This window comes from Coregonus lavaretus (genome assembly GCF_964263955.1).
Source record: "Coregonus lavaretus genome assembly, chromosome: 14".
Taxonomy (NCBI): domain Eukaryota; kingdom Metazoa; phylum Chordata; class Actinopteri; order Salmoniformes; family Salmonidae; genus Coregonus; species Coregonus lavaretus.
Genome location: NC_140001.1, coordinates 45,182,264 through 45,326,442, shown reverse-complemented (window position 1 = coordinate 45,326,442; position 144,179 = coordinate 45,182,264). Strand labels below are relative to the sequence as shown.

Sequence of the window (144,179 nt, the reverse complement as noted above, 5' to 3'; positions counted from 1 at the left end):
TAGTGATGTATTAGAAGTTAGAAGACTTTTGGGGTAAGGTAAGAACAGAACTTGATCGGTCTTGTTAGAAGCTTTTGCATTATAATTGCTATATAATTTTTTTTTTTTTTTTTATCAATCAGTTGTGAAACTGTGGAACTGTGGAACCAAAAGAGAAGTATTACTTGTTTTCATTAACTAGTTAAATTACTTGTTGAATAAAGTGCCAAAGAAGAAGAGTAGCATTGTAACATCTACAGTCTCAGGGGTTCACCTTAGGTGTCCCGCGGCCAGAACACATTGTGGGCTCGAGCAGGAAACCACAGGGGAGCTCGAGGTTAACTGTAAAAGACAAAAGGAGCACTGAGTATCTATAGTTTGTCCTTACTCAGATGAAGTGTCGAACCCCTGCTTTCAGCTAATAATTCATTTCAAGAAACGGTGTCACAAACTACCTGTGAAGTGTTAACAGTAGGAAGGAGTGAGCTAACCTCTGTGGCAAGCAGAGATAGAACAAGAGGGGTGACCCGGGTTGATAAAGTGGAGCCCAGGGCTTCACTGCTAGCTCAGCCTAGGGTAGGAAGACAGGGAGGCCCCCTCACCTGGGAAAGAGGCTCATACTGCAGGATAATCCAGACCTACGGCGCACGGTGGGAGTTGACCGACACTGTAGGGTCAAGAGAAGATCCACAGGCAAAGACTACTGTCACAAGTGTAGAGAGGAGTAGGCAGTCGCAGGTTTAGATCTATTGAATTTATTAAAGCACCATAGCTTAAAGCGGGACGAAACCCACAGTGCAAAATATAAAGTACTCAGGAAAAAGCAGGCGAGATTCCTCTCAGGGAAACAAGCAACATATACAATGACCGACAAAGACAAATGACAGAGAGAGTATATATACAGTGATAGAGTGGGGATTGGAACCAGGTGTGTGTAATGATGAGGAGACAAGTCCGGGGTTGATGAGTGAAGGGCGTTTGCCAGCAGCAGGTTCGGCCAGGAGGGGGAGCCAAAGCGAAGTCCTCCTGGCCGAACCTGCGGCTGGCAAACGAGGTGTTACAACTAACCGCGTGTTAGTGAACCTAGTAGGACCTTCTTGAAGGCGGCCCGTACTAGTCACCTCGACACACTGTAAATGCTTAATACAAAGTGAGTGTAAATGTATGTTTAAGGTCATTTAAACCATATTGTTAATAATAATGAGGATAATGGATCAATAACTATTGCTCCTACAGCCATTCTATTTGACTGTTTAGGCTTACATATTTGTTATATCTAGCCTAATTTTTTCCTTTTCTTTCATTAACCACCCTAACTCATCAAGTCAACTAACTTAAATTGGGAAGGTATTTAGGGGTAAATGGTTAATTATTTTGTGCTTTACCTTAATATATATATATATATATATATATATATATATATATATATATATATGTTGCTTAAGTTATTCCATCTGTAAGGCTGCCACTCCCCATTATGCTGCAACCCTGTAATGATAGTGCAGGGCGGGGGGAACCAGGGAGGGGGGGCTGGGGACCGGGGGGTAATATTTTACAGGGGGGGGGGGGGGGTTCTGGATGGGGAATGACCAATGGGTGGGTTTCCCTGTGGGTCCTGCTTTTTGTTTTACATCTATGGGCTTATCAACACTAAAGATAACAATTCCATCATTAATAATATATGTTTTAACAGTGTCAACACTAGCTATTCTCTCTTGGAATTTGAAAGCTCTTAATAGTCCTATTAAATGTTCCAGCTGTCTTGATATCCTAGCAAGAAACCATATTGATATAGCAATGTTCCAAGAAACCCACCTGCTCCAAAAGGCTGCACATAGAATAGAGAACCATTTGTACAAACTGGCTGCTTTTTCATCAGTCCCAAACAAAACTAAAGGTGGAATCATAATGATACATAAGAAACTCAAACACCCCATCTTGGGTAAAGGCAAATCACTTTCCTTAAATGTATCCATAATGGAAAGAAAATTGCCTTTATTAATGTGTATTTATATGATCGTACGTTTCTCTGAACAGGAAATTGTTAGAACTAACTGAATTCCATGTGGTTATTGGGACAGACATGACTGCCATTTTGGACATGAAAGACAAAACTAATAAGACCGACTACAATCCACACGCAACTAAGGCTCTCCAGCATATACTCTCTGATTACAACCTCATTCATGCCTGGTGAGCACATAATCCTAAAGCAAAAGAGTAAACTTTGTACTCAAACAGGCATATAACATTCTCACAAATCTTTCTTTAATCAAGAAAAAAGAAATTCAACTGTATGCGCTTTTCTGACCACCACGTTTTCTGCTGCCAACTTAAAATCTTCGAATCTACTAAAAGAGCCACAAGATAGTGTTTCAACGTTTTATTCCTACATTCTGTGATAAATTTGAAATATAACTAAATTAATTAATAATGATCAATAAAAATTCAGTCGATGCCCCCTGGATTCTATAGGATGCCACCAAAGGTTTTATTAAAAATAATGCAAATCCATTTGCATCTGGGTTGAATAAATCACAATTAAAGAAGATATCAGATTTGGAAATGTTGTTAACTGCTTTAAAGCGTTCTCAACAAACACTCTTTTCAGACTAGGTAGCTTTTACTCTTTCCAAAGTCAAGATAGAACGGAATTTATTACATTTACATTTTACATTTTAGTCATTTAGCAGACGCTCTTATCCAGAGCGACTTACAGGAGCAATTAGGGTTAAGTGCCTTGCTTAAGGGCACATCGACAGATTTTTCACCTAGTCGGCTCGGGGATTAGAACCAGCGACCTTTCGGTTACTGGCACAACGCTCTTACCCACTAAGCTACCTGCCGCCCCCTTATTGATAAGACAGAGAGCAGAATTTGCCATCCATCGAGTTAGACTCAACCACTAATTCCATGTTAATCGTCCTAGTCGTTTACTGGCCAACAAGCTATGCAGTAATGTTCAATTAGCTGATATAGCAACTGTTGACTCTGAAACAGGTGAATTACTATCAGAAACCAAATTAATCAATCAAAGATTCTCCCGCTTCTATAAAGAACTGTACACCTCTGATTGTAAATCCACACCAAGCCAGACCAAGTCCTTTCTGAAATAATTAAGAACTCCTCTTCTCTCAACAGAGGAAGCCACCTCTCTGGGAGCCCAAATCTCTCTCAATGAATTCAAAATGGCATTGGATAGCATGAATAAAGGCAAATCACCTGGATGGGACGGTAATACTCCTGAGGTCTATTAAACATTTTGGAATCACGTCGGTCCACTATTGCTCGAAATGATTAACACAGCCGTTCACAAAGGTTCATTTGGGAGAGATGTGAATACAGCACAAATTTCGCTTTTATTCAAAAAAGGTAAGGATGCCACCCAGTGTTCTCACTATCTCACCCTATCTTTGATAAACACAGATATTAAACTGTTTTCCAAAATGTTGTCGTCCCGTCTCGAGACTTACTTACCCAAATTGGTCCACACGGACCAAAGCGGGTTTGTTAAACAAACTTTTATCCTCGGATAACGTCAGTCGACTATTACATGTCTTTAATGATTAAGTTGCATGGTTTAACATGATTTTTGAATGACTACCTCATCTCTGTACCTCACACATACAATTATTTGTAAGGTCCCTCAGTCGAGCAGTGCATTTCAAACACAGATTCACACACAGGTTTTCCAATGTCTCGCAAAGAAGGGCACCTATTGGTAAATATAAAAAAGCAGACATTGAATATCCCTTTGAGCATGGTGAAGTTATTCACTACACTTTGCATGGTGTATCAATACACCCAGTCACTACAAAGAGAGGAAGGAAACCGATCAGGGATTTCACCATGAGGCCAATGGTGACTTTAACACAGTTACAGTTTAATGGCTGTGATAGGAGAAAACTGAGGATGGATCAACAACTTTGTGGTTACTCCACAATACTAACGTAATTGACAAAGTGGAAAGCAGGAAAACTGTACAGAATACAAATATTTCAAAACATGCATCCTGTTTGCGACAAGGCACTAATGTAATACTGCAAAGAATGTGGCAAAGCAAATAACTTTCTGTCCTGAATACAAAGTGATATGTTTTGGGTAAATTCAATGCAACACATTACTGAGTACCACTCTCCATATTTTCAAGCATAGTGGTGGCTGCATCATGTTATGGGTATGCTTGTAATCATTAAGGACTGGGGAGTTTTTCAGGATAAAACATTTACGGAATGGAGCTAAGCACAGGCTAAATCCTAGAAGAAAATCTGGTTCAGTCTGCATTCCATCAGACACTGGGAGATGAAATCACCTTTCAGCAGGGAAATGCCTACAAGGCCCTCCCCCGCCCTCCCTTCGGCAAATCAGATCACGACTCCATTTTGCTCCTCGCTTCCTATAGGCAGTTCTAAGGTCTATTCAACGCTGGTCTGACCAATTGGAATCCATGCTTCAAGATTGTTTTGATCACGGGGACTGGGATATGTTCCGGGGAGCCTCTGATAATAACATTGACGTATACACGGACACAGTGACTGAGTTCATCATGAAGTGTATAGGGGATGTTGTTCCCACTGTGACTATTAAAACCTACCCAAACCAGAAACCGTGGATAGATGGCAGCATTTGCGCAAAACTGAAAACGCGAACCACCACATTTAACCATGGCAATGGTTGAATACAAACAGTGTAGTTATTCCCTATGTAAGGCAATCAAACAGGCAAAATGTCAGTACAGAGACAAAGTGGAGTCGCAATTCAACGGCTCAGACATGAGACATATGTGGCAGGGTCTACAGACAATCAAGGATTACAAAGGGAAAACCAGCCACTTCGCCGACACCGACGTCTTGCTCCCAGACAAGCTAAACACCTTCTTAGCCCAAGGATAACACAGTGCCACCGGCGCGGCCCGCTCCCAAGGACTGTGAGCTCTCGTTCTCCGTGGCCGACATGAGTAAGATATGTAAGCGTGTTAACCCTCGCAAGGCTGCCGGCCCAAACAGCATCCCTAGCCGCGTCCTCAGAGCATGCGCAGACCAGCTGGCTGGAGTGTTTACGGATATATTAAATCTCTCTCTATCCCACTCTGCTGTCCCCACTTGCTTCAAGATGTTCACCATTGTTACTGTACCCAAGAAAGCAAAGGTAACTGAACTAAATGACTATTGCCCCGTAGCACTCACTTCTGTCATCATCAAGAGCTTTGAGAGGCTAGTTAAGGATCATATCACCTCTGCCTTACCTGACACCCTAGACCCACTTCAATTTGCTTACCGCCCCAATAGAGCCACAGACGATGCAATCGCCATCGCACTGCACACTGCCCTATCCCATCTGGACAAGAGGAATACCTACGTAAGAATGCTGTTCATTGACTATAGCTCAGCCTTCAACACCATAGTACCCTCCAAGTTCATCATTAAGCTCGAGGCCCTGGGTCTGAACCCCGCCATGTGCAACTGGGTCCTGGACTTCCTGACGGGCCGCCCCCCTTGTTTGTTTCGGCACCTATTTTCCCGGCTCCGGTACCTCACACAGCATTATTTATACCATTTGTTTACTGTGTTCATTGTAAACATTTTTTTTAAAGCAATCAGAGTTAAATCAAGTTGCCTCCTGGTTATTTCTCCTGCCTCCCAGAGAAAACATAATGTAAAAGTGCAGTGATCCTTCTGTGCAATCATCCTAATCCTTCCACACTGATTTCAGACCTGCTTTCTAATTTGTACAAATAGGTTATGTGGCGGGCCGGCGAGGTAAGTATCTGATCTTGAAACAGGTCTTGGCAGTGGTGGTCAGCTAGTGAAGAGGTCCCTACGTAATCACGTCACGTAGCCTAGGCTAGTCGTCTCCCTACTGAATTTGAAACTGAGGGAAAGCCAAATCAAAAATAAGAAAAGGCAATCAACTTTTATGAAGTTTTTCAAGTCCCAAAATCCTAAAAAATATGGTGAATCGAACCCGAAACGAGCCAGAGAACTGTCAGTGCCGGATGAGTGGAGTGATAAGCAAACTGCTCCTGATGGCAATGCCTTAGCTAGCAGCGCTGCTTATCCCGCCAGTTCAGCATCACCACCGGCTGTACAAAGCTGGGCTGTACAACATGCAAAAAGGTAGGGAGTTTGGGCCTGGAAAAAACTGGAGGGATGAAACTAGCAAAAGAGTGGGTGGAATGTACAGTAACATCCTCTGCCTCCGACGTAAAAAAGCAACAAAGAGCCCTCAGAAAAAAGGTTTTTGAACATGCCCAAACCAAGGCCCATTTAGCGGCAGCAAGCATTGTAGACAAGGCTAAAGAGGACACCTTAACACAGGTTGTCGTTAACGCTCAAAATAAAAACAGACACTACAGCCAGAGATTTCCGAACAGCAAGGAGGCTAAATGTCACAGACCTGCTCACGGTTTTGAGCAAGAAATAGACTGTCGGGAGTTAAATGGACTTGACATGGGGAGAATTCTCCATTCCATTGTTGCTTGCTCCAACATTTACATTGACATTTTAGTCATTTAGCAGACGCTCTTATCCAGAGCGACTTACAGTTAGTGAGTGCATACATTTTTCATACTGTTTTCATACAACATACAGCAACATATTTCATCCGAAATGAAGCGAAAACTATTTGAAAGAATAGTACAGTGCTCTCCCAAAATCAGCCTAATGCTCGAAGAGGCTACTAAGTTAGTTTGAATAAAAAGAGTGCCTTGATTGTATACATCCGACTTCAGCTGGCAGATATGGACGTACCAGCAAAATCTTTTGTTGATCTTGTGGAACTGGAAGATTTATCTGCTGGGGGAATTGTCCATAATCTGTTATCTGCATTAGAGGGTGTAAAGTTTACTGAGGACTTTCTCTCCAAAACCCTTATTGGAGATTGGAATTACGTGTGATGGTGCGTCTGTCATGCTGGGACGCAAGAGCAGAGTAGCAACAAGGCTCCAGGCTCTCTTCCCTAATATAACTGTTTGGCACTGCTCGGCACACAGGTTTGAGCTCGCAGTAGGCGATGTGGTAGAGATGGGAGCTATCAATCATTTAAAAATATTTATGGACAAGCTATATGCACTTTATAGCGTATCCAATAAAAACCGAATGGAGCTGAGGGAGCGCACAGAGTGTTTAGACATTCAGCTGTGCAAAATCAGCAGGATCTTCGACACTAGATGGGGGGCATTCAGTTTTAGAACTGTAGTGTCTGTGTGGAAACATTACCCGGCTCTTCACAAGCATTTCACCACAGTTGCTGAGGATGCCTCCCGCGACGGTGTGACCCGTCAGAGCTATAGTGGCCTTGCCATGTGCATATCACAACTGGCCGTGATTGGGAGTCCCATAGGGCGGCGCAAAATTGGCCCAGCGTCGTCCGGGTTTGGCCGGTGTAGGCCGTCATTGTAAATAAGAATTTGTTCTTAACTGACTTGCCTAGTTAAATAATGGTAAAATAAAAATTATAAAATTATTTAAATTAAAAAAAGTTATATCCTTGCACGCGTTTGTTAACAATCTAGAACTATCTGAGTTGTCACTCGAGCTCCAAAAGAGAGACTGCACAATTATTACTGCACACAGAGCAGTCACCAGGGAAGCAAGGGTGTTCAGTGCAATGGCAGAGCAGCCAGGCCGACACACACAACTCAGCCAGAGAGGGATTCAGGAGAACTCTTTCCAAGGCGTCAAACAATGGTGGAAGACCCAGCGTTTTTCGAGACCTTGGCGAGGAACATGGAGGCTAGAATGTTCTCTCAAGGAGGACGGGCGGTGGACAATACAGGATACAGCTAGTTCATGGAGGAGCTGAAGGTGCTTTAAGCATAGTATATGTTTGAGACGTGATGGTGGCTGTGTGAGAAGCATGCCAGTATGTCTCACATAACTAGAATGAGATTCACTTTCTATGATCTCTCTCCCTCTCTGCTCCGATAGACATGACCCTGAACTCTCATCTCTCAAGCGTTGCACTTAATCATTTATTTAGACTCTATGCTGTAGGCCACCAAAATATTTGATCAACTTCGAAATACTGTTTTACAAAACAGAGAGAGAGACAGGCTTTTGGCACGAGTGCATCGGCCATCACCAGTGATGGGTGAGTCAGTGAAACTGGAATGACAAGAGTGTGCAAAGCTGTCATGAAGGCAAAGGGTGGCTATTTGAAGAATCTCAAATCTCAAATATATTTTGATTTGTTTAACACTTTTTTGGTTACTACATGATTCCATATGTGTTATTTCATAGTTTTGATGTCTTCACTATTATTCTACAATGTAGAAAATAGTAAAAATAAAGAAAAACCCTTGAATGAGTAGGTGTGTCCAAACTTTCCAATGTGTTTACACAGAAGGAAATGCAGAAGTATTTTATTTTTCGCTATGATCATCTCGTCAAAAATGTACGGTTACAAACTTAAACAACTGATTATCATGACAATTTGGCCTACGGGGGGAAACTTCTGGACAGCAGTTGTGAGTAGCCTGATTTTCCATTCCATATTGGCCATTTTACTTTGACCTTTCCTGATTTTAGGATATGATGTTTGTTAACATGCCATATTCACATCAAAGTTTTTTTAGGTTAGGGTATTTGATCGGAGAAACGTGTATGATGTAAAAAGTGTAAGTCTCATGACATTGTCATACATTTTATCTCCAGCCTTTAGGCTACAGAAAAGGCCATATACTCTTTCTACCATAGGCTATAGGCTACATGATTTATGTTTCATTGAACAAAAATATAAATGCAACATGTTTCATGAGCTGAAATAAAAAATCACAGAAATGTTGCATACGCACAACAACCTTCTTTCTCTAAAATGTTTTTTTAAATCCCTGTTAGTGAGCATTTCTCCTTTGCCAAGATAATACATCCACCTGACAGGTGTGGCACATCAAGAAGCTGACTAAACAGCAGGTGCACCTTGTGCTAGGGATAATAAAACGCCACTCTAAAATGTGTAGTTTTGTCACACAACACAATGCTTCAGATCTCATGTTTTGAGGGAGCGCGCAATTGGCATGCTGACTGCAGGAATGTCCACCAACATCGTTTTAGAGAATTTGGCAGTACGTCCAACTGGCCTCACAACCGCAGACTATATGTAACTACGCCAGCCCAGGACCTCCACATCCGGCTTCTTCACCAGCTGATGAAACTGTGGGTTTGTACGACCAAAGATTTTCTGCACAAACTGTCTGAAACCGTCTCAGGGAAGCTCATCTGCGTCCTCGTCGTCCTCACCAGTGTCTTGACCTGACTGCAGTTCGACGTCGTAACCGACTTCAGTGGGCAAATGCTCACCTTCGATGGCCACTGGCACGCTGGAGAAGTGTGCTCTTCACGGATCCCGGTTTCAGCTGTACCGGGCAGATGGCAGACAGTGCATATTGCGACGTGTGGGCGAGCGGTTTGCTGATGTCAACATTGTGAACAGAGTGCCCCATGGTGGAGGTGGGGTTATGGTATGGGCAGGCATAAGCTACGGACAACAAACACAATTGCATTTTATCGATGGCAATTTGAATGCACAGAGATACCGTGACGAGATCCTGAGGCCCATTGTCGTGCCATTCATCCGCCTCCATCACCTCTTTCAGCGTGAAAGTGCAAGGCCCCATGTTGCAAGGATCTGTACATAATTCCTGGTAGCTGAACATGTCCCAGTTCTTCCATGGCTTGCATACTCACCAGACATGTCACCATAGAGCATGTTTGGGATTATCTGGATGGACGTGCAAAACAGCGTGTTCCAGTTAACGCCAATATCCAGCAACTTCGCACAGCCATTAAAGAGGAGTGGGACAATATTCCACAGGCAACAATCACAGCCTGATCAACTCTATGCAAAGGAGATGTGTCACACTGCATGGGGCAAATTGTGGTCACACCAGATACTGACTGGTTTTCTGATCCACACCCCTACCATTTTTTTATCCCCCTTTGACCAACAGATGCATATCGGTATTCCCAGTCATGTGAAATCCATAGATTAGGGCCTAATGAATTTATTTCAATTGACTGATTTCCTTATATGAACTGTAACTCAGTAAAATCGTTTAAATTATTGCATATTGCGTTCATCTTTATTCAGTGTATGCCAGGTACAGACAGGGATGACGGGGGCCTTCAGGAAGTAAGACACAGGGGTAAGAAATCATTTAAACATCACAGATATAAATTCCCACTGTGCCCATGATAAAGTTAACTACATTACTTTAGTTGGCTGCTTTGAGCAAAAATGTTATGTAATATAACCTATTCTGGGAGCGTACTGTGTGTGTGTAACTAAGTGGAATATTTTTGGACCATTGGCTTCCCTGAAAACAGGTACTGACAGGAGGCGTGAAAAGAAAGCTTATCCAGTGCAACCCCAAAAAAATGATTGGAATAAAACCTCAACGTAAGAACAAACACGGATTTGTGTGCAAAAACGATTTACAAGATATTGACAAAATGTTCACTGTTGCAGTGCCAAGCATGTGGTCCTTGAAAAACTCCTCTAGTATAGCAATATGAGTCTGCCAGAGATCGCCACGCTGGCTAGGGATGGTGATGGAGGCTTTGGTGGTCCACATGCTAGGGCTTAGCTGGGGCCTGGGCTGGGGCCTGGCATGGCTGGGCCGGAGGCTGGTAGGGCCGAGCTGAGGCCTGGGTTGGAGCCTGATATGGCTGGGCCAGAGGCTGAGCTAGTTGCTGAGCTGGGGCCTGGGATGGCTGGGCCGGAAACTGGTAGGACTGAGCCAGAGACTGGTAGGCTGAGCCAGAGACGGGTATGGCTGGGGTGGTAGTGCCCAATGGAGGACAGGGGCCGACTGGGTTCTAGATTACCATTGAAGTCGTGGGTCTGTCCAGTATATGTTGACTTTGTGTCCTGTACTGCAGCCCCTGGGTGTGACGCGTACTGAGTATACGAAGAGGCAGGACGCAGACGCAGGAATTAACAAGGTCAAGGTTTACTTAACAATGAGCAAGAGAACTAACAAAGATAGAGTAAACAACACGAAGCTAAACAATCACACACAACATCATCCAGAACAGTCCAGGGCTAAATAGGGGTGGTGATGAGATGATGAGGTGCAGGTGCGCTGGAGATGATTAGGGTGCATTGGGTTTCCATTCGTTGCCGAGGTGGTGCGCTCAGACCGGTGGCTCAGTAGACCGGCGAATCAGAGCGCCCGAGGGGAGCAACGGGAGGATGGCCGCTGTGGTGAACCTCTTCTTCAGCCTCTTGAAGGCAGCGTCAGCCTCAGGGTTCCAGGCCAGCTTCTGAGGCCCACCCTTAAGGAGGGAGGTGAGCGGGGCGGCTATGGAGCTGAAGGACCTGATGAAACGCCGGTAGAAATTAGCGAAGCCCAGGAAGCTCTGTAGGCCCTTGATGGTGGTGGGAACTGGCCATGACCTGACGGCATCCGTCTTCACTCCTACCATGAACACCCCCTGAGGACTGATCCGGTATCCCAGGAAGGAGATGGCCTGTTGGTGGAATTTGCATTTCTCCCCCTTCACCAACAGGCTGTGTTCCCGGAGGCGGAGTAGGACCGCTCTGACGTCCCTGATGTGCTCCTCGAACGTAGCTGAGTAGATCAGGATATCGTCGATGCACACCACCACCTGTCTACTCAGCATGTCCTGGAACACGTCATTGACGAAGGACTGGAACACAGAAGGTGCGTTGGCGAGGCCGTAGGGCATGACGCAGTATTCTTAGTGGCCTGAGGCAGTGCTGAATGCCGTCTTCCACTCGTCTCCTTCCCGGATTCGGATCAGGTTGTAGGCACTCCTCGGGTCCAACTTGGTAAAGTACCGGGCCCCTCGTAGCTGCTCGATGGCCGACCGAACCAGAGGGAGCGGGTACCGGTACATGGTGGTGACTGCGTTCAGCCCCCTGTAGTCAATGCATGGTCTCAGTCTTCCGTCTTTTTTGGCCATAAAGAAGAAGCTGGCGGATGCAGGAGAGGTAGAGCGTCTGATGAACCCCTGTTTCAGGGTCTCTGCCACATACTTCTCCATGGCCTCAGTCTCCGTCATGGAAAGGGGGTAAATGCGACTCTTCAGGGGATGTTGTCCCTCCAGCAGGTCAATGGCGCGTAGGGAGACACGTAGTCTTTAATGAAGAGAAGACATCGGAGAGATCTGCGTACTCACGTGGAATGTTGGGCTGAAGGGTGGACTCCGGACTCTCCACTGACGTGGAACAACAAACCACCGGCAGGTGGACCAGGCTGTGATCCTCTTGGTGCTCCAATTGATGGTGGGGTTGTGTAGTCTGAGCCAGGGCAATCCCAAGACGATCCGGTGAAGGGGTGATGTGAAGATGAGGAATGATAGCTCCTCATGGTGTTCTGGTAGTGTGGGAATGGTAATGGTGATGGGGAGAGTGACGTGCGTAATGGTGCCTGATCCAAGGGGTTTATTGTCCAGTGAGGTGACGTGTAGCGGAGATGGCAGTGGCACGGTGGGCAACCCCCATTCAGAGACCAGCTCCCTATCTATAAGGTTCCCCACTGATCCGGAATCTATCATTGCGGTAGAATAACCAGTCACCGTTATGGGAACTAAAAACAATGGTTTTGTGATAGGAGCTGACGTAATACTCAAGGAGTGGCGACAGGTAGTCATACCGCCTAGATAGGGAGCCGCCAGGAGATCTGTGGTCCGTGATGGTGTAGGGGGTGCTGCCCACCTCCATGGGTGAGGACTCGGAAGCAGGGTGGCTTCCATTGCTCAGCTGGGGTGAGCGTTGAGGCCCCAGGAGGTGTTGGGAACGCCGTCTCTCTCTCAACATGTCATCAAGACGGTTGGACGTGGTGATGAGGGTATCAAGGTCCATCTCGTCGTCCCGAAATGCGAGTTCCATCTTGATGTCCTCCCGTAAGCCTCTCCTGAAGGCCGTGTGCAGAGCACGCTCATTCCAGCCGGAAGACGCCGCCACCGTGCGAAAGCTCAGAGCGTACTCGGACGTAGTGTCCCCATGAGTGACAGAACACTGAGCCAATCATGGCACAACTAGAGAACATTACCAACCCCTACGCTCTGTCTTTTCCGCTGGCTGCCCCACCACCACAGAAAGCACTGAACTAGGCTGAAACACCTGCATTTTGGAGCTGCCTTACTCAAGAAAGCAAAAAAGAGACCATGTTTGTATGCAGCTTTATTATCTCTTTTTTTACATTGTTTGCAAACTGATATGTGACACGTATTAATCCCAAAATAACATGCAATATTTCATTTTGTAAATTTTATCAAACTGCCCCACCTGCCCTGAATGACGGGTCGCCACTGTTGCCGAGCACTGGAAATGACACAAGTTTGATCTACCAAGCTTGGCAGGTTGTTGGCAAATGCTTTCCAGAAAAATGGCCGGAGAATCCAATCCGGTCGAGTTATCGCGTGTGATGCAACACGAGGAATCATGGCGGAAGTGAATGACAAGAGAAGCGTGTCGAGTGGAGTTGGAGAAGAGGAATGGAAAACAGTAGTGTCGAAGATAGGAATGAGAAGCAAAAAAGTGTCGATAAATGAAGGGGATTTATTTTTGGAATGCGATTTTTTGATGAGGATGTTCATCTGGGAGATCCGTTTGGGGTCTCGAAGAGGGTGAATCATATGTTGGGAAAAGTTGAATCAATCAGAGTGACCAGGAGTGGGCTAGTCCTGATTAATTGTGTGTCAGAGGAAGAGGGCAGTGGGCCTTACAAGTAGGGCACCTGTTAAGGGAGTCATCTCCGTGGTGTTGATTGAAGTTAAGGAGGAAAACCTAGAGACGAGAATCCCAGGTGTGGTTGCTTGACCCGGATGGTGGATGGAAGAAAGGAACAAAGTTTGTCAGTTCTATCGTTTTTTTTAAATGGCGAGAACCTCCCTACGCATCTAAAGCTGGGTTATATGAGGTATGCAGTAAGAGCTTTTGTCCCCAAACCATTACAGTGTAAACATTTTAAAGGATTTGGCCATTTTTCAAGTGTGTGCAGATGGGTAGAGCAACCAGAAGATCGGAGTGAAGAATGGCTGTGTTGCAATTGTGGTGGGGATCATGTTCATAATATAATATAATAATAATATGCCATTTAGCAGACGCTTTTATCCAAAGCGACTTATAGTCATGTGTGCATACATTTTTACGTATGGTGGTCCCGGGGATTGAACCCACTACCCTGGCGTTACAAGCGCCATGCTCTACCAATTGAGCTACAGAGGACCACATGGAGTTCATGTTGTGCCCTGTTAGGGTGGAGGTGGCAAAAGTTAGGGCGGTCCTATTCACAAAATAAGAATTACAAGGGTTATTGGCGATGGAAGATGTGCCACCCTCCCAGGCTCCTGAACCTGTGTAGGGATCAGACATGGATGATTGATTTTAACAGATGAAGCAAGGAGCATGTTGAGTGATTTTCAGGTAGACAGTATGAATATTTTTATCCAAATCCTTTTTGCCATTTGGGATCTTTTTATTTTCATCCTGGTCAATTGGTGGCGACAATATACCTTTTTGCGTGTAGTTCGCTATAAAACCCAAAGAAGAAGAAGAGCCTAAATTGCCCTAAATTGAAATCAACAATGGAACAGTAAATTGCATTTTTTAACGCCAAAAGAATCTCTGCTGCGTGCGCCTACACAACCTAGAGATGAACTGCCAATGGGGAATTCACATTGTCTTTGGGTCACCGAAGTTAACTGTGTCCAACACAATGATGCAATGTGGTAAATCCTGCAGAGTCCTTGTATTGCCAGCAGAGCATGTGAGCTGTGTTGAGCAGTTGGAAATCCAGCTCAACGCTCACATATTTGAATAAACATGAAAAGGTGAATGTAAGAAGCTAACATAATTTCAAATAGACTACATGTCATATTAAACAGCATATAAACACAACAAAATATGAATTTAGGCTATATTATTTCAATTTCTTCAAGGCTATAGCCTACAAAGAAATACATTGTGAAGTATTTGTGAAGAGTGAGACACAATCGACTGGTAGGGACATAAAGGGCTTGTCATGAGGTGCTGAAGGTGGGTGTGGTGCAGGAATCAAGCGCAGGACGCAGAAGCTAAGTCCAAAAGACTTTAGTGAGTTATTCACGTAGTACACGAGAACAATAAGCCCTGAGGCGAAATAACGGCGCACACAGGCGTCAAACAAACGGCGCACTAACATGTGCGAAAACCTCTCCAAACACGGAGGGAAGAATACGTAGCTCCGAACACCAAACAGAGGAGCAATCACACACAACACCCAACACACACAACGAGAACTAAATAGGACACTAACGAGGACTAACTAGACACAGGTGTACACCATCAAGACAAAACCAAACGAACATGAAACATAGATCGGTGGCAGCTAGTACTCCGGGGACGACGACCGCCGAAACCTGCCCAAACAAGGAGGAGGAGCAGCCTCGGCCGAAACCGTGACAGGGCTCAGCATTTAAACAACTTTTTGTTAAATCATTATAGTCTATAAATTGTGCATAAAGGATGTGGCTTACTTAGAATGAAATACAAATTAAACTAAAAATGACTTATTAGTGCGTTTTTAGAATTCATTTTTAGAAAGACCAGTTTGGCCAGTCTGTGGCTTCAGTGACTCTGCGATGGTGCCTGGAGAGCCGCCCAGCAGCGGAGAATATCCTCTCCACACTTGCAGAGCCACTGGGGATGCTAAACACCCTTTTGGTGTTAGGCTGGGCAGAGATGCAGAGTTGTTTTTTTTATTTTTCTATAGGTAGGCCTAAATGTTTTTAGGGAAAATAACCCAATCAAAATGGAAAGCTCCTTGAACGTGGGAATATGCCAGGTTTATTGGGCCAAAATTAATTATGGCCCACTGTATAGATAACAGAACGAAAACGAATGAAACTTTTAAGAGATCTGATTTTTTGTTTATAAATACTTTGCTACAATGACACACTTAGTTACCTACCAACCTCGTTCCTTTCTTTTAGCATGTTCACATAGTAAGTAGGCTACACCATCATGCTTTTCGGAAATGTGTCTTTTTAGATTCCACAATCATTCTTTAGTTGTCGACACTACATCACCGTACTCCCGCTCTTGCTCTTGGTCCTCATCTTTGTAAGTTACCTTGATTTAGCACCTGTGTGTTTTATCAGTTTATTTATGAAAATATTTAGTGAACTCCATGACAGTAGCTAAAGCAAGGGGCTATAGCAGCACACAGGTAGACTACAAATGCATGCTGGGCCGGGCATGCCCTGAGCTTGTGAAGTGAACGCTACTGGAGCAAAATTGGAGCGGGCGAGAAGGCCGACGGTCCAGCCTTTGGGAATCTCGCTCTGTGTTCCAGTCAAATTGGGTACACTGCTCCTCGCTCCGCTCCAGCTCCTCTCTGCTAACATACTCTGATCGCCAGCGACTGGTTGGAATGGCCATGGATGGATTGCACACCGTGGTCTGGCAGTAAGTCAGTTTGATAAGAAAACTAGCTATAAGTTAACATTTTGGATGGGGATGTCTTCATAAGCTACCTGGATAGATTAACTGTAGACTACAATTTGAATATGACAATGCCCACATTGGGAATAGCCAATCATGTCTGTCTTAATTTCTGTTATGGCTGTAAAGTCAGTCAATAGGTGAAATTAATTACTTATCAATCATAAGTTATGCTGTATTTATTTCATGACCACTTTGGTTTTCTCTTTGTTACAGGTGCAATAAACACCAAAATGATGCTCCGCTCCGGAAGTGGTGTGAGATAGCGGTTGAGCTGAGATGTATACTGCCCTAGCCACTCCTCGCCATTACCTCCACAGCATCACAGACCACCAGGAGGTGCGTGACAAAGTACTTCATGATGCAGGACTGCCTGGAGGGGGTAGAAATCCTGAAGAGAGACAACATCCGCCTGGCTGTGAAGAGTGTCCCTAGACCCAGAGAAGACCTTCTCCTGGCTGTGTGAGGAGCTGGCTTCGAAGGGACCCACCGCTGACAAGACGGTCATATACTGGTACAAAGACTGGTCAGTGAAGAGCAGAAGAGAGCGCTACAAATGTGTAGCTCAGTTGGTAGAGCATGGTGCTTGCAACGCCAGGGTTGTGGGTTTGTTTCCCACGGGGGGCCAGTATGAAAAATGTATGCACTCGCTAACTGTAGGTCGCTCTGGATAAGAGTGTCTGCTAAATGACTAAAATGTAAATGTAAATGAAACTGGAGGACATGTTCATAGACATGGCTTTTACAATGCGCTGGAGTACGGAGCATCAAACCAAGCAGAGAACAAAATCACCTTCTTCAATGAAGTGCTGAAAGCCAGCCCCATCCTCTTCACGTTTGAGGACCTTCTCTGCAACATTCAGGTGACCGTGATGAGGCAGGCACACAAAGTTTACAAAGTACTTCAAGAGGCCTTTGACCTTGAGGACTCAGACTTTTAATATGGGTGTGGAGATGAAGAGGAGGATCACATTGAGAACTATGGAATCGATGCTCTGGGAGTGTTCTGAAGCATGGAGCCAGCAGGAAACTAAAAACTGTTGTTAATACAGTACTTTAACATGTTCATTTGTATCGTAAGTACAGGTTCATTCAGACATTTGATTTGCACAATATTATGTGCATACCACAAGTCTAGGTAACAAAGACCACAAGTTAGGCAAAATGTTGTATTTTTCTTGTTCTCACCAGAAGAGTTATGGAAAAGTCAGAAAAGTTGGACCAAATTACTAGGAGACTGAGAACTCCGTTCTGTTGGTAAAACAGTAATAAGAAATTCATTTGTACAATATGTTATGTAAAAGTTGATGTACTTAATTTTTGGATCAAGTTATATTGTATAACCTAGATGTAGGCCTATAGAAAGAATACAGCATATAGCAGTAAATGTATTTACTTTCTTACTGGAAAAGTGATGGCAAATTAAGATTATTTGGACCAAATTACTTTATAATTTTTCTTCAATATAGGCTACAACTCGTTCTTCCTTTTATTTTGTTGATAACCAATAGGCAATCATTCAGGTATAAACATTCAAATCATATTGCTTCAGTGTTGATGTTGACTTCTTTACTATGTTTTATACATTGTTTATCCTAGTCACTTCTCTGGCTTTTTTTTACCATCTTCGATGGGTTGATCACACTGATTTTGATACTCCACATTTGTTTTTCCTTGACAAGTCGTTCATAAGCTTGATAATAAAGGAGTTAAAATTATTATAATTACTATTTGTTTAAATTTATTTCAAATTTCAGTCATCATTCATGTATTTTTCAGACCACATACTTAGGAAAGCTTTTTGGATAAATGTTCTTTACTTTCTTGATCTCACCAGGAGAATGATGTAAAATTCAGAAAATGCAGCTGATTCATTTGTTCAATATTTTACAAAAACGTTATCTTCTGTTTAACCTTTCATTGTACAACCAGTATATATAGAAGACTGCATATTTAGGCAGTTGTGCATCTTTATTTGTCACCTTTAGGCTATTTGAAGCATATCTTTGAGTAAAAAAATAATAATTTACATCTTATCATCCGGTGAATGATAATGGCAAGGAGAAGTAATCAACATTTTTAAATGAATAGATTTGGTAGATCGGTTTTCATTATGTAGCACTATATTGGATCACTCCAATATGGTATCCTTCCGCGCGGCAGGATACATTCCGAGTAAGAATTTCAGATTAGTCCCGTGTACCGGGTAGTGCTGCGGCTGACCCCCTTAAATAGCTGCACTACTTCCACCTCTTCCTTTTCTTGGCTCATTCCAGAGACGATTCGCTTGGTAAGAAAAGGGGGAAAAAGGGGGATACCCACTGAATGCATTCGTTACAGCCTCATTGCTCCGCCCTCAACATCCGGACTTGTCTCCATGCTGTTGTGCTGTTTGTTGCTACTTGGCTATCTACCAACCTTTCCGGTTTTTACTTTTAATACATTTACCAACGTCTTAGTTTTTTCCTAACTCAAATTTTTTCATTCAACTTTTTCACCCGGAAGCTTTATCTGGACTTGATTCTACAGGACCTCCACCAGCTAAGTAGTAACATTAACACTATGCCATCTTATTGCAGTGGCTGTACTGCAATATACAGGAGAAATATCACCTTATGGTGAGGATAGCTGTGTTGCAAGCACAGCTTCAGATGCAATCGTTAGACAAGGGCAATTTAAGTGTAGGAAAGGATGAAACAGCGTCTGTGCCACCAGTAAGTACAGATAGTAGTATAAATCCCCCTGCACAATCCCCACAGCCGCACAATTTTCTCAAGGCTTCTGGAAAGAAATGTTGTCGGCATGCTCAACCGGTGTCGCTCATTCAGCTGACAGAAACTTTCAACCGGTTCTCCCCATGAAGCAACGACTCGGAGTCAGAGGCCAAGCCTTTTCAGGTCTCTCCTCCACCCGTTATGGGGTCTGAGCCGCCGAAGCCTCACACCATTAGCTCTGACAAATTGACAACCCTAGTCATTGGCGACTCCATTAACCGCAATATTAGACTTAAAAATAATAATCCAGTGATCATACACTGTTTACCAGGGGGCAGGGCTACTGACGTAAAGGCTAATCTGAAGATGGTGCTGGCTGAGACTAAAACTGGCGAGTGTAGAGAGTATAGGGATATTGTTATCCACGTCGGCACCAACGATGTTAGGATGAAACAGTCAGAGGTCACCAAGGGCAAAATAGCTTCAGCGTGTAAATCAGTTAGAAAGATGTGTCGGCATCGAGTAATTGTCTCTGGCCCCCTCCCAGTTAGGGAGAGTGATGAGCTCTACAGCAGTCTCACAACTCAATCGCTGGTTGGAAACTGTTTTCTGCCCCTCCCAAAATATAGAATTTGTAGATAATTGGCCCTCTTTCTGGGACTCACCCACAAACAGGACCAAGCCTGGCTTGCTGAGGAGTGACGGACTCCATCCTAGCTGGAGGGGTGCTCTCATCTTATCTATGAACATAGACAGGGTTCTAACTCCTCTAGCTCCACAATGATATGGTGCAGGCCAGGCAGCAGGCTGTTAGCCAGCCTGCCTGCTTAGTGGAGTCTGCCACTAGCACAGTCATTGTAGTCAGCTCAGCTATCCCCATTGAGACCATGTCTGTGCCTCAATCTAGGTTGAGCAAAACTAAACATGGCAGTGCTCGCCTTAGCAATCTCACTGGAATAAAGACTTCCTCCATTCCTGTCGTTATTGAAAGAGATTGTGATATCTCACATCTCAAAATAGGGTTACTTAATGTTAGATCCCTCACTTCCAAGGCAGTCATAGTCAATGAACTATCACTGATCATAATCTTGTTGTGATTGGCCTGACTGAAACATGGCTCAAGCCTGATGAATGTATTGTGTTAAATGAGGCCTCTCCTCCTGGTTACACTAGTGACCATATCCTCTGCGCACCCTGCAAAGGTGGAAGTGTTGCTAACATTTATGACAGCAAATTTCAATGTACAAAAAAAAAAAGACTGCGTTTTCATCTTTTGAGCTTCTAGTCATGAAATCTATGCAGCCTACTCAATCACTTTTTATAGCTACTGTTTACAGGCCTCCTGGGCTGTATACAGCGTTACTCACTGAGTTCCCTGAATTCCTATCGGACCTTGTAGGCAGATAATATTCTCATTTTTGGTGACTTAAATATTCACATGGAAAAGTCCACAGCCACTCCAAAAGGCTTTCGGAGCCATCATCGACTCAGTGGGTTTTGTCCAACATGTCTCCGGACCTACTTATTGCCACAGTCATACCCTGGATCTGGTTTTGTCCCGTGGAATAAATATTGTGGATCTAAATGTTTTTCCTCATAATCCTGGACTATCGGACCACCGTCTTATTACGTTTGCAATCGCAACAAATAATCTGCTCAGACCCCAACCAAAAGCCGTGCTATAAATTCTCGGACAACCCAAAGATTCCTAGATGCCCTTCCAGACTCCCTCCACCCACCCAAGGACGTCGGAGTACAAAAATCGGTTAACCACCTAACTGAGGATCTACATTTTACCTTGTGTATTACCCTAGATGCAGTCGCACCCTAAAAACAAAAAACATTTGTTACAAGAAATTTGCTCCCTGGTATACAGAAAATACCAGAGCCCTGAAGCAAGCTTCCAGAAAATTGGAACGGAAATGGCGCTCCACCGAACTGGAAGTCTTCCGACTAGCTTGGAAAGACAGTACCGTGCAGTATCGAAGAGCCCTCACTGCTGCTCGATCATCCTATTTTTCCAACCTAATTGAGGAGAATAAGAACAATCCAAAATGTATTTTTGATACTGTTGCAAAGCTAACTAAAAAGCAGCATTCAACAAGAGAGGATAGCTTTCACTTCAGCAGTGATAAATTCATGAACTTCTTCGATTAAAAGTTAAATTACGGACTCCTCTTTGAATCTGCGTATTTCTCCAAAGCTCAGCTGTCCTGAGTCTGCACAAAACAAGTTTTTTATCCTGTATCTCTTGACACATTCATGAAAATAGTCATGGCTTCTAAACCGTCAAGCTGCATACTGGACCCTATTCCAACTAAACTACTGAAAGAGCTACTTCCTGTGCTTGGCCCTCCTATGTTGAACATAATAAATGGCTCCCTATCCACCGGATGTGTACCAAACTCACTAAAAGTGGCAGTAATAAAGCCTCTCCTGAAAAAGCCAAACCTTGACCCGGAAAATGTAAAAAACCATCAGCATATATCGAATCTCCCATTCCTCTCAAAAAAGTTGGAAAAAGCTGTAGCGCAGCAACTCACTGCCTTCCTGAAGACAAATAATGTATACGAAACGCTTCAGTCTGGTTTTAGACCCCATCATAGTACTGAGACTGCACTTGTGAAGATGGTCAATTACCTTTTAATGGCTTTAGACCAAGGTTCTGCATCTGTCCTCGTGCTCCTAGACCTTAGTGCTGCTTTTGATACCATCGATCACCACATTCTTTTGGAGAGATTAGAAACCCTAATTGGTCTACACAGACAAGTTCTTGCCTGGTTTAGATCTTATCTGTCGGAAAGATATCAGTTCGTCTCTGTGGATGGTCTCTGTGTAAGTTTCTGCGTTCCTCAAGGTTCAGTTTTAGGACCACTATTGTTTTCACTATACATTCTACCTCTTGGTTTCATTCGGAAACACAATGTCAACTTTCACTGCTATGCGGACGACACACAGCTGGACATTTCGATGAAACATAGTGAAGCCCCAAAATTGCCTACCCTGGAAGCCTGACTTTCAGACATAAGGAAGTGGATGGCGGCAAATGTTTTACTTTTAAAAACATCTGCTAAATGGCATATTTAAACTCGGACAAAACAGAGATGCTAGTTCTAGGTCACAAAAAACAAAGAGATCTGCTGTTGGATCTGATAATTAATCTTGATGGTTGTACAGTCGTCTCAAATAAAACTGTGAAGGACCTTGGTGTTACTCTAGACCCTGACCTCTCTTTTGACGAACATATCAAGAATATTTCAAGGACAGCTTTTTTCCATCTTGGTAACATTGCAAAAATCAGAAACTTTTTGTCCAAAAATGATGCAGAAAAGCTGATCCATGCTTTTGTCACTTCTAGATTAGACTAATAATAATAATAAATAATATGCCATTTAGCAGACGCTTTTATCCAAAGCGACTTACAGTCATGCGTGCATACATTTTTTGTGTATGGGTGGTCCCGGGGATCGAACCCACTACCTTGGCGTTACAAGCGCCTTGCTCTACCAGCTGAGCTACAGAGGACCACATTGCAGACTACTGCAATGCTCTACTCTTCGGCTACCCGGATAAAGCACTAAATAAACTTAAGTTAGTGCTAAATAAGGCTGCAAGAATCCTTACTAGAACCCAAAACTGTGATCATATTACTCCAGTGCTAGCCTCTCTACATTGGCTTCCTCTTAAGGATAGGGCTGATTTCAAGGTTTTACTGCTAACCTACAAATCATTACATGGGCTTGCTCCTACCTATCTCTCCGATTTGGTCCTGCCGTACATACCTACAGTGAGGGGAAAAACGTATTTGATCCCCTGCTGATTTTGTACGTTTTCCCACTGACAAAGAAATGATCAGTCTATAATTTGAATGGTAGGTTTATTTGAACAGTGAGAGACAGAATAACAACAAAAAAATCCAGAAAAACGCATGTCAAAAATGTTATAAATTGATTTGCATTTTAATGAGGGAAATAAGTATTTGACCCCCTCTCAATCAGAAAGACCTACACAAGGCTGGAATGGGCTACAAGACCATCGCAAAGCAGCTTGGTGAGAAGGTGACAACCTTGGTGCGATTATTCGCAAATGGAAGAAACACAAAAGACCTCCCTCGGCCTGGGGCTCCATGCAAGATCTCACCTTGTGGAGTTGCAATGATCATGAGAACGGTGAGGAATCAGCCCAGAACTACACGGGAGGATCTTGTCAATAATCTCAAGGCAGCTGGGACCATTGTCACCAAGAAAACAATTGGTAACACACTACGCCGTGAAGGACTGAAATCCTGCAGCGCCCGCAAGGTTCCTCTGCTCAAGAAAGCACATATACAGGCCCGTCTGAAGTTTGCGAATGAACATCTGAATGATTCAGAGGAGAATTGGGTGAAAGTGTTGTGGTCAGATGAGACCAAAATCGAGCTCTTTGGCATCAACTCAACTCGCCGTGTTTGGAGGTGGAGGAATGCTGCCTATGACCCCAAGAACACCATCCCCACCGTCAAACATGGAGGTGGAAACATTATGCTTTGGGGGTGTTTTTCTGCTAAAGGGACAGGACAACTTCACCGCATCAAAGGGACGATGGACGGGGCCATGTACCCTCAAATCTTGGGTGAGAACCTCCTTCCCTCAGCCAGGGCATTGAAAATGGGTCGTGGATGGGTATTCCAGCATGACAATGACCCAAAACACACGGCCAAGGCAACAAAGGAGTGGCTCAAGAAGAAGCACATTAAGGTCCTGGAGTGGCCTAGCCAGTCTCCAGACCTTAATCCCATAGAAAATCTGTGGAGGGAGCTGAAGTTTCGAGTTGCCAAACGTCAGCCTCAAAACCTTAATGACTTGGAGAAGATCTGCAAAGAGGAGTGGAACAAAATCCCTCCTGAGATGTGTGCAAACCTGGTGGCCAACTACAAGAAACGTCCGACCTCTGTGATTGCCAACAAGGGTTTTGCCACCAAGTACTAAGTCATGTTTTGCAGAGGGGTCAAATACTTATTTCCCTCATTAAAATGCAAATCAATTAATAACATTTTTGACATGCGTTTTTCTGGATTTTTTTGTTGTTATTCTGTCTCTCACTGTTCAAATAAACCTACCATTAAAATTATAGACTGATCATTTCTTTGTCAGTGGGCAAACGTACAAAATCAGCAGGGGATCAAATACTTTTTTCCCTCACTGTATACGTACGCTACGGTCACAAGACGCAGGGCTCCTTATTGTCCCTAGAATTCCTAAGCAAACAGCTGGAGGCAGGTCTTTCTCCTATAGAGCTCCATTTTTATGGAATGGTCTGCCTATCCATGTGAGAGACGCAGACTCTGTCTCAACCCTTAAGTCATTACTGAAGACTCATCTCTTCAGTAGGTCCTATGATTGAGTGTAGTCTGGCCCAGGGGTGCGAAGGTGAACGGCAAGGCACTGGAGCGACGAACTGCCCTTGCTGTCTCAGCCTGGCCGGCTCCCCTCTCTCCACTGGGATTCTCTGCCTCTGACCCTATTACGGGGGATGAGTCACTGGCTTACTAGTGCTCTTCCATGCCATCCCTAGGATGGGTGCGTCACTTGAGAGGGTTTAGTCACAGACGTGACCTTCCTGTCCGGTTTTGCGCCCTCTCTGGCTCGTGCGGTGGAGGAGATCTTCATGGGCTATACTCAGCCTTGTCTCAGGGTAGTAAGTTGGTGGTCTGTTGATATCCCTCTAGTGGTGTGAGGGCTGTGCTTTGGCAAAGTGGGTGGGGTTATATCCCGTTCTACTAGACGAGTAGCTACATCGTGGGCACTGCTCCAAGGAGTTCCCCTCAATGGTTGGAAACTGTTTTCTTTTTCTCGGTACTATCAATTGTCAATTATTGTTGCCCCCGCCAATAAGGTCGGAACGGCTGTGCTGGGTGTTGACTCCGCTTCCCTGAGTGAGGACGGAGGGACATAGCAACTATGACTGCCCTGAGCTCAGTCCTACGGGACTTTGCACTCTGTCTGGCCCTTACCTAGTTCACCGATTAATCTGGTATTGTGATACCATATTGGAGTGATCCAATATAGTGCTACATAACGAAGGTTACGTATGTAACCACAGTTATGTGAGCTATTGAATCACTCCAATCCTTTTTGTCTGTGATCACGGCGCCTTGAAAAGGACACAAGGTGGATGTAGTGCGGCGGCAGCTATTTAAGGGGGTCAGCCGCAGCACTACCCGGTACACGGGACTTATCTGAAATTCTTATTCGGAATGTATCCTGCCGCGCGGTATTTGATACCATATTGGAGTGATCCAATAGCTCACATAACCGTGGTTACATACGTAACATTCATTATTTTGACCTCCCCACATTATAATTGGAAGAGGAAGTGTAAACTCTAACATAGAGCATGCCTATAGAGCTTGCCAGCTTGTAGTCCTAAAACCCGGACTGTCATTTTTCCACAGATAGAAGAAGGAGAGATAGGAGTGGGAAAAAGGTGCTCTTGCATTGATAAGCACACCAAAGCGGCATTAACAATAAGTAGGCCTAATAAAGACGGCACTTCTAAAAGCCTATTTCACACCATAGCCTGCTGAATTTGCAAGATAACTTTTCTTTCATTTAGCTTTTCAAATGAAAATGTGGCACTGACTCGCCCATGGATGGATGTTTCAGCATTGTCTCAATGAAGAGTTGGGCGTTCGACTAGCCATGTGTGACATTCATGCACAGTTACAAGCCTGCTAGAGTTAGCGGCAAGCGGACAAGCAGTGTCCACCGTCGTAGTACGGATGAAGCCTGACCTGGAATGTGAAGCGAACTGAAGCTGGCTAGCTTTATAAAAGCTTGAGTAGATCTAGCTTGCTTCGTAGTATACCACTCATTTAGGACATATTTTGCAGAGTTGTTGTGTATGCTAGTTTGCACCATTGCAGAAAATGAAAGAAAACCTGGAGTAAAAACAGAATTCTGTTTTGCCAGAAGTGTGCTCTATACATAAAATCGAGTCGATGAAGGCATTACAACTTCTCTGCTTGAACACTCTACTAAAAAAAGAGACGTTTTGAGTGGGCACCTTTGGAGCTCCGCCCAAGCAAGGCATTTAATTTGTTTGACGTGTTGCGAGGCGTCACTGATTTACACCGGGTTTCCACCCATTTTTAGCTACTTTCTACCACCGACATCACCACTGCCAAGAGCAGCTGTTTAGCTGGTTAAACAAAGGTTAGCAAAAATGAATGTCCAAGTCAAGAAAGCTTACCAGCAGCCAGTGACACTTGCCACACTTGTCGCTTATTCGTTTTTAAGGAAGGCAGAATTTTTGACAAGACTATGGTTACTAACGTAGGGCCTGATTCCGACCTGAGTTAAGCACGCATAAATGGAAAGTAATTCCCTTTTCATGCACTTTTCTCTCTATGTGTATTCTGACCTAGCATGCTATTCATTCACCCACTATTCGTTTGGGGTGGAGCTCAAATAAATGAAGGTGTGGCGGAGGTGTGTCTACAGATATGCCGTATTCTGACCTTTGACTTAATTCCCTAATAATTCCACCACATTTACGTACGAGGAAACCATGAATAAGGTCTAGCGAACCTACCGGTTCCAAGTGGGAAAAGCATCTATTAAAATGTTTTCGATAGAAATAACACCATTCTCCATTCACTGCAAGACCTATTGATAAGCGCTAGGTAAATGAGTAATCCGTTTGGATAAATGACACTTGTTTTAGATATATTTTACCTTACAATCGCTGGAGACAAATGTGAAACCAGTCATATGGAAGCACACTGAAGCATATCAACGTTCCCACAGTACAGTTTATGAAATGCTGTGCCATTATGCAGAGTTTAAATTGTAAGGTCTTAACTTGCAGGGATGGGCACTCTCGAATGTCTTAATTATAGGCTACCCCGACTTTCTCTGTTTCCTATTTCTATCATGTAAAAATGTTTAGCCATTATCAGTACTGACCTTTAGTAGGCCTAATAACCACACAGTCAACTGCCAATTTGCAGTTCCCTTCAGCTGCTATAACCTACATTATCATTCAATTGAATTACATTGTTTCGTTTACCTTCATTTGTTTCCTGTGAAGCCGTCACCACCATGTGGTTGTTGATGAGGATCATTAGTGAAAGATAATATTTAAAAAAGCCTGAACCCCGCAGCGCCGCTTGTATGGGACATCAGTGAAGACCTGTAGTCTATGGTAGAGAGAGAGCTGGAACAATGCAGATATGCAGAGATGGAGTGTACAAAGATGGTGAGGGTTAGGCTTAAAACAGGCGATGAAAGGTTTCATAGGAAAGCTGAGGTGCTGAGAGAGAAAGCTGGGCAGATAGCGGATCTCTGTGTTACTTGAGCTGGTCTAAGGAAAGTGCTGATGTCTGTTAGATCTGGGGAAAAGGAGGAGGAGGCGCGGTGCAAGGTACTGGAGACATTAAAACATTAGCGCCTAAGTCACTCAATTATATGAGTAGTGGTAACTTAGACACGCGCAGTAGTCATACTAACTTGATTACAATAAGTTATACTTAGTAAATTCCTCATAATATACAGTATGTCAACATTTTTGGTGCTTCTTACTTCATTGAGAAAATGATTTAGTTTTACTTAATCTAATTGTGTTTAATCATCTTGAAATGTAATGAGTTAAGCCAGTTGTAAAGTTTTTTAGAAAATGAAGTTAGTAGAACATATAATTTGTTTTCTGTAGAAAGGCGAGCATATATATTTGATTATGTATTGTTGTGATTCTGCTGTGTATTATGTGAGATATTGCTGTGCTGTATTCATGGGGATGTCTTATGTTTCCTGCCCATGGACTGCAGATAAAAATTTGCTATATAGCTAAATCTGGTTCAAAATAAAATACTAATTAACTAAAAAATCTTGTTTTAAAGGTATCTGTCCCTAATCAAATAAATGCTTAGAAAACTAACTGTCTTACAATAGATACAACTACTAGAGAAAGACACAGACATACCTTTGCTTTTGTAGACTAAGGTACTATCAGGGCTCTAAAGTGCGATCACTTTGTACCGTACTGTACGTCCAAGTACCTGTTTAGTTAGTATACTGTATATTCAGTCCCCAGGCTTAATTGTTACCACATCTGCATATAGGTTAGACAGAGAAAGAGAGCCGGCTATTGTACGAGATTCATTCAAGTTGATTCAATCATGTATATTATTTTCCCAATAGATTGATACAGCTCAGGCTTATTTCTGTTATATTAGATATGCACTGACTCTACATGAATTCTACCAAAATAAATGACATGTTTCCAATTTTAACTAAAGAAATGAAAGACAAATGTTCACAAAAAGATAACTATTGAAATGTTTTGGAGTGGAGGTACTGTTCCCCCTACTCATTACTAAAATACATAAAGGTAACATAAATGATCTATTGAACAGTGAGCACAAACCAACATCAATTAAGGCTATAATAGCTAGCTACATTCCATAATTTTCACTGTGCAAAATACTTCATCAAGATGCTGGCAGAACACGACTTCAATCAATATACAGTACAATTTACAGATTACATATAATAGAGCGTTTGGAGTGTTTCAACTGCCCATAAGGGCCAGTTCGTTTAGTGCTGCACATTCTTTAAACACACTGACGTATTTAAGGCAAGCATTTACCAGGGCATGTATGTCTCTTGTTGTTACATATAGATATACAGGAATAGGTTTGCAAAATTCCGGTAATTTTCCCAAAATTCCTAGGTTTTCTAGATTTCTCAGTTGGAGGATTCCCGGAATCAGGAGGGGAATAAGCAGGGAATCCAGACCACCAACCAGGATTTCTGGAAAACCTGGGAAAGCTACAGGAATTTTGCAAATTGCAACCCTATACAGGAACAAACTGCTGTTGTAAGTTAAACAACAACATGGAATGTAATTCTAGTGCAATAATACTTAATGATACAGATTTTGGACAGTGGATATTAGCATTCTCAAAGATGTTTTGCCTTTCGTGTTCTAACATTTAAAAGCCAAAATATAGTTTGTTTTCCCTGAAAATAAAACTACCGGTATGTCAACATATGAATTTGAGCAGAACTTTGTTGATTGTGAAAAGAAAAGACATACTCAAAATGGCCTAATTTTGTCTTGACTCATAAATCATGACAGACAGGAGAGGAAGATTGAGAGCGAGAGGGTACATCTCAAACGTATTTCCTTATTCCTTGCCTTTTGAGAAGGATGTTGAGGAATCAAGGACATGAGAAATCAAGGAAACACTTTTGAAATTCACCCAGTGTGTGAGAGCGAGAAATAGAGGGTAATGCTCATAATGCATTGTTGCCACAGAAAATAGATTCTACTGAACAGATGGTTATGTGGGGGAGTGTTGACAAAATAAATATCTCCTGAGGTCTTGCTGCTCTGCTCTCTGCATTGCAAAATAATACACCCTGAACCCTCAATGACATTCAGATATACTATACTTCCTGGTCTTTAAAATAAAATAGATTTTTAAAAGCCATAAACTTATTGTAAAATGTTCAAGTGTTTGAATACATCTCCTCCATTCCAGGGACCCTGAGTTGTGGACTTGTTAATCTTCATTGTACGTTCTAGCTCTGGCCCAGGGCGTTACGCGTGGCTTGCTGATGTTGAAGTCTCAGCATCAGCAAGCCGCATGTAACGCACTGGACCAGAGCAACATACGTTCATTCGTGAGCAGCACATGGAATGGCCGATTGTCAGATGAAGTACCTCAGTGCTGACCAGTGGAGTCTGTTTCAGTGCTTTCAGGTCTGACTTCACTGACCATGGTGGGGCTGAGACTAGCTCTAGCTCAGTAATGTCTGTCACAATTAGCTGCTGGCCCCAGATTCTGACCCACCCTGGTTCTTCGGAGACTGCGATTGGCTGCTGGCCCCAGATTCTGACCCACCCCGGTTCTTCGGAGACTGCGATTGGCTGCTAGCCCCAGATTCTGACACATCCTGGTTCTTCGGAGACTGCGATTGGTTGCTGGCCTCCACTTGTGAGCAAGCCCGTTTCTTCGGAGACTGAGATTGGCCTGGGAGCAGGACCTCGACGGTGAAGCTGATGCGTTTGGACTGGAAGACACTGTAGGTGTTGTCGAACCGCAGCACATCTGAAGAAGAAAGAAAACAACATGGATGTCACCTCAGTCAAGTCCTACACCTTTACTCCAGGCCCTTGTCCTCTTTGTGTGCCTGTATGCCAGGCCTGGATCTTATTTGCCCAGTTTCTAGACCTGAGTGGAACTTGGGTCTAGTCTTATACAGTGAGGGAAAAAAGTATTTGATCCCCTGCTGATTTTGTACGTTTGCCCACTGACAAAGAAATGATCAGTCTATAATTTTAATGGTAGGTTTATTTGAACAGTGAGAGACAGAATAACAACAAAAAAATCCAGAAAAACGCATGTCAAAAATGTTATAAATTGATTTGCATTTTAATGAGGGAAATAAGTATTTGACCCCCTCTCAATCAGAAAGATTTCTGGCTTCCAGGTGTCTTTTATACAGGTAACGAGCTGAAATTAGGAGCACACTCTTAAAGGGAGTGCTCCTAATCTCAGCTTGTTACCTGTATAAAAAGACACCTGTCCACAGAAGCAATCAATCAATCAGATTCCAAACTCTCCACCATCGCCAAGACCAAAGAGCTCTCCAAGGATGTCAGGGACAAGATTGTACACCTACACAAGGCTGGAATGGGCTACAAGACCATCGCCAAGCAGCTTGGTGAGAAGGTGACAACAGTTGGTGCGATTATTAGCAAATGGAAGAAACACAAAAGAACTGTCAATCTCCCTTGGCCTGGGGCTCCATGCAAGATCTCACCTCGTGGAGTTGCAATGATCATGAGAACGGTGAGGAATCAGCCCAGAACTACACGGGAGGATCTTGTCAATGATCTCAAGGCAGCTGGGACCATAGTCACCAAGAAAACAATTGGTAACACACTACGCCGTGAAGGACTGAAATCCTGCAGCGCCCGCAAGGTCCCCCTGCTCAAGAAAGCACATATACAGGGCCATCTGAAGTTTGCCAATGAACATCTGAATGATTCAGAGGAGAACTGGGTGAAAGTGTTGTGGTCAGATGAGACCAAAATCGAGCTCTTTGGCATCAACTCAACTCGCAGTGTTTGGAGGAGGAGGAATGCTGCCTATGACCCCAAGAACACCATCCCCACCGTCAAACATGGAGGTGGAAACATTATGCTTTGGGGGTGTTTTTCTGCTAAAGGGACAGGACAACTTCACTGCATCAAAGGGACGATGGACGGGGCCATGTACCCTCAAATCTTGGGTGAGAACCTCCTTCCCTCAGCCAGAGCATTGAAAATGGGTCGTGGATGGGTATTCCAGCATGACAATGACCCAAAACACACGGCCAAGGCAACAAAGGAGTGGCTCAAGAAGAAGCACATTAAAAAGGTCCTGGAGTGGCCTAGCCAGTCTCCAGACCTTAATCCCATAGAAAATCTGTGGAGGGAGCTGAAGTTTCGAGTTGCCAAAACCTTAATGACTTGGAGAAGATCTGCAAAGAGGAGTGGGACAAAATCACTCCAGAGATGTGTGCAAACCTGGTGGCCAACTACAAGAAACGTCTGACCTCTGTGATTGCCAACAAGGGTTTTGCCACCAAGTACTAAGACATGTTTTGCAGAGGGGTCAAATACTTATTTCCCCTTTAAAATGCAAATCAATGTATAACATTTTTTACATGCGTTTTTCTGGATTTTTTGGTGGTTATTCTGTCTCTCACTGTTCAAATAAACCTACCATTAAAATTACAGACTGATCATTTCTTTGTCAGTGGGCAAACGTACAAAATCAGCAGGGGATCAAATACTTTTTTCCCTCACTGTAACATACACCCACCTTGCTAATTATTTGCTGACAGTTCCTATGCTTGATTGGCGACACTTTTCCCACGTCCGACCTTACATCCGTAATCGGTAGGTCGGTAGGTTCTGATTAGGAAGTCGTCCTTTGCGTCGCTGAGCAGTGCCCAAGTAAGAATTAAATCTAATTGATATATGCTTCCACCCCCCTCCAAATCAAAATCAAACATGGATTCCATGTTATGTTCTCACTTTGCACACATGTCTGTGTTTCACACCTTTTTGTCTAGCTAATCAGCCTTGCAGACAAGAAGTAGAATGGAGTGTGTGTGCACAAACATTGGTTTTGAGTTGGAGGTGAGGTGGTAGCATCTAACAATTGGATTAAAATATTTCCTGTGCACCGCTTGGTGATGCAAACAATGCATTCTTTATCAGAACGATCCACCGACCACGGACATACCCTCCGAAGTGGGAAAAGCGTCACCCAACAGGCAAAGACACAGATATGTAAATAAGTTGCAAGTTGTTATACTGGTAGCCGGAGATCCAATCTCTGTCTAGTACCACTGGGCTAGGTTCTTATGTGCCCCTGCCCAAGTCTCCATGTGTCACTGTACCCCTGTTCGAGCCCACAGTAGGGCTTTTCACACTACTGAGCCTAATCAAACCAAGCTTTAACGTTGCTGGAACTATTTTCTTTTTTAAATACTCAAGCCAGCACAGTTTGGTTTGGGATGGCACGATAGCGTGAAAAGGGTATATGTTTAGTAATCCCTTATGTGTCTCTGTCTAGCTGCCCTGTACTCACAGACTCCAGGCTCACTGCAGGTGAGAGAGCCGTCTTCGGGGACCAGGTGGGCGTTGTATCTCTGGCTGGGAACCACCTCCTGCATCTGCCCTGCATTCTGCCTCTCTCCCATCTTCCCCTTCATAAACACCCCAAAGCCAATGTCTGCCCCATCACTAGAAAACTGCCACCTGCATGTGGGGAGATATTATGTTATATAAAGAGATGTGTTATATTTTATATAAAGGGTTTTCTGTATTGATGTAATATATTTTCCCTTTTTAGTTCAGACTAAACGTAAAGTAAAGTGAGGGACAGATAAATAGTAAGAGAGAGGGTAACAGGAGAGGAAGATAAAAAGAGAGAGCAGAGGTGTCAAACATACGGCCCGGATACGAACTCAATATACTTTAGAATGACTAAAACCAAATCGAAACTGTGTGGAAATGATAATGGACCTACGTTCATACAGTTTCTTAACTGTGTTCAGCTGGCTAATAACCACCTAAATGAAAGCTAGACAGTCAGGGAGCATCAACAATTCCCAAACAATTTTTTGCAAATTTTAATGGCGAGGAAGTATAACCAACATAACCAATTTTCAGTGTGGCCCTCCGGACATCGTTGAATGCGTCCCCCTGACTCACCGGCATAGAATTGTTCCGAGAGCCGATCCGTGACCCGCCAAACAACATCAATTAATTTAATAGTTTTTATGACTCCAGAGTAGCAGGCTATTATTCCCCTCCCTGCATGAATTAATTTATATGCATGTCTAATCAACATTTGGATAAAATGAAACTATGCCATGAAACCATGCCAGAACGATATAATTACATTTTTACAATGAGATGTGGCACATTGACAATTAAAATTGCTCTGGAAAAGGGCCTTCTAATTAGCCTTCTTACCTAATGAAACTTACATAAGAAAACAAGACCTTTACATTCAATTTTGTTTAGATCATTAAATTGTTTAATTTAAAAGTAGATAAACAATTCCCAGAATCGAATATAGCCTGCAAAAAAACATTTATTTGGTAGGCTATAACCTAGGCCTACTTAAACTTTAACCAGCGCACCGGTTTAAACTTGATATGGCCTGCGTATGGTCTAAATAAATGACTGAAGTAACGTAATAGTTATTTGATAATTAACTGAATTAGCCTATCGTAAATAAATACCCGTAAACAAATACCTACGTTGGCCATTTTCACATGAGCTATGCTAGCCAGGGAAAGTACACCTGGCAACGTATTCTCGTGTGGGGGGATACATTTCAGCTCCACACAAATAATGGACAGTTCCCTGATCAACTGCATGCGTGGCTGGTAGCTTATATGTCTGCCTCACCGCTCACCGAATGGAATTCGCAACACAATGCAACACTACAAGCTCCTGGGTTTGTAATTTTTTTTTTTTATCTGGATTTAAAACGTTTACGACACGCAATATAATTGTTCTGAACCGCCAGCCGACCCGTGGGTTGAAAGAATGTTTTCATTCCACCCGCCAGCTGACTTTTTTGCAGGTCAACCACAGGGAACCATGGGTATCCGACTCGATGCAGGGCTACCCTATACTACATTTGAGTCATTTTAGCAGACGCTCTTATCCAGAGCGACTTACAGTTTGTGAGTGCATACATTTTTCAATAAAGGGATAAAGAGATCGAGAGGAAAAGAAAGGTGGGGAAGGAAAGGGAGGCCGAGATAGAACAGGACAGAGTGGGGTTAGAGAGAGGTAAGACAGAGGAAGAGGATGGGAGAGAAAGAGAGTAATAGCGGTAGTAATAACTGTCCACTCACCTGAGCACACAGCCAGGGAAGAGGATCTCATATTCTAGTTGCTGTGAGGAGCCACGGCTGACTGTTAGACACTGTTCATAGTCCACCTTCACTGACTCACGAACATAGTAGGACGTAGGCACTGTCCCTGCATAGTGGATCTTGAATACACACATATATAGACAGAGTAAGGATGTTGCGGGGTTAGCTGATAAAAAATGCTATGGAAGTCCGCAGGGACAATGTTAGGGAAGAACTTACGAGGAAATACAAAAGAAAGCTTTACTTTCTACTACTATGAATCTACTGCGGTTACATGTTTTATCATAGGCTTTTGAGGTTCACATACTTTCAGTTTAGAAATAAAAGTCCAGAGTATCAGCCCCAGAGGTTTTATTTTGTAATTTATTTGCATAATAACAAGACTAACAATTGTTCTTCGACCACTGTCCTTACTGGCTAATGATCTTCCTAAAGAGCCTGAGCCCTCAGCTCAAGCAAACCAAGGATTTTGGAAATACTGACTGACCAAACACAGACAGATGAGTAAAAATGCTGGTTGCAGCAGTAATTGAGAAGCACCAACGGGAGGCAGTAAGGGACAGAAAGATGGGATGGTTCACTTCAACCATAAGCAGAGGGCAATTAGCGTAGGTCCACAGTCAAATCACACAAGACCATTCATTACATGTCTAGGATAACACAGCAAGCCATGGGGAATGTTGAGCTGAGCACAGGTGCAGACACAAACAGGACCCTGATCCAAACGCATTTGTGGCACTGCCAACGGTAAACGTGTTAAAAATGATCTTTCAAATTTGACTGACCGTTGCATAAATCTGCCTGTACTGTACACACAGACCCCAGTCTTATCTCACTCTACAGTATATAGGCTATAAATGTCTGCACGACCTTCTAGTGCCTCACAGTCACAGCAGAAGTTGCAACATTCTACACATTGAATGTAGAACTACTAGAAGCTGTGGAAATCTTGAACCTTGACTGTGGCAGAATGTAGAGACATGTCAAAACTAATAAAATGTATCTGATGAGACTTTGGTCTTTATGAGGCCAACAAGGCCACTTTGGTCTGAGCCTCAGTTCTTCATATTCACAGAGAAGTCAAGAAGTAAGAATTGCCAGTCCCATCTGAGCTACTACACAATTGCTTTAGTTTTTTCTTCCTCTTGATTGCTGTTTTATTTACTATAACTCTATTACTAATCACATGTATTGTAAGGGAAACTAAAACATGCTAGGTCTTGCAGTAGGCCTTTAGAATAATGCAAACGCTATCCTTGACCCTATCCAAGTTGATGAGTGAGGGGAAACAAACTATGCCAGTCAGACTGCGTAGCCGGCCCATCAAAACTACACCTAAATGAAACTAATTTCACACATAATAATATTTAGCCTATAGACAAGATTAAATTGACAATAGTCTGATGAGTGACAATATTATCAGTTGTCAAATTGTACATGAAGAGATGGGCACATCTTGTAATTGACAGATGCAAGGAATGGAGCATCCCTTTATCAAAAATCTCCTCCTGCAGTTAAAACATTTTGATTTCTATATAGTATCAGACATATCATATTCTGCAGTTTCTATGACACTTACCTTTGTCAAAAAACTCAAAATTCAAGAGGTGCAGCTATATTTCAAAATTTCACTTTTTCCAAGAATATCTGTGCTGTTCATTCATTCAGCACATGACCACTCGCACAGAAGTATTGCTCTGGCTATAAGACTAGTAATATAATAAAGTTTTAAAATGCTATTCTGTTTTCTTTTAAATACATTTTCTTATATTCACAATGTTTCTTTAGACCTGCCAAAAACGAAATTATAATGGACTTCTTTGTGATGGACTTGAACTAGTGGTTTTTCGTTTTACTTGTAGCCTAGAGTAACATAAACTGATGAAAATGCTATTATGTTCTTTGAAATAATAGTTGTTTTAGTATTCTAACGTTAGCTAAGGCTTTTATAAACACAACCAAATGATTATTATTCAGATAGCATACTGTATATGAAATGTATTTTATTATTATTATTTTTTTTTTTTAAACATTTATATATTTATTAGACTGTTAGAATGTTGATGGTCATTGGCTGGAAGTGTCGAAAATTGGCTTTAGGCCTACGTTTTTCACTAGAATTATACAAAACATATCCTTGACTCTATCTAAACAAATAACTATTGTTGTTATATTTTTACATGGATATATTTCCACAAATATTTCTTCATGCGTTACAATTGTTTATGCACTATTTATCAAGTATTGGTGCTTATGTTTGCGCACCTTGCGGGTTGATATGCTTCTCATGCGTATGCTAAAGGGAACGCCTGGCAACGTTCTTTAGTGGGTACCAACAGGCTCAAAGGCCAGGCAGTTGTAGTGTTAAATGCTTAACAAAAATGGAGGGCAAATTTATTTTCAAGGTCATATAAACCATATTGCTAATAATAAATTATGACAATGGATTAAGTGCTATTGCTCCTACAGCCATTCTATTTGACTGTTTAGGACTGTTATATTGACTTTTTCTTTCATTTTTCTTCATTAACCATCCTAACTCATCAAGTCTGCTAACTAAACTGTAAAGGTCTGAAAATGGTTTCTTATTTTAGCTTTTACTTTATTTCTTTTTTAATACCTTAAGATCTAAAAAAAACATGCTGCTTAAGAGACTCCATGTTTAAGGCTGCCAATCCCCGTTATGCTGCAACCCTGTAATGATAGTGCATAGCGGGGGGAACAGGGGAGGGGGGGCCACCCACTGTTCTCACTATCTTTGATAAACACAGATATTAAACTGTTTTTCAAAAAGTTGTCGTCCCAACTTACCCAGATTGGAGACTTACCCAAATTGGTCCACACAACCAAAGCGGGTTTGTTAAAAAACTTTTAACCTTGGATAACCTCCGTCGACTATTACATACTGTATCTAAAATGCTTCATCAGAAACAACAGCGTGCCAAGTCATCCCAAAGGTGTTCGATGGGATTGAGGTCAGGGCTCTGTGCAAGCCCGGCAAGTTCTTCCACACCGATCTCGACAAACCATTTCTGTATGGACCTCGGTTTGTGAACGGGGGCATTGTCATGCTGAAATAGGAAAGGGCCTTCCCCAAACTGATGCCAAAAAGTTAGAAGCACAGAATCGTCTAAAATGTCATTGTATGCTGTAGCGTTAAGATTTCCCTTCACTGGAACTAAGGGGCCTAGCCCGAACCATGAAAAACAGCCCCAGACCATTATTCCTCCTCCATCAAACTTTACAGTTGGCTCTATGCATTCGGGCAGGTAGCGTTCTCCTGTCATCCGCCAAACCCAGATTTGTCCGTCGGACTGCCAGATGGTGAAGTGTGATTCACCACTCCAGAGAACTCGTTTCCACTGCTCCAGAGTCCAATGGGGGCGAGATATACACCACTCCAACCAACGTTTGACATTGCTCATGGTGATCTTAGGCTTGTGTGCGGTTGCTCGGCCATGGAAACCCATTTCATGAAGCTCCCGACGAACAGTTTTTGTGCTGACATTGCTTCCAGAGGCAGTTTGGAACTCGGTAGTGAGTGTTGCAACCGAGGAAAACAATGATTACGCGCTGCACGCTTCTGCTCTCGGCATTCACATTCTGTGAGCTTGTGTGGCCTACCACTTCACGGCTGAGCTCCTAGACGTTTCCACTTCACAACAACAGCACTTACAGTTGACCGAGGCAGCTCTAGCAGGGCAAAATTTGACGAACTGACTTGTTGGAAAGGTGGCATCCTATGATGGTGCTACGTTGAAAGTCATTGACCTCTTCAGTAAGGCCAATTGTACTACCAATGTTTGTCTATGGAGATTGCATGGCGGTGTGCTCAATTTTATACACCTATCAGCAACAAGTGTGGCTGATTTGAAGGGGTGTCCACATACTTTTGTATATACAGTGCATTCGGAAACTATTCAGACCCCTTGACTTGGAAGACATTTTATTCTAAAATTGATGAAATTGTTTTTTTCCCTCAACAATCTACACACAATACCCCATAATGACAAAGCAAAAACAGTTTTTTTTTAAAATGTGTGCAAAAAACCCCAGAAAACAACAGAAATATACACATTTACATAAGTATTCAGACCCTTTACTCAGTACTTTGTTTAAGCACCTTTGGCAGCTGGAGTTTCTCCAGTTCTTCTCTGCAGATCCTCTCAAGCTCTGTCAGGTTGGATGGGGAGCGTCGCTGCACAGCTATTTTCAGGTCTCTCCAGATATGTACAATCGGGTTCAAGTCCGGGCTCTGGCTGGGCCACTCAAGGACATTCAGAGACTTGTCCCAAAGCCAGTCCTAAATTGTCTTGGCTGTGTGCTTAGAGTTGTTGTCCTGTTGGAAGGTGAACCTTCGCCCCAGTCTGAGGTCCTGAGCACTCTGGAGCAGGTTTTCATCAAGGATCTCTCTGTACTTTGCTCCATTCATCTTTCACTCAACGCTGACTAGTCTCCCAGTCCCTGCCACTGAAAAACATCCCCACAACATGATGCTGCCACCACCATGCTTCACCGTAGGGATGGTGCCAGGTTTCCTCCAGACGTGACGCTTGGCATTCAGGCCAAAGAGTTCAATCTTGGGTTCATCAGACCAGAGAATCTTGTTTCTCATGATCTGAGAGTCTTCTAGGTGCCTTTTGGCAAACTCCAAGCGGGCTGTCATGTGCCTTTTACTGAGGAGTGGCTTCCGTCTGGCCACTCTACCATAAAGGCCTGATTGGTGGAGTGCTGCAGAGATGGTTGTCCTTCTGTAAGGTTCTCCCATCTCCACAGAGGAGTGACCATCAGGTACTAGTCTCCTCCCTGACCAAGGCCCTTCTCCCCCTATTGCTCAGTTTGGCCGGGCAGCCAGCTCTAGGGGACCTTCAATGCTGCAGACATTTTTTGGTACCATTCCCCAGATTTGTGCCTCGACACAATCCTGTCTCGGAGCTCTATGGAAAATTCCTTCGACCTCATAGCTCAACTGTGGGACCTTAACATAGACAGGTGTGTGCCTTTCCAAATCATGTCCAATCAATTTAATTTACCACAGGTGGACTCCAATCAAGTTGTAGAAACATCTCAAGGATGATCAATGGAATCAGGATGCACCTGAGCTCAATTTTGAGTCTCATAGCAAAGGGTCTGAATACTTATGTAAATAAGGTATTTGTTTTTGCAAAAATGTCTAAAAACCTGTTTTCGCTTTGTCATTATGGGGTATTGTGAGTAGTTTGATGAGGATTATTATATTTAAAATCCATTTTAGAATAACGCTGTAACGTAACAAAATGTGGAAAAAGTCAACGGGTCTGAATACTTTACGAATGTAGTCATTATATTGGTTGCAAGAATTTTTTATAATAATTTGAAATATAAAAGACATGTGCTAGTGTAATCATACCTCATCTTTGCAGCTGTATGACCCAGTGGGTTAATAAACTTGGGTTTGAGCTTTTTTTTGTCATCCATTTGAGTTTTTATTCTGTTTGTTCAGAACCTAACAAATGGCATCTGACCAAATTACACAATAATTTAGTTCTGGGTTAACCGAGATTACCAATTAAGTCCCTGATCTAAACACTCCATAGAACCCCATAGGATAGCTACTAATGATAAAAGCTAAAGTTCCTGTTCAATCCTGTGTTGAAAGGCTAAATGACTCAGTTGAGTAAAATGGAATCATGAAGGTAGGGAGAATTTCAGTCCGAAGAATCTTAGTCTTCTGGAAGATTCCAAAAGGGAAAAAGGTTGGTCCTGGGTCATTTCCTGGGTCTCATTTGGGATGACAAAGACCTGTCCTCCTACTCCTCCTGCTCCTCTCCGGGTTAGGAAGACATCTCTACCTATGTATCTACAGAGACATCAGACCAAGGGTCAGTTTCCTAGGTAAGAACTTTTAAAATGTAACTGCATGAGTCTGCCCAAGCCGGCATCTAGATCCAACTAGCAACTTTTATGGCATCTATTGGCAGGTAGTTGACTAATGGGCCATTGGGAGGTGGTAGCTGGCTGGCTGGCAGCAAGGTCACGTGTGGCAAGGCAGAATTGAACTGAAGAGCAAAAATAAGCAGATCCATGAGATATCCAAGTGGCATTGTCTACGAAAAATACCCAATCAGCAGATTGTACCTGTTGAAGCAGACTCAGAGGAAACCATCTGGAGCTCCTATAACATCTCAATGACCAGAAGGAACAAAAAGCCTGTCAAGACTCATTGTAAATTGTTTCATTATGCTATACAGCCCACAATCTCAATGGATCATACATACAAGTCCAACAGTCTTACAGAGATTCCACTGACCTCACTAGCAGCAGGATGTAGCGTAGGAACACTAGTCCTGCCTGCAGTATCTTGTGGTTGCATGCAGCAAAGCAAAGCTGCTCTCATCTCACAGCATGGCTTCTATATTGCTGCATTTTGAGTCCTTCCTACTGCAAAAGCCCTTAGGCAGGTGTTGAGCAACTACTAATAGGTGGCACTGCAAGCCCTCTCATTTCCAGGGGGGGTTATGAAAAAAGCATCCCACTTCCTGGTGGTGTGAGCTCACCTTGGTCCTACAGCGAGAGTCCCCATCCGGGTCGGTGAGTTTCCCTCCGTACGCAGCAGGAAGCTGCTCTGGGTCTATGTAGTTCAGCAACACCTCCTGCCAGTTGGCTGCAGAACAGACAGGTAAAGAGATAGAGAGACTGATGCTACCGTTTTACGTTTGAGTCATTTAGCAGACGCTCTTATCCAGAGCGACTTAGTGAGTGCATTCATTACCTTTATCTACCTGTAGGGTTAAGCTGTGTAGCGTTAGAGACGGTGCAACCATATACTGTATGTATTCACAATGTATGGAATGTTGCTACTGTAATATAAATGCCATGCATAGCATGCATAGAGCTGACATGATTCAGCATTCTAGAACAGTATATATATATAAAAAAAATTGTTGTTGTTTTTTTTGTACTTTTTACCCCTTTTTCTCCCCAATTTCATGATATCCAGTTAGTAGTTACAGTCTTGTCCCATCGTTGCAACTCCTGTACAGACTCGGGAGAGGCGAAGGTCGAGAGCCATGCGTCCTCTGAAACACAACCTTGCCAAGCCATACTGCTTCTTGACACACTGCTCGCTTAACCCGGAAGCCAGCCACACCAATGTGTCGGAGGAAACACCGTCCAGCTGGCGACCAAAGTCAGCGTGCATGAGCCCGGCCCGCCACAAGAAGACGCTAGAGTGCGATGGTACAACAACATCCCGGCCAGCCAAACCCTCCCCTAACCTGGACGACGCTGGCCAATTGTGCTCCGCCTCTTGAGTCTCCCGGTCGCGGCCGGCTGCGACACAGCCTAGAATCGAACCCGGGTCTGTAGTGACGCCTCTAGCACTGTGATGCAGTGCCACAGGCAGCTGTGCCACTCGGGAGGCCAGAACAGTATATTCTTATGGGAACATTCCAATGTAAATAAGGAAGTCTCACCCCCCAGGACAATGATCTTGTTGCGGGTGATCTCACTCAGGAAGTGCTTGACGAGGTTGTAGGCCACGGGGAAGAGCTTGGGGGCTGAGGAGTGGAGAAGAGAGAACAGTTTGAGAGATGTGAGACACACAACATAAGTAAGTTTACTACTGGGATACTAAGGTGTAACACCTCCCTCTGGAATCCTTAATTGGTGAAACTGCCACCTCCGTTTGGGATATTACAACAACAAAGAAGTTACTGCAAACAACGAACACAGTTTTTTTTCCCCTCTGACATCATTGCACGCGTGATAGAACAGCAGAATATGTACTGCATTTTTTTGAAACGCTGCCGGACACTCCTCTTCTCCGTTTCATCAACAAAACAAAGGCGCTGGGGCGAACAGTGGCTCTGTTTCCCCAAATGCGGATTCAATCTTTAAAAAGAGTCATGTCCGTTATTCATGGTTTCTTTAGGATCTATCTTTTTCAAATGCACAGAGAAACGATAGCATGGTTTGTCTTCTCCAGATCATTTCTCCACATCCAGATATAATAGCTTGATATGATGATAAAGTGGTGTTGAAACGTACCTTTAATGACAAACAGTCTCTTGAGGCCCTCAGGGTAGTTATCTTCAAACATGGTCAGGATCTGTAAGGATACAACACTTTGATCAAACAGTATCATCTCAGATCACTTTCCCCCTCTGGATTCAACAGAACAGTGTGTGTGTGTTTGAGAGAGAATGTGTGTGTGTGTGTGTGTGTGTGTGTGTGTGTGTGTGTGTGTGTGTGTGTGTGTGTGTGTGTGTGTGTGTGTGTGTGTGTGTGTGTGTTTGTACCTCTCCGTAAGTCTCGATGGCAGGCTTCCACAAGTGTTTGAGACCCAGACCCTCACAGTCATAGATCATAGTGATGGCTTCCACATGCCTCCCGAGCTGGAGGAGAGAGAGAGAGCGAGAGAGACGGAGAGAGAAAGATGGAGGGCGGAGAGAGAAAGCGAGCAATGAGAGGGAAGGCAGAAAACAGAAAGTGGAAGGGAGAGGAAAAGTATTAATAAAAGTACACTACATGACCAAAAGTATGTGGACAAAAAAGATGTTGGCTCTTAGATGGCAATCACCTAACTCTCTCCCAACTCACCAGTGGATACAGTTATGTTAGAAGTTATAACATTAGAAATATCGACAGCGAGAATGAATGGTGCTAGTCAAGGAATAATTGAGGCCTGGACAAATATACTTGACTCTGAAGAATAACCTAAGGTAAATACAAATAAACAATCTATATAGCCCAACAAATACACACACACACATATATATATATATATATATATATATATATATATATATATATATACACACATACACACTACATACTCATTCAAGGGTTTTTCTTTATTTTTACTATTTTTTACATTGTAGAATAAACACATATGGAATCATGTAGTAACCAAGAAAGTGTTAAACAAATAAAAATATATTTTATATTTGAGTTTCTTCAAATAGCCACCCTTTGCCTTGATGACAGTTATGCACACGCTTGGCATTCTCTCAACCAGCTTCATGAGGTAGTCACCTGGAATGCATTTCAATTAACAGGTGTGCCTTCTTAAAAGTTAATTTGTGGAATTTCTTTCCTTTTTAATGCGTTTGAGCCAATCAGTTGTGTTGTGAAAAGGTAGGGGGTGGAATAAAGAAGATAGCCCTATTTGGTGAAAGACCAAGTCCATATTATGGCAAGAACAGCTCAAATACGCAAAGAGAAACGACAGTCCATCATTACTTTAAGACATGAAGGTCAGTCAATATGGAACATTTCAAGAACTTTGAAAGTTTCTTCAAGTGCAGTCGCAAAAACCATCAAGCACTATGATGAAACTGGCTCTCATGAGGACCGCCACAGGAATGGAAGACCCAGAGTTACCTCTGCTGCAGAGGATAAGTTAATTAGTTACCAGCCTCAGAAATTGCAGCCCAAATAAATGCTTCACAGAGTTCAAGTAACAGACACATCTCAACATCAACTGTTCAGAGGAGACTGTGTGAATCAGGCCTGCTGCAAAGAAACCACTACTAAAGGACACCAATAAGAAGAAGAGACTCACTTGGGCCAAGAAACACAAGCAATGGACATTAGACTGGTGGAAATGTGTCCTTTGGTCTGGAGTCCGAATTGGAGATTTTTGGTTCCAACCGCCGTGTCTTTGTGAGACGTGGTGTGGGTGAACGGATGAGCATGGAGGAGGAGGTGTTATGGTCTGGGGGTGCTTTGCTGGTGACACTGTCTGTGATTTATTTAGAATTCAAGGCACACTTAACCAGCATGGATACCACAGCATTCTGCAGCGATACGCCATCCCATCTGGTTTGGACTTAGTGGGACTATCATTTGTTTTTCAACAGGACAATGACCCAGCACACCTCCAGGCTGGGTAAGGGCTATTTTACCAAGAAGGAGAGTGATGGAGTGCTGCATCAGATGACCTGGCCTCCACAATCCCCCGACCTCAACCAAATTGAGATGGTCTCGGATGAGTCGGACCGCAGAGTGAAGGTAAAAGCAGCCAACAAGTGCTCAGCATACGTGGGAACTCCTTCAAGACTGTTGGAAAAGCATTACAGGTGAAGCTGGTTGAGAGAATGTCAAGAGTGTGCAAAGCTGTCATCAAGGCAAAGGGTGGCTAATTTGAAGAATCTGGAGCTTTACACCACTCCAGCCGACGCTTGGCATTGTGCATGGTGATCTTAGGCTTGTGTGCGGCTGCTCAGCCATGAAAACCCATTTCATGGCTGAGCAGCCGCATTTGGCGGTCCCGTTCTGTGATCTTGTGTGGCCTACCACTTCGTGGCTGAGCCGTTGTTGCTCCAAGACGTTTCCACTTCACAATAACACCACTTACAGTTGACCAGGGCAGCTCTAGCAGGGCAAGAATTTATGAACTGACTTGTTGGAAAGGTTGCATCCTATGACGGTGCCACATTGAAAGTCACTGAGCTCTTCAGTAAGGCCATTCTACTACCAATGTTTGACTATGGAGATTGCATGGCTGTGTGCTCGATTTTATACACCTGTCAGCAATGAATGTGGCTGAAATAGCCGAATCCACTAATTTGAAGGGGTGTCCACATACTTTTGTACATATAGTGTATGTCAGATCTGTGACCATAGGTAGGGTTTTCAACAAGGATGACAAAGATTCTACAGGAACACTTCATTGGTGGAATCGAATCGCAGTAAGATTGGTGCCAGGTGTTTTTCCTGGTCTTGTCAAACACACTGTATGTTCATGTACAACTCCTGGCCCTCCACATACAGTACTGAAACCATAGATAATGGTCTCATTTATTTAAATGGGAATCCCCATTCTAGTAATTCTATTTCTATGAATGAAACCTTCCCATACCCTCTCAGACTGCAGGTCACACTCCTTCTGCAGCATCTCACAGTCTCTGATCTTAGACTTGATGAACTCCTGTTTAGAGGCAGACAGGAAGAGGCCCTTAGGGTCCACAGGGCCGATGACATCCCACCAGATGGGGCTTCCCTCCCGGTCGTACCCGCACATCCCACCAGACAGGTACTTCTCAATAACCTGGACACAAATACAATGGAAACACACTATTAACACCATGGTAACAGACTAATACCATGGCACTATTATACAGTCAAATTTAAACTATTTCAGTATTTAGGCCTACCTGATATTTTAGGAATGGAAAAATAAACAAATATAGTCTGCTAATAGGTACATTGAATAAGGGTGATAAAAGACTGTCATACCTCTGGAGGCTGCCATTCTGTGGTGATTGTGTCTGCTTTCATGTGTTTCCTGAAGTCAAGGTGCTGGAAATAAATCATGACAGAACATGAATGGCCCTAATAGTTTTACATGTAATGGATTGAAATCTCTCTCACGGACACAAACACACTGTTTGTGTCAGAAGAACAGTGACTATGGTGAGTTAAGTGGATCAGTAGGTTTAGACTGCCAGTGTGACTATTACCTGCATAAATGCCCCATCAGCATGAAGGGGATAATACGTTACACACTTCAGGAAATGGTAGTGCTGAGCGATTAACCGACATTTGGTAATTTGTTGGGTTGTTAAAGAACTAATTGACCGTCATTGGTTCAATTACTTGAATTACATTTAGTTATGTTTTTTTTTGTGAGCCCAACGCGCCCTTTCTCTAGAGAGATATCAAATCATTCACGAGAGAAATCAAGTCAAGAACTATGTGGGACGCTGGGCTGAAGGGAGTTGTAGTTTTCATTAAACAAATATTCAACCTAGTTGACCGCAGAAATGTGGTAATGAACTACAATGACCACATGCCATTGTGCCAGTTTTTTTGCTCAGACAGACAGACGGATCAGATAAGAAGAGTCAAAGCGAGAAGCTTCATTCTTGCCTAAATCTGTCTAAAATAAACACAATACGTTTCTATGGGATTATTTTGGACCTAAGCTTGTTGCCTTCCTTCCGGCCCTTGGGACAACAACTCCCATTGTTAGAGCGATCTCATCATTATATACAGATCTCTGGACCGATACACTTTTACACCTGCTAAGTTAGGTTAGATAAACACAGACCGCATAGACCACATACGAGCAGAATGTACACAACACAACAGCGAGAGGGACAGAGAAAGTTCGCGAAAGTATGCCTCATCTACTTTTAAGAACTAGTCAAATTATTTACTCAGACAGTTCTGCAGTATACTTAGGCAGGCTAGCTAAATAGGATGACTAAAGACAGTACAGTATGGGGAGCACATAACGATAGATGACCTGGCTGGCTGACTGGCTGACTGCAATGCTACTGCCTGAGCAGAGATGAGATTATTACATTAAGGAATGAAAAATAATAAAGTCATCAAATAAAAACAAAGTAATATACACTAATGAAATATTTTATTATTTCATAGTAATTTCCAATATTTTCAATGTTTTATCAATTGAACGTTCACTATTTTTGGCTTTGGAATTTCCATTAAAAAGCTCTAAAATCATTGTAATGTCATTATTTCATAATGCATTTCATGTTTGTGTTTTATAATCGAAAGCCGTGATAATGTTTTTATAATCGAACCGAAACTGAACGAACCTCAAAAAGCACAAATCACTCACATCACACTGACGTTTTGCCTTTTAGATCATACAGTTGATATAAAACGTATACAGTGCATTCAGAAAGTATTCATACCCCTTGACTTATTCCACATTTTGTTGTGTTACAGCCTGAATTCAAAACGGATTAAATTAATTTTAGAAATTTTAGCATATTTATTGAAAATGAAATACAGAAATATCTAAATTTACATAAGTATTCACACCCTTGAGTCAATACTTTGTAGAAGCACTTTTTGGCACCGATTACAGCTGTGACTCTTTCTGGGTAAGTCTCTAAGAGCTTTCCACACCTGGATTGCGCAACATTTGCCCATTACTCTTTTCAAAATTCTTCAAGCTCTGTGAAATTGGTTGTTGATCATTGCTAGACAACCATTTTCAGGTCTTGCCATAGATTTTCAAGTAGATTTAAGTCAAAACTGTAACTCAGCCACTCAGGAACATTCACTGTCTTCTTGGTAAGCAACTCCAGTGTAGATGTGGCCTTGTGTTTTAGGTTATTGTCTTGCTGAAAGGTGAATTCATCTCCCAGTGTCTGGTGGAAAGCAGACTGAACCAGGTTTTTCTCTAGGATTTTGCCTGTGCTTAGCTCTATTACGCTTCTTTTTTTATCCTGAAAAACTCCCCAGTCCTTAACAATTACAAGCATACCCATAACATGATGCAGCCACCACTATGCTTGAAAATATGGAGAGTGGTACTCAGTAATGTGTTGTATTGGATTTGCCCCAAACATAACACTTTGTATTCAGGACAAAAAGTGAATTGCTTTGCCACATTTTTTGCAGTATTACTTTAGTGCCTTATTGCAAACAAGATGCATGTTTTGGAATATTTTTATTCTGTACAGGCTTCCTTCTTTTCACTCTGTCATATAGGTTAGTATTGTGGAGTAACTACAATGTTGTTGATCCATCCTCAGTTTTCTCCTATCACAGCCATTAAACTGTAACTGTTTTAAAGTCACCATTGGCCTCATGGTGAAATCACTGAGCAGTGTCCTTCCTCTCCGGCAACTGAGTTAGGAAGAACGCATGTATCTTTGTACTGACTGGTGTTGATACACCATCTAAAGTGTAATTAATAATTTCACCATGCTCAAAGGGATATTCAATATCTGCTTTTAAAAACTGTACCCATCTACCAATAGGTGCCCTTCTTTGCGAGGCGTTGGAAAACCTCCCTGGTCTTTGTGGTTGAATCTGTGTTTGAAATTCACTGCTCGACTGAGGGACTTTACAGATAATTGTATGTGTGGTGTACAGAGATGAGGTAGTCATTCAACAATCACTACCACTATTACCATGCAACTTATTATGTGACTTGTTAAGCACATTTTTACTCCTAAACGTATTTAAGCTTGCCATAACAAAGGGGTTGAAAACTTATTGATAGACATTTCAGCTTTTCATTTTTTCTTAATTTGTGCAATTTTTGAAAAACATAATGCGTTATAGGGTATTCAAATCAAATCAAATCACATTTCATTTGTCACATACACATGTTTAGCAGATGTTATTGCAGGTGTAGTAAAATGCTTGTGTTTCTAGCTCCAACAGTGCAGTATATCTAACAATTCACGACAATACACACAATACACACAACCTCAAAGTAAAATAATGGAATTAAGGAATATATAAGTATTATAAATATTAGGATGAGCAATGTCGGAGTGGCATAGACTAAAATACAGTAGAATAGAATTCAGTACATACATATGGGATGAGTAAAGCAAAAATATGTAAACATTATTAGAGTGACTAGTGTTCCATTATTAAAGTGGCCAGTAATTTCAAGTCTATGTATATGGGGCAGCAGCCTCTAAGGTGCAGTGTTACGCAACTGGGTGGAAGCCGCCTAGTGATTGCTATTTAACAGTCTGATGGCCTTGAGATAGCAGCTGCTTTTCAGTCTCTCGGTCCCATCTTTGATGCACCTGTACTGACCTCGCCTTCTGGATGATAGCGGGGTGAACAGGCAGTGGCTCAGGTGGTTGTTGTCCTTGATTATCTTTTTGGCCTTCCTGTGACATCGGGTGCTGTAGGTGTCCAGGAGGGCAGGTAGTTTGCCCCCGGTGAGGCGTTGGGCAGACCGCACCATCCTCTGGAGAGCCCTGCGGTTGCGGGCGGTGCAGTTGCCGTACCAGGTGGTGATACAGCCCGACAGGATGCTCTCAATTGTGCATCTGTAAAAGTTTGTGAGGGTTTTAGGTGCCAAGCCTCCTGAGGTTGAAGAGGCACTGTTGCACCTTCTTCACCACACTGTCTGTGTGGGTGGACCATTTCAGATCGTCAGTGATGTGTACGCCAAGGAACTTGAAGCTTTCCACCTGCTCTACAGTGGTCCCGTCGATGAGGATAGGGGCATGCTTCCACTGCTGTTTCCTGAAGTCCACGATCAGCTCCTTTGTTTTGTCGACATTGAGGGAGAGGTTATTTTCCTGGCACCACACTCGCAGGGCCTTCACCTCCTTTCTGTAGGCTGTCTCGTCATTGTTGGTAATCAGGCCTACTACTGTTGTGTCGTCTGCAAACTTGATGATTGAGTTGGAGGCGTGCGTCGCCACGCAGTCATGGTTGAACAGGGAGTACAGGAGGGGGCTGAGCACACACCCTTGTGGGGCCCCTGTGTTGAGGATCAGCGAAGTGGAGGTGTTGTTTCGTACCTTCACCACCTGGGGGCGGTCCGTCAGGAAGTACAGGACCCAGTTGCACAGGGCGGGGTTCAGACCCAGGGCCCCGAGCTTAATGATGAGCTTGGAGGGTACTATGGTGTTGAATGCTGAGCTATTGTCAATGAACAGCATTCTTACATAGGTATCCAGATGGGATAGGGCAGTGTGAGGTGCGATGGCAATTTCATCGTCTGTGGATCTATTGGGGTGGTAAGCAAATTGAAGTGGGTCTAGGGTGTCAGGTAAGGTAGAGGTGATATGATCCTTATCTAGCCTCTCAAAGTACTTCATGATGACAGAAGTGAGTTCTACGGGGCAATAGTCATTTAGTTCAATTACCTTTGCTTTCTTGGGTACAGGAACAATAGCGGACATCTTGAAGCAAGTGGGGACAGCAGACTGGGATAGGGAGTGATTGAATATGTCCGTAAACACTCCAGCCAGCTGGTCTGCGCATGCTCTTACGACACGGCTAGGGATGCCGTCTGGGCCGGCAGCCTTGCAAGGGTTAACATGCTTAAATGTCTTACTCACGTCGGCCACGGAGAAGGAGAGCCCACAGTCCTTGGTAGTGGGCTGCGTCGGTGGTACTGTGTTATCCTCAAAGCGGGCGAAGAAGGTGTTTAACTTGTCCGGAAGGAAGACGTCGGTGTCCGCGACGTGGCTCATTTTCCCTTCGTAGTCCGTGATTGTCTGTAGACCCTGCCACATACGTCTCGTCTGAGCCATTGAATTGCGACTCCACTTTGTCTCTATACTGAGGTTTTGCCTGTTTGATTGCCTTAAGGAGGGAATCATTTACATTTTACATTTTAGTCATTTAGCAGACGCTCTTATCCAGAGCGACTTACAGTTAGTGAATACATATATATATTTTTTTTTTTATACTTGCCCCCCCGTGGGAAACGAACCCACAACCCTGGCGTTGCAAACGCCATGCTCTATCAACTGAGCTACATCCCTGCCGGCCATTCTCTCCCCTACCCTGGACGACGCTGGGCCAATTGTGCGCCGCCCCATGTGTCTCCCGGTCACGGCCGGCTGCGACAGAGCCTGGATTCGAACCAGGATCTCTAGTGGCACAGTTTGCACTGCGATGCAGTGCCTTAGACCACTGCGCCACTCAGGAGCTACTGTTTGTATGCGGCCATATTCCCAGTCACCTTGCCATGGTTAAATGCGGTGGTTCGCACTTTCAGTTTTGAACGAATGCTGCCATCTATCCACGGTTTCTGGTTAGTGTAGGTTTTAATAGTCACAGTGGGTACAACATCTCCTATACACTTCCTAATAAACTCATTCACCGTATCCGTGTATTCGTCAATGTTATTTTCAGAGGCTACCCGGAACATATCCCAGTCTGCGTGTTCAAAACAATCTTGAAGCGTGGATTCCAATTGGTCAGACCAGCGTTGAATAGTCCTTAGCACGGGTACTTCCTGTTTGAGTTTCTGCCTATAGGAAGGGAGGAGCAAAATGGAGTCGTGATCAGATTTGCCGAAGAGAGGGTGGGGGAGGGCCTTGTAGGCATCCCAGAAGTTGGCGTAGCAGTGGTTGAGTGTTTTAGCAGCGCGAGTACTACAGTCAATGTGTTGATAGAACTTTGGTAGCTTTTTCCTCAAATTTGCTTTGTTAAAATCCCCAGTTACAATAAATGCGGCCTCAGGATATGTGGTTTCCAGTTTGCATAAAGTCCAGTGAAGTTTGAGGGCCGTCGTGGTATCGGCTTGAGGGGGAATATACACGGCTGTGACTATAACCGAAGAGAATTTTCTTGGGAGGTAATACTGTCGGCATTTGATTGTGAGGTATTCTAGGTCAGGTGAACATAAGGACTTGAGTTCCTATATGTTATCACAATCACACCGTGAGTGGTTAATCATGAATGAAACACCCTTGCCTTTCTTCTTCCCGGAGAGTATTTATTTCTGTCTGCGCGATATACTGAGAACCCAGCTGGCTGTATGGACAAAGACAGTATATCCCGAGAGAGCCATGTTTCCGTGAAACAGAGTATGTTACAATCCCTGATGTCTCTCTGGAAGGAGATTCTCACCCTGAGCTCGTCTACTTTACTATCCAGAGACTGAACATTAGCGAGTAATATACTCGGAAGCGGTGGATGGTGTGCGCGCCTCCTGAGTCGGACTAGAAGTCCACTCCGAATACCTCTTCTCCGCCGGCGGTGTATCAGTTAAATTGCCCTGGGGGGTACGAACAAAGGATCCAATTCGGGAAAGTCGTATTCCCGGTTTTAATGCTGGTGAGTTACTGCCACTCTGATATCCTAAAGTTATTTCCGGCTGTATGTAATAACACAAAATATTTCCTGGGCTAATAATGTAAGAAATAACACACAAAAAAAATTAATACTGCAAAGTTGCTTAGGAGATAGAAGCAGAGCTGCCATGTCTGTCGGCGACAATTTCTTTTTCAGATTGTGTGTAGGCCAGTAAGAAAACATCTCAATTTAATCAATTTTAAATTCACGCTGTAACACAACAAAATGTGGAAAAGGTCAAGGGGTGTGAATACTTTCTGAAGGCACTGTTTGAACAGAGGGGGCCTGATCATAGTACAGCCCTCCTACTTTATGAATACAGGCTCTGGCCTCTGGGCCACACCTCCTGAGTCTAGTATAACATGTGCAAAGATGTGTAGGCTGGTTGTACTGTAAGACTGTGGCAAACAATCTCACGCCTAACAAAAATATGACATCACATAATGAACGTAGAGGGGGGAGAGAGGTATGTTGAGCCATTTTTTCACTATGTCAAGAGAAATATAGTATTCTTTTTTACAAAGACATCTACATACATTTTAGGATGTTGTGTATCCCCTCAAATAATCTGAATTAATGTAAACATAACCGTTTTGAAAATATAGCTTGTCCAAAAACAGTGGTCTCTTAGCACAACTTACCCCGGGTATGGGGTTAACTGAGCATAGGGACAGTGTAAGTTGAGCCGCCTCAATTCGTAGGCAAGTTCTATGCATTTGAGGCTCCTAAGCCCATTAAATTGGTCCCTGAGATTCTTGATATGTTTAGTAAGCTCAGACTCCATGTCATCAGACAAGACCTTGTGTGCCTCTGCTACTCTATAATAGCCTCTCTTTTGCAGGTAGACCCCTGCTTGTTTTACTTTTGTATACATGAGGCATGATCATTTCTGCTCTGTAACAATAAAAATGCAATACCTTGAGTTCATATGCATGACAAATTGCAAAAATACTATGCATATTTTGTATAAAATGGACAAAATGTAATCATCATTAGTATGGGGTATGTTGTGCCATTTGCTCAACTTGCCCCTGGCCAAATGGCACAATTTACCCCAAAGCAACCATTATGACTATATTAGCCCACACAGCTACAAGGATTCACTTTCATATTAGGTTTAAGACCTCATGCTATATTTAGGACCCCAACTAACGTATAAAACAGTCTTAAACCTATCTACTTTGGTTTAGATATAAGCATCATGAAACATATAACACATTAAATGCATTTGACTTTGTGAAAATCAGTTTTCTGGACCTAACTTGCTTACCACTTCTATGTGGTTTCTTCCTTCACAGACTCCATGAAATGATGACCTCTTCCTAAATATTTGGTCACATGATTAATGTTGTGTATGGTTTCCAAGAAACAAGGGGTGGCTCAATTAGCCCTTTGGCATTAATTACCCCACTCTCCCCTACAGTAGCATTCTTGGCTGGGCAAAGGCGATGAATCAAATGAATGTGATGGATTTATTTCTGTTTTTTAAGGAGCACTTTTATGTGACGCACTCCACTCTTTGAAAGCGCCTGTATTGTATTGTGGTGAGGCTATGTCCTGATATTTCCCACATGCTTTTCCCCACAGTATTTCAGATTACTGGCTGGATAAACCATTTGTCACACCAGGGCTACTCTAACGGTAGCAATTAAAATATACAACAGATCTAGTCATATACGTTTCAATAAGAGCAACATAGGAGAGGAGAGGGGGAGTGTTAGGCCTACCTTTCGAAGCATGGCTTCTGACTTATTGACATTGAAGTTCCTGGCTGTGAGGGGAGAGAGAAGAGAGAAGAAATGGAGAGAGAGAGAGAGAGAGAGAGAGAGAGAGAGAGAGAGAGAGAGAGAGAGAGAGAGAGAGAGAGAGAGAGAGTGTGAATAATATCCATGGTGCCATGGTTGTAGATCAGAGCTGATGGTGATTTTGTGTGTGTGTGTGTGTGTGTGCGTGTGTGTATGCTGTTATTCAACATGTAACATGTGCGGGACATTCTACTTGAGAAACACAGAGCATTTTGGTCCTCCACAGCTAACGTTATAAACATGAACATCAGATAACTAACTACAAGCAAACAAGTAGGAAATGACCCCAAGTCCCCTTTTCATTTATAAGAAGAGTCTTCAGTCTAACATCTGACCGGAGAGACACTGGGTGCGTCCCAAATGGCACTATTTTCGGTCAGCCATGTGACTGTGCAATTGTTTTTAAATCTCTCTTTATAAATATGTACATGACTCACTTCTTCCTCACTTCCGGGTGTCAGCGAATGAACAGGGTAGGGCTGGTGGTGTCACCATAACAACAGACTATAAGCTAGCATCCATTAGGGCTCCTTAAGGAGATTAAGAGCAGCCAGTCGCCTGACTGAGAGGCTTTCTTCCACTGTGTGCCAACACCTTACATCAGACTTCCCCTGTACAGTAGCAGCACTGTACAGTATTGACCCAGAAGGGAGAGAAGACGTTAAACAGCTTATCTAATACTCGAATAGCTAAGGTGATTAAGTGGCCAGCTGATAGCAGCGGTCAGTCAGTGGCCCTGTCCCAAATGGCACCGTATTCCATATAGTGCATTACTTTTAGACCAGAGCACTGTTTAAAAGTAGTGCACTATATAGGAAATAGGGTGTCATTTGGGATTTAGCCAGTCACACTTGCTGAGGAAGAGTGGTCTAGACAGACACGCCAATGACCATTACCTCTGATGGCGCTATGCAACTGAACTGAGATTGAGATGAAACCCTGAAGAAGGCAGCAAAGCTGTTGAAAAATATGTATTTTTTGTATCTGATAGAAGAAGAAGAATATGAAAAAGAAGAAGAAGAAGAAGAACCTCTGGGTTCACTCTGTCTTCCTGTCACATGGGTCACAATAGTGTCTGTCCCGAAATCTGTTGAAGTCTGCTATGATTACAGCTACATATCTTTATTCTCTGAACAAAACGTCACTATGATTTTCCATGGCATGGCTCTTTCAAACAGCCGCTAGCGACTGGTGCAATAATTTGCATCGGATGCAAATATCTTTCTACTCCAACCTTCTCAGCTTTCTAAGAACCTCAGTGAAACATAAAAATGGTCTGGGGAACAGACGTTCACAGCGACAGGAACATAACTAGGAACATTCAGAGCAGAGAATCAGCAAACAGGCCCTCATTGTACATACTTGGATCTCCCTCTCTCCCCCTCCCAACGTGAATACACCATTTTGAAGTGTCCAAATCAACAGTTTGTGATATATTTGAAAACCTAAAAATGTACTATCTACACATACAGTGGGGTCTGAAATGATTGATACCCTCGATAAAGATGAGCAAAAATGACTGTATAAAATAAATAATTTAAATACTGAGCTAAATTGTATGCTCAAAAAAATTGGGAAATTATATTATTTTATACTAATACAATTGCTCAGAGAAAGAGATTTTGTTCAACAAGTAATACCTATTTTTCTCAAAAAGGTAGGGGTCAAAATCATTGACACACCTGTTTTCAATACCTTTCAATACCTCATCTTGCGAGGATAACGGCACTGAGCATTTTTCTAAAATGTTTTATGAGTTGGAGAACACATTGGGAGGGATCTTAGACCATTCCTCCATACAGAATCCTTCTAGATCCTTGATATCCTTCGTCTACGCTTATGGACTGCCCTCTTCAATTCAAACCACAGGTTTTTCAATGGGTTTCAAGTCCAGAGACTGAGATGGCCTTTGCAAAATGTTGATTTTGTGGCCAATTAACAATTTATTTATGGACTTTGATGTTCATGATGCTGTTGACCTTAACAAGGGCCCCAGGACCAGAGGAAGCAAAATATCCCTACAGCATCAAACATCCACCACCATATTTTACAGTAGGTACAGGGTTATTTACTGCTCATGCATTCTCATTCTGATGCCAAACCCACCACGTGTGCATACGGCAACTGCACCGTCCGGGTACGGCAACTGCCCTGCCCGAAACTGCAGGGCTCTCCAGAGGGTGGTGCGGTCTGCCCAACGCATCACCGGGGGCACACTGCCTGCCCTCCAGGACAACTACAGCACCCGATGTCACAGGAAGGCCAAAAAGATCATCAAGGCCATCAACCACCCGAGACACAGCCTGTTCACCCCACTATCATCCAGAAGGTGAGGTCAGTACAGACGCATCAAAGCTGGGCCCGAGAGACTGAAAAACAGCTTCTATCTCAAGGCCATCAGACTGTTAAATAGCCATCACTAGCCAGCTACCACCCGGTTACTCAACCCTGCACCTTAGAGGCTGCTGCCCTATGTACATAGCAGTGGAGGCTCCTCAGAGGAGGAAGGGGATCCTCCTCAGTGAATTTCATAACAATTGAAACTGTAAAACATTTAAAAAGTTATCCTTATTAGGTAAAACTATACTAAATATAATCATGTCACCAAATAATTGTTTATAACACACTATTTTGCAAAGAAGGTCTACAGTAGTCTCAACAGCACTCTGTAGGGTAGCACCATGGTGTTGCCGGAGGACAGCTAGCTTCCGTCCTCCTCTGGATACATTGACTTCAATACAAAACCTAGGAGGCTCATGGTTCTCACCCACTTCCATAGACTTACACAGTAATTATGACAACTTCCGGAGAACGTCCTCCAGCCTATCAGAGCTCTTGCAGCATGAACTGTCATGTTGTCTACCCAATCAAAGGATTAGAGAATTAATCTAGTACTGAAAGCATAAGCTACAGCTAGCTAGCACTGCAGTGTATAAAATGTAGTGAGTAGTTGACTCAAAGAGAGAGAAAAACAATAGTTGTACAAATTAATTTCTTCCAAAATGAAGGAGAAGCAAGAGAGAAATAGAGAGAGAGATTGTCATTTTTTTCCACTTTCAGTTTCACTTACTTAGCTAGCAAATGCAGCTAGCTAGTTTAGCCTACTGAAACACCCTGCTCAAACAGAGGGATGCTATGTTAGCTAACTGGCTATGACTTTCCAACACAACACTGGAACTCTTTCAAGTCAAGGTAAGCTGTGTTTTGGTATTACTAATTTATTGCCACCGGGGCCCGCTGGTGTAACTTCTTACTGACTGTACACTGTAACGTTACTACATGATTGTAGCTGGTTTACTAACGCGTTAGTTCTATTAGCTTTGCTGACTATGACATTATTTTAGCTAATATGGTGACAACGATGTAGGCTGTGTGTAGCGGTTTGGCTTGGAACGTTTTTTTTGCCAGGTCACATACAGCTGATGTGTTGTGCATTGAAGTCCACAAGCTAAGGGAAGAGGTGAGGAGGACAGATGCCAGAAGGAATACAACTTGGCTGCTATGAAAGTGAACAGTGTTTACTCGTGATCAGGGGTGTATTTATTCCACTGATTCTGTTGAAAAAACGTTTCTTAAACGGAAGCAAATGGAACAAAACGGGGATAAACATACCTGAATTTGTCCAATATAAACTCTTGCTTGCAACTGTTGGTCTAATGATTATACCCTAGATCAGCTAGAAGCATGCAAGAGTGTGCAAGGCGGTATTGAATGTCATTGTCTGTCACCTCAAATTTGTCTCTCGACCTGTGTGCACCTACGTTGTGAACTTTCATTCATAGGCTAGGTTGTAGCAACCTCATGATGGGTATAGGGAAAATTTGAGTATCATGTAGTAGCCTAAACCTATCGCTGTTACATTGAACTGGGTGAATGGAATATGAATGAGAGTCATCCAATATGCTGCAATAGAAATAAGGCTATGCTCATGAAAAAATTCATAATCCTCCCTCATCTTAAACGGCACTGAACGCCATTGGTACATAGACATGGAATCACTGGTCACTTTAATAATGGAACACTAGCCACTTTAATAATGTTTACATACTGTTTTACTCATTTCATATGTATATACTGTATTCTACTGTATTTTAGTTAATGCCACTCCGACATTGCTCATCCTAATATTTATTTATTTCTTAATTCCATTCTTTTACTTTTAGATGTATGTGTATTGTTGTGAATTGTTAGATACTACTGCACTGTTGGAGCTAGGAACACAAGCATTTCGCTACACCCGCAATAACATCTGCTAAATATGTGTGACCAATAAGATTGGATTTGATTTGAAAGAGTTCTATTTTCATGTCATCCAACAAATGTAAACGCCTGGACTAAACGGCATTGGCACTTGGACTGGAACCGGTGCTTTGGTCAGATGACATGAAAATAGAGCCTTCACTAGTCCAGGGGCGCTTCTATATAACAACCAAGCACACATAAAAATCCACAAAGAAATGGTTAATTGGCCATCTCAGTCTCCGGACTTGAAAACCTGTGTTTTAAATTGAAGAGGGCAGTCTATACGCACAGACGAAGGATATCAAGGATATGGAAGGATTCTGTATGGAAGAATGGTCTAAGATCCCTCCCAATGTGTTCTCCAACTCATAAAACATTTTAGAAAAAGGCTCAGTGCCGTTATCCTCGCAAGGTGCGGTATTGAAAGGTATTGAAAACAGGGGTGTGAAGAATTTTGACGCCTACCTTTTTGAGAAAAATTGTATTACATGTTAAACAAAATCTCTTTCTCTGAGCAATTGTATTAGTATAAAATAATATAATTTCCACACAAAAAATGGCATACAATTTAGCTCAGTATTTGGAATGATTTATTTTATACAGTCATTTTTGCTCATCTTTATCAAGGGTGTCAATAATTTCAGACCCCACTATGTGCCACAATAGTAATAATATTACTTGTATTTTTTTAAACAAGCACCTTATATATTGCATACGCACCAAAAACCCTGTTGGTTTGACTAGTGGCAATAAATCACTCATATCGATTAGGGGGGGAAATCAGGTTGAATGCGCTGCTGAAACTAACACAACTAAAAAAACATACGGAAATTGGAAATATTGTTAACATCACTGGTTAGAGGACAATCTGATGAAGACAGTTAGCTACATTTTGGAGTGATGCATTTTGATTTGGGAGTTGCCAAAACGAAAAGAGAAAGGCAACACTTATTTGTCAATCACTAATATCGATAAAGCGTTGAAATCAATAGAACAAGATGGGTGGAGTCATTTTGCACGTCCTGTTCAAACTAACACTACTGAAAAAACGCACGGAATCTGGGAATAATATGTATATCACTGGTTAGAGGACAACTTGTAGAAGACAGCCAGCTACATTTTGGATTGTTGCATTTTGTTTCAAGTGGGTCGCCAATGCGGAAAGGTAAACGCAACACTATTTTGTTAATCACTCATTATGATATCACATTGAAATCATAATTGGTTAAAGAAAATTGTGATGAATAAAAAAGTAGACCAGTTTCATTTAAGGACCAAAGGATTGACAGCCGTCCCATACAGATTGCAAAATAGTTGGGAAGAGATTTTTGACGTACCGATTCCATGGCATAGTGTTTATGAACTGATACGCAAAATGAAACGCTGGAATTATCATACAAAATTCTTGCAACAAATAGAATGTTATTTATATGGGAGATACAATCTTCCCAGCTCTGCAGATTTTGCTGCGAAGAGACAGAATCATTCTATTTGTTTTGGTACTGTCCATTTGTAGCTTGTTTTTGGTCACAGGTCCAGGAATGGCTGAAGAATTGCAAAATGTACCTGCAGCTAACCCTGCGGATAGCACTACTGGGTGATCTGAAAAGTCATAGTCAATCGATCAATAATATAATAATACTTTTAGCAAAAATGTTTATTTTCAATTTACAATCTGTAGAAACAATGAGAATAGAAAGGTTCAGAACCTTTGTGAAACATCAATGTACAAAAAGATATGGCAAATAGAAATCCAATATGGATGGTGTAAAGAGATAGATAGGAGCGGCTGAATTGAGCTGAAGGTTGGGACTAATAACAACAAGATAACTAATGTAAAACATACTGTGTCCATAATACGTATATTGGTTATAGGGGTTAAGAACTTTTGTGAAAGAGCACAGTTTGAAAGATATGGCATATACAAGCAAACCGGATGGACATCATGGAAATGATCGGAGAGGTTGAGGGTAGAGGAATTCCTGTTCAGGAGTAAAAACAAACAAAATAGAACTATTGTAAAATTGACTGTGTCAATAAAATGTATATCGAATGTATAAGATGGAAGTAGAGGCCTAAGCGTTGTTGTTCACTAGTTTACTACAATTAGGGGAGGGGTGGTAGGGGTAGAAAGTAATAAAGGGAAATATATATTTTTTAAAGGATATGTATATATAGTACTAGTCAAAAGTTTGGACACACCTACTCATTCAAGGGTTTTTCTTTATTTTTTACATTGTATAATAATAGTGAAGACATCAAAACTATGAAATAATACATATGGAATCATGTAGTTAAACAAATCAAAATATATTTGAAATAACTGCTGGTCTCGCGGTAATTGACCGTTAATTAACATAAACACGTTTAGAATCTCCTGGCTTCCACGCATAGCCTACAAGCCTACAAGCCACTACATTTAAAAAAGTCTAATAAATCTATTTAATATAGCCTACACCATCACAATAAATCAATTCTTTATTTTAGACAGGTCTAAAGAAACATGATATGAAGAAAATGTAGCCGATTTCAGAAGAACAAAATAGCATATTCTGAGTTGTCCTTATATTAGGCCCTGATCTGGCTATGCCATATGGCTGTGGGCTACACTAGTTCATTTAGCAGACAAGATTTGCTTGGAATTCCGTGGCATTATTTTATAGTATTTTATAGTATGAAGAATACAATAAACATAGCTGAATAAAATACAAAGGATATTTTCTCCAAACGATTTCCGAGAGAGTGCGCACATGCGGCTATTCTGTGTTGAGCAGTTAACAAAGAAACCGGTCCTCATATATGCTTAATTTAGTGTTATTTACACTACTTTAGGTGTGATACAAATGTTAGAATGTATTAAAAATCAAAACATATAACCTAAGGCTGCGTGATGCGACTTTGAAAAAAGTTGCATGAAAGGCATGAGCTCTACTCTGCTTCTTGTGCAGACTGCACACACTTCATTAGTCTCACATTCATAATTTGACAAGCACTTGACAATATTCTCACCCATCAGACTTTTCTTAATTTAATCTGGTCTTTACATATAGTCTATGGGTGGAATTACTTTTTATTTATAATGGCCCACAAAAAAAAACGTCATCCGTAGCCTGCACTCGAATAGCGAATGGAGGTTACGTGCAGTTATGTTTTTAATATGCAAGCATAGGCAGCATGTCCATAACGCTAGGGAAAGCTTTTCCTAAAGTAAATTGAATCCAGACCCTGTCATAGCCGGCCGCGACCGGGAGACCCGTGGGGCGGCGCACAATTAGCCAGCGTCGTCGCGGGTAGGGGAGGGAATGGCCGGCAGGGATGTAGCTCAGTTTGTAGAGCATGGCGTTTGCAACGCCAGGGTTGTGGGTTCGTTTCCCACGGGGGGCCAGTATGAAAATGTATGCACTCACTTAACTGTAAGTCACTCTGGATAAGAGCGTCTGCTAAATGACTAAAATGTAAATGTAAATGTAATTATATTGCCGAAATTATATGGCCACAGAGGATCATTAGCTTCTTTTTTTTAAATAATTGTGGATTGTTTTAAATCGTATTGCCTACAGTCGGAAGGAAAGGCAGCACTCGCAATTTGGGCAGATTATTGTTGAGTTGCGACTGTCTTTTATTGCTGTTAAGAGAAGACAACGAAAATACTAATCTGTCTTTAAGTTATCAAAATTCTCAACTTAATTGAGTGAACAACAATATAGCCTATCTTATTGGCACCAGTGGAGAGCATTGGTAATATTCCCGGTTAGTGCGCACTTTCACTATTTATCATTGTTGGGTCAGTGCTACTTTTTTTTTTACAATAATTTCCTCCTCCAATTTAAATGGACATCATATTCTATTTGTGTCTCCCCTTCTCGTAGGCCTATTATATGGACAACGTCGTTTTTATTGATCTGTTTGTCAGTGTCAGCAGAGTCGGCTACCCTGTAATTTGTCGTATTCAAAGATATTCTGCTAATGTCTCCAGTCATATAAAGTGTAGTAGAATTGCATGAAATGTGTTTATAAAAGGTTTAGCCTAGGCCTACTCTATGCTATAGTCGCTCAGCCATGCAATGAACAGTATTTCTTAGCGAACAGTGATTGAGTTATATTTGTAGCCAAAACTATGACTAGCCAATCTACTCATCACATTACGAATAGTAATAGCTATCTTACATAAGTTTGCAAATGCGATGATGTATGGAATGCTTTATTATAAAGGTGCATTTTTATGGTGCTTCCCCAAACGTTAAACACACGCGCCTATGTATGCCAGGTTGTGAAGTGGGATTATTGTGCTTTATTTTAAGAATTGAGCAATAAATATAGCAGCACAAGAAAGTTAGGATCCTTTTTTAAATAGTGGCCAGTCAAAACTCTGTTCTCTGTTCACATGCGATTGCGCAATGACACATCTTTCACTAGGCTCTGTAGGCTATGTGCTCTCTAACTGTGTTCCAGGGGTCTTGGGCCTATAGGCTACATTTTGAGTTATTTGGCCACTTTAGTTGTGATACAAACCTTATCAAAACATATAGGCATATGGGCTAGGCTACATGATGTGGGCGACTATGATTAGAAAAAGTCACCAAAAAAAAGCATGTGCTGTTTCTTGCCTTACTGCCCATGTTGGGCATCATTCACAAGTGATAATACATAATTCACAAGTGATAATATTGTCACCCATCAGACTATTCTTAATTGAATCTTGACTTTACTTATACTAAATAATATATAGTTCATTCGGAAAGTATTCAGACCCATTGACTTTTTCCACATTTTGTAACGTTACAGCCTTATTCTAAAATTGATTGAATTATTTTTTTCCCTCATCAATCTACACGCAATACCCCATAGTAACAAAGCAAAAACAGGTTTAGAAATTGTAGCAAGTTTATAAAAAGAAAAAAAACGTATATATCACATTTACATAAGTATTCAGACCCTGTAGTCATGTACTTTGTTGAAGCACCTTTGGCAGCGATTACAGTCTCAAGTCTTATTGGGTATGATGCTACAAGCTTGGCACCCCTGTATTTGGGGAGTTTCTCCCATTTTTCTCTGCAGATCATCTCAAGCTCTGTCAGGTTGGATGGGGAGCGTCGCTGCACAGCTATTTTCAGGTCTCTCCAGAGATGTTTGATCGGGTTCAAGTCCAGGCTCTGGCTGGGCCACTCAAGGACATTCAGAGACTTGTCCCGAAGCCACTCCTGCATTGTCTTGTCTGTGTACTTAGGGTCGTTGTCCTGTTGGAAGGTGAACCTTCGCCCCAGTCTAAGGTCCTGAGCGCTCTGGAGCAGGTTTTCATCAAGGATCACTCTGTACTTTGCTCCATTCATCTTTCCCTTGATCCTGACTAGTCTCCCAGTAACTGCCGCTGAAAAACATCCCAACAGCATGATGCTGCCACCACTATGCTTCCCCATAGGGATGGCATTCATGCGAAAGAGTTCAATCTTGGTTTCATCAGAGAATTTTGTTTCTTATGGTCTGAGAGTCTTTTAGGTGCCTTTTGGCAAACTCCATGCAGGCTGTCATGTGCCTTTTACTGAGGAGTGGCTTCCGTCTGACCACTCTACCACAGAGGAACTCTGTCAGAGTGACCATCGGGTTCTTGGTCACCTCCCTGACCAAGGCCCTTCTCCCACGATTGCTCAGCTAGCCTGGGCAGCCAGCTCTAGGAAGGGTGTTGGTGATTCCAAACTTCTTCCATTTAAGAATGATGGAGGCCACTGTGTTCTTGGGGACCTTCAATGCTGCAGACATTTTTTGGTACCCTTCCCCAGATCTGTGCCTTGACACAATCCTGTCTCAGAGCTCTACGGACAATTCCTTCGACCTCATGGCTTGGTTTTTGCTCTGACATGCCATGTCAACTGTGGGACCTTATATAGACAGGTGTGTGCCTTTCCATATCATGTCCAATCAATTGAATTTACCACAGGTGGATTCCAATCAAGTTGTTTTCGCTTCGTCATTATGGGGTATTGTGTGTAGATTGATGAGGAAACAAAAACATTTAATCAATTTTAGAATAAGGCTGTAACGTAACAAAATGTGGAAAAAGTCTAGGGGTGTGAATACTTTCCGAATGCACTGCATGTGTGAAATTAGTTCTGATTTAGAATGGACCATTATCATGCACTTGTCGGAACAGGGCAGAGGAAAAAAATATATGTAATCTATGCACTTAAATAGCGAATGGAGGACGCTTTTCCAGTGGTTCATTTTCATGCCAGCCAGGTAGGCTATACTCCTGTTGTAAAGTGAAGCAATGTGCTTAATATTAGGAAATATATATAGTAGGCCTAACCTATAGAAAGCTGATAGGCTCCTCTTCTTTTTAATAGAGGCCATCAAAACTCTGTTTTCTCAAGCAATTGCATAGCCTATAGAAATGTTGCATAACATGAGCTCATGGGCGCTCATGAAGTGTTTGATTTGATATGGCATTTGCATTGATGTCAGAGTGATTAGAGGGACAATAGATTGCAAAGCGCCAGGCCATTAGCGACTGGCAGTTAGCAAGTTTGGTAGGCTACTAATGACCATCAGCAGCATCAGAGCACAGTTTTGGAGAAGCCTAGTTACTGTGACTAAATGGTCCGATGGCTTTTGACTGCGGTCATTACTCGTGACTGTCGATGTGGCGGTAATATGGTCACCGTAACAGCCCTAGTCAGTGCTAAATGCAATCCTTGGGACTCCCCTACCCTAAACCCCCCCTTACCATTTTACATTTCTACTTCAATGGGGTAGAGACGTCCCAAGGATCCCGGATAGTGTGGACCAAATCGGGTGTGCCTTTGGTGGTTCATCGATGTGTCATTCTGGTCATGTGCGCCGCGACCGACGTACACTACATGACCAAAAGTATGTGGACACCTGCTTGTAGAACATCTCATTCCAAAATCATGGGCATTAATATGGAATTGGTCCCCCCTTTGCTGCTATAACAGCCTCCACTGTTCTGCGAAGGCTTTCCACTAGATGTTGGAACATTGCTGCGGGGACCAATTCCAAGAGCATTAGTGAGGTTGGGCAGTTAGCACTATGCGTTGGGGCAGGTAGCGTTCTCCTGACATCCTCCAAACCCAGATTCGTCCACCGGACTGCCAGATGGTGAAGCGTGATTCTTCACTTCAGAGTCCAATGGCGGCGAGCTTTACACCACTCGCCGATGCGCATGGTGATCTTAGGCTTGTGTGCTGCTGCTCGGCCATGAAAACCCATTTCATGAAGCTCCCGACGAACAGTTGTTGTGCTGACGTTGCTTCCAGAGGCAGTTTGGAACTCGGTAGTGAGTGTTGCAACCGAGGACAGATTATTTTTACGCACTACGCGCTTCAGCCCTCGGCGGTCCCGTTCTGTGAGCTTGTTTGTTGCTCCTAGACGTTTCCACTTCACAATAACAGCACTTACAGTTGACCGGGGAAGCTATAGCAGGGCACAAACATGACGAACTGACTTGTTGGAAAGATGGCATCCTATGACGGTGCCACATTGAAAGTCACTGAGCTCTTCAGTATGGCCGTTCTACTACCAATGTTTGTCTATGGAGATTGCTCGATTTTATACACCTGTCAGCAACGGGTGTGGCTGAAATAGCCAAATCCACTAATTTGAAGGTGTGTCTACCAATGTTCCTCAAATTTTGGGGGGCACTGAGCAAATTGAACATTGTCAGAATTTTGTGGAACTTCCGGTGTTTACAGTGAACACTGAGGCTGCACCCTTACAGTTTTAGACAGTAGCCAATAGTCAATATATATATATTTTTTGTTGGTACTTTTACCCCTTTTTCTCCCCAATTTCGTGATATTCAATTGGTAGTTACAGTCTTGTCTCATCGCTGCAACTCCCCTATGGACTCGGGAGAGGTGAAGGTCGAGAGCCAAGCGTCCTTCGAAACACGACCCTGCCAAGCTGCACTGCTTCTTGACACACTGCTAGCTTAACCCGAAAGCCAGCCGCACCAATGTGTCGGAGGAAACACCGTCCAGCTGGCGACCGAAATCAGCTTGCAGGCGCCCGGCACGCCACAAGGAGTCGCTAGAGCGCGATGGGACAAGGAAATCTCGGCCGGTCAAACCCTCCCCTAACCCGGACAACGCTGGGCCAATTGTACGCCGCCTCTTGAGTCTCCAAGTCATGGCCGGCTGTGACACAGCCTGGGATCGAACCAGGGGCTGTAGTGACGTCTCAAGCACTGCGCCACTCGGGAGGCCCATATTGTTGCTATTTGAGCATAATGTAGGCCTACCAACAAAACCAATTAAGCAAATCCCATAACATTTTCACATGGAAATAGGTTTTGATTTCTATGATATAGCCTACAGTAGTCTATACTGTATGTGGTGTTCAATACAGGCATACATTTACATTTTAGTCATTTAGCAGACGCTCTTTTCCAGAGCGACTTACAGTTAGTGAATTTTTTTAATTTTTATACTGGCCCCCCGTGGGAATCGAACCCACAACCACATTGCATGACACTTTTAAAAATGTTTTTACATTATGAAGGGCTTGAAATTAATTAATGATTTACTTGTTCTGTAACTTGGTCTGTAACACCATAGGCCAAATAGGTGACTGTAAATTGCTTTGTATTGTGTTGTATGATGCAAGAAACCACTTTACAAAATAAAATGTATTATTATTACCATACGGAGAATTAGACAATGTAGACTACCCCTCAACCTTTTGGCTTATTTACATATTCAAGCCTGTCTCAAAACACAACACTGACTCTTGAATTATGACATAAGCTTTTTACCTGACTGGTTTTTCAAAGACCGCTTGAAATGTAGCGTACACGGTTTTTGTTCTTGTAGGCAGCAGGAACTCCCCATTGTTGACCTATACTTATCTATAACTGGGCTAATAACTCGCTAACTAGCAAAGAACATCAACAAATGTGCACACACGCGACTCTGATCTGAACTGATCTGAAAAGCGCATTCGCTCATGTGGGTGAAAGACCGCTCATGTGGGTGAAAGACCGCTCATGTGGGTGAAAGACCGCTCTTGGGCTCCCTCTGCCAATACAATTCAACTCTGTTGCGCTCTGCCTACAACAAAATCACAGACTCAATCTTGCAAAGATAGATTTGTTTTTGTATGTTGCATTGAAAAGGGGATGATATCATGTAGATTCGATCACAGAAAAAAACGTTATATACTATAACTATATAGCGCAAACTAATGGGGAGAACTCAGTGAAGTTCAATCTCTTCCGTCTCTGCGCGGCATGGCATTTCTTCTGCGCGGCAATCCTGGAACATTAGTGTCCACATACTATATATAGTGTAGCTAGTTCGTTAGCTAAGCTAGCCACTGTAGCTAGCCAGTAACTCTTCCAGTATATGTTGACGTCACTTCACAGGATTTGTTTTTGGACTGAAGCTGTAGAGATCTGTAAGGAATCCCACTTCTGTAGCCGAATATCTTATTCAGAAATATCTTTGCTTTTGAAGCATTCAATTACCTGGTGTGGTGGTGCATTGATCAGTTATACAGTTTAAAGCCGTTATTTTTGTGTTTTTGCCCAGTCGACCATTAAGACCAATACATTCTATGCAGTGAGTGCAGCTCTGATTATTAGCCTAGATCTTTATGATCTGCCAAGGATCAACACATTGTAACAAGCGCTTTCTAATTGCAAATAAAATAGGAATAGTTATAGAACACCTGACAGACACAGACCATCAGTGGAAGGGCTAAGTGTATGTTAGGCTGCCATTACTAATAACAGATGCATGAGTCACTGTTTTATAGGTTCTATGCGATTAGCCCTAGATTAGTCCTAGATTATAAGGATTCAGAGAGCCTGCGTGAATCCAGTCTATTCCAATCTACAACAAGGCATTCTTTCCAACGCCTGCCTCTCACTCGCTGTGTTACTACAACCGGTCACTCCACTAATCAACTCTAGACCACAGACCTCTCCCGCTCTCTCAGGCCCTGTAACTGTCACTTGCAACCGGGTGAAGAGTTTTAACAAAAGCTCTAACACTGTTCATGTCCAAGCTAATCAGCTATTAGCCATCAGCTATTTAAAAGTTATTACAGTTATATACCAGCTATAAAGATAGCCCCATCTAACAAACCTTACAAACACCTTCCACCGCCAAACGAAAGCATTTACTGTAGCTACGCAGGTGTGGTAACTTTTCTCATGGTCAGTAACCGTTCGAAAACCAGTTGGTAACTTCTCTATTTGCAAAACCAAATTAAATCAAATTTTATTTGTCATATTCACGTGTTTAGCAGATGTTATTGCAGGTGTAGCGAAATGCTTGTGCTTCTAGCTCCGACAGTGCAGTAATATCTAACAAGTAACAACATATACCCAATACACACAATATAAGTAAGGAATGGAATTAAGAATATATACATATATGGACGAGCAATGACAGAGCGGCATGGACTAAGATACAGTAGAATATTATATAATACAGTATATACATATGAGATGAGTAATGCAAGATATGTAAACATTATTAAAGTGACTAGTGTTCCATTTCTTAAAGTGGCCAGTGATTTCTAGTCTATGTCTATATGCAGCAGCCTCTAATGTGCTAGTGATGGCTATTTAACAGTCTGATGGCCTTGAGATAGAAGCTGTTTTTCAGTCTCTCGGTCCCAGCTTTGATGCACCTGTACTGACCACGCCTTCTGGATGATAGCGGGGTGAACAGCAGTGGCTCAGGTGGTCGATTATCTTTTTGGCCTTCCTGTGACATCGGGTGCTGTAGGTGTCCTGGAGGGCGGGTAGTTTGCCCTCAGTAATGCATTGGGCAGACCGCACAACCATCTGGAGAGCCCTGCAGTTGCGGGCAGTGAAGTTGCCGTACCAGGCGGTGATACAGCCCGACAGGATGCTCTCAATTGTGCATCTGTAAAAGTTTGTGAGGGTTTTAGGTGCAAAGCCAAATTTCTTCAGCCTCCTGAGTTTGAAGAGGCTCTGTTGTGCTTCCTTCAACACACTGTCTGTGTGGGTGGACCATTTCAGATTGTCAGTGATGTGTACGCCAAGGAACCTGAAGCTTTCCACCTTCTCCACTGCGGTCCCGTTGATGTGGATAGGGGGGTGCACTCTCTGCTGTTTCCTGAAGTCCACGATCATCTCCTTTGTTTTGTTGACGTTGAGTGAGAGGTTATTTTCTTGGCACCACACTCCCAGAGCCCTCACCTCCTCCCTGTAGGCTGTCTCGTCATTGTTGGTAATCTAGCCTACTACTGTTGTGTCATCTGCGAACTTGATGATTGAGTTGGAGGCGTGCTTGGCCATTCAGTCATGGGTGAACAGGGAGTACAGGAGTTGGCTGAGCATGCACCCTTGTGGGGCTCCTTTGTTGAGGATCAGCGAAGTGGAGGTGTTGTTTCCCACCTTCACCACCTGGGGGCGGCCCGTTAGGAAGTCCAGGACCCAGTTGCACAGGGCGGGGTTCATACCCAGGGCCTCAAGCTTAATTACATTTACATTCACATTTTCGTCATTTAGCAGACGCTCTTATCCAGAGCGACTTACAAATTGGTGCATTCACCTTGTGATAGCCAGTTGGACAACCACTTTACAATAGTATTTTTTTTTTTTTTATGGGGTGGGGTAAGGGGGGGGGGGGGGGGGTAGAAGGATTACTTTATCCTATCCCAGGTATTCCTTAAAAAGGTGGGGTTTCAAGTGTCTCCGGAAGGTGGTGAGTGACTCCGCTGTCCTGGCGTCGTGAGGGAGCTTGTTCCACCATTGGGGTTCCAGAGCAGCGAACAGTTTTGTCTGGGCTGAGCGGGAACTGTGCTTCCGCAGAGGTAGGGGAGCCAGCAGGCCAGAGGTGGATGAACGCAATGCCCTCGTTTGGGTGAATGATGAGCTTGGAGGGTACTATGGTGTTGAATGCTGCGCTATAGTCAATGAACAGCATTCTTACATAGGTATTCCTCTTGTCCAGATAGGATAGGGCAGTGTGCAGTGTGATGGCGATTGCATCGTCTGTGGATCAATTGGGGCGGTAAGCAAATTGAAGTGGGTCTAGGGTGACAAGTAAGGTAGAGGTGATATGGTCCTTGACTAGTCTCTCAAAGCACTTCATGATGACAGAGGTGAGTGCTACAGGGCGATAGTCATTCAGTTCAGTTACCTTTGCTTTCTTGGGTACAGGAACAATGGTGGCCATCGTGAAGCATGTGGGGACAGCAGACTGGGATAGGGAGAGATTGAACACACCAGCCAGCTGGTCTGCGCATGCTCTGAGGACGCGGCTAGTGATGCCGTCTGGGCCGGCAGCCTTGCAAGGGTTATCACGCTTAAATGTCTTACTCACGTCAGCCACGGAGAAGGAGAGCCCACAGTCCTTGGTAGTGGGCCGCGTCAGTGGCACTGTGTTATTCTCAAAGCGGGTGAAGAAGGTGTTTAGCTTGTCCGGAAGCAAGACGTCGGTGTCGGCGACTTGGCTGGTTTTCCTTTTGTAGTCCGTGATTGTTGGAAGACCCTGACACATACGTCTCGTGTCAGAACCGTTGAATTGCGACTCCACTTTGTCTCTATACTGACGTTTTGCCTGTTTGATCGCCTTGCGGAGTGAATAGCTACACTGTTTGTATTCTGCCATATTCCCAGTCACCTTGCCATGGTTAAATGCGGTAGTTTGCGCTTTGAGACATACAAGTTTTAACTGTTGAATTGTTCAGTTGAAAATGAAATATCTGTTGCTGTGTAACAACGTCCATCAAAGATAATAATCACCTTCTTCAGTAGCCTATCTATCCCAACTCAACTGGACTGGAGAGTCAGACCCTTCTCAGGCATGGTCTTAACAGCCTTGCAGCTCTCCTAGCAGAACAGATAATTCCAGCTCCAAGCCCACCGTGGTGAAGCAACAGGTGGTTAGTTAGTCTGCCTTACCTCTGAGCCAGCGCAACAAGAAGTGGTCATGCTGAGCAGGAAGTAGTGGAAGAACATCCTGAATCCTCTCTCGAAACTGCCCAAGGATAAAACAGGGTGGCAGAGATAGAGAGAGAGGGGCAGTGAGAGAGAGAGAGGCAGTGAGAGAGGCAGTGAGAGAGAGAGAGAGAGAGAGAGGCAGTGAGAGAGAGAGAGAGAGAGAGGCAGTGAGAGAGAGAGAGAGAGAGAGAGAGAGGCAGTGAGAGAGAGAGAGAGAGAGAGAGAGAGAGAGAGAGAGAGAGAGACAAAAGGGGTATAGGTGTTTTAGTGATGATGCACACATGGGTTTAGTGGTAAACATGAAAGCAAGCATGTGAAATGAATTGTTATAAGAAAACCACAGCGACCTGCTGCTATATAACATGAAAGCTTCAGACTTGTGTGTGGAAGTTAATCTCTTAAAACAAAGCACATTGGTCACAGTAAATTCAATAGAGTTTTTCAACTCACATCTCAGTTTCATTTCCTAAAATATATCCGATTAAACTAAAATCATACACAAGAACCAAACATTTCAAGGGAGATACATATACTAAATTCTTTACAGTAAACTGTAATTACATAAAAAAGTATTAATTATTAATAACATGAGAATTCATGTAATAATAGGCTTAGGGTAGATTTTAAACCCAGTTAGGTGGTTACATCATTTTAATCACCAATCAACTTTTGTGACCCGTATTACAGAGAAACCTCAGAAGGAAAAACTTGATAAAATACATAAATAGGTGACAGCGTATTGCAGCCATGACATCTTCCTACAGATAGTCATATACCGTAACGTGCATTGCAGCCAAGATAGGAAGGTTCAAAGTTCCAACAGCATCGATGACCGTCAGATCGTCAAACAGAAATAAATGCGACACAGATACAGAAATATACAGTACAGAAATTCACCTCCTCCAATGCCTCAGCCTGCTTCGGATTTAGGTCGCCAACCCTGCCACTCATCACGTCCGTCAAAGCAAAACAAAATACAATAACAGTTTTTATTCTGTCAATGGAAGTTGAAGACCAGAAGAGGAAGCCACGCACTTTTCTGTCCTCGTCGCTGGACTAATCGCTCTGTGTGACGCTGCTCTACGAGGGCGCTGTTATCCTCTTCATCCCTGTCAGTCATTCGTAAAAACCAGTGACTGTATCAAAGACAGTACACTATGAAGATAGGCTAAAACTGCTTCTCCAGTAGAAATCCCCGAGCACATTTGTTGGCAATGTCATGGAGACCTTTCGCTCGGCAAGCTCAAGCGTAGAAACACTTCTTCGGGTCTAACGGTCGTCTCGTGCCGAACTACGCATGTGCACGCCGTCAAATCAACGGCACTCAATATAAAGTTGTTTTTGACGAAAATGAAAACTTGTCAGTTTGTCACTTTTACGAGGTTGGAGTACCAACATGTCCAACTACGTAAGACATTGTCTCTAATCTAGGTTGTATCTTTAGATTTTTAGAAAATTAACAACTAAGGAATACTTTTTAACTTCTATCATTGACTTCTCAAACCCCAAACCCCGGCCTGGTCTGTTTGGTCTGTTTCTCAAGAGTTCCCGGAAGTCTCGCAATGTTGCGCCTCTGGGTTTAGAAACTCTGTGAACGTAAAAAGTGTAAACACGAGAGGACACGCCCATTTAAAGGGCCAGTATCCCAACCGGATCCTTTTTTTAAAAAACGGTATTTTATGTAGGAAAGTCAGTTAAGAACAAATTCTAATTTACAATGACGGCCTACCCCGGCTAAACCCCGGACGACGCTGGGCCAATTGTGCGCCACCCTATGGGACATCCTACTATGTCCAGCGTTCACACTTTGCAGTGGATTCATTCAAAATAATAATAAAACATACCATCGCAAGTTGTTTTTATGCAACACAATAAAACTTGGGTTTGCATCAAAAAAATTAAATAAACATTAACAGCTACATACAATGCAGTGTCAGTCTACACCTTGCATTTGGGTCTCGAAACAAGCACAATACACAGCTTTCTTATTATTGTTATATATTCACTAAAACAATACTTTTCTCAATTTCCCAGTAGATGGCAGATTTGCAAGCAAACGTCAAACTCACACATCTCAGCTTCCTGTTCGACAGGAAGTAGTGTTCTTGCTTACATTTTTTGGGTCCAAGCGAAGTAGCACAATAACTTAGTGGTTCTGTAAAACAATGGTTGACAGTTGATAAGGATTATTTATTTTAAAGTAATTTTAATTTACGGGTTTTTTCGGCCATGTCTGCAAGCTGCTGCTGGTGCTATTTAACCGTGGTGTTTCTGGTCTCGGCTCCTTCGTTCTTGTCGTGTCTGCTAGTGAAGGGCGCTCAGGTCGCCTTGGTGGAGGTTCTGCTGAGAGAACGTCGGGACGTCAGCACCGTTCTACAAGGCGAGGTGCTCGAGGCGACCTGGGAAAGCAGCAGCGTCCCCGAAAAACACAATCAACAACAAGAGCATGATCTCGAAGGGGACCTCATATTAGTGAGTGATGTTACAGCTAGCTCTGCTAAGTAAAACCACTGGATTTGTATTTGTAACATGATATGGATCTAAACATTACTGTTATGAGAAAATAACACAGTGTATGTATACAGTAATTGATATTGTCAAGCAAAAGCTTCAAATGTGTTATGTTCACCATTGCATTTTGAATCATCAAGCATACAATGTCTGCATAGGATAAGTCTATATTACCCAGTAATAATCATATAATGACCCCAGTGTTTCCAATTGCCATTGGTCAGGTGCAGGATGAGGAGCCGCAAGTGAGCCGGGGCAAAGGTGGGGGTGTCCAAGCCAAAGACCAGGAGCCATGGATAGGTGTGGTGCCTGTCAAAGTGGAGGAGAGCAAAGCTTCCACTGCCGGGAACAGTCAGGAATCCTTTGCTGCTGCCGTTGTCAATAAAGTGAGTTCAGGGACAAAAAAAGACCATGATTTTGGGGATTTTCACAAAATGTAATCCATAGAATGATTCTTTGAAGGAAGGATTGTTGACATTTGTATCTAAAAGCATAATTGGCCTTAGCTAGGCCTCCTTTAAGACTCCAAGAGTGTGCAAAGCTGTCATCAAGGCAAAGGGTGGCTATTGGAAGAATCTCAAATATAAAATATATTTTGATTTGTTTAACACTTTTTGTTTACTACATGATTCCATATGTGTTATTTCATAGTTTTGATGTCTTCACTATTATTCTACAATGTAAAAAATTGTAAGAATAAAGAAAAACCCTTGAATGAGTAGGTGTGTCCAAACTTTTGACTGGTAGTGTATATTGTTGAACATAATATGCTCAGTGGTTCCCAACCAGGAGTACTAGGACCCCTGGGGGTACTTGGCCTATCCACAGGGGGTACTTGAGAAGACTCATGAGACCATAGGCTTAAAAAATGCACATAAGGGGGTACTTCAGGGGTACTCAAATCAAAATCAAATCAAATTTTATTGGCCACATGCGCCGAAATACAACAGGTGTAGACATTTGTAAGTCGCTCTGGATAAGAGCGTCTGCTAAATGACGAAATTGTAAAAAATGTAAAATGCTTACTTACAGCCCTTAACCAACAATGCATTTATTTTTTAATAAAAAAGTAAAATAAAACAACAAAAAAGTGTTGAGAAGAAAAGAGCAGAAGTAAAATAAAATAACAGTAGGGAGGCTATATATACAGGGGGGTACCGGTGCAGAGTCAATGTGCGGGGGCACCGGCTAGTTGAGGTAATATGTACATGTGGGTAGAGTTAAAGTGACTATGCATAAATAATTAACAGAGTAGCAGCAGCGTAAAAATATGGGGTGGGGGGGGGGGGGGGCAGTGCAAATAGTCCGGGTAGCCATGATTAGCTGTTCAGGAGTCTTATGGCTTGGGGGTAGAAGCTGTTGAGAAGTCTTTTGGACCTAGCACTCCGGTACCGCTTGCCGTGCGGTAGCAGAGGGAACAGTCTATGACTAGGGTGGCTGGAGTCTTTGACAATTTTGAGGGCCTTCCTCTGACACCGCCTGGTATAGAGGTCCTGGATGGCAGGAAGCTTGGCCCCAGTGATGTACTGGGCTGTATGCACTATCCTCTGTAGCGCCTTGCAGTCGGATGCCGAGCAGTTGCCATACCAGGCGGTGATGCAACCAGTCAGGATGCTCTCGATGGTGCAGCTATATAATTCTTTGAGGATCTGAGGACCCATGCCAAATCTTTTCAGTCTCCTGAGGGGGAATAGGCTTTGTCGTGCCCTCTTCCCTACTGTCTTGGTGTGTTTGGACCATGATAGTTTGTTGGTGATGTGGACACCAAGGAACTTGAAGCTCTCAACCTGTTCCACTACAGCCCCATCGATGAGAATGGGGGCGTGCTCAGTCCTCTTTTTTTCCCCTGTAGTCCACAATCATCTCCTTTGTCTTGGTCACGTTGAGGGAGAGGTTGTTATCCTGGAACCACACGGCCAGGTCTCTGACCTCCTCCCTATAGGCTGTACTCCGGGCAGAGCAAACATTCAGTTGGTGATATAGTAACCGAAAAAGGTTGGGATCCACTGCTCTATGGGCATATCAAAGTTCAAGAGTGGGATCTCTGCTACTTTTAACGTTATGATCCAATTTGTAAGCATTACCAACAGTGAATGTGAAAATGGATTCAAAATTGTAAGCCCATAACTTTCAAACCAGCAGAGAGCACACTCTGGAACTTTGATATGCCCGTAGAGTATATTATGTTCAACATTAAATTTCAAAAGAATTGCCACATTTTTCTATAATCATAAATGAATGTCAAGAAATTGTTATTGAAATAGAAATACTACTCATATTACAGAGCAAGTGGTAAAGCTTCATATGACACAAATTGTAGCTTTGTAGCGCCTACAGATTAAACATTATGGAGTCTTGAAGGAGGCCTGGGTAAGGCCGAAATGTCATAAATATGCCAACTTTGATCAATTATTTCTCAATTATGCTTTTAAATACAAATGTCAAATATACAATGACTATACCAAACATTAGGAACACCTTCCTAATATTGAGTTGCGCAACCTCCCCTCCCCAATCCATGTCTCAATTCTTTAACCGGTCTCCTCCCCTTCATCTACACTGATTGAAGTGGATTTAACAAGTGACATCAATAAGGGATCATAGCTTTCACCTGGTCAGTCTGTCATGGAAAGAGCAGGTGTTCTTAATGTTTTGTATACTTAGTGTGTCAACAATCCTTTCTCCAAAGGATCATTCTATGGATTCAATTTAGTGATAATCCCCTAAATCTATTTTTGTCCTGGTTTTGTGAGGAATCACTCACATGGTCATGGGAAGAACAGTCAGTGCACTGTTTTGTTGAATAATTTGTATATTTGGTGAAAGAAGTGTTGAGACACACGACAAACTATACCCTGATCAGTGAGAGATCAATAACTTTCTGAATGTTGTATCTGTTCTTCAGCACCACAGAATTTCACCTACGGTTGCAAAGGGAGGGTATACAGTGGGGAGAACAAGTATTTGATACACTGCCGATTTTTCAGGTTTTCCTACTTACAAAGCATGTAGAGGTCTGTCATTTTTATCATAGGTACACTTCAACTGTGAGAGACGGAATCTAAAACAAAAATCCAGAAAATCACAATGTATGATTTTTAAGTAATTAATTTGCATTTTATTGCATGACATAAGTATTTGATCACCTACCAACCAGTAAGAATTCCGTCTCTCACAGACCTGTTAGTTTTTCTTTAAGAAGCCCTCCTGTTCTCCACTCATTACCTGTATTTACTGCACCTGTTTGAACTCGTTACCTGTATAAAAGACACCTGTCCACACACTCAATCAAACAGACTCCAACCTCTCCACAATGGCCAAGACCAGAGAGCTGTGTAAGGACATCAGGGATAAAATTGTAGACCTGCAGAAGGCTGGGATGGGCTACAGGACAATAGGCAAGCAGCTTGGTGAGAAGGCAACAACTGTTGGCGCAATTATTAGAAAATGGAAGAAGTTCAAGATGACGGTCAATCACCCTCGGTCTGGGGCTCCATGCAAGATGTCACCTCGTGGGGCATCAATGATCATGAGGAAGGTGAGGGATAAGCCCAGAACTACACGGCAGGACCTGGTCAATGACCTGAAGAGAGCTGGGACCACAGTCTCAAAGAAAACCATTAGTAACACACTACGCCGTCATGTATTAAAATCCTGCAGCGCACGCAAGGTCCCCCTGCTCAAGCCAGCGCATGTCCAGGCCCGTCTGAAGTTTGCCAATGACCATCTGGATGATCCAGAGGAGGAATGGGAGAAGGTCATGTGGTCTGATGAGACAGAAATAGAGCTTTTTGGTCTAAACTCCACTCGCCGTGTTTGGAGGAAGAAGAAGGATGAGTACAACCCCAAGAACACCATCCCAACCGTGAAGCATGGAGGTGGAAACATTATTCTTTGGGGATGCTTTTCTGCAAAGGGGACAGGACGACTGCACCGTATTGAGGGGATGATGGATGGGGCCATGTATCGCGAGATCTTGGCCAACAACCTCCTTCCCTCAGTAAGAGCATTGAAGATGGGTCGTGGCTGGGTCTTCCAGCATGACAACGACCCGAAACACACAGCCAGGGCAACTAAGGAGTGGCTCCGTAAGAAGCATCTCAAGGTCCTGGAGTGGCCTAGCCAGTCTCCAGACCTTAACCCAATAGAAAATCTTTGGAGGGAGCTGAAAGTCTGTATTGCCCAGCGACAGCTCCGAAACCTGAAGGATCTGGAGAAGGTCTGTATGGAGGAGTGGGCCAAAATCCCTGCTGCAGTGTGTGCAAACCTGGTCAAGACCTACAGGAAACGTATGATCTCTGTAATTGCAAAAAAAGGTTTATGTGCCAAATATTAAGTCCTGCTTTGCTGATGTATCAAATACTTATGTCATGCAATAATATGCAAATTAATTACTTAAAAATCATACAATGTGATTTTCTGGATTTTTGTTTTAGATTCCGTCTCTCACAGTTGAAGTGTACCTATGATAAAAATTACAGACCTCTACATGCTTTGTAAGTAGGAAAACCTGCAAAATTGGCAGTGTATCAAATACTTGTTCTCCCCACTGTATTACTGGACATTTACCAGGAAACTACCAGATGTTTTGTTTTAAATCAAGGATTTTATCAATGTAATCTATCACAAGATATCTAATGGCCCTTTTGGGTACTTCCGATTTTTACAGGCGTCTGTAATTATCTCTGGCCCTCTGTGTGGCCTTATCACATGTAAAAAATAGAATGACAATGCTGTAAAACGTTATCCTAAATATAAACCATCACCTGAGTGAATACTATTGGTGTTTAATGTGAGGGTTTCAGCATGAAACATCCTTTATTCTTTTACACACTTTTAACGCATGCAAATATATATCTGTGTGGATAAAGTAAGTCTGAAGTAAGTATAACCACTATCTCGCTTTGTTAGATGAAACGAGCGTTGGTCCTGGGGGCTTCTGCACTCATCATCCTAGCCCTCAATCAGAACACTGTCAGAGAGGTAAGAGTCATTTTCCTACACACTGGCTGTGTTAGTGCTGGGCTGGAGCAAAAGCCTGCACACCCTGTAGCTCTCCTGGACCCGTGTCGGTGCCCACTCCTATAGAGCATGACACCAATGTTGCTCTATAATTGTCAGCTGTTAGAGGAACCACTCCTCTACTACTGCTTTACAATACAACCCCCATAGAGATAGAACAATTATATATGGTCTATGACAACTACTATTCTCTCCTGGATTCTCCTTCTAGATGGATCTGTCCCAAGTCCTCTCTAAGCCAGTCATTGTCATCCAGACATCAGAAAATGTTACCAAGCTTATCGGAGCACTCCTCAGGTACCACAGTGATGGAAAACGAAACAATACTAGTCTACACAAGGATCCCTCTCAGTATAGCTTTGATCGTATGAATAGACTGTAGCATACTGACTAATATAGAGACACTGAGTGAGTTAACTCCGTGGTTTCTTTCATAGGGGCCTTCATGCTACTGCAAAAATCACATACAAGACTATTCTACAGGACAACTTGGTAAGATCATATTTTTGCCATAAACTTTATCACCTTAGAGAACAGCAAAATAGTCAGTCGGACATTTCCAGTTTTCTATGCACTCTATTGTCCAGCTCATGTTATTACTTTGGATGTGTGTAAAACCTCCTCTCTGGTGGTATTGTAGGGGGCCACCCTGACGTTGTGGTCCACGTGCGGTCTCTCCCGAGGTGGTCTGTATGGAGAGTGGCAGGGGGTCATCTGCACTGGAGAGACCAACTCACAGGTCCAGGTGTGAACACCATGGCATACTATCAAATGAATAGAATGTATAATAGGGACAACAAAATACATGATCAATGACATTGTAACCAAAGTAGTCCATCGGAAGGTCATCTGAATTTTACGCTACAACTCCTCACAGGCTAGAACTAGCAACTCACTGATCTGTGCAACTCATTGCTTTTTCCATACATCTCTGTTGTGTGACAAGCGTAAACAAATGATTTAGAGGTAGGCTAACGTCAGTGCTCGGTCCTGTTATGGGTTGTCCTCCAGAAGTACCTGCATCAGCTGTGGAACACGGTCCTACTGGTGGCTCTTATCCTCTGTACAGGGGTCATAGTTCAGGCTCGATGGCAGTACCAGGACAACCAACTCAATGACGACCTGGAGGTAGAGCTTAAGCATTTTCCTCTTTTAATCATTCAGCAATTAGCAGGCACACTAATCTAGAGCAAATTTAAGTAAGCGCAGACACTGGACGACAGTATATCAGTGAGATGCTTCAAAGGTAATAATGTAGAAACATTCACCATAATATTAATGACTTAACCATTCTGTCTCCTACAGTTCCCAAAACAGGACATCCTGAAGAGACTGTCGTCCCTGAAGACCAGGATGTACCGGTGGTGTGACCCAGCCCAGCTAGAGACCGACAACTGTGCCGTCTGTCTGGAACAGTTCACCAACAACCAGGTTGACTGACTGACTCCTGAGGGGTATACTACAAAGCAGGATCAAGGAGTTAGCCAGCTAACTTGTCTAAATATTCTGAAATGGCTTTTTTTTTTTTTTACAGATAAGCTTGAAATGGGCATGGTCGAATTGACTAAACAAAAAACACATATCCAAGTTTAGCTTTTTAACACTAGAACCGATGGGCCTCGAGGGACCCTCCTTCAAGCTAATGAGCAGTCATTCTGACTGCAACATTCTAACAGTGTAATTCATACATTTCATATATTCTATCGCAAAAATAATCATTTAGTTGTGTTTATGAAGGTCTTAGGTAACATTAGAACACAATTATTTTTAAATTTAAAATAATACAATAGCATTTTCTTTATTTTGTTACTGTAGGCTATATGTAAAAACAAAAAAAACACACATTCAAATGTTCAATCAATTTTATTTGTGGAGTGCCTTAGTTACAACTATGAAACGGAAAGCATGTGTTGGAATGCGGTAACAGCTTATTTTTATCACGTCAAAATAAAATAAATACCCCAACCACCAAGACTCACGGTCAGCAAGACGTACGGTCAAATGATGAAAACATCAGTATCCTAAACATCATTATAAGCACCAAGTGTTCTTAATAAATAGTGAAAGTCGGCACAAAAGCAATAATTGCATTATAATGTGTCGATATGACAGCAGTCAAAAATAGTAAATTGTCAGCTCGTGCTTACATGGTTTGCGTCTTCACGCAGTGGCATCAGTCGGAGAATGCCCATGTCACATAGGCAACGCACTCACCAACTTTTGTTGTTTATGTTGTTTTTTGCTTGAGGTGTAGGGCCTGCTCTTTGTGATTACATTTTGTGCTGATTGTCGTCCCATAGCATTGTCACCGGCTTGTTCTATCTATCCAAACGGTGCCGTCCCTTCCTCTCTCACCATTTCATTTGGTGGTGGCGCGGGCACCTGCTCAGTGCGCTTTTTTGCGCTTAGGACTTGGAGGTGTAGGTTCAGGCTGAGGCTCAGAATCAGAAGAATAATCATCAGAGATGTCATGATTAATTTCTGAGTCGTTTTCATTTAGATTTTGTAGTAATGCAGCAAGTAACGCAGCATGTGCATCCATTCGTCTTGGTCTTCTTGTCATTGTAAATTACGCATGCTCTCACTGTGTACTCCAAGTAGGCCAGAGTAGACTGATAAGACTGCTTGGATTCGATGGACTGATATAGAGCCTTTCTCCCCCATCATACTTTACTTCATTTATTTCATCTGTTGTTATGTGTGAAATTAATTTCAGTATAGTTTCATGACAGTTATCGGTGTGATTATCAACTGGGCACGGCACCTTCCAACTGTCGGGAGAAGGGGGGGGGAGCAGGCCCTACTGTCGGGAGGAGGGGCAACCTCCATGACATGGGTTATAACTGTTATAAAATGGTTATAACTCCAGTTCTGTTTGTGATATTAAGATTCTAACAGCGACAGTGTGCTGTTATAAAGACTTATTTAGGAAAAGTCAAAGATGGAGGGGGGCATAACTTTAAAAATGGCAGTAATACTTTTTTTTAAATTCATTAGCAGTCCAAATGACTGCTTTAGCAATTCTAGCGTTAATGAACCAGAAAATCAACAGTTATTTTTGGCTTTTATTTAAAAAAAGTTAACTGGCCAACTAATTGATCCTGCTTTGTAGTATACCCCTCTGGAACTACATGGAAAGTAAGATGCATAAACATATACATTCTGTAAATTCGACTTTTAGACACAAGGGTTAGTAGTATGCTAACTCACCTGTGTGTTGCAGTGTCTTCGTGTGCTGCCCTGCCTCCATGAGTTCCACAGGGACTGTGTGGATCCGTGGTTGCTCCTGCAGCACACCTGTCCTCTGTGTAAACGCAGCATACTCAGTAAGTTATACACCTGTCCCCAGAGTAAACGCAGCATACTCAGTAAGGTTTACACCTGTCCCCACTGTAAACGCAGCATACTCTGTAAGTTATACACCTGCCCCCTGTGTAAACGCAGCATACTCTCTAAGATCTCTACTTGCCTGTACACTCAAGTGCAACTTTATTTGCCATATGCAATTAACACATTGGAAATCTAATGTAGCGCTGGTCATTGTATTTGGTACCCGGTTAAGTCAGCTATTCGCTTTAACTGTCATCTTTCCCTTCCATCCATAGGTAACCTCTGTAGAGACAGCTAATGGTAGCCTTGGCCCCCCTCCTCACTTCACTCTGACCAGGGCCCAGTTAAAAAAAAACTTTTAATCTGGATCAGAATGATTTTGATTCTTTTTTGCTATCCAGGATTAGTTCGATCTGGCTGTTTTTGAGCCGGTTTTTCAGAAAAACAACCCCGGATAGGATCATTCTGATCCAGATACCACAATATCAAGATCACAGAATTTGGATTTTCAGTGCTTTGAACAGGCCTACACCTTGCCATCTACTGGACAAATTGTGGTACTACTTCTACACTGTCATAGGGAAACTGAGATGATTAAACTACATGAATAAAGGTACCTTGATCTAAATCCACCCTTCCAGTGGGATCAAGATAATCTAGATTTTTGGCATCAAAACTATCCTAATCACTACCTTTTTGAGTTTTGAAAAATGCAAAAAATGAAATGATTAAAGGTCTGATTGGATTTTCCAAATCCTTATCCCTATCCGGAGGATCATAATCACATTTTTCAGTTAAATGTTTTAAATAATTTTTTATCCTGTCTGATTGCCGAAATCCGATCAGATAACTTCTGAAAAACTGGGCCCAGAACATTGGGATCAAGTTTCGTCTTGTCGTTTTACGTGACTAGTTTTCAGTAGCAGTTCCAGACCTCACCTCTTCCTCCTGCACTGGATTGTGGGCCGGGGAGCTTCTCCCAGCAGCTGGCCTTCTTATTGGACGGTGATGACCTCTGACCTTTTGGGGACAGCCAATCCTGAAGCAGCTTCACTTATCTATCTGGTACTGTAAACCAAATGTTACTGTACCAGTACTATTGTTGAAACAAGCAGTACTTTCATCCTGGGATAACATACTGTACAATGTTGTTACTGTATTCTCTCCTACCCACCAACCCACCTCTCTCTGGCCGGTATGTCATGTGTATGTGTGATAGAGTACCAGTAAATACTGGTACCTCATGGTGGGACTGTCTATACATGTCGAGAATTCTAGAAGGGCATTCTAATGTTCTGTGAATCTGTGGTGGAATTCCATGAATGTTCTTTACAGGGAAATTAATGTTAAGTCTAAGGTGTTTTAATGTGAAAACCTAGCTAACGAAAGTCTTCTTTTAAGTAATATTTGCATGGATGTTCAATGCAATATGGTACAAAGCATGGTTAAGTGTGTTTCTAACTGGCATCAAAACACATCGTCATTTGTGGCCCATATTCCACCATTTCACAGGGTCAGTATAATCTAAAATGTTTTTAAAAAATTATAGATGTGGACTAATTTCTACCAGACTTATTGTGTACTCTAAGGAGTATAATTTCAAAGTTTGTATTAATTCTGAATTAATAGGAATAAGGGCAGGGAGATAAAGAGATAAAATTTAATTGTTAACCATACTTTTGTTAAACTCTATATAGAGACTGCTCTGTGAGGTAAATGCCTTTTTCACCAGATAACCAGAGTAGCAGTAGAGACAGACAAGTTACAAACACCCTTCAAAGACATCCGCGCTTACAGTCTACTACTTGACAGTACTTATGTTATATTAATCCTTTATGTAGTCCTTATTAGTTATTTTATTATAAACCACAGTGACCTTGCAGAACTGAAACAGACTTGACCTTGGCTAAACAATGAGTATAGTAGGAAAGGTGAAAGGTCAAATGGAGCCACTTGGATCGCACTTCAACCATATCCCACAAGAGGATCTAGCAACACCTTATAGGGAAATGTGAATACTCTAAATGCTTCCTACCATCAGCTAATCACTAGAGAAATATAGCCGCACCTATGGTATCATTCAGCCATCGCTGCCACTTGAACACATTAAAGTCACCGCTCAGTTCGCACAGGAATACTCCATTGAGAAAAGCTCTCGAACCACAGTATTAAATGTATTTATTATTTTGTTTGTTTTTAAAGAGAACTTCAAAAAGCAAATTGTAATGTCCTTTTTTTTTTTTTTTTTACAAAAATGCTCATAGATCTTTCTATATGATTCTCTTGTTATAAAGTAGTTGTGCATGGCGAGTCGTAGAAGCCTCTAGAAGCTGTTCGATGTCATGACATTTGTCCCCTCTTAGGCTACTCTTCCAAACACACACAGGACTGTGTTGTTATAACGGCTCACTTTTTGGGTTGAGGCTGAAACATGGTGGGTGGGGATTGGCTGGGTGAGGAGACATTAACTACCACACACACACACTCTCATTTCGCTCAGATATTCCACACACACACGCTGCCACCTCTGGTCCTGGCCTGCCTGACGTTTTCATGTCTAGACCTGTATTTAACTGACAGGTTGTGGGTTCGTTGTTCTCCCAGATCCAGCAGACAGAGGTTTCAGTCTGACAGTCAGGCCGGTCGCCCTGCTTCTCTTGTCCCGTTGGCGTCTCCTCTCTCTCCTTTCAGTCGTATGTTTCTTGTTCATTTGCTAACGATTCCATCACTCCAAATCTTAATAAATTGATTTGTTACATGGCAAAAATAAATCTTGTTTGTCCTTCACTCACTCACTCACTCCATTCAGTCAGCACTTTGCTTTAACTGAATCAATCTACAAATCATATTGGACAAACTGAAACTTTCAAATTCAAACATGTCTCTAAACATCCCACCAACAGGCCACTTGGCAACCAAAGTTCTGTTATCATTGAACTAATCATTTGTGGCCCTTTGTGATAGAAAATGGAAAACTAGAATGTTTTACCTAAAAGAGAACAGAAAAAGGTCAATAAAAATGGCCTGGTCGGTGAATCCCGGTAGAAAGATAATCTGACTGATGAAGAGGACTCTGGGAGGGGTCATCAATCAGGGCTCATGACCTTTGACCTCTGAGCCGAGAGTCTCAGTCTCTCTCTCTCTTTCCTTTTCTTCTCTTTTTATTTCTTTGCCACGTCGTCCCGTGTTGTACGCACCGTCCGGTAGGTCAGTTGGTGGGTCTCCATGGCAGCACTTATCATCATCAGGAGGGGATCATACCTTTGTTCCTCTTGCGGTCGGACATCGCCCTGCGGTTGTGGTTGGCTCCCCTGCTCTTATGGGCCTCCTTCTTGCGTCGGTCCAGAAGGGTCTCTGTAGACTGGCCCTGGCCTTTAGGTTTACCCACCACGTCTCGCTCTCTGGCAGGCTCCGGACGGTACCTAGGGGGAGGAGAGAGGGGTTCAAATGGGAAATGCACACATTTTTCATAAACAAACCTCAATTTAGGATGTCTTACATTGCAATTGTAAGACATGAAACAGAACTTAAGGGCAATATAAGACAGGGATTTAAGTTAGTGTGTGTGTGTCTCCGTACCCCTTCCTGTGTTGCATGGTAGCTCTCCTTGCCTCTGCCCTCTCTCTCAGCAGAGCTGGGTCCTGAACAAACTGGTCTCTCTTCACAGCACTGTCCTGAGAGAACACACCAAGTAAAGGGTTAATGATACAACACATACTGACTGATCCATCTAAACAGCTTAACCTAGATATAAGGACAACCCTACAGCATAGCCACTGGTTCAATCATGTCAAACCTAATATAACTAATCTGGATAACAAAACATGGTACATAGAGAGCCTTAGGTAGCTAGCCTGTAAAGCCACCTTGTGGGCAAGATGTTAAACAGCGCCAATAGATAACACTGACCATGCCCATATTGTTGATCATAATAAGAAGGGAAGCAACTGTAGAGTTAGAATAATAAAGAACAGGAATCAAGGGTGGCATTTGAGGAAAGTGGCAGGTATCGCTCTTAACTTACATCATCACAGAGAAGTCCATAGCGGTTCGTGTGAACCAGCTTTGTTCTATACCAGTGGTCAACCTTTTCTGAGTCAAGATCACTTTTGCAGTTAAAAAGCAAGTCCAGATCTACCGCTCAGATTATTATTTTTAAAACATGACTTACATTTTTTAACATTAATCTAATAAAAACAGTTCTGTAGGAATGAGGTTTGGGCAGTAGGCCTAATACATTATCACAGCATATTGGCTATATGCCTGGCCTGTCAGTATTGTTCTTCTCAGACCATATTATATTTCAAAACTCAAGCTTTGATAACAAAATAGATCAGTTGGTGTAGCACTTGCGAGGCACAGCGAAGGATAAATTGAAATAATTAGCAAATAATTTGCTTTTTTATTTTACAGGACTGATGGTACCTGCATCTGATGGTCATGGTGCTTTCAAGACAACTGGGAACTCGGGGAGGGGGAAAACGAGGTCAAATCATGATGTCAGTGATCTTCAGGTTGGAAAGCGGAGCTCTAGAAAGATGCCAGTTTCCGACTTGGATGACCGCTCAAAACGATTTTTCCCAGTCTGATTTTTTGGGGAGTTCCCAGTTGTCTTGAACGCACTGAAGTCGGAAGTCTGAGATTTCAGAGTTCCCAGTTGTTTTAGTTCGGCATTAGTCTCAGCGGAGGGAGGTCCCTGCTCTCTCAATTTCCTCCGGTGAGACTGACTAGAGAGATGGGACAGTCTTCCACCTGATGGCGAAACTTGAGTCGCACCGCATCAGCCTCATGCACAAATTCATGCTGTTTCTATGACCAGAGAAAGTGAAATACTCCTCGATATTAACAGACACGACGAGCTGCTAATTCATAAAAACGCAGGGCGATCGATACACTTGGCTACTCATTCATTGCAGCAGGAGTGGAAGTAGGGAGAAGCGTGTTTTATGTTTTGTAATAGTGTTAAATAAACAGTGTTGTCAGTGGTGAATAAAACATTAAGACATGAACTCACTCATAGAAATAGCAGCTCTTTGCTGTATTCTTTGACAGTCTCTCTCTGGTCATTGGTTTAAAAGTTAAGAAATCTCAAGTAGGCTAGTATCAAATTTGCTGGGGCTGAGGTCGTGGAAGGGATTTGAGCTATCCGATTGGCCAGCGCAATAAGCGTACTCGATTTAGCCACAGATCTCCCAGTCCGCCAGGTAGGCGGAGTTAGTATTTTCAGACCAATGAAATGGTTCAAAATAGGAACACTTTGCCTACCCGGTGTGCAGGGCTTCTGAATCAAGTGCACCTACCGCCAACAGGGCTTCTGAATCAAGTGCACCTACCGCCAACAGGGCTTCTGAATCAAGTGCACCTACCGCCAACAGGACTTCTGAATCAAGTGCACCTACCGCCAACAGGACTTCTGAATCAAGTGCACCTACCGCCAACAGGACTTCTGAATCAAGTGCACCTACCGCCAACAGGACTTCTGAATCAAGTGCACCTACCGCCAACAGGGCTTCTGAATCAAGTGCACCTACCGCCAACAGCGCAACACCAATAAGAAAACAAAGGCGCACAAGCCTGTATCGTTGGGTTTTCTACAGAAATGTTTGGTGATCGACTAGGAAGGCCTTGGAGATCGACCAGTCGGTGACCACTATTCTATACAGGAAAATCAATTTCTATACACCCTACCTTCTCGTCCTCTTCCTCCCCCTCCTCTACATTCTCCTCCTGCATCTGTGGTCTGCCTCCCTGCCGAAGGATCTGAGGGATGGTGAACGGCCTGTGGGAGGGAGAGAGAGAGAGAGGTTGTGTCACACTCAATCAATAAATAAAGCCCTTTTTACATAAATGTGGTTCAACAACAGTAGTCACAAAGTAGCACCTTGGCAAGGACAAATCTCTTAGAGGGAAGAAAACTTGAGACTGAGCAACCAAACTCAGATGGGAGGCTCTAGTCTAAATGATTAGCTAAAATCTTAAAATCAGTAAACAGGTGTGTGTTACCTGCGATTGAGCAGGTTGGCGTCTCCGTCCAGATCATTGGCTCCTACTTGGTTGACGTCGTATGTGTCATCATACTCATCATCATAATCGTCCAGATTGTAGACGGCTCCTGATTCGCTGGGAGTCACGATGACCTCATCCACCACAGTCTCATAGGTCAGGTAGCGTTCCTTCTGCTCTGCTATGTGCTGTTTGTCATTTAGCAGGTCCCGCACACTCTCTCCTTTCCTGAAGGGAAACAACACAGACAGATATACAGAGATTACAGATCACACACAAATATACAGAGCTCAGGCTTTATTGTACAGTTCACTATTAACCTGGTATTCATCTAAAAATGACTTGGGAAAATTGTCATTTTGGGTGTGGTGTGGCGTAACCAGACAGAACAGGAAACGGTCTGTGACCGAGTCATCAGGAGGCCATCTTGGCCACAATTAACTTTGTCCCCAGGGGGAAAATAGTTGATAGCGTCTGACCTCCGGCCCTTCCAGACGCGGGTCATGTCCACCTGGTCTCTGTTGAAGACGTCAAACTCATCATCGTCAAACACGTTGGACCTGGTGCTGAGGACAGGAGGCAGCTCCTCCTTTACCGGCCTGGAGAGAGGCGAACATCAACGTTAATACCTTTTTCAGACTACCCGACCCAAACCGTGCTGGCTCTGATATTTTCCTTTCACATTGTTATTTCCAGCACGGTTCCCACAACTATGAAGGATGAATAACAAGATCAGTGCAGCACGACTCAGCTTGTGCATCTGTGTTTGTCCACATACAGACACAAACCAACACACACACACACACCCACCCCTCTCCCTCTCTACCTGGGCATGGCTCTGTCCAGTTTGTCCAGGTCAGGGTGTAGTCTGTCCTCTAGGATGTAGTTAATGACCAGTTCAGAGCTGTAATTGTACTGGTGGAGACAGGCCAGTAGAAATCCCTCTCCCAGGTCTGGTAGCAGGTCTCTGATGTGGGTTAACAGAGACTCCAGCTCCCCCGCACTGATCGTACATGCAGCACCCTGGACAACATAACACATATCAGACACGGAAACACACACTATTACAATTACAACAGCATCTACACAGGACTGAGGCTACTGTGTATTGTCTCATATAGGATAGGTAAGCTCTCAAAATGATTTTGTTATATTTGTGTATTATTTTGCCAGCTAAAATTACAAATCTGGAGGTCATACTTGCAAACATAAGCAACCATTTAAATGTAAACAGTTTCTCCTGTTCAAAATGCGTATCAGCCAATTAAAATCGTTGATTTACTTGCACGTGACAGAACGCTAAATTGTAACTGGTCCCATCAGATAACATGGCACACGTTAGCCCTAAGATTGCCCCACCAGGCAGTGATTATATCCTGGAACAAGTTCTGCATCAGTCAATTAAAATCGCGATGTAGTTGGACGTGTTCCAAAAACGTGTTCACGGAAGCGTCCTTAACATACCCCCAACAGCACGTTCTGATCATCAAAGCAACTACCACGTGTATTTGACTGACTGGTCAAATTACTCTCTGTGTAAAGTGCCTAGTCCACATAATTGTCGCAGATTGTGGCAAGGGTTTGAATCTCACGAGTCCCCACATTTGAAATGTAGATCTACATGTATTGTGTTAGTGTGTTGAAAAGGGACGTAGCCAACAGCTTGAAAATGAAGATTAGGAATTAATTGAATAAGGAGCCATCTCTTTCTTCAGCCTTGCACACAAACACAAGGCTATTGCCTAATAATCATATTGCATAGGCTATATTACATGGAGGTGTACACCTAAATGTAGGCCTAAAACATTTTATATGCATTTCCTATCATCTGCTTTGTCACATATACGTTACTTGAATTGAGGAGGATGAGCATTAAAGTGTACAGTAGGATTATTAGGTACACCTACGAAAATGTATCACTCCTACAGACAGTGAGTCATGTGGCCGTGGCTTGCTATATAAAGCAGGCAGACAGGCATCGAGGCTTTCAGTTACTGTTAGATTTAACGTTAGAATGGGCAAAACGAGTGACCTAAGCGACTTTGAACGTGGTATAATCGTTGGTGCAAGGCACGCCAGATCCAGTATCTCAGAAATGACTGCCCTCCTGGGCTTTTCACGCATGACAGTGTCTATGGTTTCCTGAGAATGGTGCCACAAACAGCTTGTTGATGAGAGAGGTCGAAGGAGAATGGCAAGAATTGTGCAAGCTAACAGGCGGGCCATAAACAGGAAAATAATGGCCCAGTACAACAGTGGTACAGTTGAAGTCGGAAGTTTACATACACCTTAGCCAAATACATTTCAACTCAGTTTTTCACAATTCCTGACATTTAATCCTAGTAAAAATTCCCTGTCTTAGGTAAGTTAGGATCACCACTATATTTTAAGAATGTGAAATGTCAGAATAATAGTAGAGAGAATGATTTATTTCAGCTTTTATTTATTTCATCACATTCCCAGTGGGTCAGAAGTTTACATACACTCAATTAGTATTTGGTAGCATTGCCTTTAAATTGTTTAACTTGGGTCAAACGTTTTGGGTAGCCTTCCACAAGCTTCCCACAATAAGTTGGGTGAATTTTGGCCCATTCCTCCTGACAGAGCTGGTGTAACTGAGTCAGGTTTGTAGGCCTCCTTGCTCACACACGCTTTTTCAGTTCTTCCCACAAATGTTCTATAGGATTGAGGTCAGGGCTTTGTGATGGCCACTCCATTACCTTGACTTTGTTGTCCTTAAGCCATTTTGCCACAACTTTGGAAGTATGCTTGGGGTCATTGTCCATTTGGAAGACCCATTTGCGACCAAGCTTTAACTTCCTGACTGATGTCTTGAGATGTTGCTTCAATATATCCACATCATTTTCCTTCCTCATGATGCCATCTATTTTGTGAAGTGCACCAGTCCCTCCTGCAGTAAAGCACCCCCACAGCATAATGCTGCCACCCACGTGCTTCACGGTTGGGATGGTGTTCTTCGGCTTGCAAGCTTCCCCCTTTTTCCTCCAAACATAATGATGGTCATTATGGCAAAACAGTTCTATTTTTGTTTCATCAGACCAGAGGACATTTCTCCAAAAAGTACGATCTTTGTCCCCATGTGCAGTTGCAAACCGTAGTCTGGCTTTTTTATGGCGGTTTTGGAGCAGTGACTTCTTCCTTGCTGAGCAGCCTTTCAGGTTATGTTGATATAGGACTCGTTTTACTGTGGATATAGATACTTTTGTACCGGTTTCCTCCAGCATCTTCACAAGGTCCTTTGCTGTTGTTCTGGGATTGATTTGCACTTTTCACACCAAAGTACGTTCATCTCTAGGAGACAGAACGTGTCTCCTTCCTGAGCGGTATGACAGCTGCGTGGTCCCACAGTGTTTATACTTGCGTACTATTGTTTGTACAGATGAACGTGGTACCTTCAGGCGTTTGGAAATTGCTCCCAAGGATGAACCAGACTTGTGGAGGTCTACAAATATTTTTCTGAGGTCTTGTCAACGACCGGCAGTGAACTCAACAAAAAAGCTTGATGCGAGGGGGTCTCGTGCACTATCGATTTCGAGTCAACCGCTTTGGCAGTGTGTGCCACCTAGAAGCGATGGTGATAATGGTAGCCTACATGACTGCTATTTGACAAATTCATATGGCTCTTCTTTTTTTTTTACGCTGTACGATAAACGTACATGTTTTAAGGACCTCATTTATATTTTTTCCATAAAAGCACATTAACGTGTGTGAAACAGAAACGTGGGATTTTCTCATATGTGAAATTGTAAAAAAGTAGTAGCTAGAAGCCTAGACAAGGATGCATCAATGCAATATTGGCACACAACATTTTGTTACAGACCAATGTGCCATGTTATCTGATGGGACCAGCTACACTTTAACGTTCTGTCACAAGCAAGTAAATCGACTATTTAAATTGGCTGATACGCATTTTGAGACGAAGAAACGGTTTAAATTGAAATGGTTACTTATGTTCGCAAGTATGGCCCCATTATTTTGGAGGTTTAACTAACAAACTACATCACAGCTCACCCCACCCCATATTCCCAAACTGGTATCTCCTAGTCAGAACTCACGTTGTCTCCTTTATGGGGCGTATCCAGCATGGCCTCTGCTCCTCTGGGGGTCTCCCCTCCTTCCCCTGGCTCTCTGATTCCCATCTCCCCACCCCAGGCCCCTGCCCCAGCTCCACCCCAGGCCCCAGCTCCACCCTCTGCTCCCTGGCCGGTCAGCCCGGCAGAGGAGTGTGTCTGCTGGGGTCTGGACTGGGTTCTCCTCCGGCCCACGCTATCCCAGGCATCCTCCACTCCCTGGAGCAGATACGATGTCCTGGTCTCGTCTCTGACAGGGAGGGAGGGTTAAGGAAAGACAATGGGCGGTGGTGGAGGTGTTATTATTTACATTTTAGTCATTTAGCAGACGCTCTTATCCAGAGCGACTTACAGGAGCAATTAGGGTTAAGTGCCTTGCTCAAGGGCACAGACAGATTTTTCACCTAGTCGGCTCAGGGATTAGAACCAGCGACCTTTCGGTTACTGGCACAACGCTCTTAACCACTAAGCTACCTGCCGCCCCACTGCTCTAGGATGGATGGATGGATACGTTTCTTCCAATGAGGGGGATGTGTATGTTTCTATGACTCAAAGTGAGTGAGTGAATGAGTGAAGAGTGAATGGCGGACTCATTGAGGAACATGTGTCTGAGTGGGCAAGACCAGTGAGACCATGTGGAGGAAGGATACAGGAGAGGGAAGGCCTGCTGTAGAAGACTGATATCATCAGCTATGGGGAACTGCTCATCGTAGTCTGATAGGAACCTGAGAGAGAGAGACAGCAACAAGGATGGCATCAACAAACTTTCTTTATCTCCTCAATGGACAAGCTCCAATCAGTTACACAACATTCCTAACAACAGCAGTCATCGTAAGAGCAGTATTAATTAGGTCAGGGATGCAATGGTCAAGAATATTGATTGATTGAAGACGTTTATGGCCCTTCAAAAGGTAATTCTTTCCATATCAGGAAACAAACAAGTATGTACTGTACCTCTTCTCTGGTAGGAAAGTAGTGAAATGCTGTAGGAGTTCCTCCACAAATGTCTGAATGTTCTCTGAGCTAAAAACAAATTAACAACAAAATGTTCAAAGGCTGCGGGAAGGCTATGAGCAAACATGATCACCATACTAAAAGTAAAGATGAGTTTTAGGGATCCCCATTCCAGCATGAGGGTTTGGTAGGTGGATAAAGAAAGGATGAGAAAAAGAGAAGAGAGAGATAGAAAGGCGTTTTGTTCTGACCCCTCTAGTATGGGCTGTAGACAGGTGTGTTGCAGCAGCAGGTGCGCCATCTCCACCATCCTCCTCCGGGCGTGACACACCCTCCTCCACAGGTCCTCCTGGAGACTGGCAGGGGGGCACGGGGGGGGGGGGGGTTCAGTCACTCACACACATGGATGCACAAATGAACACGCACAAAACAAACAGTTCATACACAGTACCCACACACACACACAAGCACACATGGTATATACAAGCACACAATTAATTGGTATATACAGCCTGAGACATTTGTGTGCAACATTGTGTAAATGTTCTTTATATGTCAGAATGTTTAATAAAATGACATTTAAAGTTGCTCTACCGGCTTGTCCTTCTGCTGCTAGATAACAGACAGAATATCCACAGGATAGTGTTATTCAGACGACTTTCAGTACGCTGGTCTGTATATTGGTTTGTCCTTCCGGTTTTTATTTTCAATACTGCTGCAATTCGCACGTGACAAACACTTGCACAATAACGGCAAACACTTCAGGCTGATTGCGAAGAAAAGTGCTTCGGTCGACTACATTCGGCTCTTGTTTCCATATTGTGCGTCACGTGCAATGAGCCGAGCGATTGAAAATACAAGTGACAGAACCTACCAGCGCCGCAAAAAGTTGGGTAAACAACACTTTCCTGTGGATACTCAATCTCCTACCGCCAAAAGAACCAACAGCATGTACAACCGGTAAAGTAACCTCAAATATAATTGTATTTAACATTCTAGCTTATAGAGACTATTGTGTCTTCTTTACAGCGACTTCTTTCAGACTGATGGCCCCGTGTAGCTCAGTTGGTAGAGCATGGCGCTCACTAACTGTGAGTGTCTGCTAAATGACTAAAATGTCAAATGTCAAATGATGTCCATGGAGTAACCATGGTAACAATTTGACGTTCAGGAAAAGACACACACACACACACAGTACACACACGTCTACAAACAGAAACACACCTATTGTCATCAAAGTTTCTTTTCCTCACAGCCTTCTCTATGTCAGGCACAGCCACCTCGTAGAATGAGGCTAGTCTGAGAAGAACGAGAAGGTACATTTTGAGCAAAAGTGATCAACTCTGACAAATGCAATATTGAAAGAAACAAATGGTCCACCACTGTGGAAGCAGTGTAGTTGAATAGTGGTGGTGGGAAACAAGTGAAATACTGCTTGTTCTTGGCTGTATATGTTTATCAAATACATTCATTTAACCTGTTGAGATATCTGTGTGAGTGGAAGGTGTGTATGCGAGCACTCTACCTGTTGAGGAAGCTGTGACACTGAAAGGTGGAGCAGGCAGCAGGGAAGATGTCCAGGAAGGCCTGGATTGTGGTACAGGTATCACACAGATACAGCACCAAATCCACTAGGTCCTGGAAGAGGAGGCACAACCAGTCAGAACTGGTCAGAACCAGTCAAAAATGATAGTTACAACCAGTCTAAACTAGTCACTCCCGTACTAGGAGAACGCCAACTCATTGAGGAGATGGAAGAGGTTTCACAACCAGTCACAACAATCAGTTAAAACAAACCGGTGACTCATTGAAGAGATTTTAAACTTCAGCTGGTTTTAAACTTCAGCTGACATGTTTAAAAAAAAACAATCTCTGACAAGCAGTGGACTTTACATTATAACTGTGGTCTATCTTTTCGGTCATGGTGTAAAAGGCAGGGGTGCAGTGTGTTTATCATTACAGTACCTGTTGACTCATGGTCATGGCGGTGGGTCGGCCGTGTGAGCTGAGCTTCAGAGGCTCGATTGCTGTGGTTCCTTCACACTGGAGACCACACTTAGCAAGGATAGTGTCCAAAACCTGGGAAGAGACAAAGAGCAAGTCTGAAATGGCACCCTATGTTCTACAATGTGCACTACTTAAAAGTTGCAGGCTGCGACATCTTAAAATGCTGTGACACTAAATTGGAAGTGAGGTAAAATGTCAGTGTCACCTAGATTATGTTCAAAGAAAACCTTTTGAAATGGAGTGTATTAAATGGTTGTGCTTCTTACCTGTAGGACCGAGGGCACCGCCTCATCCAGGTCTCCATAGTAACTCGGCTGCTGGATGAAGATGTTTTCTGGAAGATAAACAAGACATTGATGTCATTTATTGAAAAAATGTCATCTGTTCTAGATCAATTTGAGCAGGTAAAGTGCTACACCAGACAAAGGGCCCGTTGCTGAGCTCACCTATCATCTTATGGAGCAGCTGAGAGTTTCCTTTCCCAAACAGAACACACAGGTCCAGGATCTTGGGAATGTCGAACAGGAAGTTGTCGTAAATGATCTCTCCAAACACAGTCGGAGTTATAAAGCTCTCCTGAGAGTGAAGAAGAAACAGGAAATAAAAGTTATGTTCAGTAAGACAATTCTCCTCTCAATAGAAGAGTCAGACAGAGAATAATTCATGTTCCAAAAATTCTTAGCCTCTAACAGTTAAAGCTGTTTAGTTAAAAACTTGTCTCTGACCCCGTCTAAACACGGTTATCCGCTTTTAAATGACAGGTATCTGGACATGCAAAAGACAGTTTCTCCATTCAACAACACTACATCATTGCCTTGTCAGAAACAGACAGACCTCCAGGCTACCTAGACAGCAGTGGTACCTTGGACTCCTTGTGCGTGGCCATCCTGAGGAAGGTCATAAAGACGGCTCGGTGGACGCAGCGCTGCATGTCAGCAACGGCCAGGGAGGAGGGCAGTGAGGAGGGGTCTAATCCCCGAGGGGCGTGGCGTAGGTAGGAATCCAGACACTTCTGCAATGACTCATCAAACATCACCTAGAGAGAGAGAGAGAGAGAGAGAGAGAGAGAGAGAGAGAGAGAGAGAGAGAGAGAGAGATGCGTGTTAATGATGGACCCAATGGGTTTAGGTTAATCTTGGTCAGGTCAAAACCTCCCGTCTCTACGTTATGGTGTATGACAGCCACAGTGACTGACCTGGCACCAGAACTTGTCATGTGGCAGGGCCAGCAGCCAGTCCAGGTCCTCAGTGATGAACTTGCCATGCTCCAGGTACTCCTCCACCTGAGCAGGGGAGCTGTCCTCGGGAGGGGGCATATAAGGCACGAAACACCGCTCCTCCTTCCTGTCTGGATGCTGCCATGGCAACACAACAAGGACAGTGGGCAATGGTTCAGTGACACGTCCTCAGACTGAGGCAATCAGACAACACACTGATATTATATAGCTTAACTTCTACAGTTGAGAGAAACATATACTAGAGTGGGGTTATGATGAGAAAACAACTAGGACAGTGACATAGGTCACATAACCAAAGGGAATATGCACACTTCGATGATAGCTTACAGTAGCAAACTCTTACTAATGCAGATACTGTAACACAAGGCAGTTCGTTTGTGATGTGACAACCACAGCAATGGACATAATGTACCCGAGGAAGCAGTGTCAGATGGTTTATAATGTTGGCTGTCTTACCAGGGCTGGCAGGGTGCGCTCCTTTCCCAGGGGCCCAGTAGCCTCTGTCACCTGTTGCTCATCAAGCGGTATCATAGCACACGCCATCGTTTCTTTTCACTCTTTCAAATTCAAGTTGATTCTTCTAATAGAGAAATGGATTTCGTACTGTATGAAATGGATAGGACACACATCCAAATAGTTAGCTAGCCTACCTGCTAGTTATGTTTGACGAATCCCAGTTTAGCTAACAGCTGGGTTAGTTCAAAATCGATGAAGCGAATTAAGATAGCTAGCTACAACCGTTAAGTATGAGTCAGTAATGTTACCTAACTAGACAGCGCCGGTGTGTAGTTTGCCGCTGACAGAATGTGCATTAATAATCTAGCTAGTGGCTACACCAAATCAAAGTGGCACTGGCAAAGAAAGACATAACTAGCTAACTTAGCTAATGAAAGACAGTTAGCTAGCTGGCATGAGCTTTTGATCTTGCCAATCAGACAGCTGAGCCACAAGCGTTGGCTAGCTTGGTTGCTAGGAAGCTTAGCCACAACGCGTTAGTTAACCTAATCACATAATGTTAGCTATTTTATCATCATATGTAATTGTCAATAAGCACAACGATAAACTCACCTCTTATTGTATATAATGTTTGGCTCTTTCAAGCCATAACGAGCCACTCTTCTGTTTTGCAAGTGAGGCGAGCCGGAAGTGCCAAAGCACTTTTACATTGCGCAATGCGCACGCGCAGCCACATGTCCGTTTGGGGTGACGCAAATGACGTACATCCTGGGTTGGATAGCAGAGAGGAAGAAAATTGGTGGATAGCCAAATTAGCCATTTGAGGCATTCATGGATTCTTCAGAAATCTTTCATATGCGAATGTCATGCATAATAAAGGAGGCAAATGATGAGTTGTGCCACATTTGTCAAAGCTTCCAGCTGACACAGCCAGAAGAGGAATGGCCACCCCTCAGAGCCTGGTTCCTCTCTAGGTTTCTTCCTAGGTTCCTGCCTTTCTAGGAAGTTTTTCCTAGCCACGGTGCTTCTACATCTGCATTGCTTGCTATTTGGGGTTTTAGGCTGGGTTTCTATACAAGCACTTTGTGACACCTGCTGATGTAAAAAGGGCTTTATAAATTAGATTGGATAAGATTAACGCCAGGGTAGTAGGTTCGATCCCCGGGACCACCCATACGTAAAAATGTATGCACACATGACTGTAAGTCGCTTTGGATAAAAGCGTCTGCTAAATGGCATATTATTAATGTCACCTTATATAGTATGACTTTTCTTATAAATTATTTGTGAAGCATTAACATAGTGCTTATGAACACCCTATAATAAGGTGTAATTGTAAATTGTGCAACAAAGTAATGAGCCATGAGAGTTGATTTAGGAAAATTGTTTATAAAAAAAAGACATGTTCCCAGTTCCACAACACATTGCAAAGGCTGATGACGAGGTTCCCCAAAACGTACAACACTTCCCTGACACCAATATTCACAGGAGTCGGACTTCTTTCCAGCATATATAAATAATGTCTTCAAATAGTCTAAAGTCAGTTAGAGAGTAACACACAATTAGGTGTTTTAGACAGCAAAATCCTGTAGAAACGTTAGGTGGAAATGTGTGTTGACTGTATGCATTCTGAATTGAGAAGTGTTATTGATGCATCCGTCCTTTGATGACTAACAAATGTGTTTTACATGTGCCACATGTAAACTACCGCTTAAATGAAAGACAAAGAATAAATACAACATAAAGATTGCATCGTTGTCTAGTTTCACATGGCTTGTGTTTCTAAACAAAACAAGTGTGTCGTGTGCATAAACTTGAATTTAAAACATAATGGCTAAGTGATCACCCATACTACTAACCGTTTCAATACATTATGGTTGACGTCGTACATCATTCATTTCATGTGATGGCTTATTTCATAAAAGTTCATAGAATAACTCAGAAATGGGAAAGCACAATTATTCACCTAATCTTTAACAATAATAACAATTGAATTGTAGACTGACATTGAAGTCAATGCATAGCAATTATAGTACAACTGAGCAAATATTAATTGAAGGGGGAAACAAAATATAATCTACTGCTCTACACTGGTCCATTTCAGATGCTTTGTCTCCCTCTAGGGGTCATTTATAATATTATACAAACTTGCATATGCTCATGCAGGACACCAAGGGGTGCACATTTTGTTTTTTGCCCTAGCACTACACAGCTGATTCAAATAATAAACTAATCATCAAGCTTTGATAATCATAAATCAGCTGTGTAGTGTTGGGGCAAAAACCAAAACGTGCACCCTTTGGGGTCCTGAGGACAGAGTTTGGGAAACGCTGTGCTAAATGGTACAATAAATTCTCTCCAATCAAGAAACAACCCTAAAATATATTGTATGAATGAGAAAGCCTACAAACCAAAATAACTTTAGTCCTGTATCTCTATGATCCTGATCTTACAGTTTCGCTGTTGTCATAACATATTTAAGTTATACACATAAGGTATAATACCAGATGGACACCCTGATGACAAATCCTATCAACCATAACCCTTTAATAACAGTTAAAACTCATATAACCCTATAGCAACTGTCAGAACTGTTATAATCATATAACAACTGTTATAATGGTTATAACCCTTAAACAACTGTTACAATCTGTTGCAACAGTGTCCTGAACACTGCACCAATACAATATAGTACTTCATAACTCAATCATCTAATCAACCATCGACATTGTAGAAGCTGCTTAACAATTGTTATCCACTACAGGTTAAAAAAAAGTAAGTCTTACAGATTAAACCATGAGGTTAGGCCTAGCTACATGAATTACACACTCACTTCACTGTGGGAGTGAGACCGTCTTCTATAGGGTATTGGATAAGGACACAAACAGTCAGGCCACATCTTAAGTGTACCTATCGTTCTGATTCTTGCTTTTCATCATAACAAATAATAAAACAATACACGTTATGAAATGTAATACATCTCAATGTGATAACAGTATGGGTAAGGAATGGAGGATTGCATTAATACAGTTTCAAGAGTAGTAGAAAAATCGAGTCAGTGACATATGAAGGGCATTCTGGTGCCGCCATAGTCCATCACACCTAGGCTTTGTCCAAAATGGCACCCTATTCCCTACAGTGCACTAGTTTTAGGTTTTACAGAAAAGTAGTGTACTATATAAGGAGCTATTTCGGACACATCTTAGTAGAGAACAATGTCAGAACTGAGAAAAAACCAGGACAGAAAGCTAAATCAGCACGTTCTTTACGCAGGTCACACTTTGTAAGAAAAACAAGCCCTTCACCATGAATAGGTCTATATGTACATATTTGGTTGTTAAAATTCACACATTTCGAGTGTTGTTGTGGTGTTTTTGTCTGGTTCCTTGTCAAGTAAAAAAATAACACGTCTAAGTCCCGTGTGGCTCAGTTGGTAGAGCATGGCGCTTGCAACGCCAGGGTTGTGGGTTCGTTTCACACGGGGGACCAATACGAGAAAATGTATGAGTCACTCTGGATAAGAGTGTTTGCTAAATGACTAAAATGTAAATATAAGTACTGTATCACAGAAAGACACATCCTCAGTCCCTTGTTGGGGAAAATATTTAGTTTCCAGTTGATTTTTTTTTTTTTGGTATGGAATGAAAAAAAGGGTTTGCACTCTGAAAATGGATAAAGGAAAAAGTCCAAGGATGTCTACAACACAACTGCTTTTACCTGATTGTGCTGCTGAGGCCACCGTAGTTTGGCTCCTGGGCACACAGAGGCATATGGGTAATATAAATATGCTATGTCCCCGTCGGAGTCCCTGGACCCTCGGGTGCTCAAAAGGTCCCAGTCAAGGCTCATCGTCCACATCCAAAACAACCAATGAGAGAAGGACATGATCTCCATGACAACAGCAGTCTGTTTAGAGCCAAAATGGCCTCTCAGTAGTCTGAGGAACGAGGAACTGTTTGATTGATTAACAGGGTTGTTGTCCGTGGGTCAGAGAAGGCCCAAGAGAGATGAAGGAGAGAAGGTACCCATGCCAGTGTACTAGTAGCTACTGCATATGGGAACAGCATAAAAAAGTGTTTTCATAACTTAAGCCTTATAGGGTGCGTTCCTGCCACACTAGAACCAAAGCCCCGGGTCTCTAAAGTCCTGAGGGAGTATAAAGAGCCAAACAGGGCCTGAGAGGAAGAGATGGAGCCTGGGGAGGGAGGACCGGGCGTTCCCTTTCAGCCCCAAAGGGCATTTCCAGGTCCGGTTCCAGTTGTAACCGGTTTGATTTGGTTTAAACCGGTTAGGTCCAGTAGAAGTCCTAATGCTAGTCCATGGTGATTGCTCCAGAGTAGGTGGTGAGCAGCAGCATGATGGCAAAGCCGGTTAGGAGGCCGGCGTTCTGGATGGCGAAGGTCAGGAAGAAGCTGCTGCCCCCAGCCTCCTCCTCCTCACGACTCACCTCATTCATCTCTGGGAACTACGGAGAGTGAGAGGGGGAGAGAGAGAGAGAGAGAGAGAGAGGGGTAGAGAGGAACGGAGAGCAAGAAGGAGGGAGAGAGAGTGGAAAGGGAGAAAAAGCAGGTCAGTTCCTCAAACAGAGCTATATACTGGATGAATGAATGGTACTTTTTGCTCTATATCAAATCCATCCCCATATCCACCAATCTCTCAACTTTGTTGGCGTGACAGGCAGGGGGAGGGGCTTGGTGTGTGTGTGTGTAAACCAGAGGAAGAGGCGAAGCGAGAGGTTTCACTCTCACTAAAATCTGTCCAAAATAAGGCCAATGCGTTTCTATGGGCTTATTTTGGACCTAAGCAACGACTCCCATTGCTAGGGCAGAGACGTGCATCTCATCATTATATACAGATCTCTGGTGTAAATGGGAGAACATCCCTGGTCATCCCTACTGACTCTGATCTGGCAGACTCACTAAACACCAATGGTACGTTTTGTAAATGATGTCTGAGTGTTGGAGCGTGCCCCTGGCTATCCGTAAATGTAAAAAAATAAGAAAAAATTGTGCCATCTGGTTTGCTTAATATAAGGAATGTGAAATTATTCATACTTCTACTTTTGATACTTAAGTATATTTTAGGAATTACATTTACTTATGATACTTAAGTATATTTAAAACCAAATACTTTTAGACTTTTACTCAAGTAGTATTTTACTGGGTGACTTTCACTTTTACTTCAGTCATTTTCTATTAAGGTATCTTTACTTTTACTCAAGTATGACAATTGGGTACTTTTTCCACCACTGCTATTTTAACAAAATATAACAATAGCCTAATTGTCAACCCAAAATGCATGACAATCACTGGACTAGGTTGCACATAAAAATATTTTGAGTCACAAAGATGAAACAACTTAGTTCTTGAATACCATCTCAGTAGTCTATTGCACTTTTTAATAAAGCACTGTGAATGACTTTCTAACATGATACAAATTTGTTTTATTGTGTGACACCGCCCAAAAAACTGGTGAACCAAATCATGGCCTGGTGCCACCAACTGAATAACTTAAAATGACACCAGTGCCACAAAAATGTTAGTCTAGAGCCCAGCCAGTGGATACACACAGACACACACACACGTTCATCCCATCCCAGGACGTACCATGTCTGCCAGGGCAATGTAGAGGAACATGCCCCCTGCCAGTGCAAAGATCCATTGAGGTGAGAAGCTGTTTCCTGCCAGGATGCCAAAGCCCATGCCCAGGTAGCAGCAGCAGGCAGACAGGAAGTTGAAGAACAGAGCCTGCTGGATACTCATCCCAGCATTTAACAAGATCACAAAGTCACCTGAAGGAGGGAGGGAGGGAGGGGGGAGAGAGAGAAACATAGATACTTATTGCTTCGAAAGGTGGATTCACATAAGCCCAGTTAGAGGCCAAAACATTATCCATCAAATAAAAAAGTGTGCTTTGGGAGTGGTGGGTGTTTTTAGATAATTATTTTTGGTGGGGGACTGACCTAGCCCTACAACTCACACAAAATTCCTCCGCTGCTCTGTCGTTCGTTAAATACTTTAGTCTCAGACTGCCATCATTTAAGTTGTTTGTGTTGACGAGGGGCATTGTACAAAAGGGGCAAGGGGCGTTGTACAAAAAGTCAGTGATTAGATCGTCTCTAACCAATCAGAGTATCAAAGCCAATTACACATTTTCATACTGCCGCTTCACCCACGTGTTATAGCTCTGGCCCAACCCATCAGTTTCTGAACCAATCAGATAGCCTCGAATGTGTTCGCATTTGGTGATGGGTCGGGTAGGTACTGAGATCCAGACTCATAGCAGAGAAGAAACTTGTGGGCGTAGTGTAGCGTTTGGTCGGAGCAAGGAGTGTCCCATTTATTTTAATATAAGTGGAGGTGAAAGTATGTACAGTGCATTCGGAAAGTATTCAGACCGCTTGACCTTTTCCACATTGTTACGTTACAGCCTTATTCTAAAATTGATTGAATCGTTTTTTTTCCTCATCCATCTACACACAATACCCCATAAAGACAAAGCAAAAACAGGTTTTTAGAAATATTACATTTACATACAGTGAGCTCCATAATTCATTGGACAGTGACCTTTGTTTTGTTATTTTGGTTCTGTACTCTAGCACTTTGAGTTTAAAAGGATACAATGACAAATGAGGGTGAAGTGCAGACTGTCAGCTTTAATTTGGAGGGTATTTTCATACATATCGGATTAACCGTTTAGAAATTATAGAAGCTTTTGTACATGGTCCCCCCCCCATTTTCGGGCATCAAAAAACATTGGACAGTTTAACATAATGTAGAATAAAGTAATCATTGTTAATATTTGGTCGCATATCCTTTGCATGCAATGACTGCTTGAAGTCTACGATGCATCAACGTCACCAGACGCTGGGTATCTTCCCTGGTGATGCTCTGCCAGGCCTGTACTGCAGCCATCTTCAGTTCCTGCTTGTTTCGGGGACTTATTGCCTTCAGTCTCCTCTTCAGCATGTAAAATGCATGTTCAATTGGATTCAGATCCAGTGATTGACTCGGCCAGTAAAGGATTTTCCACTTCTTGGCCATTAAAAACCCCTTCGTTGCTCTAGCAGTATGTTTAGGGTCATTGTTGCATGATGAAGTGCCGTCCAATGAGTTTGGAGGCATTTGGTTTTATCTGAGCAGATAAAATATTTCTGTAGACTTCAGAATTCATTGTTCTACTTCTGTCTGCAGTCACATCATCGATGAAGACAAGTGAGCCTGTTCCACTGGCAGCCATACAGGCCCAAGCCATAACACCCCCTCCACCATGTTTCACGGATGAGGTGGTATGCTTTGGATCATGGGCATTTCTTTTTTTTCTCCACACTTTCCTCTTTCCATCACTCTGGTACATGTTCATCTTTGTCTCATCTGTCCACAATACGTTTTTCCAGAACTCTTGGGGCTCTTTTAGGTGCTTTTTAGCAAACTGTAATCTCGCCTTTCTGTTCTTCAGGCTTATCAGTGGTTTGCATCTTACATTTTAGTCATTTAGCAGACGCTCTTATCCAGAGTGACTTACAGGAGCAATTAGGGTTAAGTGCCTTGCTCAAGGGCACATCGACAGATTTGTTCACCTAGTCGGCTCGGGGATTAGAACCAGCGACCTTTCGGTTACTGGCACTACGCTCTTAACCACTAAGCTACCTGCCGCTTGTAGTGTACCCTCTGTAGTCCTGCTGGTGTAGTCTTCTACGTATGGTAGACTTTGACACATCTACACCTGCATCCAGGAGAGTGTTTTTGATCTGTTGGGCTGTTGTCAGGGGGGTTTTCTTCACCATAGAGAGTATTCTCCGGTCAACCACTACAGTGGTCTTCCTCGGTCTACCGGGTCTTTTGACATAATTGAGTTCACCGGTTGTTTTTTTCTTGTTAATGATGAACCAAACTGTTGACTTGGGCATGGTCTCAAGTCTCAAGTCTTCTTGGGTATGACGCTACAAGCTTGGCACACCTGTATTTGAGGAGTTTCTCCCATTCTTCTCTGCAGATCCTCTCAAGCTCTGTCAGGTTGGATGGGGAGCATCGCTGCACAGCTATTTTCAGGTCTCTCCAGAGATGTACAATCGGGTTCAAGTCCGGGCTCTGGCTGGGCCGCTCAAGGACATTCAGAGGCATGTCCCGAAGCCACTCCTGCGTTGACTTGGCTGTGTGCTTAGGGTGGTTGTCCTGTTGGAAGGTTAACCTTTGCCGCAGTCTGAGGTTCTGAATGCTCTGGAGCAGGTTTTCATCAAGGATCTCTCTGTACTTTGCTCCGTTCATCTTTCCCTCGATCCTGACTAGTCTCCCAGTCTCTGCCGCTGAAAAACATCCCCACAGCATGATGCCGCCACCACCATGCTTCACCGTAGGGATGGTGCCAGGTTTCCTCCAGACGTGACGCTTGGCATTCAGGCCAAAGAGTTCAATCTTAGTTTCATCAGACCAGAGGATATTGTTTCTCATGGTCAGAGTCTTTAGGGCTGTCATGTGCTTTTTACTGAGGAGTGGCTTCCGTCTGGCCACTCTACCATAAAGGCCTGATTGGTGGAGTGCTGCAGAGATGGCTGTCCTTCTGGAAGGTTCTCCCATCTCCACAGAGGAACTATGGAGCTCTGTCAGATTGACAATCGGGTTCTTGGTCGCCTCCCTGACCAAGGCCCTTCTCCCCCGATTGCTCAGTTTGGCTGGGCGGCCAGCTCTAGGAAGAGTCTTGGTGGTTCCAAACTTCTTCCATTTAAGAATGATGGAGGCCACTGTGTTCTTGGGGACCGTCAATGCTGCAGACATTTTTTGGTACCCTTCCCCATATCTGTGCCTCAACACAATCCTGTCTCGGAGCTCTACGGACAATTCCTTTGACGTCATGGCTTGGTTTTTGCTCTGACATCCACGTTCAACTGTGGGACCTTATAAAGCCACGTGTGTGCCTTTTCAAATCATGTCTAATCAATTTAATTTTCCACAGGTGGCCTCCAATGAAGTTGTAGAAACATCTCAAGGATGATCAATGGAAACAGGATGCACCTGAGCTCAATTTCGAGTCTCATAGCAAAGGGTCTGAATACTTATGGAAATGTGATGTCAGTTGTTTTTTAACGTGATTTTGCTTTGTCATTATGGGGTATTGTGTGTAGATTGATGAGGGGAAAAAACTATTGAATCCATTTTAGAATACGGCTGTAACATAACAAAATGTGGAAAAAGTCAAGGGGTCTGAATACTTTCCGAATGCACTGTATATACAGTGGGGAGAACAAGTATTTGATACACTGCCGATTTTGCAGGTTTTCCTACTTACAAAGCATGTAGAGGTCTGTAATTTTTATCATAGGTACACTTCAACTGTGAGAGACAGAATCTATTTTAAAAAATCCAGAAAATCACATTGTATGATTTTTAAGTAATTAATTTGCATTTTATTGCATGACATAAGTATTTGATACATCAGAAAAGCAGAACTTAATATTTGGTACAGAAACCTTTGTTTGCAATTACAGAGATCATACGTTTCCTGTAGGTCTTGACCAGGTTTGCACACACTGCAGCAGGGATTTTGGCCATACAGACCTTCTCCAGATCCTTCAGGTTTCGGGGCTGTCGCTGGGCAATACGGACTTTCAGCTCCCTCCAAAGATTTTCTATTGGGTTCAGGTCTGGAGACTGGCTAGGCCACTCCAGGACCTTGAGATGCTTCTTACGGAGCCACTCCTTAGTTGCCCTGGCTGTGTGTTTCGGGTCGTTGTCATGCTGGAAGACCCAGCCACGACCCATCTTCAATGCTCTTACTGAGTGAAGGAGGTTGTTGGCCAAGATCTCGCGATACATGGCCCCATCCATCCTCCCCTCAATACGGTGCAGTCGTCCTGTCCCCTTTGCAGAAAAGCATCCCCAAAGAATGATGTTTCTATCTCCATGCTTCACGGTTGGGATGGTGTTCTTGGGGTTGTACTCATCCTTCTTCTTCCTCCAAACACGGCGAGTGGAGTTTAGACCAAAAAGCTCTATTTTTGTCTCATCAGACCACATGACCTTCTCCCATTCCTCCTCTGGATCATCCAGATGGTCATTGGGAAACTTCAGACGGGCCTGGACATGCGCTGGCTTGAGCAGGGGGACCTTGCGTACGCTGCAGGATTTTAATCCATGACGGCGTAGTGTGTTACTAATGGTTTTCTTTGAGACTGTGGTCCCAGCTCTCTTCAGGTCATTGACCAGGTCCTGCCGTGTAGTTCTGGGCTGATCCCTCACCTTCCTCATGATCATTGATGCCCCACGAGGTAAGATCTTGCATGGAGCCCCAGACCGAGGGTGATTGACGTCATCTTGAACTTCTTCCATTTTCTAATAATTGCGCCAACAGTTGTTGCCTTCTCACCAAGCTGCTTGCCTATTGTCCTGTAGCCCATCCCAGCCTTGTGCAGGTCTACAATTTTATCCCTAATGTCCTTACACAGCTCTCTGGTCTTGGCCATTGTGGAGAGGTTGGAGTCTGTTTGATTGAGTGTGTGGACAGGTGTCTTTTATACAGGTAACGAGTTCAAACAGGTGCAGTTAATACAGGTAATGAGTGGAGAACAGGAGGGCTTCTTAAAGAAAAACGAACAGGTCTGTGAGAGCCGAAATTCTTACTGGTTGGTAGGTGATCAAATACTTATGTCATGCAATAAAATGCAAATTAATTACTTAAAAATCATACAATGTGATTTTCTGGATTTTCATTTTAGATTCTGTCTCTCACAGTTGAAGTGTACCTATGATAAAAATTACAGACCTCTACATGCTTTGTAAGTAGGAAAACCTGCAAAATCGGCAGTGTATCAAATACTTGTTCTCCCCACTGTATATATAACCATATATTCTCTAATTTCTGTGGATTTGAAACTTAGGCTGTGTGAACTCACCTAGCTCATGGGGGAACTCCTCACAGAGTATGGCCACAGAGGTGCTGATGCCCTGGAACGTTGAGGCAGTGAATGAAGCTCCAATGGCCAGGCCGTCGATGAAGTTATGTAGCCCGTCACTCAGCGTGATCATCCAGGCCAGCGTGCCAATGTCAGAATACGCTGTACCCTTTAGCCAATAGCAGCCTCCTCTGCTGTTCCCTCCGCCCAGGCTCTGAGAGTCCTGTTGGAGAGGAGGAGAGGTGTGAGGAATGGAGGGAGGGAGAGTGGAAGGGTGAGAAAGTGTGTGTATGACAGTGAGTGTGTGCGCCTCTCTTTTACCGGTGGGGTGAGTGCGGGGGTGAGCTTGCGGTCCCCCTCTCCTCCGACCACCCTGGGCAGGTTAAGCCCTGCCTCTCCCTCCTGCTGCAACTTTTCGGTCACGCCATCCTCCATGTCTCTGTTGGCTGCAGCATACAGCTGCTCTGAGGCTGGGAAGTGGCTGTGGCCCTGTCAAGTCACATATGAAGAGTATTTCTTACCAGGATTTAGAAAGCATAGTATATTCCTGAATTAACAATGTTGTTAACACAGCAGACCAGTGTTACTCCTGACCATGTTATTACTCCTGAACATGTTAGAGCATTAGGCCCACACTAGCTGTACAATCTGGCCATCAGGTCCAAACCATGTTTCAAAGCTGTACTATGCTGAATGTCCACTAGGTGGAAGCATCACCTCAAACAATGACAACTTGTGACCTGAAAGGCAGATGGTCATACAGTACAATACATTAAATAAACAGACATCTTATCCAACACTACTGCAAAGATCAAATAATTGATTGATGCTAACATAGCTAAGCTAACTATTCACTGATGCTAACATAGAGCTAAGCTAACTTCCGGGACCTTCCCTGGGCTACAGAGGCAGGTCGTGTGTTCGTAGTACAATGTGCTTAAACATCTCTACCTTCTCAACTTATGCCATTTTCCATCCTAAACTATGTGAAGCATCTCTCTACTTGTGTAGGAGGTAGGTCTTAGGCATGTACAATAGCGGAGAGTGGGGTAAGTTGAGCCAAAGGGTTAGTTGTGCCACCCCTTGTTTCTAGGAAACCATATACAAAATGAATCATTGAAGGGTAAGTGATATTGAACAGAGATCTGAATGTAGGCATACATTTAAGATATAGAATATACCACACACACATTTCATTAATAAAATTTTGACCTACCAGCACAATCACCCGTTTACCTCAAGGCAGCTCAATTTACCCTATCCCCATGCTCAACTTACCCCATACCCGGGGTAAATTCTGCCAAGAGACCACTTTTTTTTGGTCAAGCTGTTTACAAAACTGTTATGTTTACATTAATTTCCAGGGATACACAACATCCTGAAAAACACTATATAAAAGTATGTGGACACCCCTTCAAATTAGTGGATTCGGCTATTTCAGCCACACCCGTTGCTGACAGGTGTATAAAATTGAGCACACAGCCATGCAATCGCCATAGTCAAACATTGGCAGTAGAATGGCCTTACTGAAAAGCTCAGTGACATTCAACGTGGCATCGTCATAGGATCGTCACATTTAAGATATAGAATATACCACACACACATTTCATTAATACAATTTTGACCTACCAGCACAATCACCCGTTTACCTCAAGGCAGCTCAATTTACCCTATCCCCATGCTCAACTTACCCCATACCTGGGGTAAATTCTGCCAAGAGACCACTTTTTTTTGGTCAAGCTGTTTACAAAACTGTTATGTTTACATTAATTTCCAGGGATACACAACATCCTGAAAAACACTATATAAAAGTATGTGGACACCCCTTCAAATTAGTGGATTCGGCTATTTCAGCCACACCCGTTGCTGACAGGTGTATAAAATTGAGCACACAGCCATGCAATCGCCATAGTCAAACATTGGCAGTAGAATGGCCTTACTGAAAAGCTCAGTGACATTCAACGTGGCATCGTCATAGGATGCCACATTTCCAACAAGTCAGTTCGTCGAATTTCTGCCCTGCTAGAGCTGCCCCGGTCAACTGTAAGTGCTGTTATTGTGAAGTGGAAACGTCTAGGAGCAACAACGGCTCAGCCACGGAGTGGTAGGCCACACAAGCTCACAGAACTGGGCCTTGAACGCTGAAGCGTGTAGCGCGTAAAAATGGTCTGTCCTCTGTTGCAACACTCACTACCGAGGTCCAAACTGCCTCTAGAAGCAACGTCAGCACAATAACTGTTTGTTGGGAGATTCAGGAAATGGGTTTCCATAGCCGAGCAGCCGCACACAAGCCTAAGATCACCATGCGCAATGCCAAGCGTCGGCTGAAGTGGTGTAAAGCTCGCCGCCATTGGACTCTGAGGAAACGCGTTCTCTGGAGTGATGAATCACACTTCATGCCAGGAGAACGCTACCTGCCCCAATGCATAGTGCCAGCAATGTTCAGGTGTCCACATACTTTTGGTCATGTAGTGTAGTATAGAAATAGAATGAGTAGAACAGGCTTGCATTCTAGTTTTGTGTTGTATGAACATATGGTAATATTTATAGGGCCCATAACTGCCTGAGGAGTTCTGAGGTGAGCGGTTACTGTTCAGACAGTTACTGTAAACCAACACCCGGGCCCCCAGCTAGACAGACAGGACAAACCGGCCATGGCTGTGAAATCCTTGATTGAGTATACAGATATGATTTTCCCATGAAAATATATACTGTATCACCTCTCCACTCCATCTAAGAGCTGATGCTTATCTGTGTGTTGAGTCCTGGTTGAGACTAGTGGATGTTTATGAGCCTATTATAAAGCCACACCACAGAACAGTTTCTCTCAACCTAGTCTTCTTGGAAGTTGGAATACCAGTAATTTCAAATTTTTTATTCCAACACCAGCACACCTGATTCAACTAGTCAATGGGTTTATGATAAATTGACTAGATTATGCGCGAATATATCATACAAAGCCAGTCCCGTGGAAGATAATGCATGTACAGTACATAAAACGGAACAGACAATAACTTTTCCGGTTTCTGATCAATCCCATTGGGTTCACATATAAGCTGCAGAGGAAACACTGTCAATGTGTTTGCACCGGGGAAACAAATTTAATGTTTTTGTAAACATGACAAATTATACCCCTTAAAACCTTTCACAAAGGATACGGTGAAAGAAATTACACTTTTTATGTTTGTCTTCCTTGTGAATTTTTCAGTAAGCTACCTTGCTGCAAAGCAAATACCATCAACTGTGGTTGTGTGGCAATTACTGGATCATGAATATCATTGTCGACTCACCTTATTCTTCGGTTTGAGCAGCATCTTGAGGACCTTCTCAGTGAAGAAGAAGAGGTAGAACCCTCCAAACACCACTGTAGACTTGGACACATAGTTGTCCACCATGGGGTCAAAGCCAAATGCCTAGTAGGATGAGACACAGTTAACTAAAGCCTAGGGCAGTAGAGACCAAGTTAGACCTAACTAAAGCATAGGAGGGCAATAGAAACACAGTTAACTAAAGCCTAGGGCAGTAGAGACACAGAGGCATCTGTCTATTTGATAATAACAGGGTACCACATTTGACTGTTAAAGGGTTTGTGTAAAAATATGTCATTGCTTTGACTGAACTAAGTATCTAAGAGTATCACTTACATGTAGCTTATGGCTTAGCCGCGGGAAGTCGTTTGGGGGTGGGGGGGCTGAGAATTATTTAGTCGATGGGGGGGGGCTCTAAAAATGTTTGCCCACACTACTGACGGATATATCGGTCCGCTAATACAGGACTAGTAAAGGCCAGTGCACTATTTTGTTCAGGGGGCAGCACCCTCAGCATCCCTACTTCCTGCAGCTATAGCTTATGGCTCAGTCATGATTCAGCAAAACTGAAGCTGAACATGTAAATTATGGGGAGTGAATGAATGGCTATCGTTTTACTCTATGTCAAGGTATTTGTATGCACAAGCCTCTGAATTACTATATGTACAGTATGTGCTTAGTTGTGTATGAATCATTGGCATTGGGAATCCTTCACTGTCAGAATATTGAAAAACAATCGGTAATACAGGTAACTGCCAAAATAAAGGCAACACCAACATAAAGTGTCTTAATAGGGTGTTGCCAGAACAGCTTCAATGCACCTTGGCATATATTCTACAAGTGTGTGGAACTCTATTGGAGGGATGTGACACCATTCTTCCATGAGAAATTCCATCATTTGGTGTTTTGTTGATGGTGGTGGTGGAAAACACCGTCTCAGGCGCCACTTCAGAATCTCCCATTATTTACATTTTTACATTTTAGTCATTTAGCAGACGCTCTTATCCAGAGCGACTTACAGGAGCAATTAGGGTTAAGTGCCTTGCTCAAGGGCACATCGACAGATTTTTCACCTAGTCGGCTCGGGGATTAGAACCAGCGACCTTTCGGTTACTGGCACAACGCTTTTAACCACTAAGCTACCTGCCACCCCATTATTGTTCAATTGTGTTGAGATCTGGTGACTGAGACGGCCATGGCATATGGTTTACATCGTTTTCATGCTCATCAAACCATTCAGTGACCACTCGTGTCCTGTGGATGGGGGCATCCTATGGGGGAATAGCCACGGTGGCTATTCCCCCATAGGATGCCCCCATCCACAGGGCACTAATGGGGGGGGGCAATAAAGTGATATACTGTTGATAGTTAACCTAACACATTTCTTTTAAGTTGGTCTATGGGCCAGGCGAAACTGTAATCCACACCATTTACTTTTGGCCTCCGTTTCAAATTTGAGGACTGCTTGAAAAGGGGAACACCAATGAGGTAGAAAAGCACAATGATACTGTGACAAGTAGTGTACTACAAAGGGAACAGCATGCCATTCACACTACCTCTGGGATGAGCTGAAACAGGGCGTTGGAGTAGAGGGTGCCAATGGCCAGGGCTATGAAGTAGAGGAGCAGGCGCTTGTAAAAGGTTTTCCTCATGAAGGGGACCACACTGGCCCCAACCAGCGAACACAGAGAGATGAGGGTCACACACAGGAACCCATAACCCCAAACTGACCACGACCAGAGGAGGGAGAGAAAGAGAGAGAGAGAGAGAGAGAGAGAGGACCAAAGAGGAGGAGAGGAAAAAAGGACAAAGGGGAAAATAAATTGAAAATTAACGTCATGAAATCATTAAAGATATTGTTTTTTCCCCCACTGCAGAAGAAACCTGAGGATAACATCAGTGGATTTCACCCCGAAGGAAAGAATCAGATCACCCACAACAGTGCTTTTCCCAAACAACCGGAAGTGCCCAATCAATGGGCATTAACTGTCCATTCACAGACCTGTGTGTGTTTGAGATCACTATGAGATAAACATTCCCGTGCATTAGGACAAATAGCTGTATGATTAGGAAACACCATGATTTGTTTCCCATCAGATCAGTGTTCCGACCCCAAACACTGCCTGTGATTAAGAGGAGGGGGATATAATTAGGGAGCAATTATGTCATCAGAGATCAGAGCAGCAGCATCCTCAGGCCATTCTGATGTAGTCAGGCTGGGAATGGAATCACTGGTGCGTTGAGCTGGAGCACAATGCAGGAGGATATTAGGGAGTACGCAATGCAAGAGCGATCAGATAAACCAGGGGAAAGACAGGGATGCTAGACACACACACATACAACACACACACACACACACACACACACACTCAACACACACACATACACACACAGGGCTGGGTGATATGGCCAAATACTACAATATTTTCCTCATTTTTGACTGTATTTGATGTTTTTTTAAAATAATAAAGTCCTAAATATGCTTTGTGAGTAGGGCATGGCCCTAGGGTGGCAACAAATACATTTTAAGATGGTTTTAAAAATGGGGCTCTCTCTCTCTTCTGACTGTTTTATACTATTCAATCAAACTTCAACCCAAAATAATTTTCTGCATTTCCTTCACTCATTTGTCAAACATTTGTTTTGACAAATGCCCCTGCTGAATCACAGCAGACACGCTGCCTGAACAGGAAAGGGGAGCTAGAAACAGCCTTTATTTTCTCTCTGAGCAGTTACATATCAACTAAGTCAGTGTTTCCCAACTCCAGTCCTCGAGTACCTCCAGCAGTACACATATTTGTTGTAGCCATGGACAAGCACACCGGATTCAACTTATCAACTAATCATCAAGCCCATGATGAGTTGAATCAGGTGAGTTTGTTAGGGGGCAACAACAAAAATGTGTGCTGTTGAGGGTCCTCGAGGACTGGAGTTAGGAAACACTGAAAGTCAAGGGGCTTTATAAAAGGGCACCACCACCTTAACCCATTACTCTTCATTACTTTTTAATGCCTTACTATTATGGTTATTTTTTTACACACAATTCGCCAATAGTACTTTGAGAAAGAAAGTTGCAGGACATTGGGAGCAGCAAATGCCCACTTGGCCTGGTTTCACTGAGGTGAGGTTAGAGAGATACTGTGTGTGCTCTACAACCAGTCTCTCTGCCTGTCAGCTTCTCAGTCAGCCAGCCAGGCTCTCAGCCAATCAGCTAGGCTTTCAGCCAGCCAGTCACTCAGCCAGCCAGCCTCTCAGCCAGCAGCCAGCCAGACAGCTCTCTCCAAGGAGAACCAGTCTCACAGATGGCCTATATACACTAAGTGTACAAAACATAAAGAACACCTGCGCTTTCCATGACATAGACTGACCAGGTGAATGCTATGATCCCTTATTAATGTCACTTGTTAAATCCACTTCAATCAGAGTAGATGAAGGGTAGGAGACAGGTTAAAGAAGGATTTTGAAGCCTTGAGAGAATTGAGACATGGATTGTGTGTGTGTGCCATTCAGAGGGGAAGGGGCAAGACAAAATATTTAAGTGCCTTTGAACAGGGTATGGTAGTAGGTGCCAGGCGCACACCGGTTTGTGTCAAGAACTGCAACGCTGTTGTGAAACACTTTCGACACCTTGTAGAGTCAATGCCTCGACGAATTGAGTCTGTTCTGAGTGTAAAGATGGGGTATACTCAGTATTTATTCCCCAGCTAGCAGAGTGTAGAGAAGACAGCTTAACCAAACATCACCCTGTGTATCAGACTCACACAAAGACAACAGAGAGAACACAGAGAAAACAATCAATCCAGAATTCCACTGGCAGAGAATCACTGAGGCAACCATAGAGTCAAAGTCTCTGAAGTTTTGGTTGAACAGGACGATTCCCAAGGTGCTTATTACAACCCCAGGAAGGAAGAGAGGGAGGGAGGAGAGAGAACGAAAAGGAAATGCCCAAAGGGAGGTGAAGAAGTGAGTGTGTGCTTGGTCGGTGGTGCATTGTTGTTTTGTTGAGGCCCTCTTTACTTCATCGAACAAGTATGGGCGAATGACAAAGGGGATACAGTATGTGGAGGAATGTCAGGAGAGGACCCTGGAGTGGGCCATTACCCCAGTAAGGTATGGAGCCCCAGGCAGGTTTTTCTTAAGAGGACCTTTGAGGGGATAGGGGAGTATGTGGAGAGAGTGAGGGGATGGGTGTTGTCTTTTTTGGGACTTTTTCAATAGGGGATGAATGGACAGTGCATCTCTGGCAGGAGCTGGAACACGTCGGTGGAGTAGAGAGAGTTCAGATGGAGAGGGCGATGAAATAGACTAGTCCCCGGCACATGTGACACGCCATTATGATGGGAACCAGGAACACACCGGGGAGGGAGAATGCACTGACCAGGGTCACACTCAGAATAGAGAAACCCCACACTGTGATGGGAGGAGGAGAACACAAACATCACAGAGGGATAAAAGGAGGGTGAGGAGGTTTGAAATGAACATTAACACACACATGCTGTTTGTTTCTGTATTATGAGAGTTTATGAACATATGATAATTACTCTGTTTGCTGTGACACAATGATCAGAAATGATTATGACTGCATGAGGAGTAATGCTCATATGAAGAACAGAGAGGACGGGAAACAATTAAGTCATATATATGAAGGGTATGAGGGGGAGCGATATCCCAAGGTGGTATCATAAGCACTTGTGGAAAGGGAGTGGGGACCAGTGACACTGTGATGGGTGCAGTCGACATTGCGGTGGTCAAACCTGCTGAGCATAAAACTCCTGTAATGTTTGATAAAGGAACAGTTATGGTTACTTTCATTTCTGATCATTTCAGCTCACAGAAAGCACCTGTACCCTATGAGAAAGGTTTGGTTGTGGTGTGGACTGCTGAAGTGACACAGGCTCTGTAAGAAGAGTGTTCTAGAAAACAAAGACTGCATTGTAAACACTTGGAAATAATTTGTCCATCCCACATCCTTTTCTGGAAGAGAGGTATTACTGAGAACTACATCCTGGACACTGTGGTTAGAACATAACATTCGCATTTGAATCATTTAGTAGATGCTCTTATCTAGAATGGCTTACAATTAGTGCATTTCAAAATAGGTAAAACAACCATATAACATATTAACTTAAATCACAGACAGTCCTTAGCATAGTAGTGTCACCTGTAAAGAACAGGGAAACATTTTAAAGGACCAAACCCTACACATCGGACCGACATCACTCTGCACCAACTGCAGACAGCATCCCAGCAGCAGCAGCGCAGTTAGTACCTTGGTGACATTGCAACACCTCAGCCCGAGTCACGGCTAGCCAAATACCCTGTCCTAGTCCTGGGATAAGATATTATTAGAAATCTTGAAAATATTTTAGCTGTGATTGATTGAGCTTGCCTGGCAAAATAGAGCCAATGGAATAGTTTCAAAAGTTCAAGCCAGACCATCTAGCACTCCAGGCAGGCGCAAGCTAACGCTCAAAGAGTTAAAATACTATTTGAACCCAGGTCTACGCACTGCCCAGACTCTGCCAAAACTGGGGAGAGAGCTCCAGGCATTAGTGGAAGATGAGAGTGAAAATATATCTCTGGGCCAAAACAGATCTTATATCAATGCTTCTCCTGCCAGATATGGAATTAGGACACAGAGGGGGGACAAATATCATCAATACCACAACAGTGAGAGCTTGTGAAACATCTTCTTAGAAGATTTCATTTGGAGTTAGGTATCGAGTTAGCGTTGGTATACTCTAGACTCGAGAGTATGTGTTGAACAGACACTAACATTATGAATCACTATATGCGATTCAGTGTGCGGTGATGCGTTGGGATGACCACACCACCCTCTGGAGAGCCCTGCAGTTGTGGACGGTGCAATTGCCATACCAGGCCACATTTCTTCAGCCTCCTGAATTTCTTGCGGCTTTTTCACCACACTGTCTGTGTGGATGGACCATTTCAGGTTGTCAGTGATGTGCAGAATTTTTTGAAACAAGTAATTTTTTTCATTTCACTTCACCAATTTGGACTATTTTGTGTATGTTCATTACATTTTAGTCATTTAGCAGACGCTCTTATCCAGACAAAAATCAATTAAAAATTACAGGTTGTAATGCAACAAAATAGGAAAAACACCAAGGAGGATTAATGCTTTTGCAAGGCACTATATATATATATATATATATATATATATATATATATATATATATATATATATATATATAGCCCCGTGTAGCTCAGTTGGTAGAGCATGGCGTTTGCAACGCCAGGGTTGTGGGTTCGTTTCCCACGGGGGGGCAGTATGAAAATGTATGCACTCACTTAACTGTAAGTCGCTCTGGATAAGAGCATCTGCTAAATGACTCAAATGTAAAATGTATTGTTTGCCAAAAAAATATATAATTTAAATTAAATAAAAACTAAATTTTGAATCAGTTCATAAACCATGTGCCATGGAATAGGTACATCAAAAATCTCTTCCCAACTATTTTGCAACCTGTATGGTGCAGCTGTAAATTATTTGGTCCTTAAATGAAACTGGTATCCTTTTTTATTTATCACAGTTTTCTTTAACCATGTTTGGTCTTTAATACAGGGCCGACAGATAAGTTCCCTACCTTCTCTCCTTCAACTCCATTTTTGCAGTAATGCTGCAATCAGTAATTTTGGATAGAGCAGATTTTTCCATATATTTTTGTAAAAAGGAAAACTACACCCAAACCACTCATCCCTTTAATTTACAGTCAGTGACTCTCATCCCCTCCTCCAGACCATCTCTGGAGACCTTTCCCCATTCCTCACTTCCCTCATCAACTCATCCCTGACCACTTGCTTCATCCCCTCTGACTTCAAAATGGCCCGAGTCCCTCCCCTCAAGAAACCAACACTCGACTCCTCTGACGTCAAAAACCACAGACCGGTATCAAATTATTTCCAAAACACTTGAGCGTGCTGTCTTTGACCAACTCTCTCAGAACGATCTTCTTGACCCTAACCAGTCAGGCTTCAAGACTGGTCACTCAACAGAGACTGCTCTTCTGTGTTATGGAGGCTCTATGCACTGCCAAAGCTTAATCTCTATCCTCTGTTCTCATCCTCCTAGATCTATCTGCCTTCGACACCGTGAACAATCAGATCCTCCTCTCCACCCTCTCAGGGCTGGACGTCTCAGGCTCTGCATACTCTTGGATTGCATCCTACCTGACAGGCCGCTCCTACCAGGTGACGTGGAGAGGAGGGCTGCTACGGGAGGACATCTCCCACTCAGCCCAGTCCAAGCTCCCAATGGTGGAGCCAGAGTCCCTGCCCATCTTCCGAAAACTTCTGAAACCCTACCTCTTCAAAGAGTATCTTAAATAATAATGATCTGGCCTTAATGGCCATGTACTCTTATAATCTTCACCTGGCACAGCAAGAAGAGGACTGGCCACCCCTCAGAGCCTGGTTCCTCTCTAGGTTTCTTCCTAGGTTCCTGCCTTTCTAGGGAGTTTTTCCTAGCCAGGGTGCATCTACATGTGCATTTCTTGCTCTTTGGGGTTTTAGGCTGGGTTTCTATATACGCACTTTGTGGCTGGTGCTGATGTAAAAAGGGCTTTATAAATAATTTTGATTGATTTTTGTATTGATATAGAAAATGTATTATGAATACTGAGTATAAGTTTAGAGGCTCACCTTCAGCAGCAGTGGGTTTGGAAGGCAGGTCTATGATAAGCTCCTCCCCTTTCTCCTCCCCACAGGCGCCGGCGTCCAATTGCTGCAGCATGGTGGGGCAGAGCTCCTGTAAGCCACGCCCATCCAGATGAGACTGCTCGCTTATACTGTACACCGCCAGAGTGTCTGCAGGTAAGCACTGTGGAGGGAAACATACAGTCAGTCAGTCAGTCACTGAGGGGATTTAATCATCTGGCACGGAGTTTGCATTGGGTGAAAAGTGATTGCATTAGTTTTGAAACAGGGCTGCCTCCCCCCCGAGCGTGAGCCAGGTGTCCCGTTCTGCTCAAAACAAAAGTGACTTCTGCTCAAAATAAAAGTGACGTAGCCTAGGCTAGATGAAGCACTTGGAATAATGAGTAGGCTTTTGTGTTTTCACATGCAAAAGTGATTCCTTTTGATAAAAATGCTTTATCTGCCTTTCCAATGAAAACTTGTTAGAACATTTTATTATACACTGAGTGTACAAACCATTAGGAACACCTGGTCTTTCCATGACAGACTGACCAGGTGAATCCATGGGAAAGTATTGATCCCTTATTGATGTCACCTGTTAAATCCACTTAAATCAGTGTAGATTAAAGGATTTTTAAGCCACTTTTGCCCATTCACGTCACGGGCCATAGACTGGTGCACCATGGCTCAGGTTAATAGAACTCCCTCAGTGACACACACACACATTCGCACATACACACCAGACCTGGGTTCAAATACACGTGTATTTGAGTATCTGGTATTTAAAATACTTTTTCTGTGTGTTTGAGTATTTTTCAAATACACAGCCCAAAGCAAGTACTAATATTTAAGTATTTGAATGGTTATTTGTAAATAAAAATAAAAAATAACAAAAGAGTCTCCCAAACTGTATTCAAATACTTACCGGTATTTCAAATACCCGGGTTAAATGCATGGAAATGTAATTGAGTCAGTGTATTTGAGTATTTTCAAATACTTTCCAAGTGTATTTCCAAATACTGTACATTCAAATGTCTTGGGTGTAATAGTGGACAACCAACTGATCTGGAAGGAAAATTCAAAAAATCCAAATCCAGACTGTACTTTTTAAGATGCTTAGATCTTTTAATGTCTGTGACAAAATGCCATTGTGTGTTGCACAAGGAATTTAGCCAAAGAGGACTTAAACAAGCTTGACAAAATCATAAAGAAAGCCAGTGCTACAATTGGTTGTCTAGTCCATCACTGAGAAGGAGTGTTATCCAGGGGGAATCTGTTCGCCATCATCATCTTGTTTCTCTGTGCTGTGTGTGGAGGCAAACTGGTTGGACTGATCCAACTCCCCACACTCCCCCCCCCCCCCTTGTCTCTTCAAATAAAATATATCCAAATAGGCTGACTTACTTTAAATGCATGTGAAAGTAATTTAGATATTTGAAATAGTATTTGAACCCAGGTCTGCACACACACACACACACACACACACACACAGCAGAAAAAGAATCCTCAACCAGCCCCAGCAGACACCAGTCATTTTCTATCTGATAAGGAACATTATGTTTTCCCTTCAAGGAAAACTAAACAGATCAAGTTATCCATGATGGAGCCGGTCCATGTAAGGTTCCATGCCTGAGCACACAAACTCTGGACCAAAGGTAAACAGTCATTCCCTTAACTCAGTGGCATGAGGAACGGAGCACAGGACACACACACACACAATAGCATTTCCTATCTTTGTTTATCCTCTACAACATGAAGACGCAACTGAACTTTGCGCTGACTTCAAAAATGTATTCATGCGAGAAATGGCGGTGGAAACACCTTTATGCGCAAATATTGATATAATAACCATCACATAGAAGTAAACTTGGATTAAAGCGATGATATGGTGTGCGGTCCTCCCACTACGACTCGGGAAACCATGCAGTTTATTAGGCTACAGATGAAATAAATGATGATAAACTTCATAGAGTGGTGAAAGTGCACGGTGATGAGCTTGATGCTCCTTTCCAATAAATATCAAGGGTCTTATTCTGGTGACATGATGATCGATGCTTGACTGCCGTTTGACAAATAAAAATATTCTCGCTCTTATCCATAATAATCTCATCATGTAGACTAGCTTACCCGCACTGTATCTGCCAGCTGTTGGCTAGAGCGCACATGCCAAGACCAGAGTAGGAACATTTGCTATTTAACGCAACAGTTGTGACAAAACTATTGGTAGAGTTGAAAATGCGAAGGAAACACATTGAACTTTAGATTTGTATTTGATACGTGAAAAACATAAGTGAAAAAAAATGACATTTTGTATGCACTAGGTCATCAGGCATTTTGATCCACAACAAGTCAATTTGGTGGAAACACACCACTGGTGGGAAAATGCATATATTTTCTTTATGCAGATTTGAGAATATTTGCATTAAAATCTGTCCAATTGGATGGAAACCTAGCTCATGAGTTCATCTGACTCTGGGGAAGTAGATAAAGGGCTTCTTTGCCAAAATCCCAAAGTATCCCTTTAAGCTTGAGAAAAATGCCAAGTATCCTAGCTATTTAGGAGACCAAAAGTGAGAGGGTTTGAATGAAGGATGCCCTACTCGTGCGGTACTTGCATGATCATCGAGTGGTTAAAACGCAGATTTTTTTTGTTGCCCCAATGCAAAACTCAAGTGGCGAGTTACATTATTTTTCAGGAACTCTGGCTCGTGGCTACGATAATGGCAGCACCTATAAAGATTAGCCTACATCACACAAAACACTGATTGTTTTTGGTCCAATGCAATGCACAGGGAACTGTATCCGTTACAACAGACAGAAGGTTGTATAGCCTTCAATAAATATTTTTGGGAATGTTTGTTCAAATCGCCACAGTTTTTATTTTATTTCAGCTGTTCAGAGACATGAGGCAGAGATAGGCTACATCATCATGGTTCAGAAGAGGGTGAGTAAAGAGAGAAAAGTAAAGGGAGGTGGAGTGTGAGCAGTAGCTACGTAGTGCGTGTAAGATAACATGCGCAGAACGTGATCCGGATCCTTAGCTTTGAGAAAGAGTTTTCCATAGGGGCGGGAGGGGGCGAAAAATCTTTGTTTTAACACTAATGGCAAGACACTCTGCTGTATAGTATGATATTTCAATCACCTTTTGACCGCACCCCTCTTGATTTGAACGAAACCTTCCATACCTATTCGCCCACGGTAGAAGCGGTCAGAAAGTGACCATTTGGACCTGAATGACAAAACATTCAGGAAATAGAGGTGCTCAAAGTTGACCCATTTTGCATACCCCATCATACCATGATACATCAATGGAAAAGATCAACGGTTGAGTTTGAGATCATTTAAAAGCTTACGAACAGAGTTGTGAAATTATTTTATAATTTCTAGAATAAAACTGTTTAAAATTAAAATGTCAATTATCTAAAAACGTGTAAAGGCCGATTTTTTCTCTCTCGCAAAGGTTGTAGCTTAGACCCCATTTGACATCATCTGAGGTTTTTGTGTTGTGCCCACCATCAGTTGAGACGCCACATGCTCTTGAATACAGGGTGGGTGTCATGTTTTGGATGATAAAATTATAATGTCAACTTTCAACCACAGATGGTTGGAGGTCCACACATCAGAGAATGTTGACTTGAATGGGAATATCAGTTGTTTTAAATGATACTGTCAGGCAGCCATCTTTGTGGTAGTAATTGGAAGTAAGAATGTCAACGGTGTACCAGCTAAATTGCAGAAGTCTGAAGGTATAGGTCCATTCTATGAATTATATTTCTATGATTGAAATGACACCCACCCTGTAATCAAGAGTACGCCGTCTCAACCAATGGGGGGCACAAGACAAACACCTCAGATTATGTAAATTAGGGTATTTTTTAGATATTTTAAGATAATTCACTTAAAAAGGTTAACAAATGCCAATGCCTACTTACTTTGGACAGGTTGACTTTAGGCGGAGCAGGTGGAGCCGTCCCCTCTGCTGCGGTGCTGTTGTCCCCCTGACCAGGTGCACCAAGTCGGGACAGCAGGGAGCGGAGCTGGGGGACAGAGATGGTGGCGTTGTCCCCATAGCGCTCCAGCAGGCCCTGCAGCACCTGGGCCGGAGAAGCCTGGGGCTTGCCTAGCGCCCTCCCCAGGGGACACAGCAGCAGGGCCAGGGTGAGGAGGACTGTCAGCTGGGCCACACAGACAGAACAGCCATGGCCGGGTCTCTGGGTCATGAGGATGATGATGACTCCACTGGCTGGGTGATGTCTAGGGAGAGGAGAGATGTGACTGAGGTGGGTTGGTAGGTACTGTAGTTCTGGCTAAGGAACAGGGAGAGCAAGGTGGGTTGGTTAGTAGGCCAACACACACAGTGGGCTCTGGCTGGGGAGAGGAGAGGGGGAGGAGAGGTCACTGAGGTGGGTAAGTAGGCTAACACACTCAGTAGTTCCCAAACCTTTTTGTGCAGCCAGCCAGCCACACACAAAGTTTCATTGTCTTACACTTGGTTCAATGAACACAGAGGGCAGGGAAAACCATTCATTGCACTGACGTTTCTATTCATTGCCTTGCACTATGAAGTATGAAGGACTCACCTCTTCCAACCTCGGCGTGGTGTGTCTTTGACCTCCTGTGTAGAGCCCTCAGTACAGAGTCCAGCTCTTAGAGAAAACAGAAGACACAGTCTGTGGAAGAGAAAAATATAGGATTAAGTCTAAACATACTACAGCAGAGTAGCAGCCTGAGTCTACAGCCAAAACACAACTTATGTGTACATATATATATATATATATATATATATATATAGAGAGAGAGAGAGAGAAATATATATATAAATAATGCAAGTGACATCAATTACAAATTTAACAGGGTAAAAATAAATAATCCCCAGATTCAAAGGGAATACATTACACAGTACGGAGAAGCAAAACTCCAAGCTCTCTCTTTGTTCAACCTTATATGTGGCTGTAATAAGCCTAGGGATGAGGTTACCGAAAATCACACACACACACACCCTGAAAGGACCCGTTTCACTGTTCCCACCTCACAACCTGGGCCCATATCCACAAAGCGTCTCAGAGGAGGAGTACTGATCTAGGATCAGTTTTGCCTTTTAGATTATAATGAATAAGAATATACAGTGAGGGATAAAAGTATCTGATCCCCTGCTGATTTTGTACGTTTGCCCACTGACAAAGAAAGTATCAGTCTATAATTTTAATGGTAGGTTTATTTGAACAGTGAGACAGAATAACAACAAAAAATCCAGAAAAACGCATGTCAAAAATGTTATAAATTGATTTGCATTTTAATGAGGGAAATAAGTATTTGACCCCCTCTCAATCAGAAAGATTTCTGGCTCCCAGGTGTCTTTTATACAGGTAACGAGCTGAGATTAGGAGCACACTCTTAAAGGGAGTGCTCCTAATCTCAGCTTGTTACCTGTATAAAAGACACCTGTCCACAGAAGCAATCAATCAATCAGATTCAAAACTCTCCACCATGGCCAAGACCAAAGAGCTCTCAAAGGATGTCAGGGACAAGATTGTAGACCTACACAAGGCTGGAATGGGCTACAAGACCATCGCCAAGCAGCTTGGTGAGAAGGTGACAACAGTTGGTGCGATTATTCGCAAATGGAAGAAACACAAAATAACTGTCAGTCTCCCTCGGCCTGGGGCTCCATGCAAGATCTCACCTCGTGGCGTTGCAATGATCATGAGAACGGTGAGGAATCAGCCCAGAACTACACGGGAGGATCTTGTCAATGATCTCAAGGCAGCTGGGACCATAGTCACCAAGAAAACAATTGGTAACACACTACGCCGTGAAGGACAGAAATCCTGCAGCGCCCGCAAGGTCCCCCTGCTCAAGAAAGCACATATACAGGGCCGTCTGAAGTTTGCCAATGAACATCTGAATGATTCAGAGGAGAACTGGGTGAAAGTGTTGTGGTCAGATGAGACCAAAATGGAGCTCTTCGGCATCAACTCAACTCGCCGTGTTTGGAGGAGGAGGAATTCTGCCTATGACCCCAAGAACACTGTCAAATCTTGGGTGAGAACCTCCTTCCCTCAGCTAGGGCATTGAAATGGGTCGTGGATGGGTATTCCTGCATGACAATGACCCAAAACACACGGTCAAGGCAACAAAGGAGTGGCTCAAGAAGAAGCTCATTAAGGTCCTGGAGTGGCCTAGCCAGTCTCCAGACCTTCATCCCATAGAAAATCTGTGGTTCGAGTTGCCAAACGTCAGCCTCGAAACCTTAATGACTTGGAGAAGATCTGCAAAGAGGAGTGGGACAAAATCCCTCCTGAGATGTGTGCAAACCTGGTGGCCAACTACAAGAAACTTCTGACCTCTGTGATTGCCAACAAGGGTTTTGCAACCAAGTACTAAGTCATGTTTTGCAGAGGGGTCAAATACTTATTTCCCTCATTAAAATGCAAATCAATTTATAACATTTTTGACATGCGTTTTTCTGGATTTCTTTGTTGTTATTCTGTCTCGCACTGTTCAAATAAACCTACCATTAAAATTATAGATTGATCATTTCTTTGTCAGTGGGCAAACGTACAAAATCAACAGGGGATCAAATACTTTTTTCCCCTCACTGTATGGTCAGATCCTAGATCAGCACTCCTTCTAAGATTATTTGGTGGATACTGGCCCTGATCTGTCACAGTACTATCAGCAGTGCAATCAGAAACATCATCAGTTCACATTCACACCAGTCCAGAGAGCCAAATACCTTGAGTCCTACCTTCACCAACAGAAAATACCTGTATCCTTAATAAAACCCTCTTAAATGTTCCTCCTCCTCATTACCTTTATCTACCCTGACACAGCACAAACAGATATGGGACCAAGCTTAGCTACGTTTATTTGCAGAGGCAACATGAAACTTAAGAGAACTCCTAGAACTCAGGGAAAGTGTAACAGAAATCAGCAGGAATCTCAGGCCAGGGAAAGTGCAGTAATAATATAATAACCTCAAAGGACTGGTGTTCTCTTTTATCACTGTCTGTGACGCCACAACACACCACGCTGCCCCAAGCCTACTAAATGTTATCCAATGGAATGTAGGCTATCACAACACAGAGAGGACATCTGGGGGGGGAATACAATGGAAGGAAGTGAGATGGGGTTACAGTTAGTTACTTAAAAAGGTAAACTCCACTTTTCAACCTCATTTTCATTATCTCCAGCATAATACCTGTGTCTACATATGTGAAAACGGCGCGTTTCAACGTTTTGCAGAAAAATATAAAGTTAAAAACAGTGACTTTCAAATACTGAGATCTGCAGTGTTGCGTTGGGAGCAAGAACATACCCTTCCTCTGGCTAGACACTTGTTGCAGGTTTTGAAAAGGTTTTCTTACTTTTAATCCTACCCTGTCAGAGAGAAGTGGTGGAATTGCCCTTTAAATGAGCTTGGCGTTTATGCATGCAAGGTGCATGATGATCATCTCTGCCCAGCAATAAGTTGTGCCATTAATCCATACACACATCATTGCATAAATCACATAGGTTATGAGAGAAAGTGAATCCTTATGATGGTGGTACTCTTTTGACTGGACACGTCTCAAGTATGAACTGAAGTCAGCATAGCATAGAGAACCCTTATTCAGCTACTGTAACGAGTTGCTGGCTGGCACACGATCCCCTCCATAATACTTGGGGAAAGTTAAGCAAAGCAATTTGATGACTGTAAAAAAGAAAAGTGATGATGGAAAATGTCGTCTGCATAACATTTCCTCGAAATCCGCTGAAAGCAGCACTATCCTCAAGAAATACTGGGCTAGACACAGCAGGAATTATACAGTCACCAGCAGCCCACTTAACAAGAGTTATCAGCCTACTTTACAGACCTTTATAACATTCAGTATCCGACAAATCACAATGCCCCCAAATTCAATATAGCCTAATAAACACCAAACTCTGTACAGGTTGAGAATCAAAAGTAACTTGCCCTTACAGAAGATCTTTCTTGTGAGAAGAAACGTAGACAAAGCTGAAGCCTACAACTCAGAAACAGGGTTGTACTTTGAGTCTTCAAGATGCTCTGACTGACAAGACTATCTTATCACAGCCTATCTTATAGTGTAGGGGGGGGGGGGGGGGGGGGGGGGTTGGGGGCACAACACAAACCATAGTGTAAGAAAACAGCCCTAACATTCTGTGGGAACTTAATTATAGAGTTCACTAAAGAGAATAAAGAGTCACTAAAGAGTGAGTCTCAGGTGATGTTATCAATCAACAGAGCATTTACTATATCAGGGAGACTCAGGAAACAGACTTGCGAAACACACACACAGTGGTGTAAAGTACTTAAGTAAAAATATCTGTGCTTTACTATTTATATTTTTGCCAATTTACTCCATACATTTTCCCTGACACCCAAAGGTACTCGTTACATTTTGATAGGAAAATGGTCCAATTCACACACTTATCAAGAGAGCACCACTGGTCATCCCTACTGCCTCTGATCTGGCGGACTCACTAAACACAAATTCTTCGTTTGTAAATTATGTCTGAGTGTTGGAGTGTGCCCCTGGCTATCCGCCAATAAATAAATAAAATTGTGCTGTCTGGTTTGCTTAATATAAGGAATTTGAAATGGTTTATACTTTGACTTTTGATACTTAAGTGCATTTTAGCAATTCCATTTACTTTTGATACTTAAGTATATTTAAAAACAAATACTTTTAGACTTTTTCTATTAAGGTATCTTTACTTTTACTCAAGTATGACAATGTATTACTTTTTCCACCACTGCGCACACACCGCATGAGTGAATGCTGAGTGCTGACAAGTGGCAGAACATAACCTCATCATGAGCACAAAAAATCTGCATTAGTCAAAAGATAAGAGTTATAGCTACGTGCAATGCATCGTCACAATAAAACATTTATTTTATTGATTATAATAATATATGGGATGACATATTAATTCATGCATGAATCAATGACATTTAAAAACTTCCCACATTAGTGAAACAAATTTGGTTGGATTCTGGGTCCCAACAATAACAGCTTCTGAGATAAGCTTGTTTGCTCCATTTGGTAGCTACAGGTAACTACCAAAATAAAGGAAAGAAATACATAGTGTCTTAATAGAGCTTTTGGCCACAACGTGTAGCCAGAACAGCTTCAATGCACCTTGGCATAGATTCTACAAGTGTCTGGAAGGAGGGATGCGACACCATTCTTCCGCGAGAAATTCTAGAATTTGGTGTTTTGTTGATTTGGTGGAAAACGCAGTCTCAGGCGCTGTTCCAGACTTTCCCATAAGTGTTCAATTGATGAAAGACACACACCCTTTAAACCCCCTGGCATGAGACCCCTCTTTTAAAGTCACTGGCCGTGTTTGAGAGGATCAAACCCGCAATGTATGATATATAAATTGTGACTGACTGTTCTACAAATAATAATGAGTCGTTATTTGTGATGACAGGTGATTTGTAGATCAGTCAGCAGTCACCTGCAGTCGTTTTGATGCTCTCGAACACAGCCACTGACAGCTCTTCCTCTAGCCATCATAGATAAAATAATGGGCAACTGGGCATTTTTATACATAATATAATAATAATATGCCATTTAGCAGACGCTTTTATCCAAAGCGACTTACAGTCATGCGTGCATAAATTTTTGTGTATGGGTGGTCGCGGAGATCGAACCCACTACCTTGGCGTTACAAGCGCCGTGCTCTACCAGCTGAGCTACAGAGGACCACATACATGACCCTATGCATGATGGGCTGTTTTAATTGCTTAATTAACTCAGGAACCACACCTGTGTGGAAAAACCTGTTTTCAATATACTTTGTATCCCTCATTTCCTCAAGTGTTGCCTTTATTTTGGCAGTTACCTGTACATTGTAACGTTACCTTTATAGGTATGTATTTCCATGCATAGGAATTCGTCACATTGTAACAATAGATTGATGAACGACAGATAGCTGCAATTGAGTAGCTCATTAGCTGGTTCTGGGTGCCGAGATTATCAATTTACTTAATTTACCTAGCTTGTTACCTAGATAGAAGTATGCTGCCTTCTCTCTCGCGGCCTTGATCAAACACTACTAGTAGCCAGCGCAGCTGTCAGATCAAAGTAACATACCGGTAGCTAGCATCCTCGTCACACGCACACCAAGATGCTAGCTAGTTTTGCTAACCTAGCTAGCAAGGCTAACCCGAGTTTGCTAGCTAGTTAGATAAATATATTCCTAGCTGTTTTGACAGTGATGAGTAGCTAAGGTTGATGCAGCAAGAGAGCGCTAACTCGAGACCCGGTGTGTGATAGCTAGCTACTGCTCCGTTAGCCCTTTTTACAATAGGAAATATTAGATTTATGCCACGCAAATGTTAACATTTAGCCAATTCATAGAGACTATCTAATATTGATAACAGAGCTAAATTGTATGTTCGTCACCAAGCAAGCTAGCTAAAACCATGAATGCTCACCTAACGTTACATACTGGTACCAGCGTGTCTTGAACAACATTACTTCTTCTTCGATGAGGTTTAACGGCGGTTGGCATCCAATTTGTTGCATTACCGCCACCTACTAGACTGGAGTACAACTCCCATATATTTTGCTTGAAAAATAAAATAAAGAAATACCTTACCATCTAACACTACACTCACAAATTCAAAAATATTATTAATAATTAACACCACCCTACTCCACTATTTAAATATATTCATTCCTACCTCATGCCCTCAACCTGGGACATCACCACTTAACACTCCCTGAGTCTCTTCTGACACCCAAATACCTCTGCAGCTGCCACCACAACCTCAATTTTCTTCGACTTACATTCCATCCCTGCAGTACAATTAATAACCATTGCTATAAATGCTAAAAATCCTATATTACTGAAACATATATCACTTGTTGGCCTATCCCTCTGTACTGGTACATATCTACTACTCTCACCACTCCTCCCCCTTGCCCCATCTTCCTCTACTTTCTTCACTGCCTCAGCATATGACAACTTCTTCACTACTCTTACCCTGGAAACCTCAACCTGCCTCTCTCGCACGGGACATTTCTGATCCCCAGCCCCATGGGCACCCCTACAATTAGCACATACCACTACTTTCCTCAATGCTACACATTCCTTTGTTTCATGCCCTTCTGCACACCTTGGAACCTCCCTCCTACACACTGCTGCCACATGCCCATAAATTTGACACCTGTAACATCGTAATGTATTCGGCACATAAGCTCCTACAGGATAACTTATATATCCTAACTTCACTTTGTCAGGCAAAGACTCAACTTCAAAACTCAAAAGAACAGACAATGACTCTTCTGTTTCCCCACTCTCACCACCCTGTTTGTGTCCACTAAACGACGAGCATCACAAACACCGGGAATCTTCCCCTTCAGTTGGTCAACTTTTACATTTACTGCTACCCCAGTAATCACTCCTTTCAATGGCGCCCTTTTCTTGAGAGCGAAATAATTCACAATTCTTTCCCCCATTTGTTTAACTCTGAGCGCCTTCTCCCTCTGACCAACAGAAACACAAACAATTATCACTAGACCACTTCTGGTTACCCTCACCGATTCCACTATACCCACTGCTTTTTTAACCCATCCTGAAACCACAAATGGATCAGCCAAAAGGCAAGGGTCCACTTTTTCCAAAAACTTCACTCCTACTGTCACAGACTCATCTTTATCCTGACCCTCTGTGCAAGCCTCGGGCTCCAATACTTTACCCTCATTCACTTCCATTTCTCCTCCTGTCTTCAGCTCACGTTCCTTAAATTTTCTACCATTCTTCTTTAACAAACCTTCTCCCTTTTTCCCGCCATTTTTTACAGACACAAGCTTACAGTCTTCCTCCCTCTCTCTCTTAGACCTCCTCTGCCTCTCTTTTCCCCTCCATTCCTCCTCCGTCATCCAAGTATACGTCTCCTTATGATAATACTGCACTTCTCCTGACATACATTTGTTTCTTGCTTTCTCAAGGGACGCCATTTACCCAGCAGACTGTCGCTTAATTGCATTCACGTTCAGCTCATTGCTGGCCCTGAACAACATTAGCCTGAGCAAATAGTTTAAATTGAATCGGCGGTTCGCCTTCAAAATAAAAGTCCCCCATTGAAACTGATGCAAACTGATAAAATGGTGGATGCTAAGGACTAGCACTAGATAAAGTTTGGAATGTTGTTATATAAATTCAACAGAATACAATTATTAGTTAGTTTGACCAAAGAAATATGAAAAAATCAGTTGATCGCACTGTGGATGTATTAGACTTTGAATTGCATTGGGGGCATGGGCTAATATGCACTGTACAGTCTTACCAATTATGCACACATTAAACAGGGTATCTAGGTGGTCATGTCTAGATGGTATAATTTGACTAAATATTCGCAAACCCTAACCCTTTTCCTAACCTTAATCTAATTCTCCTATCCTGCTACGTTAATTATCCTAACCTGCTGCATAAATTCTCCTGCTATAAAAAGTACATTTTGACAAAAGCTGTATCCCTTCTAGACAAAACCTATCTGATCAGCCTACTCAGTGACACCCACAGAACACAGCTCTGTAGAGTTTACACAAATATTAGCATCTTACTATTAGCTCTTATTGCAGGACTTTGACTGTGGGAAATCACCTCCCCAGTCAGCCTATTGCGGGTATTGAATATTCATATTACAGAGTGCAGCCAAACCTATGGATTGTGCACCCATGAAACAGGGTATCAGCCTACTCAGTGACACCTACAGAACACAATTTTCAAGAGTTGAACTATCACAATGCCAGACATTTTCTATGTGTCCGGTTCCCGCCATAAACCTGAAAAGTGGAATTATCTACAAAGAAGAGAGGAACGTGATTTCCCACAGTCAAAGTCCTGCAATAAGAGCTAAAATGCTAATATTTGTGTAAACTACGCGTTTACCTTTATCCAAAGCCAAAGTATAAACTCATTACAACTCAAAAGTTCATAAGAAATGGTATTCAATTCAAAATATCTGGCTAGATATTTCAACTCCGAATGGCAAACATGAAGTGACTGAAAACTTTTATGAGGCTGCTTTGAGCCACAGCTCGTTTTAGCTACGTTAACAATCTCATCACATCATTGTTTTCGCGAGGCCATTTGGTGTCGAGAATCCTCACTACCAAGTGAAGAACCTTGCAGTGTGACCCCAGCCGTCTGTGCCACATGGTTTAGTGTGCGCCCTAGTGATGCGCGGGTTGACTCAGTCACAACCCACAGCAGAGAGGAAGAGAAAAAAACAGGCTCAACTCGACGGAAAATCTGTCTCCCTCCAGCAGGTGGCGTTTTTTCATTGTTTTGCCCATCAAGCAAGGAGATTTATTATGGAGGTCAATGAGTGTCGAATTTGGTTAAAAGAAAATGAATTGCTTATTTGCTACATGAGGTTTATTTGATCAAAAAGTTTCGTAATGCTTCAGTTTTTACGAGTGTACTGTTATAAGTAGGACACGTCACATCCCGGCAACATTGAGAAAAAACACTTTATATCGGAGTTATCTCGAGATGGCTATGCATATTCATGTCACAAGGCTAGCAGCATAGCATCTCTCTCCATTGAGTACCACAGTATGAGTCATAATACCCATAAAACCTAGCGGTAAAACCCGGAAATGGTTCCAATCGTTTTTCCACCATTCATTTTTCCGTAGGGGATTTTAGAACTTCTTCTTATAGACCCCTTTCTGTGTTTACAAACATTGCCGCATGAGGGCGATGTATGTAAGTTGGTGGCAGAACAAGGGGCCACCAAGAGTCGCACGCATCTGTGCGTGACGTCAGTGTGTCGTGTACTGGAAAAGGGTCTATAAGGTCTGTGTTTCGTGTAGGCTTACCCTGGCGTGACGTTTTGATAACCGCACAAATCTCTCTTGGACAAGGTAACTTTTATCAATATATTCGCCTGTAATTACCCCCCCAAAATGAAATGCTAATTAGCCACTAATGTGGCTATCATAAAGAACTACACATCCTGTCACAAGCTTTGACATAATCACTCAAGGCCCAGGGTGGGAAAAACCTCCACATTTCTCCATGCAAACTCTCATCGACAAGTAGCAAGTAACCTAGCGAGTAGATATTATAGCCTTTTTAGTTTCTTGTGTAAATTATTGATATAGTTTATTTCTCGTGTGTATTATTGTGTAGCATTTTTCAAATTACCTAGCTAGCTACAATACCAGGCAGTGTCAGAGGAAGGCCCAAAAATTGTCAAAGTCTCCAGCCACCCAAGCCATAGACTATTCTCTCTGCTACCGCACGGCAAGTGGTACCAGTGCAAGTCTGGAACCAACAGGACCCTGAACAGCTTCTACCCCCAAGCCATACGACTGCTAAACAAGACTGCTAAATAATTAATCAAATGGCTACCTGCTGCTGCTACTGTCTATTATCTATCCTGTTGCCTAGTCACTTTATCCCTACAGTACATATACTGTATGTACATAGCTACCTCAATTACCTCATAACCCTGCACATCGACTCGGAACTGGTGCTCCCTGTATATAGCCATGTTGTTTTTACTCGCCATTGTTATTCGTTATTCACTGTGTATTTCTTCCTGATGTTTTTTAAAATCTTTAACTCTGCATTGTTGAAAAAGGACCCGTAATTCAGCAATTTCACTGTTAGTCTACACCTGTTGTTTATGAAGCATGTGACAAATTTGATTTGATTTTGATTTGATTGATATGATGAATGGGAGGGAAAGGGAGAGGGGGGTATCTGTTAGTAGAGTGCTGTCAATATAAGGTCAAGTCAAATGTGAGTGTGTGCCTGTCAGTCAGTCAGTCAGTCAGTTGCTATTCAAAGCATAGTCAACCTCGGTCAGTAGAGCGTTGCATGGCGATGAACTTGGCTCCTACTTTGGCTGGCGTACTTCTTCCTGGCCTCAGCGATGGTCAGCAGATTGCACCGAGGGTTAAAGGACAGCAGGGGGATCTGATAGGTGCTCACCACTCCTGCAATAGAAGTGTTGAATGCAGAATAAAGCCTCTCTCATGGTAATTGGATGTCAAATAAATCCTTGCCAATAGCTGAAAAGAGCTGCTGTTGCTAGACTAGTCCCAGATCTGTATGTCCACTCACCCACATCTACTAATAATACATAGACCAGGGGTCAATCTGAAGTTATAGAAAGTCATTCTCAGTCTGGATTGTTCTCTTGGGTCAATGTGGACCCTGTACATTAATGAAATATGAATTAGTACTGTAAATCCATATGTACATGTACTAGCTCGCTAGCTGTAGTAGTACCTAATATAGGATACTTGTATCAGCTATATCAGCTGTTACATGTACAGTGGGGAGAACAAGTATTTGATACACTGCCGATTTTGCAGGTTTTCCTACTTACAAAGCATGTAGAGGTCTGTAATTTTTATCTTAGGTACACTTCAACTGTGAGAGACAGAATCTAAAATAAAAATCCAGAAAATCACATTGTATGATTTTTAAGTAATTAATTTGCATTTTATTGCATGACATAAGTATTTGATCACCTACCAACCAGTAAGAATTCCGGCTCTCACAGACCTGTTAGTTTTTCTTTAAGAAGCCCTCCTGTTCTCCACTGCACCTGTTTGAACTTGTTACCTGTATAAAAGACACCTGTCCACACACTCAATCAAACAGACTCCAACCTCTCCACAATGGCCAAGACCAGAGAGCTGTGTAAGGACATCAGGGATAAAATTGTAGACCTGCACAAGGCTGGGATGGGCTACAGGACAATAGGCAAGCAGCTTGGTGAGAAGGCAACAACTGTTGGCGCAATTATTAGAAAATGGAAGAAGTTCAAGATGACGGTCAATCACCCTCGGTCTGGGGCTCCATGCAAGATCTCACCTCGTGGGGCATCAATGATCATGAGGAAGGTGAGGGATCAGCCCAGAACTACACGGCAGGACCTGGTCAATGACCTGAAGAGAGCTGGGACCACAGTCTCAAAGAAAACCATTAGTAACACACTACGCCATTATGGATTAAAATCCTGCAGCGCACGAAAGGTCCCCCTGCTCAAGCCAGCACATGTCCAGGCCCGTCTAAAGTTTGCCAATGACCATCTCGATGATCCAGAGGAGGAATGGGAAAAGGTAATGTGGTCTGATGAGACAAAAATAGAGCTTTTTGGTCTAAACTCCACTCGCCGTGTTTGGAGGAAGAAGAAGGATGAGTACAACCCCAAGAACACCATCCTAACCGTGAAGCATGGAGGTGGAAACATCATTCTTTGGGGATGCTTTTCTGCAAAGGGGACAGGACGACTGCACCGTATTGAGGGGAGGGTGGATGGGGCCATGTATCGCGAGATCTTGGCCAACAACCTCCTTCTCTCAGTAAGAGCATTGAAGATGGGTCGTGGCTGGGTCTTCCAGCATGACAACGACCCGAAACACACAGCCAGGGCAACTAAGGAGTGGCTCCGTAAGAAGCATCTCAAGGTCCTGGAGTGGCCTAGCCAGTCTCCAGACCTGAACCCAATAGAAAATCTTTGGAGGGAGCTGAAAGTCCGTATTGCCCAGCGACAGCCCCGAAACCTGAAGGATCTGGAGGTCGTCTGTATGGAGGAGTGGGCCAAAATCCCTGTTGCAGTGTGTGCAAACCTGGTCAACAAGACCTACAGGAAACGTATGATCTCTGTAATTGCAAACAAAGGTTTCTGTACCAAATATTAAGTTCTGCTTTTCTGATGTATCAAATACTTATGTCATGCAATAAAATGCAAATTAATTACTTAAAAATCATACAATGTGATTTTCTGGATTCTTGTTTTAGATTCCGTCTCTCACAGTTGAAGTGTACCTATGATAAAAATTACAGACCTCTACATGCTTTGTAAGTAGGAAAACCTGCAAAATCGGCAGTGTATCAAATACTTGTTCTCCCCACTGTATATAAAAAGCCTACCCCTTTCAGGTAATAATTTCAGGTAATAAATTCAATGCAGTTATTAGCCTTATATTTAGCTAATAAATGAATGGCTATGCATAAACTTCTAACTTAAAGTATAGCCTCTGTCTCTTGCGCAATACGCACCATGCGCTCCGCTGGCCTCTCTCCTTAAAAACCGCTCCATAGCTCTTGGAGTTCCAGGAAAAGCTAGACTAGAATAGCTTGCTGGAATAACTTATTTTCAGCATTTCTTATACTAATAGACCATTGGAAGAGGGATGCAAGCTCTTGTTTGCTGAATGTTAAATACAGCAGCCAATAGAACAGCCACTGGGCAGGGAGTTTGAAAGAAGCGAGAACGTGGGATGGCGGTAGGCTATAGCAGTTATTTGTTCAGACCCGTAACCATTCAATCTTTGTGAAGAGAAAATTAAGCCATCTGGATCTTATTCTAGTCCTATATTATTCAAGCATGTCATTACAATGATGAAGATCAGGACAACTAAACATTTCATTTAGGCTAACTGTTGAAAGCCAAGAAGGAACGAAGCAACAATAGAGAAAGAGGAGGTAGGCTAATACACGTCGCACAGCATTAGGGGAAATATTATGAAAGGTATGCATGTAGGGATCATAAAATGTATTTCATGTATGGCTCATCAGGCTCAGGTAGCATCAGACTTGAATTTTCATAACGTCAAAGCTCTAATCAAATCCAGACATATGCTTTATATGCTTTAGAATGACACTTCCAGTTTGGGTGGGAAAAACTGGGTTACCAGGGAGAAAAGTGATTATTCTAGGGATGGAACATTTGTAAAATACAGGGACAATATTCAACCCTAATCTGTAGCTTATTCTTTAGATGTTTGGGGCTGCTGGTGAACCATGATGTGCAGGCATAATCAAAGTGACACTGGACTAGCGCGCTTGCCACAGTCTTTAGGGTGTCTATAGCTAGGTTTCCATCAAATTGATGACAGATTTTCATGCAAATATTCTAAAATCTGCATATAAACAATATGAGCATTTCAGGGTTTCTTATAGGAAAATGTGGAAGATTTTAATTTACCTGACATTTGAGAAATGTATCGGACATCCACATGCATTCAGATTCGAGTTAGTGCAGCCAGCACCATTAATAAATTAGGGATATTGACCAAATGAGCCAGATTTGTGTGCCGTTTAAAACAGCCTATAACAAATTGCAAAAACACTATTCCTTGTGTTTCGATGTGTAGCATATGCAAAACTTTATAGCCAATTTTAGTTTTAGTTTTTTAGACTACATTCCTAAAACAATAATTGTCCACCTCATGGTTTGGTTCAGCTGTTGGAGATTTGAGCACCAAATGCATCAGGGCATTGCATGCATAGGCCTATAGGCTTAGGTGTCCACTGTATGATAATATGTAAAACAATTATAGCCTATATAAAGGAAGAGAAGCTTAGGCCTATCCCCAGAGAGATAGAGATATGCCGGCAGCATGCTATGACACCAACATGCATTTGTTCATGTCAGATCACTACTTTGTTTCCTTTTCTGTCTCACCTTCCTCCAACCCTAACCACTCAGCCCCTACCCAGATGGTCATGCACCACTCTCCCGCACCTCTCTCCCACTACTCTTTCCTCTTCTGTCCTATCATCTCTCCCTTCTGCTAAATCCTTCTCCCTCCTGTCTCCTGATTCTGCCTCTTCGACCCTACTCTCCTCCCTTTCCGCATCCTATGACTCGCACTGTCCCTTCCTTCCAGCCTGCTTGGCCCTCCCCTCCTGCTCCGAAGGGCCTATCATCCTTTCACTCCCTCATCTCTAACTTCTCTTCCTCTGTATCCTCTGCTACAGCATATTGGATGACTTTCATTCATATTCCATTCACCCAGTTCAATGTAACGTCGATAGGTTTAGGCTACTACATGATACTCAAATTGTTCCTATACCCATCATGAGGTTGTTACAACCTAGCCTATGAATGAAAGATTACAGCGTAGGTGCACACAGATCGAGAGAAAGATTTGAGGTCACAGACAGTGACACATTCAATACTGCCTTGCACACTCTTGCCTGCATCTAGCTGATCTAGAGTGTAATCATTAGTCCAACAGTTGCAAACGAGAGTTTCTATTGGACAAATTCAGGTATGTTTATCCCCATTTCGTTCCGTTTGCTACCGTTTAAGAAACTTTTTTCAACAGAATCGGTGGAATGAATACACCCCTGATCACACGTAAACACAGTTCACTTTCATAGCAGCCATGTTGTATTCCTTCTGTCATCTATGCGCTCTCCTCCTCTCACCTTTTCCCTTCGTTTGTGGACTTAATTGCACAACACATCAGCTGTATGTGACCAGGCGAAAAAACCTTTCCAAGCCAAGCCAAGCCATATCATAACCTCTACACACAGCCTACATCGTTGTCACCATATTAGCTAAAGTAACGTCCTAGTCAACATAGCTAATAGAACTAATGTGTTAGTAAACCCGCTACAATCGTGCAGTAACGATACAGTGTATAGTCACTAACCAGTTTAGCAGTTACACCGGCAGGCCCCGGTGGCAGTAAATTAATAAAACCAAAAGCTTACCTTGACTTGGAAGAGTTCAAGTGTTGTGTTGGATAGTCATAGCCAGCTAGCTAACATAGCATCCCTCTGTTTGAGCAGGGTGTTTTGAGTAGGCTAAACTAGCTAGCTGCATTTGCTAGCTAAGTAGGTGAAACTGAAAGAAAAACAAAAAATATGAAATCTCTCTTTCTCTATCTCTCTCTCTTGCTTCTCCTTCATTTTTGAAGAAATGAATTTATTGAAAACTGTTCAACTATTGTCTTTCTCTCTCTTTGAGTCAACTACTCACCACATTTTATACACTGCAGTGCTAGCTAGCTGTAGCTTATGCTTTCAGTACTAGATTACTTCTCTGATCCTTTGATTGAGTAGACAATATGTCAGTTCATGCTGCAAGAGCTCTGATAGGTTGGAGGACGTCCTCCGAAAGTTGTCATAATTACTGTGTAAGTCTATGGAAGGGGGTGAGAACCAAGAGCCTCCTAGGTTTTGTATTGAAGTCAATGTACCAAGAGGAGGACGGAAGCTATCTGTCCTCCGGCTACACCATGGTGCTACCCTGCAGAGTGCTGTTGAGGCTACCTTCATTGCAATTATGTGAATATATTTAGTATAGTTTTATCTAAAAAGGATAACTTTTTAAATGTTTTAACATTTTTATTGTTATGAAATTCTCTGAGGAGGATGGTCCTCCCCTTCCTCCTCTGAGGAGCCTCCACTACTATGGAACACCAAGAGGAACTGCCCCTCCCTACCTTCAGGCTATGCTGAAACCCTACACCCCAACCCGAGCACTCCGTTCTGCCACCTCAGGTCTCTTGGCCCTCCCACCCCAACGGGAGGGCAGCTCCCGCTCAGCCCAGTCCAAGCTCTTCTCTGTCCTGGCACCCCTATGGTGGAATCAGCTAGGACAGCAGAGTTCCTGCCCATCGTCCGAGAACATCTGATGACAACCTACCTCTTCAAACAGTATCTTAAATAATCCTCCTCCTCACCCTTAATTCCAGCATCCAAACTGCACAAAGGTCATTCAATTTATGGAAAGAGACATCTGTTACAAAACACCAAAAAGTTAAATGACATTCGGAGATTGTCAAACCAAGCCTTAGATGTATTTTCTGTTTGTCTAAATGTACATACTCTACTTGATTAGGGTGTTGAAAATGCAAACCATGACGGATAAGTGCCTGAAGTCGGTAATTGGTATGCAGTTATGCGTTGCTTATTGGTTGTGTGTGGTGAATTGGTGGAAAATACTTTGCATATATTTTATCTAATAATAAATATAGCATAAACAAATTTAAAATCTGATTTCCCCTTAGCTGAGCATTGTCTGCAGCCGGTGTGGTGAGATAACTCGATCCGTTGGAATACGGCGATATGAGCGCTTATTTCAAAGAGCGCTCTATAAGCCACGCCCCAGTGGGCAGCTCTAGGCATGTTGCACTGGGACACATTCATATGGATAAAAGCCTCTCAATTTACAATGGGTCTGCCGTGGTTCTGTGTAGCCGAGTTATGTTAATATATTTGAGACCAGTGTATTGCAGTTAATTTCGTCTTTGACTTAATAAGTAAAATACTGTATATTTGAGTAGTAAACAGGGAAACAACAAGGAAGGGAAGGGAAGGGAAGGGAAGGGGGATACCTAGTCAGTTGCACAACTGAATGCATTCAACCGAAATAGAGTACCACAGTATGAGTCATAATACCCACAAGGAACTGGTTGAAATCGTTTTTTCCACCATTCATTTTTCCCATAGGGGATTTTAGAAACATTTAAAATAAGGGCTGTGTTTCGTGTAGGCTTACCCTGGCGTGACGTTTTGATAACTGCGTAAATATCTCTAGGACAAGGTGACTTTTAACAATATATTTGCCTGTATTTACCCCCCCCCCCCCCCCCCCCCAATTTTTTTTTAATGCTAATTAGCTACTAGTGTGGCTATCATAAAGAACTACAAATGCTATGATGATCTGGACGAAACTGCCGAATTGAGGCAATTAAAGGTAAGAATCTCTGGATTAACTATTTAATGTCAGCTAAATTTATAATGAATAAATTGGCTAAATTTCTTTAAATTGACTATTCTTTGAACCGGCTTGTGCAAGTTCTGTTCTCACTTTATATAAAGGTTAATTATGGACTTTAAAGTAACAGGCAGGTAGCAGGTAGAGGGGAGCCAGGTGGGATTGGGACAGGCACGTCCAGGTGTCAGGCCAGGGTGTCCTCAGTCAAGGTCCAAGAGCCTCAGGCCCTCCGGAAGGGTTAGAGAGAGCATAGCTAAGACCATAGTACACCACATGCACTGGGGGTAGAAGACAATCAATAGTGTTGCTGTGGACACTGGATAATCTGACTAACACACACACACACCTGTTTGACCTCGCCTGTTTTGAGCCCCACATTTTTAGCTAAAAAAATATGTTTTAATTTTTTTGGGGGGGTTTGCCTTTTTTGCATGTTATTTTGGCATTAATACGTGTCACATATCAGTTTGCAAACAATGTCAAAAGTTAATAAAGCTGCATACAAACATGGTCTCTTTTTTGCTTTCTTGAGTAAGGCAGCTCCAAAATGCAGGTGTTTCAGCCTAGCTCAGTGCTTTCTGTGGTGGTGGGGCAGCCAGCAGAAAATACGGAGTGTAGGGGTTGGTAATGTTCTCCAGTTGCGCCGTGATTGGCTCAGTGTTCTGTCACTCATGGGGACACTACACCACTGCCAAATCTAAGGGTAGAGCTCGAAAATTCAAGCCCCTTGGGTGCTGCCATAGAGTTAGATTAGAAGTGCCCAACCAAGAAGGCTCAAGGTCATTGGCCACAGAGAAAATGACATAAAATCACGTTATATCTACAGTAGCTTTGATTAGGCTGATCATGTCAACATCATACTTTCACAATCTTAGCTATCAGTCATCATCATGAACCAAGTAGACAATCTACTGGCAAATCCTTTTTAATCTTTGTCATATGAAGAGAAATAATGAAGATAAATTATAGATAAAACGTATCGGTGCTCATCGGCCATTGGACATAAACATTACACAAGAAGTTGGAAATCGCAAATTCAACAATGAGTGGTTTGGAAGGAATCAGTGGCTAACTGCAAGCATTGCAAAGCAATCACTAGCCTGCTATTCAGTGGAGTGGGTGTGTGGTCCCAACTCTGGGTTTAAGGGTCTCTTTTCCAAGCTTAAAATTATAAACATTCAACATTGGCCATGCTGTCAATCCAGCATGATTTCTGCCGCACTCAAAACAACTCGGAACTGGGAAATCTGACTTCAATGAGTTCAAGACAACTGGGATCTCGAGGAAAAAATTACCTCCAACTGGGAAAATATGTTTTGAACAGTCAGCCAACTCAGAATTGTAAGTCGGGAACTCAGGCCTCTTCCTAGAGCTACGGCCTGAAGATCACTGACGTCATCATGATTCGACATTGTTTTTTTCCGAGTTCCCAGTTGTCTTGAATGCACCATAAATCCAGAGAATGCCAGACTTTGATGACAAAGTTTGATGACTAAATTTGCCCACAAAGGACCACTGCACCACCCTCCTGTTCAAGTAGGCACAGCACAACAAGGTGAGTCCAATAATGTCTTGTACGCTGCTGCATAAATGATGTAGTATGCCAGGGAGATATGTATACTGTAGATAAGAAAGTAATACTAAGTGTATGTTGTGTTGTAAGCTGTTAGTAGCCAATGTGCCTCATCCTAATAATTTGGTCTATTTTCCCCTCTTAATTTCGCTTATTGTTCTGACTTGGTGGTGCACATGTAGCCTATAACCTGTTTTAGAGAAATGTAATCATCGAATATTGTAAGAGCTTTCATTGTCTGCTTATATGCCCCCATTATTTATCCTACAGTTCTGACTTGGTGTACAGGGAGAACACTGTAAGAATGGCCCATGTTCTGAATTCTTACTTTTTTTTGTCAATTCAGGTAGCATTCAATGTCCATGTTCTGAAAACATTTGAAACACTTCTCATGAATCATAAGTCCAAATTCAGTATGTAGGCCCATGGTATATCTCTTAACTTAGTTTGAGAAAAGCTAAGGGATTGGTTAAGAGATGGCTGAGTTATTGATAAATCAGGAAATCAGATCTTATGTGTCCATTTAATCCAAAACCATCACCATGATGAACCATGTTAAGTTTGTCATTGATATCTTAAAAAATAAGGAAACTATTAACAATTAACTTTTTTGACTATTTAACGCTAATGATTACAATAATCATAAAACATCTTCTTCCCGTGGACTAAAAGTCAGATTCACTTTGGAGTCCAAAGTATGCTAAAGATACTTGCAAAAAATCCGTCAGAAATCTTGTTCTCATGAAACATAGGACCAAATGACACCAAATTTGGATGTAGGCCCATGATACATGTCTTAACTAAAAGATAGCTAGTTATTGACTAATCAGAAATCAGATTTTGTGTCCATTTAAACCACTGTAAATCCAATCCACAGTGGCCTATCAACTTGAAACTTGTCATCACTATCATGGATGAACCACAGTACATTTGGTATTGATATCTAAAAAAACAAGAAAACCATTAACAACTCATTCTTTGCATATGTAACGCTAATGCTCAAAATCATCTGCAATCATCTTCTCCTCATGAACCACATGTCAGATTCACTCACAGAATGTGTATTTAGACTCATTACATTAGAGAAACTAATGATACCAAAATATAAAGGAGGCATGTCACTTCTGGATATTAAAACACAGACCAGTATGGTGGAGAGATTGGCTACAGATGGGAGTTTGTACCGTGTCTGATTTGTATAAAGATGGTAAAATGATGGGTCTGAATGAACTAAAGGATAAGACCAGCTTTACCAACCATTTTAGAATAATTCAGATTGTACAGGCAGTCAAGTCGGCAGATGGAACAATTACATTTAAACATGATTTGAACAAATTGGAAAGTTTCATAAAGGATGTCCATTGCAAAAAAACACCTGGCATCTAGAGTCATAGCCGTGGAAAGTACGGGTGCTGAGGGTGCTGTAGAACCCCCTGAAAAATCAGAATAAAATACAAATATATATATTGTTTTAATTTGAAAAAACGTTTTTTCCCACAAAAATAGTGCACTTGGCCTTTAATAGTGGTGTATTAGCGGATCCCAAAAAATAATAATGAAAAGTTAAAAAACGCAGCACCCTCACCCCCAAACTACTAGGGTGTTTAAATTCTTAAACAAAAAAACAAGGAGACTACACCTTCCCTTAAAAGAGAAATGGGGTAAAGATTTGAATAGGAAAAGGAGTCTAAAACACAAATTATTCAGTATAATATGATTAATAGAACTTACTGGACTACCTCTAAAATGTACAAGGCAAAAATGACAACAGATAGCAAATGTTGGAAAATAATATTCCCTCTATTTCAAGGAACAATAGAAAATGGACTACATACAAATACAGCCGTTTTCTTGCTGGGAAATAACCTCCCAGAAAAAACACCAAATGCTTCCATGCTCAGGTCACTAACTCTCATTGCTAAAAGGGTCATTTTAAGGCATTGGAAAGAGGAGCAGTCACCCGCATTTGCAGAATGGCTCAAACTGTCAATGAACACTGTCAACTTTAAAATATATATTGCAAACGTAAATGGAAAGCTAAAGGAATATTTTTAAAAAATGGGCCAAGTTTTAAGTTGTCTTGGAGTGAAGGAAAACAGGGGGAAATGTTATTTATAATATGTAATTAATACTAATCATGGGTATTGATACAAAATGATTGATACAAAATCAACATACCTCCCATACAGTGGGGGGAAAAAGTATTTAGTCAGCCACCAATTGTGCAAGTTCTCCCACTTAAAAAGATGAGAGAGGCCTGTAATTTTCATCATAGGTACACGTCAACCATGACAGACAAAATGAGAAAAGAAATCCAGAAAATCACATTGTAGGATTTTTAATTTATTTGCAAATTATGGTGGAAAATAAGTATTTGGTCAATAACAAAAGTTTCTCAATACTTTGTTATATACCCTTTGTTGGCAATGACACAGGTCAAAGGTCTTCACAAGGTTTTCACACACTGTTGCTGGTATTTTGGCCCATTCCTCCATGCAGATCTCCTCTAGAGCAGTGATGTTTTGGGGCTGTCGCTGGGCAACACG

The 144,179-nt window shown here is 42.7% G+C and overlaps 4 protein-coding genes across 5 annotated transcripts; 1 reads left to right on the top strand and 3 right to left on the bottom strand.

The window, feature by feature from the left end:
- Positions 1–28,335: 28,335 nt before the first annotated feature.
- LOC311141765 (SEC14-like protein 2) lies at positions 28,336–72,319 on the bottom strand. The gene is made up of 12 exons (XM_084177209.1): positions 71,990–72,319; positions 71,054–71,129; positions 53,839–53,882; positions 45,803–45,865; positions 45,426–45,614; positions 42,862–42,957; positions 42,611–42,671; positions 42,037–42,120; positions 41,119–41,225; positions 34,562–34,701; positions 32,776–32,945; positions 28,336–30,240 (listed from the first exon to the last, which is right to left on the bottom strand). The coding sequence occupies exons 1-12, from the start codon at positions 72,041–72,043 to the stop codon at positions 29,954–29,956; spliced, it is 1,371 nt and encodes a 456-aa protein (XP_084033335.1). The 5' UTR covers positions 72,044–72,319; the 3' UTR covers positions 28,336–29,953.
- Positions 72,320–73,220: 901 nt separating this feature from the next.
- On the top strand, positions 73,221–84,201 carry rnf215 (ring finger protein 215). Its single transcript, XM_084177127.1, has 10 exons — positions 73,221–73,564; positions 73,828–73,989; positions 78,515–78,586; positions 78,837–78,922; positions 79,063–79,117; positions 79,266–79,370; positions 79,637–79,753; positions 79,931–80,056; positions 81,849–81,951; positions 82,231–84,201. The coding sequence occupies exons 1-10, from the start codon at positions 73,322–73,324 to the stop codon at positions 82,251–82,253; spliced, it is 1,092 nt and encodes a 363-aa protein (XP_084033253.1). The 5' UTR covers positions 73,221–73,321; the 3' UTR covers positions 82,254–84,201.
- Positions 84,117–97,421, bottom strand: ascc2 (activating signal cointegrator 1 complex subunit 2). Its single transcript, XM_084177126.1, has 19 exons — positions 97,316–97,421; positions 96,704–96,827; positions 96,206–96,364; positions 95,873–96,046; positions 95,457–95,586; positions 95,277–95,344; positions 94,969–95,082; positions 94,529–94,641; positions 94,228–94,302; positions 93,255–93,359; positions 93,004–93,072; positions 92,700–92,774; positions 92,035–92,299; positions 88,785–88,981; positions 88,438–88,557; positions 87,959–88,186; positions 87,644–87,734; positions 85,535–85,629; positions 84,117–85,377 (listed from the first exon to the last, which is right to left on the bottom strand). The coding sequence occupies exons 2-19, from the start codon at positions 96,788–96,790 to the stop codon at positions 85,200–85,202; spliced, it is 2,343 nt and encodes a 780-aa protein (XP_084033252.1). The 5' UTR covers positions 96,791–96,827; positions 97,316–97,421; the 3' UTR covers positions 84,117–85,199.
- A 2,915-nt stretch (positions 97,422–100,336) lies between these two features.
- On the bottom strand, positions 100,337–129,054 carry LOC311141938 (metal cation symporter ZIP14-like). 2 transcript variants are annotated; one of them, XM_084177454.1, is made up of 10 exons: positions 129,006–129,054; positions 123,136–123,225; positions 122,488–122,809; positions 118,562–118,739; positions 112,456–112,625; positions 110,882–111,004; positions 107,913–108,080; positions 107,592–107,814; positions 102,310–102,494; positions 100,337–101,168 (listed from the first exon to the last, which is right to left on the bottom strand). In XM_084177454.1, the coding sequence occupies exons 3-10, from the start codon at positions 122,773–122,775 to the stop codon at positions 101,016–101,018; spliced, it is 1,488 nt and encodes a 495-aa protein (XP_084033580.1). In that variant the 5' UTR covers positions 122,776–122,809; positions 123,136–123,225; positions 129,006–129,054; the 3' UTR covers positions 100,337–101,015. The 2 variants fall into 2 exon arrangements, with proteins under 2 accessions (XP_084033580.1, XP_084033581.1); XM_084177455.1 differs by lacking the exon at positions 129,006–129,054 and adding an exon at positions 126,513–126,637.
- Between the last annotated feature and the right edge of the window lie 15,125 nt (positions 129,055–144,179).

Bases quoted from the DNA above. Each gene is read 5' to 3' on its own strand.
- rnf215 (XM_084177127.1), top strand. From the start codon at position 73,322: ATGTCTGCAAGCTGCTGCTGGTGCTATTTAACCGTGGTGTTTCTGGTC. The intron at 73,990-78,514 runs GTGAGTTCAGGG...TCGCTTTGTTAG, and splicing joins CTGCTGCCGTTGTCAATAAA to ATGAAACGAGCGTTGGTCCT. The intron at 78,587-78,836 runs GTAAGAGTCATT...TTCTCCTTCTAG, and splicing joins ATCAGAACACTGTCAGAGAG to ATGGATCTGTCCCAAGTCCT.
- ascc2 (XM_084177126.1), bottom strand. From the start codon at position 96,790: ATGGCGTGTGCTATGATACCGCTTGATGAGCAACAGGTGACAGAGGCT. The intron at 92,300-92,699 runs GTATCCTTCCTC...CCTCCCTGTCAG, and splicing joins CAGCAGGCCTTCCCTCTCCT to AGACGAGACCAGGACATCGT. The intron at 88,558-88,784 runs GTAGAGAGGGAG...GCCTCTCTCCAG, and splicing joins CTGGACAGAGCCATGCCCAG to GCCGGTAAAGGAGGAGCTGC.
- LOC311141938 (XM_084177454.1), bottom strand. From the start codon at position 122,775: ATGACCCAGAGACCCGGCCATGGCTGTTCTGTCTGTGTGGCCCAGCTG. The intron at 118,740-122,487 runs GTAAGTAGGCAT...TTCCCTCCACAG, and splicing joins CTAAAGTCAACCTGTCCAAA to TGCTTACCTGCAGACACTCT. The intron at 107,815-107,912 runs GTAAAAGAGAGG...CCTCTCCAACAG, and splicing joins CCCCCGCACTCACCCCACCG to GACTCTCAGAGCCTGGGCGG.
- LOC311141765 (XM_084177209.1), bottom strand. From the start codon at position 72,043: ATGAGTGGCAGGGTTGGCGACCTAAATCCGAAGCAGGCTGAGGCATTG. The intron at 45,866-53,838 runs GTAGGCCTAACA...ATTTATTTCCAG, and splicing joins CAGAAGCCATGCTTCGAAAG to CACCTTGACTTCAGGAAACA. The intron at 45,615-45,802 runs GTATGACAGTCT...ATTTGTGTCCAG, and splicing joins CAGAATGGCAGCCTCCAGAG to GTTATTGAGAAGTACCTGTC.